The sequence below is a fragment of the Marmota flaviventris genome, chromosome 1 (assembly GCF_047511675.1).
Source record: "Marmota flaviventris isolate mMarFla1 chromosome 1, mMarFla1.hap1, whole genome shotgun sequence".
Taxonomy (NCBI): domain Eukaryota; kingdom Metazoa; phylum Chordata; class Mammalia; order Rodentia; family Sciuridae; genus Marmota; species Marmota flaviventris.
Window position 1 is genome coordinate 117,860,852 of NC_092498.1, and position 144,179 is coordinate 118,005,030.

The following is a 144,179-nucleotide window of genomic DNA, read 5'->3' on the forward strand; positions in this document are numbered from 1 at the left end:
TTAACCCAGCTATTCCACTCCTTGGTCTATACCCAAAGCATACTACAGTAGATGAATGAATAAAGAAGCTGTGGTTTATACACAATGGAATATATACATAATGGAATATTATTCAGCATTAAAAGAGAATAAAATCATGGTATTTGCAGGTAAATGGATGGAGCTGAAGAATACTAAGTGAAATTAGCCAATCTCAAAAAAACAAATGCCAAATAATTTATCTGATTTAAAGATGTTGATTCACAATATGTTACTGGGGGGCAGGGGATTAAATGAACTCTAGATAGGGCAAAGGGGAAATGGGGAAGGACAAGAAGGGAGGAGGAATAGGAATAGGAAAGATGGTGGAATGCAATATCATCATTACCCTAAGTACATTTATGAAGACATGAAGGATGTGACTCTACTTGTGTACAACCAGAGATATGAAAAATTGTGCTTTATATGTGTAATATGAATTGTAATGCATTCTGTTGTCATATATAAAAAATTAAAATTTTAGATAAAATTTTTAAAAATGCCAAAAGTTTAATTCACAACGTAGGAGTTTTTCTAGACTGACTCCCCAAAATGAAAATTCCCTTTTTCTTTCCCTTTACTTAAAATGATGAAGTAGCCATTGCTTTCCTAAGTGTTGGGCTTGCTTACTTGCTTGTGTCTAAACATGGTAGATTCTTTCTCTGATGTTTTAAAATGAGCTTGCTTCATGAAGGTAAAAAGACATAAATTGTTTTTCAAAATAGCCAAGCCCCTTTCAGTCTTTAATATTCTGCTGCTACTATTGTTTCTCCCTCTGAGCAAGTGTCTTGTGGAAGTTTCCTATTGAAGTACAACTTCTACTTAATTTTTTTTAATTTTTTTGTAGTTGTAGATGGACCAAATTCCTTTATTTTGTTCATTTTTATGTAGTGCTGCATATTGAACCCAGTGCTGCACGCATGCTAGGCAAGCAGTCTGCCACTAAGTTATAGCCCCAGCCCAGTTCTGCTTAATTTTGAAAGCTCACATGCTAATGGCCCCAGGAGGTATGACTATCAGAGATCACACACTCTCAGAGAATAGCTCTGATTTTTTTTAATCACCTTGTTCTGATTCAATGTCTAAAACCTAGAAGATATTTCATAACTATGGAAATTAAGAATAGAATTCTTTCAAATGTCTTTTGCTTGTGTATTTGCTCGCATATTGGATCCACAAACATCTGAAATTTCACAGCGTATCCATATCATTCAGTCTTATGTTTGATATGCTGATTCTGTGACAAAAATTAATGATCTTCTTGAAAAGTCAAGATTTCTGTGATCTTTTGGAAAAAAAATCACTTCAGGCTTATCTCTTGACCTACATCTCAAATATTCTATTTTATTTATTATTTATTTTATTATTTTAATTGGGGTTTTTTTATACATGACAGTAGAATTTATTTTGATATATTTACATAAGCATGGAATATATCTTATCCTAATTAGGATCACAGTCTCATGCATGTACACATGTTGAGATTCACTGTGGTGTATCAAATACTTTATTTTAAATGGTGGCACAATTACTTACTATTTTACTCCTTCTGTGTGTGAATCCAAGATTATCAGAAAAAGATTAACCAGCTGTCGTTGTGTTTATTGAGACCTAAACCATATTTTTTGCCATTTCAAGTGAAGCAAAACCCAAAGCTTATTAGATCCATTCAAAAAATAATCATATTTGATATTACAATAATTTTTATATACTAAAGATTTCTATACATCTTTCCCAAACTTCCAAAACTATATTTTTACAAGAAAATCCTCTATAAATTAATGATACACAACAGATAGATTTTGAACTGCAACTATGTACATTTATTTGTTTGTTTGTTGTAGTTGAACACAATATCTTCATTTTATTTATTTTTTTTAATGTGGTGCTGAGGATCTAACCCAGGGCCTCGAACGTGCCAGGTAAGTGCTCTACCACTGAGGCACAACCCCACCTTAGATGACCTTCTTTGCATATGTATGATATGAAGAATAGTTTTGCTTAAATGAAGTGCATATCAGCATAAATGGATTAAAAGGATTCATAAAGCTGTAAGGAAGCAGAGATTTCATTTATTACCAATTCAATCCCTTCATTTTAAAGAAAAGGAAAGTCAATTTAATGGAGGAAGGATAGTCTTTTCAACAAATAATGTAAGAACAAGAGGATGTCCCAGGCAGAAGGAGAGAAAAAGAAAGGAACAGAGGAAGGAAAGGAGAAAAAAAAGAACCTCATGCTAAAACTCACACCATGTACAAATATTAACATAAAATGGATCATGGGAATGTTACAGAGCCGAGATAGTGTGTGGCTCTCACTCTTACAGCCATTGCAGTATATTGAGTTCCATAGAGACAGCAAGTGAGAGCTCGACAGGCACTGGGCAACTTTGAAGAACAATTAAACCTGGGCAAAGGAGACACTAAGAAGCTGAGAGGCAAAATGTCATCATATGCATTCTTTGTGCAAACTTCCTGGGAGGAGCATAAGAAGCAGCACCCAGATGCTTCAGTCAACTTCTTAGAGCTTTCTAAGAAGTACTCAGAGAGGTGGAAAACCATGTCTGCTAAAGAGAAAGGGGGGAAATTTGAAGACATGGCAAAGGCAGACAAGGCCCATTTTGAAAGAGAAATGAAAACTTATATCCCTCCTAAAGGGGAAACAAAAACAAAGTTCAAGGATCCCAATGCACCCAAGAGGCCTCCATCGGCTTTCTTCTTGTTCTGTTCTGAGTATCACCCAAAAATCAAAGGAGAAAATCCTGACCTATCTATTGGTGATGTTGCAAAGAAACTGGGAGAGAGGTGGAATAACATTGCTGCAGATGATAAGCAGCCTTATGAAAAGAAAGCTGCTAAGCCGAAGGAAAAATACAAAAAGAATATTGCTGCCTGTCGAGCTAAAGGAAAACCTGATGCAGAAAAAAAAGGGGGGGTTGTCAAGGATGAAAAAAGCAGGAAAAAGAAGGAAGAGGAGAAAGATGAGGAAGAAGATGAGGATGAGGAGAAAAGGAAGATGATGATGATAATGAATAAGTTGGTTCTAGTGCAGTTTTTTCCCTTGTCTATGAAGTATTTTAACCTCCATGTACACAACTCACTTCTATTAAAGAAAAAAATTGAAATTTTAAAAAAACACAAATAATGAATTTAAATGTAAAACATAAAACTATAATAAAAAAGAAAGTGAAGTTCAGCAAAGAATCAAGACAGCTTCACAAAGGAAGTGGCATTTTAGGAGAAGAACATGCCTATATAATTTCCTTTATTTGTTCTTTGGCAATGGTTAGACTACTTCAAACCAATAGAAACAAACATTTTGCCCACCATTTTAGAATCAGGAAAGGAAAGGAAGTATAAGACCATTTCTTTCCTGTCAACAATGCTCCTGAGAGCTAAATGTTGCTTTTACAATCCCAGTACCCTACTCATGGCTAAGAGGAGAGGTAAGTCTTGATTCCCTATTCAGAACTTATGGCTTCCTTCTCTACACACTATCATATGCTTTCTACTTCCACTAGTATTTGCAAAATATTTGTATTAGTCAGAGTCTCTACGGGAACAGAATCAACAGGAGGTATGATTATAAAAAGAGGATTTATTAGGTAGGCTTACACGACCAGAAGCTGGATATTTCACAATGGCCTTCAGCAGGTTGGAGAGCTGGAGGAACCAATAGCCCAGTGGATGTGCAGTTCAACAGCCTCATAACAAGAGGGATACACAGTGCTATCCTAGTCCAAGACTTAAGGCTTCTGGAAACTCCCTGGAGGATCACTGGCAGAGTCCACTTTGGAAGAGTGAAGGAGCAAGATTCTGATATCCTCAGGCAATTGCGGTAGCAATCAAGAGTCCCTTCTAGAAGAATCAAGCTTGCATCTACTGCTGCTTCCTTGTTCTTCCAATTTTTTATTCCAGCCAAGCCAACACCCCATTGTCAGTACTGCCCACACTTAGGGAGGGTCCCTACTGTAGTTCTTTATCCCACGTGCCAATCATTCCTAGACACACTCTCATTGACACATCCAGAAGCCTCTTAATCTTCAGCATCTCTTAATCCAAGTTGACAATTCAAATTAACCACTATTTTCCATGTAAGGAATATGTTTATGAGTCTCCTTCTCTCACTACACCATAATCTCCCACAGCTCAGGGACCAAGTCATTATGTCTCTGATCCATATGGTACCAAATGGAATGCTTTATAAAATGGTAGTATAAAGTAAATGCTTGATGAATGGACAAATACAGTGGTGTCAGCTTTTGATAACTGGAAGTTATATTGATTTTAGGAGTTCTATTGAAAGTTGAAAGCAAATAGCAAAAAATAAACCACCCTTCCTACTTAGCTTCTTTCTAACCAATCTCTTCTCAGTGTGCATAATCACACTGAACAGGGACACCTCTAGAGATGTCCTGGGGACACATTCTATTCAATATGTGTGTTTTGAAAAGTCTCAAGTATCCCATCTTTTGGAGAAGATATCCAAGATTTATCTGAACTTGATGGGCAAAGTTCTGATTGGTTTAAGTAGGCAAAAGTGAGCTGTTTATTGTATCACAATGTGTTGTCTGGTTTCTCAGCAGAACCTCTGAGATTCTAAAAGCTGAGAGCCTGACTCCACAAGATTCTATTAACACGTGTTGCCAAATAAAATTATTAAGATCAAAGAGAGAACCATGAATTCCTATTAACTGAGAATGAAAAATCATCCTTAGCACTCAAAGATTAAGGGCCAATGATTAGAGACTGTGTCTTTAGAAACATCTGTGTCATATGACAGATACAGTCACATGACACAGATGTTTCTAAAGTGGAAAGAGAAAATCTTGCCAGTGAATCTGGGTGCAGTAGCACCTGCTTGTATCCTAGCACTTTTGAGGATGAGGATGGAAGACCACTGGAACTGAGGAATTCAAGATCAGCCTGGGCAGCACAGTAAGACCTCATCTCAAAATAACTAATTAAATCCAGCCAGTGAAAGTCACCTCAAATAAGATTTTCCTCCCTGTCCTCCTTTCACCTGTTTTGCCTGTTACTATGTGTATAATAAGTTTTGGAAAAACTTTTAACAACCGGAGAATTTTGACATCTTTCATGAATAATGATCAACTTCTAGTGCAATACACATTTCCCCATCCCTAAACAAGACATTTTGCTTTGAAAGCGAGGATTTTCAGTCTCTTATCACTAAAAGGGTGGATGTAGGGGCAGAAGCTGGGAAATTGTTTGAGTTAGTTTACTCAATTATCTATTGAAAACCTTCCATGAATATAACAAATAAAATGAAATTAAGCAGCTCCTGCCCTCAATGAGTTGATAAGCTAGTCGGAAAGGTGAACGCTTTACCCATAGCTCCTACTACAGGGCCAGGGTCAGGTGCTCATTCATCCATTCAGATTCTAAACAAAAGTCTCAAGGAGATCAGCAAGGAATGAGCAGGGGAAAGAGTAAGAGAAACTTCACAGAAGCAACTAGAAGAAAGAGAGGATAAATTATTTTTTCAGTCCACCAATATTTTTTTTTAATACCCATTGTCTGCTGGGTACTGTGCTGAGTACTGGGAATCCTGGGGTGGTAATTCAGGCCTCTGACGCAGCTTATTTATAGACTATGGTTAAGAAAGAAGAACAGGTTAACAGATAAATGAAATCTAGGTTGACATAAGTTCTGTGAAGGAAACAGAATAATAAAAAGTGAGAGAAAATATTGAGTGGGAAGGATTGCCATTAGTAAGGGGCAAGGGAGAAGGTTTTTGGACATGGTATAAGTTGACTGAGCTCAGACCCGAAGGCAGGTGACAATTAGGACAGCCAGCATAGAGGAGCCAGTGGTCCATTGGAATGGAACAAGACCATCTATGTGTGTGGTCGGAGCTTCAAAAGCAGTTACTTCTGGGAAGTATAGGATTAAAGCAGTAATCAACTGAAAGTGATTTTGCTCCCCAGGGAACTTCTGGCCAAGACTGGAGGCAGCTTTGATTGTCAGGACTGAGGAGAAGGATGATATTAGTGCTGAGATTGCAAAAACCTGCTAGGAGAGAGTATTTCATTGGAAATTACAGTTTTCTTCATTCTATTTTGTTTGTTTGTTTGTTTTAATTAGTTACACATGACAGTACAATGACCTTGACATATCATACATTTGAATCACATGGGATATAATATCTCATTTTTCTGAAACTCCTGTTCTCAGCAGCTTGGATCTTTTTTCTTTCCGGCAGGAACAAAATAAGAACAGCTAGCTGTCAAGTGGCCCACTCTTTACTCCATTGTCTCAGGAAATCCCATTGCAGAAGCTGAAAGGACTCCAAGAAGCTTTGGAAAGTTGTCCAGGTTAGAAAAGATGTACTTAGACACATGGGAAAAGCCGTGGGGAAACCAGGTCCTGCGGCTGCCAAGGGTTACCTCTGAGGAAGGGACTGAGCTCAGGACTGGATAAGGAAAATCCATGTAGACTTTTTAGTTTGCATAATTACACACTAAAGTTGAAAATACCTAGTAAGTCACTAGCAGGAAAGAGGTGGGAGATGCCCTGGAAAACTGAGGAACTTTGCCCTTTGGATCCCTAACCCGTCCTTCTGTTCAACGCCAGACCCCTCCAAGATCTATCCGGCCCGGGCTCCCTCAGCCCTGCGTTGGCCTGGGACCTCTCTGGGACCCCGCCTCACAGCGGCCAGTCTATGGGCCCCAAAGTCCCCCGGGACCTCACCCCCACCCAGCCCGGCCGCCTCACCTCGGCGGGCAGGCACCGCCTGTAGGAGCCCCCGAACAGGCCGTTCTCATTCTACCGGTTGCCCAGACAGACCAGGTCCGCCCGCAAGCTTCCCGAGGCCCCGAGAACTCGGTGCGGGTCCCTGGCCGCGCCCCCAGCTCCCAAGGCAGCACGAGCTCCGTGCCGGTCCCTCTAACCCCGGAGCGCGGCGCGAGCCCTAGGAAGTGAGGAGATAAGTGGCTCTAGCTGCGGGAGAGCAGCACTTAGAGCCGGCGCCGGAACTCAGCTGTGAGCCGAGGGGGGCCCCGCCTTCCAGCCGGCGAGCATTAGCTGCCACACGCCCCTGCTTTGCATATTCATTTGGCTTTGCTACGCCTCGCGGTCGGTGGAGGAAAAATGCATTATTCATGAGGAAATATCTGACCCCGCCCAGGAAGCCTTTGCTGATTATTCTTGAGCCTGAGAGGGCTTGTTTGAGCCGTTGAGTGCGGGTGAGAGGGAGGCGTTGACCCGCTAAGGTGAGAGCTGTTCAGAGCCCAGGTCTCTTGAGAAAGGACGCTTGGGCGTTGTTAGTCCTGTGTTCTTCGTGTTAAAAACGTTTTTCTTTTCTTCTTGTTTGAGCCTCTGTTTGATTTTAAAGTATTTCGCAGAGTCAAACATTTTCCGAGGAGAAGCAGAAACGCCGGGGCTGAGGAGGCGGCCCAGGGGAGGCTATAGGTAACTTCCCCCGACTTTTTTTTATGTTTATTTTTTACTTATAGGTGTGCACAATGTCTTTATTTTCAAGTGGTGCTGAGGATCGAACCCAGGGCCTCACGCATGGTAGGCGAGCGATCTACCTCTGAGCCACAACCCCAGCCCCTCCCCCGACTTTTGATGAGGAAAATTTTCATACATTTAAAAAAGGAGACGGAGAAGGAAATACAAATGGGGTGGGAACACCCGCATCCCCACCGTCCAGTAACTTTAAAATTCATACTTTTGAGGAGCCGGAGGGATGGGTCTGGGCGAGGAAACGCAGCCATTAATTTGCCGCGAGGCAGCCGCCGGCTGTGTACTAGAAGGAGGCGCGTGTGGAGCTTTGGGGGTTTTCCTTCACCTGGTCAGGCTTTCTCCAGCCATTGACGTGTTCGGCCTGGAACCGATGCCTGGTGCAGACCAAGATATGAGAGAGGTGGCCACCAGTCCCCGGGGAATGACCTGGGTTCCTCTTTCACTTTATGGAGAATTTGCCTTTAATCTCTGTGGACTACAGTCGTCCTAATAGGACAAGGCAGCCAGTGTCGCCAGGTGTGAACATACTTTATATACAACCAGAGATATGAAAAATTGTGCTCTATATGTGTAATAAGAATTGGAATGCATTCCGCTGTCATTTATCTTTAAAAAATCAATTAGAAGTTAAAAATTTGAAATTTTAAAAAAAAAAAACCCTCAAGATTAGCCAATGGCCTAGCTGTGCTCACCTGATGAAAACGAAGGAAAAGCTTGGTTGTTGCCCCCTAGTTGGGGTTTTAAACCTTGTTTGAGGGGGGGAAAAAAAACTCGTTAGGATGATACTCCCATTTTGCCCCCATTGACTCTAATTCCCTTGAGATGGGAAACGTCTTAGAGTTTGTAATCCTGCAGGATGATGCCTGGCACATCGCAGTTGCCTGGTGAATGTTGCATGAACCATTGAAGTAGCATGAAAAAGTTATGCAAGATCAAAAGAGTATCAACAAATACCCAGTTAGTGCAGTGGAAATCTTTTACTCTGAACGAGCATGGAGTAGCAGAATTATTAGGGGCAAATGGAATGTGTTGAACCAGTGAATAATAATTTATTGAAGCAAGCTCTAAATGACAGGTCTAAATCACTGGGTGAACTTTGGTAAACCAAGTCTCCTTGCTGAACTTCACTTTCTTTTTCATTATGGTTATATGTTTTACATTTAAATCCATAATTCATTTTTAATTAATATTTGTATATTGTTGAATTTTAGGTTGAGGTTCTTTTCTTTCTCTTTTTCCCTTTCTCTCCCTCCCCCACCCTCTGTATATCATTTTAATTCTAGCAATATTTGTTGAAAAAACTATCCTTCCTCCACTAAATTGACTTTCCTCTTCTTTAAAATGAAGAGGTTGGATTGGTAGTAAAGGATTCTATGTTGTCTTCCAACTTCATTAATCTTTTCAACTCACTTATGCTGCATTTGAGTGAAGCTATCCTTCATCTAGAGTTCATGTCCTTAAATAAGGTGCTGTGATACCTCTCCAGATAAACACATGCTCAGATAGAACACTGAACAAGCCTGGAAAGTAGGTGCAATTGCCTCCATTTTAAAAAAAAAAAAAAAAAAAGGATTTTAAAGCCCAGAGACATTAAGTAATTTGTCTAGAGTCACATGACTGCTAGGTAGTTGAGTCAGAATTTGAATTCAGGTTCCTTAACTCCAATGCCTCTTTCTACTGTGTTATTATGCTGGTTATTTTTCTCAGCATACATATATTTGTGTGTATAAATTTTAATTTTATTCATCTTATAAATATTGATTCCTTAGGAAATTACCAAATACTAAAAAAGCCTAATTTGAATCCTTTCTGAAAAGCAAATGCCCTGCATGTCTTTAATATGAGTTTAATATAGGCCATTTATACATTGTAAAATATAGGTGTAGTAATGCATTATATTTTAGTTGGCTGATGCTATTTTCAGGGCTTGTTTCTCTCGATAGGCCATTAGAATAGCTTATGATCATAGAGAAATAAAAAGAACCCCACCAATATAGAAAGCTATTTAAAAATCATTGTTCCTCTTATTGTCTCTAAATCTAATAACTACCACCCAGTGGGGGATAATGGTTTAATGGGCTAGAATTAGATAGAAATTCTTATTGCTACTTTTACCCTCTCCTCATTTTAATTCTTGAAATTTAAGGGAGGCAACCGATCTGTTAAGTAAGATTTGAGGTTATACTCTGAAGTCAATAAATGGTACTGTGGAAGCTTAAAGACTAAAAGACTATTGGGTGGTTTACTGCCTCATATAAAATATTGTAATACAGTATTCCCTACTGCTGCTCTGAAGAGAGAAATTTAATGTTACTTATTTATAATCTCTATCACCACCTTGTGGCAGTAATCTTCAACTTTTTGGCAAAAATCTTCCAGAATCTTGTGTCAATTGATAATACAATAGGTCACAGCCTATCCTGGGTGCTCCAAAATGAAATTTCTTCAGATGAGTTATTTCACAAATCTTTTAGAACTCCATAAAACCATGAAAATAAGCTCCAAATGAAATTAAATAAGGCTTCTGGAAAGAAAAGGGAAGATTTGCTTTTGTTTTATGTTCATGAAGCAAAAGAGGTGAAAACCAGATATTCTAAACCTTAGCTTTTTTATTATGGTAAACTATATTTAACATAAAACTCATCACCTCACCCATTCTCAGGTGTACAATTTAGTGGCACTAACTACATTCACTATGTTGTGCAGCCATCACCACTATCCATTTCCAAAACTATTCGTCACCCCCCAAAAAAAAACCCTATCCATTTACTCCCCTTTTTTAATCCCCCCAGCCCCTGATAACCTTTATTATATTTTCCATGAATTTACCAACTGTTGGTACATAATCTATAAAATTATAACATATTTGTCTTGTGTCTAGAATTTTTCACTCTGCATGTTTTTGTGGTTCTTTATATTGTAGCATGTATCAGAATTTCAATCCTTTCTAAACATATATTCCCTGATGTATACCACATTTTGTTTATTCATCTGCCTTTCTTTTCCTTCCTTCTTTTCTTCCTCCCTCCCTTCCTTCCTTCCTTTCTTCCTTCTTTCTTTGCAATAGGTTCTTGTTATGTGTTCCTGGGCTTAAATAGCCCTCCTACCTCACTACCTCAGCCTTTTCAATAGCTAGGACTATTGGTGCATGCCACTGCTCCCAATATTGATTTATTTATTCATAGGCATTTGTGTTGTTTTTACCTTTTGAGTATTTTGAAATGCTGCTATGAACATTAGTCTACAAGAATCTGAACCTTCATTTTCAACTTTTTTTTTTTTTTTTTTTTTTGCTATCTTCCTGGAAATTGGATTGCTGGTTATTAAGGTTATTCTGTTTAAATTTTTGAGGAACTGCCATACTGTTTCCCACAAGGATGGACGATTTTACATTCCCACCAGCAACGCATACAGTTTTTAATTTCTTCACATTTTCACTAACACTCTTTTCCATCTTTTTGAGTAGTCATTGTAATGGATATGAAGTATACACATTATCTTTTGAATTTGGAATTTGCAAATAAATTACATCTGAAGTTAATTCAAGAAATGTTTTTCAGCCCCTGCTATATACAGAGCTGTATTAAACTCTAAGGGAAATAACAAGGATGAGCAAAATATTTTATTGACTCTCTAGGTGGTTTATAACTTATTTTTCTCCTCAGTATGTGTTTGTGAATGAATAAATCATCATATGATTTTAATTGGGTAGCTTAAAAAATTAATCCAGTGACTTTATGCTAAATTTATAGAAAATGAGTAGTGGAAAATAAATGTTTATTAAACTTATTTGCTGGGGCTGGGGTTGTAGCTCAGCAGTAGAGCACTCACCTAGCACATGCAAGGTGCTGGGTTCAATCCTCAGAACCACACAAAAATAAATAAATAAAATAAAGGTATTGTGTCCAACTAAACCAAGAAAAAAATTAAAAACTTATTTTTCCAAAGATTATATTCAACTATAACTTATGTAATTCTTTGGAAAATTCTCAATAAGGATTCAAATTTATTTTATAGTTTGGATAAGGCCTGATAGCACTATTGTAGTATTCATTCTTCCTTTATGTTTTCAAAATTAAGCTTGGTCAGCTTCTCTCTAACTGAACAATCTAAGAAATAGTTTATACTTAACTGTCCTTGATTTTAGTTTTTCATTTATCTTTCAGTTCTACCTTTAGGAAGAATAAAATAGAAAATACTATGATAGACAAGATCTCTAATTAATTTTTTTCAACAGGTTTTAATTATTGAAAGAATCCTGAAACATTTTTACAAATGGCTACTGCTCAACTCTCTCATTCCATCAGAATTCACAAGGCATCTAAGGTATTTGTTGGAAGTTAAAAGAAAATCAATGACCATTTATTGTGTCACTTCAGAATCAAGATGTTAATCTTTGCTTTTTATTGAAACAATTTTACCACTTATCATTGGCACATAATATTCTTGGAGAATATGTCTACATTTTAATTGTCTAATGGATTTGGGATATTTGGGAAATTAAAATAGATCACAAAGTTATTGACTGGGTGTTTATTTCATGTTGAAATATTTCTGTCTTCTAGAGTAAAAGAAATCAGAACTAAAAGGCATTTTAAGAGACTGGTTCTTTGTTAGACATTCATCTCCTGAAGCAATTAGGAAATTTGTGCTGCACATGGTGATGTAATTAGAGGAACTAGAGGGTAAAGCACTGAGAGAAATGCAGATGTTAGGAGCCTAGGGGAGTGTGTTGGTCAGCATTCCATTGCTGTGACAAAATACTTGAGATAATCAATTTAAAAAGAGGGAAGAATTTATTATGACTCATGGTTTCAGAGGTTTCAGTGCATAGTTGGTTGGCTCCATTGATTCAAGACCTTTGGCAAGGCAGAACATCATGGCTTGAAGCATGTGGTAGAGTAAAGCTGCTCATTTCAGTGGCTGGGAAGCAAGGAAAAAGAGAAAAAAGGGCCAGGATCCCAATATTCCTTTCAAGGGCATACACCCAATGACCTAATTTCTTCCTACTAGGCCCCCCTCCTAAAGATTCCACCACCTCCAAATGGCACCATAGGCTGGCAACCAAGTCCTTTGCATATGGGACTTTGGGGGGACATTTTAGATCCAAACCATAATAGAATGCATGCCAAGACCAGGCAACCTTGCTGGATTAAAACCTTTATTAATACATCATTCATTGAGATTCAATATTATAAAATATATGTAATAGTGTTTTATTTTCTAAGAGAACACCAAAATCAAGCAAACAGACAAAACTAAAATTTTATCTTCCAAAAGTTTATTATCTGTTTAGGATAATAAGATTTATAGACAGTAAGTTGATATACCCATATTTACCTAAGTGTGGAAGAAATATATTTCATATATTGATATGAAATATATAATATATTAGACATTTATAAAACTACCAATAACAATCCTGAAGTATTATACCAGCTGAGCAGAGGGAAAAAAATCCCTATCGTAACAAACTGTAGGGGGCTTTACCAACCATTGATCTTCATTACTACAAATTATTATTATTATTACTTTTAAATTGCACATTTAGTGTAAAATATCTTCATAGTTTCAAATTATTCAGTTTTATAAATATGTTATTCAAGTATTGCCTCTACATTTTGGATTGTTTTCAATAAGTTAATACATGCATGCTATGCCAGCTACTACCCAATTACTTAAAAGAACCTTAATTCATCAAGATCTATAGATACAAAAAGCAATTTTTTCAAAAATTTTACACACAAACACATACCTCAATACATGTTTCATGCAAAATTAATGATGTTTTATATAACTTTTAACAACTGTATGTACTATGCTTTGACAAAAAGAATGAAATGGTAATTCATTACCACTCTCTGTGTAGTATACCAAACAAGAGGCATTCTTGAGGTGCAGAGCTGAGAAAAGGGAAGTAGAAGTGGAGGCAGAGCAGGAGCAGGAGTCCAAACCCAAACCCAAACCCAGGCCTAAGCCACAGCTGGAGCCAGATGCCGGACCCAAGTGCACACGGGTGCGAGCAAGCCATGAGGAGCTGGCTGGGCAAGAAGAAGAAGTGATCCCTCACCCTCATCCCCGATAGCCAGAATCCGGATTGGCCTGATGGTCAGGGGACCAAGAGCAGATCCCAAGTCAGGCTTTATTCAGCCTTCCACAAGGGCTAGTCCTTTGGAAGGTGCCTTCAACAGCAGGACCAGGTGGGTCACCATGACTGAGAACTCCATGTCCTACAGCCAAACCCACGTGGGTGAAAGCCTCCAAGAAATCCACAGTCCACCCCATGTATTCAGAAATGATCATGGCTGCCATCCAGGCTGAGAAGAACAGCACTGGCTCCTTGGGAAAATCCATCTGGAAATATAACAAGAGTCTCTATAAGATGGGTAAGAACACCAACTCCCAGATCTAGTTGTCCATCAAGCATCTGGTGACCACCAATGTCCTCAATCAAACCAAAAGGATGGTGCCTCAGGGTCCTTCTGTTTGGCCAAGAGTGGAAAGCCCAAGAGGTCAGTGGCCTCCAAAAAGATCAAAAAAGAAATCAAGAAGGTGGCTATGCCAAAGAAGTCAAAAAAGAAATCAAGAAGGTGGCTATGCCAAGAAGGCTGCCTCCGAAGCCCCAGCAAGAAGCCCAAAGCACCCCCAGTCAAGAAGGCCAAGAGGAAGCTGGCTGCCACACCCAAGAAAAAAAAAAAAACAAGATTATCAAAGCCAAGCCCATCAAAGCATCCAAACCCAAGAAGGCCAAACCAGTGAAGCCCAAAGCCAAGTCCAGTGCCAAGAGGGCTGCCAAGAAGTGACAATGAAGGTTTTTCTTATGGACACTCCTTCCTCTCTATTTTCTGTAAATACTTTTCTCCATTCTTCTCTCTTGATCCTCATCTATAACCCTTTGCCCCATTCTATTCTGATTTTATTAGAGACAGAATTTGGATTCCTCAGAAATTGTAGAATAATTTCCTTTTCCTTAACCAGTTGTACAAGGACAGCAACAACCAATCTCATCTGTGTAATGATGAGGATTACTTATATTTTGTTTTGTTGATTTGCTAGTAATATTACAGGGTTAGGGATTTAGGTGGGTATGTGTGTTTTGTTGAGTAGTTTATTCACTATGAAGATAGATGGCAGAGGACAGAATAGGCAAGGTAGTTTGTTCTGGCTAGACGAGAGGGAACCCAGAACTACAGGGGTTGTAGGAGTATCTTTAAGTCTTTCTTTAAGTTGGGCACCTCTTTTGAGACTTTCAGAACCTTTGGTGGGAAGGAAAGGGGTGGCAGCTGCAAGCAGCAAAGAAGGGAGGTAGAAAAAACTCTCCCTGGAGTGACTCCCCAATGATGAGCAGTGGCAGGTCCAAGCCCAGTTTCCTTCTCACTTTTGTTAATCTGCGCTTATGGTCTCTCTGTTTTCTTAGGAAGGGGATGGGGTCCAAGTAACAGTTGGGAGAAGCTAAAGCTTTTGCCAGTCAGCTAGAAACTATCCATTGGAAGGTCTTTGGGCTTCACAAAGTCCCCTGTTAAATGGAAGTGGAAACTTTTGGGGAAGGTGAGAGGAATCAGTCAGCCAAGTGCTTCAGTGTACACTGTTGAAACTTCGGGTTTTTCCACATAATTGATGGATTGTGTCCTAGGAGGACTTTTTGGTGGTTGTCTCTATTGCATAAGACATCGTTTTATCTGGTCTCACTAGCCACTTAAAAACCTCCTGACCTCTTTTTACTTCTGAGTCTTTTATAAATAGTTATAGACAGGGAAGGGGAAGGACAGGAAGTGGACAGTAAGACAATGCAGTTGATTTTGAATTTGCCAAGCAGTTTTAGAGACTAGGTCTGTATATATGTATATATGCCTGTCTAGGGCTAATATTTAACATTACACACTGGAAGCTGCAAGAAAAAGAAAAAAACTGTAGAGTTGTCTTCCTTTTATTTTTAATAAAATAGGAAAATCACCCACTTGCATTCCCCCACTACACACACACCTTTTCCAAACAAGTGTTATTTGTGCCAGGAAAAGATTTGCTGTCATCATAATTTTAAAACTTTGCATTCTTATGCATCATAATTACATCTAGAATGTCTTTTGTACATTCTAAAATCATTTTTATGGATATAGAAAAGCTTTGGGGAAGTTCTTTTTCATCTAAAGACCTGTTGAGGGGTAGTTTCTGCTTCTGTGTGACAGAATTATAAAACTTAAGCAGTAGAATTGTGTTATATAGTAAAAGGATCTCAGTCACTTGCTAGCTCTATGATCTGGCAAATAATTTATTTCCTAGGTTTCTTTTTGGCACCTGAGGCATGAGTACATTTTATTAGATTAACTCAAAGAGCCTTTCAGTTTTAAAATGCTGTGCAAGGCCTAAAAAAGGATTGAGGGTAGATCTACCCAACTAATTTTCTCGACCTTAATCTGAAGATAAATGCCTATTTATTATTAAGGCCACATAAGTATTAAAAATAATTTCATCTATGTTAGTGTAGTCTCACTACAATTGTAACAGGTAAAGTATATTCTGTCACAAGTTTTGGAATCCCCAGAACCTAACCAAATTTGTATTTTATCATATTGAGGCTTGCTGGTAATAGAAGCTTATAAGTATGACTTGGTCTTAAAAATAACTTTATCATCTGGGAATGGAACCACGATTTGACCCAGCTATCCCTCTCCTTGATCTATACCCAAAAGACTTAAAAACAGCATACTACAAGGACACAGCCACATCAATGTTTATAGCAGCATAATTCACAATAGCTAAAATGTGGACCCAACCTAGATGCCCCTCAATGGATGAATGAATTTAAAAAATGTGGCATAAATACACAGTGGAATTTTACTCAGCAATAAAAGAGAGTAAAATCATGGCATTTGCAGGTAAATGGATGGCATTGAAGAAGATAATGCTAAGCGAAATTAGCCAATCCCCCAAAAAAACAAATGCCGAATATTTTCTCTGATATAAGGAGGCTGACTCTTAATGGGGTAGGGAAGGGGAACATGGGAAGAACTGATGATTCTAGATAGGGCAGAGGGGTGGGAGGGAAAGGGGGTTAGCAAGGATGGTGGAATGTGATAGACATCATTATCCAAAGTACATATGAAGACACAAATTGGTGTCAACATACTTTATATACAACCAGAGATATGAAAAATTGTGGTATATGTGTGCAATAAGAATCGTAATGCATTCTGCTGTCATTTATTTTTAAAAAACCTTCATCAACCCTAGCCAGAGCAATTAGGCAAAAAAAAATTAAAAAGATATGAATAGGAAAAGAAGACCTCAAACTACTCCAATTTGCCAACGATATTCTATATTTAGAAGACCAAAAACACTGCACCAAAAAGCTTTTAGAATTCATAAATAAATTCAGCAAAGTAACAAGATAACACCCATAAATCAATTGTGTTCCTATACACCAGTGATGAATCAGCTGAAAGAGAAATTAGGAAAACTATCCCATTCACAATAGCCTCAAAAAAAAATAGTGGGAATCAATCTAACAATAGAGGTGAAAGATCTCTACAATGCAAGAAAGAAATTGAAAAAGGTCTTAGAAATGTGGACCCAACCTTAGAAGATGCAAAGACCTCCCATGTTCTTGGATAGGCAGAATTAATACCATACAGATTTGATACAATTCCTATTAAAACTCCAATGTGATGTTCTTCACAGAACTAGAAAAAGCAGTCATGAAATACATTTGGCAAGATAAGAGGCCCAGAATGGTCAAACTAATCTTTAGTGAGAAAAGTGAAGCAGGAGGCATCACAATACCATATTTTATAGTACAGAACTACAGTAACAAAAACAGCAAAATATCGGCATAAAAATAGACACAAAGACCAATAGAACAGAAGACACAGAGACAAACCCACACAAATACAGTTATCTTATACTAGATAAGGCACCAAAAACATACATTGGAGAAAAGATAGCCTCTTCAATAAATGGTGCTGAGAAAACTGGAAATCCATATACAGTAAATGAAATTTATCTCCTATCTTTCACCCTACACAAAACTCAATTCAAAGTAGATCAAGGACCTAAGTAAGCATTAGACCAGAGACCCTATGGCTACCAGAAGAAAATGTAGGCCTGCATCTCCATTATGTTGTCTTAGGAACAGACTTCCTCAGTAAGACTCCTAGAGCACAAGAAGTAAAATCAAGTATCAATAAATGGAATGGTATCCAACTAAAAAGCTTCTTTGCAGCAAGGGAAACAAGCAAGAATATAAAGAGAAAGCCTACATAATGGGAGAAAATCTTTTCCACCTGCACCTCAGAGCATTAATCTCCTGGATATATAAAGAATTCAAAAAACTTAACACCCAAAAAACAAATAACCCAACCAATGAATGGGCACTAAATAGGCACTGAATAGGCACTTCACAGAATAGGCATCGAATAGGCACTTCTCAGAAGAAAAAATATGAATGGTCAACAAATATATAAAAAAATATTCAACATCTCTAGCAATTAATGAAATGCGAATCAAAACTACACTGAGATTCCATCTCACCCCAGTCAGAATGGCAATTATCAAGAATACAAGTAACAGTAAATGTTGGCGAGGAAATTGCTAGTGGGACTGCAAACTGCTGTAACCACCATGGAAAACAGTATGAAGATTCCTCAGGAAACTTGGAATGGAACCACCAATTGACCCAGTTATCCTCAGCATATACCCAAAGGACTTAAAATCAGCATATTATAGTAACAACCACATCAATGTTTATAGTAACTCAGTTCACAGTATCTAAGCTATTGAACCAACCTAAATGCCCTTCAACAGATGGATAGATAAAGAGAATGTAGAATATTACTCAGCCATAAAGAAAAATGAAATTGTGGCATTTACTGGTAAATGGATGGAACTGGTTACTATCATGCGAAGTGAAATAAGCCAATCCTAGAAAACCAAAGGCCAAATGTTCCCTCTGATATGTGAATGCTAACACATAATAAGGAGCGGGAGGAGGGAAGAATAGAAGCATTAGATTACACAAAGGGAAATGAAGGAAAGGGTGGGGGATGGAAATAGGAAAGAGAGTAGAATGAATCAGACATAACTTTCCTGTTATATATGAGTACACGACCAGTGAAACTCGACATCATACACAACCACAAGAATGGGATCCTAATTAGAATAAGTTATACTCTGTGTAACTATCATATATATATCATATGTAAAATTTTTTAAATCTTTTTTTGGAAAGTGGGGTACCAGGGATTGAACTTAGGGGCATTTCACCACTGAGCTACATCCTCAGCCCTATTTTGTATTTTATTTAGAGACAAGGTCTCAATGAGTTGCTTAGCATCTCACTTTTGCTGAGGCTGGCTTTGAACTCGCGATCCTCCTGCCTGAGCCTCCCAAGCTGCTGGAATTACAGGCGTGCACCACTGAGCCTGGCTAAAATTTTTAAAAAATAAAAATTTTTAAAGAACTTCATCAGATTTGAGGACTACTACTTTGCTACACATATAAGATACTTCTGGTGGTCCTAGAGCTGTAGATGTTTTTTAACTCAAGCATTTAATAATAGAAGAAAACTTCCCTATCCAAGTTTCAGGAATTTCCTGTTTCTTTAAGGATTAAATACAATTTTTTTTTATGTAGCATTCTAGATTTGCTACATCTTGGTTTCTATGTCCTTCCCCCTTTTTATTCCCATTATACCCTGCTTGAACTCTCAGCATCACAATTTCAACCTGATACCTGTGTCCCAGATGTGTCACAGCATTCTTGCTTCCTTGCCTGGACTAATTGTATTCCTCTTTCTTGCCACTTGTTCAAATCCTACCTTTTTTTCAGGACCCAACTAGGTCTCGTTTTGCCTACAAAGCCTTCATACTCAGGGCCAGCCTCAGGTAACCAATAGCTCACCTTCTCTTCCTGGAGCCTCTAGTGTCTCTCCATTCATTTACTACTTAGTCTCTGCTGTCTGGTATGCTAACTTCTCTTTTATGTCCAAGTCTTTTCTTTTTGATTGGATTGTAAATTCCATGAGGCTACTGATGTTTTTCCCTCCCCCCACTCCTCCCCCCTCTCTCTCTAGTATTGAGGATTGAACCCAGGGTCGCTTGACCACTGAGCCACATCCTAGCCCTTTTCATATTTTATTTTGAGACAGGGTCTCCCTAAGTTGCTTAGGGCCTCAGTGAGTTGCTGAGGCTGCCTTTGAATTTAGGATCCTGCCTCAGCCTCCTGAGTTGCTGGGATTACAGGCATGCACCACTGCGCCTGGCTCAAGTGTTCTCTTTATTTTAATTTTGGTTTTATTTAATATTTTACAGATTATCAGAGTAATACATGCTTGTTGTAACAATTGAAACGATACATGAAAAATATTAAACTGTTGAACCAGGCACTATTTAAGCACTTTATAAATATTAACTCATTTACTCTCAGCAACAATTCAACAAAGTATGTATCACTAAAAAATATTTTTAAGTAGTTGTCACTGTTATCTATATTTTACAGATGATAGAAATAGTTTGCAGAGAAGTAAATATCAGGAACTTTCCACCATACATTGTAAATAAAATTTTGTTGGAACATAACCTACTCCCATTCAGTTAAGAGTGTCTATAGCTTCCTACATGCTAAATGGCAAAATCAACTACAAAGCCTAAAATATTTACTACGTGGCCCTTTGACAGAAAAACTTTCTGGCCTGTGACCAAGACCATACAGTTTGTTAGTAACAGAATAAGGACTTAAACCTGACTGTACTGTCATCCTCTTAATCATTTTACTATACTCCCTTACTGTTATCCTTCTACCCTTAAATCACCCTCTGAGGTTATGCTGTTAAGAACTTCACCTGCTTCTTTCTACACCTTTTTCCTTGCTTATACAAATGTGCACAATTATCTGTGAATATACACACACACACACACACACACATGCACACACTTATTCATGCCTAAATGAAAGTTATCTAACACATGCATTTTTTTTTCTAACGGATATCACAGGAACTTAGGGATCAATCAGCATTTCCTTATGCTTGGGGCCATTTTAAATAGCAAAATCATAAAAGGAAGCCCAAAAGAGTTAAATAATTGGGCACTAAATAGACTAAAAAAAGTACACATGTTTACAGTATGATAGCTGAACTGAGAAGAAAGAGAGTGGCTTTATTTCAGCTCTCATACTGTAAACATGGAAACATGGGCTTCAGATGACAAATTTGTTGCTGCCCTATGCATATCTGTAAATGATTGCAAAAATGAAAAATTGTTGGTTCTGGATTTACAAATAAATTGTAGTGAGTAAGAAAGTACACAAATGTGCAACCTACTAATAACAAGAATCGAACCCAGTGCCTCACACATGCCAGGCAAGTGCACCTCTGCTGACCACAGCCCCAGCTCCTTTTTCCCCCTTTTGAGATGTTGGGGATTGAACCTCCCACATTAGGCAAGCGCTCTAGCACTGACTACATAATATAATGCAATATAAAGCCCTATTTCCATTTTATTACCTCTAAATATATCAAATTTGAAGTAAAAAAAAACTTTCTATCCTACCTGTGATAATAGTATAGTTGGTGGGATGAATATATTTAAAAATACTAATGTTTTAAACCTTATTTTTTTCTAGGAAACAGTTTTTCCATCCCAAATCACTAATGAGCATGAGTCACTGATAATGGTGAAGAAACTTTTTGCTACTTCTATCTCATGCATAACATACCTAAGGGGCCTGTTCCCAGAGAGTTCTTATGGAGAACGCCATTTGGATGGTAAAATTTAATTAAAATGGTTGCTTTGGTTGTTATAGCCATTTTCTCTATTTAGCAGGAGTAAATTCATTTCTCACAATGTACCAATTGCAACTCATGGGTCTACAAGACTAAATTGCTCATCCGTTTTCCATTTTAATTTCACTATTTTAGTGGTTTTTCTTAAAAGAAACATTAACTTCTGACAAGTTACAAATGAAAAAAATAAATCTGTATGGACAAGCGTAGTAGTATTTCTAAGCTATCCCTGTAAAATAATAGCCAGAACAAGATCTGAATGCTAAAGATTCACTTTAGTTTTCACCTTATTTGAATTTGTTCTTTGAGGAAGTTCAAAGGAATCAGGTGAAAAACTCTTCTCCCTATTAACATATATAACTATGCTGGGGGGAAAAAGGCAAATCTATTTGTTGATTATTATGGATATTTAGACAAACTACTATTCTTACTAGTTCTGTCTTTTTCTCAATTGCCAATTTCACTCCTTTTGTTTCTTGTGCCCTTAAACATATCACCTTATTGCCTTGTATCATAAGCTATTTCTGGCTCCTTTCCTTCCTTCATATTAAAAAAAAAATGTACCTGGGATTCTTCAGTTTTTCAAAATATTAGTGTCTTTTTTTTAAAAAAAAAAGACACTAATATTTTGGACTTTGGATCTTTTTGATTTGTTATTAAAATGGGAACTGTCATTTGGAAAATTAATAGAGCCACAAGTTTCCTTGTTAAGATGTTATTTTTTCAAAATCTAAATTTAACTCTCTCACATTCATATTTAATGGCATAACTTAGCCTCATTCCAATTTAATTTTTAAGTAGTATTTAATTCTCTATATAAGCATCAATGAAATGCATGTGTACTATAAACAATATCAGCATGATATTGTGATCATGATAACTTAATTTGTATTATATGACTTTTTAAAAAATTATGGTATATAAATCTGTAGTAGTGAATATGTTTATATATAGCATCTCATTACAGTTTCTCTTTGTATTTATAATATAGAATTGTGAAGGACATGTTTTAGGTAATTAAGCACTTATTGTATGTCAGTCACTATCCTAGACATGGGGTTAAAACCATTCCTTTGACAGTTATAGTAGAAGTTTTGTCTCCTTCTCACCATTTGTACTTAAAGTAACCCACATTATTAAAATGCTCAATTCTCCTATGTCATTTTCTTTCTAATAATCTTTAAATGTTATGCCAACCTGGAATGATTTTCATATCCTTCAATTGAAGAAGAGATGATGTCTATTTTAGGGTAGGAAAACAATATGAAAAGGTAATTGACTCATACAAAATTATAACAAATCAGTGATTGACTTTTGACTGATCTTAATCAAAACACTTTTAATATGATGTTTCTTTTCTTCCCTAAACACTTGGCTTTATTACCAAACATTATTTCCATCTGAAACCCAAGTATTTAGGGAAGAAAAGAACCTTGAGAAAAATCCATGCAATTTTTTTTTCATTTTTTATTCAGTGAGATGGAGAGAAATTAGATTGAGGTGTATGTTTTAAATTAGTCAATGGAGTTAGTCTCAATACTATGATTACTTAAAATTGAAAAGAAGTAAAGAGTAACAAATCAATTTTGCAGTCCAGTTGTTCTGTGTTATAAACATGAAAGGCTGCTAAACTGTCATCAAATTGGGACTAATATAATTATCAACATAGGATTTATTTTTAAAATGATATTTAGAGATTCAAAATGTTTTATAGGCCATAAAACTAAATAAGTTATATAACTAAAATAATGGAAAAACCCTAGCAAGGACATTCTCAGTACTGTACTCAGCAGATGAAAATAGACTGTTTCTATTTTTATAGATCTCAGTTTAAAAATTCTTCGAGAAGACAAAAAATGTCCTGGGTCACTGCATATTATCAAATGGTAAGTAACTGAAATTTCAAAAAAGTTGAACAAATTTTTATAATAGCCGAAATTGCCCATAAGATTTGATTTAGTATGATGATTTCCTTAAAACCATTTCTTTCTTTAAAAAAAAATTCTAGAATTTTGTAGCAATTCTTCAATAATACTTTAAGATTATTTTAAGATACTGATTTGTTTTCAAAAGAAAATAAACTTGTATAAAGAAAAACATCAAGATTTGTTTATTATCATTTGTACCTCAGTGTAATAAACATTATGAGAGAAAAACCTTAGAATTGCTTAAAGTTCTAAAAGCATTTAAAAGATGTTGGGAGATTTAAAAATAATTAAATGGGAAAGGTAAAATGGTTAAATGGTTATCAATTCAATATATTTAAAAGCAGGAAAAGGGTAAACTACTTCTGTACTTGGCAATATTTTGGACTTTTTTTTCATGTGGTCCAAATTGACATCAAACGTTTATTTCTTGACAGGATTCAAGGTTGTTTTGATGCTTTGGAGAAGAGATATGTAAGAATGTTTTTAAATCTTTACCAGGGTCACACTCATCTTTTATCTCTTAAAAAAGTTTAGATTTTTATCTTATATTTTATTTTGTTGTGTTTAACAGTGTATCAGTACCTACATTTGCATTCACAAACCAGTTTCCTTTTACTTTATGTCTTTGTAGTCTCATTGAGGTCTCCTTTATGACAATTAGAAGTGAAACCCTCATTTTTTTATTTTTCATATGCGTATCTTTTTGACCACAGAATTTCCTCTGAAGTCACTGGAAGATATCCACAGGATGTGGGATAGGGGAGGCAAGAATCTGATATTAGCACATTGAACATATTCAAAATAGTGGTGATTCATTTGCAGATATGAAAGGAAAAACATGACTTGAATAATTGATTTTTATTCTTAGTTATTTTGGTAACTGTGTTCAATTCATGTATGTAACCTGTTCTCTGAATTAACTACTGTTTTGCCTAGAATTTTTTTTAAAAACACAACTGAATAAAAGACATTGTATTTTATATAAAAAATGCAAACATTCAAAGAAAAAAACATGGAAGTATTTATTATTTGATAAGTTCCTTTTATTTAGCCTAAATTCAAATTTGAAGATTTAAAAATATAATATTTATACTTATAAGATTTCTCAATAAAGTTAAAAATATCAGCCAGAGAAATTTGTTTAGAAAATCCAGAAACTAAAAATAATTATAAAGATGTATTTAAAAAGTATGTTTAGAAAACTATCATTTAATTTTAACCAGTTCTCCAAATATTAGTAAGTTAGCTATAAAGTTTTTGTTTCTAGGATTTTTCATATTTGTTTTAATAACCCTCCAAAATTACCACAATTTCATATGTTATGTGAAATATACCCCTATTGAATATGAAGTAGGAAACTTCTTAATTGCTGAGTTGCTGCAAGGCAAATAGGTAATACTGTTCCTCTTACCATTCAGTTACTTGCATGAATTAAGGTTACAGTTCAACATGGCTTAAGGGTCATGTGGTATTTAAATATAATTAAATATATATCTTTGTGAATAATATTTTGATGAAACTGTTTCCATCATTTTCAGTCATGATATAGCAATGTCACAATGATACCCAGAGCAAGGAACTGTGCCAAGGAACACTGGGTTATAAAAACTTTATAAACTTCATAGCAATCACTAGTTTTACTATTGTTCTGGACAATAAAGAATGTGCTGCCAAAGCCCATTTTATAAAAATAAGAAAGAATAAAAACACAACTCAAATTTAAGTGCCTCTGATCTTTCATGCTTCCCTAGAGAACTATGAAAAGTGTGAAAAAATGGAGGCACTGGTCTTAGTTGAAGAGACAAGGTGCATATAAATTAAATTTCTACCACAGCTTTCCCTCCTTCTTCCCATCTATGTCTTCTTTTTACTCCTCAATTCTGATTTTTTTTAATATTTATTTTTTAGTTATCGGCGGACACAACATATTTGTTTGTATGTGGTGCTGAGGATAGAACCCGGGCCTCACGCATTCCAGGCGAGCGCGCTACCACTTGAGCCACATCCCCAGCCAGAATTCTGATTTCTTTAAGAAATTTTATGTGATTAAGCCTTCATGGGTGGGAAGAGCCTTCCATTGGATTATTTAGTACATTCATATATTTCCTCTCTTCACTGAAATTATTATTTATGACTTATTCAACTCTGGCCTTGGGGACCTAGGGATACAAATATAAAACAGGTGAGGGCAAAAGCTCATAGACCACAGTAGAAGATGAGCACTACTTATATGCAGGGATAATGATCAATGGTTACATACTAGCCCAGCTCTACCTGCTGAGAAAATGTTGGTTGTACTTCTGAATTGATGATAAATCACTGCTTTTCTGAGGCCCCAGGTGAACCTTCACCAACTTCCTTCCTTTTGCTCCACCGTTTTTTTTTTTTTTTCTCTCTAGACTTTTCTCAAATCTAGCAACTAAGGATTAACACCTCTAGTCCAAAAGTTGTGTCTACAAGGCCAGCTCTAGACTAAGTCAGCATCCCTTCTGATTGGTCAATACCTGTGCCATATTGGACTTCAAATATTGATTTTTTCATATCAGTTTGATATTTTTATTTAAAAATATTATATATATATATATATATATATATATATATATATATATATATATATATATATATTTGACTATCACCCCTATAACAAGTATAAGTAACTATAAGACTCAGAAAATGATGCATGCTGGGACTGGGTTGTGGCTTGGTGGTAGAGTGCTTGCCTAACATGTGAGGCACTGGGTTCAATCCTCAGCACCACATAAAAATAAATAAATAAAAATATTGTGTCCATCTACAACTAAAAACTTTTAAAAAAGAAAAGAAAAAAGAAAATGATGCATGCCAAGTTGGGTGTGATGGTACATGCCTGTAATCCCAGCTACTTGGGAGACTGAGATAGGAAGATCACAAGTTGGGAGGCCAGCCTGAACAACTTATTAAGATCCTGTCCCAAAATTTAAAAAGGGCTGGGAATGTAGCTCAGTAGCAGAGCATTCCTGAGTTCAGTCCAATATTGGTAAGAAAAAAAGTGATAGATGTCAAAGGAGAGCTACTAATCAGCTGCAGTATGAGGCATGGAAAAGGAAATATTGTATTCCATAAGGACATAAGGGGAAATTTTGAAAGACTTTTGAGCTTTTGAGACCCTGAGGGTTTGGACAGGTTGAAAAAAGGAGGTCATCACTGGCATACTAAACAATATTCTTTTATTCTCCTTCATCTATTCATTTAGCAACATGTTCTGGGTGTTCATCATTAAGGGGCCATACAATATATTTAAGAGCTAGAATTTCAGAATCAAACAGTCTTAGGTGAATCCCAGTTTTATCACTTAATACCTGTGTGACTCTGGTCTAGTAACCTACCTCTTAGTACTACATATATAATGGGCATAATAATAGAACCTACCTTTTAGGGTTATCTAAGAACTAAGAATTCAATGAGTAAATAATTGAAAACAATGGTTCTCAAACTTTAGTTCATATCTAAATCACCTGGAGGGCTTGTTAAAACACAGATTGCCAAGCCCCACCCCCAAATTTCTGATGTGAGAATTTGTATTTTAGACAAATTTGAGGTGATGCTCTCACTGCTGCTCTAGGACCATACTTTGAGGAACACCGATCTGAAATGTTTAGAACAATGCCTGGCACATAATATGCTCAGTGTAGATGTTGACCATTTATGCCTTCATTCTTTATCCTTTACTGTTTAATCTGTACCAGACATTGTGCCTAGACACTGGATACAAATGAGATGAAGATGTGATTCCTCCTCTCCAGGGGGGTCACGGTGTACTAGAGACTTACTTCTTAAATAAAATAAATCTAACATTCTATGTACTAAAATAACATGTAATGTACAAGAATATCTTAACTAGTTTGATGCATTTATTATACTAAATGATTATGTGTATAACTGATGCAAATTGTTTTAGAAATTGACTTAAGCTCTTAGATAAATAGTATTTAATTATTTTTCAGTTGTTAATATTTTATAACTTCTCTCAGGTGATTTTGTGCTTGTAGGGAATAAGATTTTAAAAGTAGTTTAAGTAAAGTCAAGTTGGATTACCTAGAGATTCTTAGAATATGTGCTAGTAGATGATTATTTACAGTTATGAAATTTTGGGTGATTTTTACATTGTTTTCCTTGTGCTGTATGTATACTATGCTTGAATTATTCAAATAATTATGTAAATTTTATATAATTATTATTAAAAAGATGATATATTTATCTCTTTACTCCCATTCTCAGTTCCCCACCATTGCAAGTCCCTGTCCCCATTATATTCTTTCAGAAACCTGAATCTGATCATGTCATTCTTTTACCTAAACAATATCCAGGGCTTTTAAAATAAAAGTCAAGAGTCCTTCATATGACCTGCAAGACCTGTATGATCCCTATCTGCCTTCCCAAAGCATTGCTCTAATTTCCATGTTCAAGCAACACAAAGATTCTAGTACATGCCAAGCTCCTCTGAATTTTGCACATATTGTTTCTTTTGTCTAGAAAATTCTCCCCTTGACCCCATATACATTATCTACCTAACTCCAATTTATCCTTTAAGTCTATGCTTAAATATTTACTTCTCCAGGAGAAGTAAATATTCCCTCTTCCCCAGCCTAGATTATCCCTCTATTTAGTATTCTCAAGGCATCTCATGCTGCTTTTTTATAGCCATTAATACAATTGCAATGATGTAGCCACTATGCTGGGTTTTTTGGTTTAATATTGGTCTATGCTGCTAATCTGCAGGTTTCCTGAGATCCGGGGCCATATGTATTTTACATGTATGAATGAACTATTAATTGATTAATACCATTTCACTGAGTGATCTTAAAAATCAATTATATGCAGCAACCAAAATAACCACAGGGTGTCACTAAAGTTTTAGTTATTTGCAATGAAATTACAGTCCTAAAATTTTCCCATTTGAATTCTAGGCTAAAAAAAAAAAAGCTTGATTATTTCTATCTATGTCTATATATTCTATTCTATTAATCAGAGAGAATCTCTTAATAGTAGTGTATATATAGAGGCAAGAGTTTTATAGATATCAGCCTTAGAATTTTATTCTAGGAGATTAGTTTCAAAAGAGATACTTTTTTTAAAGATACTTGGGGTATTTTTAATTTTTAGAAACAAGGAATTATTTCATATATCTTGATGCACTTATGCATTTATTGCCTCCCAAATTCAAATATAACTTCTTGAGAGTAGGATAGTTACCTTTTTTTTTTTTGTATCCCTTTGCTTTCCAGCAGTTTTGGGTATGTAATAGGTACTACTTGAATGAATGAATAATTAGTATTCCTTTATCTGAATTTTTGAATAATTTTTTTCTACCTAAATATTTGTAACATGTCTGAAATACTATCTTTTCCATATTTTTATTTGTGCATTATAGTTGTACATAATGGTATGTTATACATACATATAACATAACAATATTAACTTGGCCAATATCATTCCTCAATATTTCCCCTTTCCATCTCCTTCTACCTCCCCTTGGTTCCTTTCCTCTACTTTCTCTGAAATAATATTTTAATTAGCTTTTGTTGAAAATAACAATGATATAGATGTAATTATATTCTAACAAAGTTTTCTTTTTTCTTGAAGCTACATATGGCAGTACTTACAGTAAGTACATACTTAAAGACTAAACCTCTGTCTCTACTTCCTTTACGTTTATATTCTCCCTCTTCCTTTTTTTATCCATATTATTACATTTTGGAATTTAAAAAATAGTTCATCAGAAGTTTTATTAAAACATTAATTATATATTTTGTAGATTATAGATATGGAGAAACATATGGGATATACTATCTGCTTCATCTGTTGGCTATCAGGATTTTTATATTTTTAAAGTTACTTTACAGGCTCAAAGTTTTTTGTTTTTGAAATTTTATAGACTCTTTTGAAGTTTTGTATACTCCTGATTATCACATGGCATATGTAGTTTTAAAAAAATGAGAATATGCCATTAAGAGTCTTAGATATATGATTTGTTTAAACATTTAAACCATGCCAATTATTTAGAATTTATTGTAGCTTATTCACAATAGTTATAAATACCTTGAAATTCCTTAATAGTCAGTGTTCATAAAGTATTCTAATGGATCCATGTTCACAAAACAAGAGCTTATCCTATCTCCAGCTTGAAATATGTATCAATACAATACTCAATAGAGTACAAATTGTCCTCTTTATGTAGAAAATGTATTCTGTGAGGAGTAATCTAGTAAATTTCAGAAATTAAATGCTGTTTATTTTTACTTTAACAGCTTTACACAAATCCAAAGGAACCTGAGGTAAGAAGACAAATGTATAGGTAGATAGTATATGTGTATTATATTTAAGTATGTTTACCTGAGTTGAGACTATAGACTATGTTGCTACACTACTATTTGAACAGTAAGAGTGAGCTCTTTCAACATATTTTCTTATAAATGTGACCAATTCTTTAGTATGAGATTTTCAAATATTACCTAGGGGTATTTTTTTTTTAAAAAAAAGGCATTGAGTAGAACTGGGCCTCTTCCATAACATATTAACATTAAAAGACTCTCTTGATATATAAATATATAAAAAACACATTTTATTTCTTTTAACTAATTCTGAAAATTGCTTATGGTCTTTTAGTAAAATAAACCAGACATGGCATAATTCTAAACTTTTTTTTTTTTTGCCAACTAAATTCTCCCCTTTTGACCTTTACAGAGTTTCAGAATTTTTACCTTTTTACTTCCCTATCTATTTCTTTCTTTACCTTAGTGATTGCTGCTTATCCTCAAGGCCAACTTAAATTCAAATCTTTCATAAAAGCCTCTTTACCTAGATTGTCTACACTAACTTCTCTAAATTTATTTTCCAGAAGAACCCCACAATTTAACACTCTCAGTTGAATCATGCAGATTATTTTCCCAAGCAGACTGTGAATTCTTGAGGACAAGGTTCTTGTCTTGTTTTCTGTCTTCCAGAGTGAATATTATAGTCCTAGACACATAATAGTTACTTTTGCCACATTGGCTTCTGTGGCTGTAGTACTGAGTTGGAAGGAGAAGCCCTCTGTTCTCTCCTCTTGTTCTGTTCTCTTCATCTTCTTCCTAGCTTTCTTTACTTTTTCCTTGATTTCAGTTTTTCTTCTCTTAGCCAATGTATTTGGTCTAACTGCTCATATTCAAGACAAAATTGTTTTTAACTCTTAAAATTCTCTCTTTGCAAAATTATGAATAACCATGTAAGCAAAGGGGAAGCAAACTTTGAATACAGATGGATCACAATTTCTCAATGTCCAAACTAGTTTTACCTTTCTTTATCTTTGTCTCTTTTTTGTTTTAAATTTTTTTTGAAGTTATAGATGGACAGAATGCCTTTATTTTATTTATTTTTTATGTGGTGCTAAATATCAAACCCAGTGTCTCACACATGCTAAGAAAGTTCTCTGCCACTGAGCTGCAGCCCTAGCTGTCTTTGTCTCTTGTCTTCCTTTTTTCTTAGGTTTAAACAGAAGTTTCCTAAACTACAACTTCTGATAAATTGTTAATTGGTTATTTTCTTGGTACAGCATTTATCATGTTTTCTTATGAATGTAAAACTCCTAGTTATAAATCAGTAATTTGGTGGGTAGTGAAATGCTGACTAACTTAGCCTTAAATACAGGAAAATCTTACAGAATGGGGAAAAAAAAACTGAAATGAGTTTCAATGCTAGCACATACAACAATGAGGATAAAAAACAAAAACTTATTATATGGTAAGTTCTAAGCTATCACTTATGACCCAAGAAAATATCTTGAATATTTGTAAATTATTCCCTATAGTGATGATCCCTAACTACTAGGTGTTCATGGCGCCCTTCTGATTACTAAAAGATTTGATGGTTGCTTGAGGATATTAAAAAAACTCAAAAGAATAACAGAGTCAGCAATAATTATAGTATAACTACTACTATAGCATAACAACATTCATAGTGCCTAAAAGCATCCATCCACAAGATTACACTGTTTTATTTGCTGTTTAGCATCATGTCACTGATACTACTGTTTAGTTCCGTGATCATATTCTTTAATGTACTCACAAAACAACATTCTCACATAAACAGTCTTTGGCATTTATCTGATATTGTGCCAAACATTTGAGTCATATCCCTAGAAATATATCCTTCCCTAGACAAAATTTCATAAACAGTAACAATGTTAATATTTACCTAAAGCAGCAAAAATATACTTTACACATCAATTTAAATTTGCAGGACTCTTGTGACAAGTATGTTATGATACAACAGTGAAAGACTTTGGCTTAAGATAAATTGTGCTTCCCTAGTTCAAAGGCCAACAAAGTTTGGGGTACTGGCATTTTTGCACATGAAGTTTTGTTCTGCTTGCTCCATCTTTTGAAAGAGAAATTGACAAAGGCAGCTGAAGTAGTAAAGAATGATAGCTTTTCATAGACGCATACTACAAAAAGTATGGTGGGTATTAATAAGATATGTAAGCTGTATATAAATATGTTAAATAAAGGTTTAATTTGTGACATAAAGAATTAGTATACTTGAATATTGTAAAAATACAGATCTTATGATATTACCATCTATTCCTTTGTGCTTATTAGAGGTAGTCAATGCCCAATTATAATAGTCTCCTTCAGGAACTGAACTATAGGTGGTCCCTGTTTCTAACCACATTATGCTTTCAGAAATTTTGGTTTTTAAAAATGTTTATAAGATGAAACCCTAACTGAGCATGAACTCTGGGCTAAATATTTATTCACTCAGCAAATATAAATTGGGGCTGGACATGGTGGCACATGGCTGTGATCCCAGCAGCTTGGGAGGTTAAGGCAGAAGGATCACAAGTTCAAAGCCAGCCTCAGCAACTTAGCAAGACCCTGTCTCAAAATAAAATGTAAAAAGGGCTGGGGATGTGACTCAGTGATTAAGTGCCAAATGTGTGTGTTTGTGTTTGTGTGTGTGTGTGTGTGTGTGTGTGTGAGAGAGAGAGAGATAGAGAGAGAGAATATATACATATTATATATGCATTGGGCTCATTTTATGTGCTTACCATTATTCAAGCTACAAAAACATGAAAGTAAATGGAATAAATAAGGTCCCTGCCCTCTTGAAGCTTTATATTCTTATGTGGAGGGATAAATAATAAATAAGTAAACAAAATTTAGCAAAAACTCTCAGATAATCATATTACTGTGTATGAAAAAAATTTTAAATGTAGTTTACTAAACAATGCTGATGTAGAGATGGAAAAGGAAGAAATGAATGGCTGTGTTAGATTGGCAGTTCATAGAAAGCCTTCCTACTGGACCACTATTTTAGCTGAGCCTGAATGACCAGAAGGAGTCAGCCTTTGCAGGTCTATGAGAGGCAATGACATGTAACAGGTAGAATAATATGCTAATTAACATTACAGGTACTAGAGTCAAATCTCAGCTCTACCACTTAACCAGCTTCTTCAATAATGAGAATAATAATATATACTTCAGAGTAGGGAGGGCTACTGAAATCTACTTCATGGCTACAGCATTTTGGGCAGTGGTCAAATATTATCATTAACTGGAGATAGCATGTTCCAGAGTATAACTATACAAAGGCCCTAAGATGGGAAGGAATCTTGGATGTCTATGAAAGAAAAGGTGCCATGATCCTATCACTTAGTGAATGGGAGGGAAAGTGCAGGAGAAGTAGGTAGGGGACAGATGAGTAAGGTCTTATAGACCAAAATAATTCATAAATTAAAAGTTGTCAGGGCGCCGGGATGCCATTGGGTAGAGGGGTTTAAGCAAAGGTATTGCATGGTCTGGTTTGTATTGCCAAAAATTTTTTGGCTATAGAATAGAGAATGAATATTAGATGGTCTTCCAATTCGCTTTGAAGATAGTCCTGAAAAGTCTTACCAATGCATTGGAAAGTGGAGGGAGAAGAGGCTGCGTGTGTTGCTGTTGCTTTGGTCTATATGAATGTGATCAGCATGGTTGATAGAAACAATTGATGTTCAATTTAAAATATCACCTTTGTCAGGCAACACATCCTGAAAAGTGGGAGAACATTTTGTGAGTTATAATATACCTTCTTTGATAAATTAGTTTCAAGTTAATAAGAAATAGCATCTTCTATAAAACAATTATAAATGTAAAGCCTATTGCTTCAGTGATCAAATAATAAAATGCAAGTAAAATTATCAGCTACTGAAAGATTTCTTTCATTTAAAAAATAAAAACTTACAACATTAAATAGCTATAGTTGACTCATAAACATAGGCAGGCAGGAAGTAGGCATTGTTTGACAGGGCAATTACATCCAGCATTGATTAAGAGAAGACACTGTGTGTGTATCTAGCCTGTCCAGAGTGAACCTGTTGCTGTTAGGCAGCTGTAGATGCTTCTAATCTCACCCATCTCTCCTACTGTAGCCATAAGCAACCTTCTGAACTTTCATTTCTCAAGTAGGTTGTCTAGTTAGAGAAATACTTGTATCTTAAAATTAACTCCATGATAAATCTCTCACTTTAGAGTTTAACCAACATGAGCCAGTTTTCCCAGTACATGGTCACCTGTGATTAAGGTGTATATTAAGGTGTAAGATCTGCAGAACTAGAAGACTAAACTTCAGAGTAGAGAAAAGTAATAGAAGCACTGGGACTTTTTCTGATCAATCTAACATCTTCATTCCCACATTATCAAGGATTATATATTCAACCAGATGAATGAGGTGCACTTTTGTGTGTTCTGAAATCTGTCCCTTGTTATTTCTAGCTTTCTTAACAGAAGAGCAGATAGCAGTAATATCCAGTTTTTAGTGTAGAATTGAAAAAATAATAATACTTGATAGATCCCTTCTTTTTGTTCGTCTAGTCTTCCCTGAATTTCTGCAGTAGCCTCTTAACATGTCAGTTTCCATACCTTTCTTAAGATTGGCAGGGTGAGCTTTAAAAATGCAAATCACTCCCCGACTTAAAACCCTTCTGGTTTATATGGAATAAAATCCAACCCCCCCTTACCATGGCCAATAAAACATAACAACCCTCTCTACAACTTCATCTCCTACATTCTCCCCCTTGCTCTCTCATCTTTAGCCTCCTCTCAGATCTTGGAAGAGGGGGATATCCCTTCTAGAGGCTTTGTATTGCTGTTTGCTCTGCCTGAATCATCACACCCAAGGACTGCACATGGCTCACCTCTCTTGAGGTTCAACTCAAATATCACCTCTTTGGGGATGCTTTCCTTGGCCCTTTCAAGCCAAATCAGTACTTTTCCCCCTTCATCCTCCATCACAACATCTGCTTCATATTGTTCACAGCAATCGTACTAGGTGAAATAATTTATTGATTATCTCCTGATCAGACTGTAAATTCAAGAAAAACAGGGAGCAAAAGTTTTGTTCATTACTGTGACTCCAATGCTTGATACAAAACAGACATTCACTAAAATAGGTATTATGTGAATGAATAGTTTCTCAGCTGATTCCTCCGTCATAACCTAGTGGGTCAGATACTTGACTGTGCCTTAGTTTTTCCAACTTCAATTATAATGGAAGCATTTATCATCTAACTCACTTTTGGAGAAAAAATATCTTTATATCTGGAAATATTACTCCTAAATAATATAATACTGTGAAATAAACAGGTATATAGGAAGCATGGTAGGTATACAATGAAAATGTGCCTTATTATCAGATAAAATCTGGATTTCTTTTTAAAATTAATTTCTTTATTACCTTTGGTTTTCTAGAAAGTGACTGAGATATACCAGTTCAAATTCAAATACACAAAAGAAGGAGCCACTATGGATTTTGACAGGTAGAATCTAATTATTTAATGAACCTGAGAAAATATATAGAAGTGAGATAAACATAAGTTTTTATAAGCCAGAAAAAAGTTTTATACTTCGTTTATCATTTTTCCATAAATCCTATAAAATTTCACTATTATAAAAATGAACTGTAATAATTAAATTTCTGAAATCCATGGATTTAATTGATGAGAGTAGAGGAGATGATAAGCATCGCCATTATATTAACAAGGCTGTCTGCACAATGTTGATTGAAGAACTCCATAAGGCCCTGTCTAGCTACTAACCCAATGTTTCTCAACTGCTATATTGAGATATTGATCTTTTACACATTCTATATAGTCAGTTGGGGCCAGGGTTAGATAAAAAACCCTGGACTATTTGCCTATATGCATAACTTTTGTCATCTGCCTACCTCACAGTGATGTACAAATAGCATTTTCTATGTGCTTCTCTGTATGGAGAAGATTGGAAAACACCTTATTGTCCTATCAAATCTAAAACTCCAAGTTTTAAACACATTTAGTGGATTAAATAGCACACTAGTGGATTAAATAGTAGTTCAGAAGGGCCCATTGCAGATGAAGATGTTTTGTTGAGGAGCAATATTTATTCTTCTTTCAGTAGTTTTTTGGCTTCAGATCAGCCAGGAGGTAGAGAGAGCTAAGGATTTACTGATACAATAGAAATGGAAGATGCAAATGATAGTGAAAAGCCCTAGGTAGTAGAGTGCTCCAAGTAAGGGAGATGGATATCTCCGAAAGGAATGAATTTAAGAGAAATGTGGCAGAATTCCCCCTTTTCTCTATTATTAGCTCTCTGGAGCTTGACGATTTCTCTCTAATACTCACTTCCTTAATTATTCTCTCATTTATAAAACTTATAGGCAATACTCAAATGTGAGAACAAAGTTCCAAAAATGAGAGTTAAAATTTTAATCATCACTAGCTAACGTTTGTATAGCACTTTACAGATTATATTCACATTTACACATATTTTCTCACATAAAGCTGTTGTTTTTACTCTCTAAAACTCAAATATAAATATCCCTGGCAACCAGATTAATCTCTTTGGTTTTAAAGACACATATGCCAAGAGGTAAGCAGTAAAATAAAAATGGCCAAATCTTCCAGATATTAGGGAGTCAAGAAAATAATACATATTAGAATTTCCTAGAAGCCAAAAAATAGTATTTGTTTACATCAGAGTTTTGAATGATTTTACTGATGAATCCTGGAGGATCCCCTGGGCCACCTGGCTATAGCCCTTCACTCAGGTTACCTTGTTTAAATTGGTTAAATTCTGGCAGACAAAGCTAAGTTGTTTGAAATTGATGGAAAAGCTTAATAAAGGTTTGCTTTATGAATTTACACTGCCTCTAAAGATCAGTTAGGGGAAAACTCAATAGTTCAATTACTTAGGATTATTTTTCAACACTGTGCAATTATACCAACAATCATAGCTCTTCCCCAAAACTACTCAAATATGAGACTAATTGGAGAAGAAAATTTCAGAGAGAAAAAAAGTTTAGAATTGGAAGGTAATTTAGTCCAACTTGTTCATTCATATTCATTGAATGAAAGATACTGATGAAATATACAGTCACTCGCTGCTTAGTGAGGGACAAACAGTTCTCCTAAGGGGAAAGCTGTGGGGATTATAAGGGAAGACTTCTTTGAAAAGATGACACATTGCATTAGGTTTTAGAAGAGAAATGGAAAAGCACAATACAGGTGGAATGAACAGCAAATGCACATGGTTGAGGGGAAATTGGACAGTAGCTGCTGGTAAGAATAGAGAAGAGTATGAATGGACATTAAATGCATTTTACACCATCCTTTATTTGATTGAAAGGTTATTAATTTAATGGAAGAATTTTAAGCATGAAGGTGATATGAGCATATTTTCCTATTAGGATTATTATGTTGTCAGTGGTATGGAAAATGGTTTGCAATGTGGAAATGAAAGAAAGGAGGAAGAATAGTTAAGATTCCCATTGGGGTAATCCCTGAAAGTGTGAGGATGGGATACCTTTGAGAGATAACCAGATGGTGGATACAGAGCTAGTAACTGATTTTATGGTTAGGGAGTTATAGAAATGTCTGTAAGCTTATCTTACAAATGACATAAACAATAAAGTGTATCTAAATGATTTGACTGAAGACATTCAGCTAGTTAACAGCAGAGATAATATTAGATGCCAGGATACCTAATTCCAAATCCAGTGTTCTCATTATTATGACATGTGGTTATTTGTAATAAGCAAATTTTTAAAAATAAGGTCATATTTTAAATGCTTTAGGTGAACATATTATTTAGAAGTCCTTTGTATATGCATTGAAAGAGTATAATTATTCCTTTAATTTATAATCTAAAAATTTTCTCTAAAATGTCTAGATGTTTATATTTATTTGATCATATACTCAAAAGTTGTGTTCTTTTGGGAATATATTGTCAGTATTGCATATGATTGAAAAGTATACCTTTTTTTCTATGTGATTATAGCAGTAGTACAAGCTTTGAAAGTGGAACAAATAGTAAAGATATTAAGAAAGCCAGTGTACTGCTGATTCGTAAATTATATATACTGATGCAGAACCTTGGACCCCTTCCTAACGATGTTATACTTACTATGAAACTCCATTACTACAATTCAGGTAGGTGGAGACCTTTATTCAAATTCTTCTTAAGTACTAAACTAATATTTTATGTAAATAGAAGGATTTTACAAACATCTGAAAGATACCTGTTGCTATACTTAAAATATTAATCTGGCTTCTATTGAAACTAAGTTTCATGGCTTTTTGCCCTTTTCATTTTGCAGTGACTCCACATGATTACCAACCACCTGGTTTTAAAGAAGGGGTGAACTCACACTTCTTGCTGTTTGATGGGGAACCTGTCAATTTGCAGGTGGGATTGGTCTCCACAGGCTTTCATAGCATGAAAGTAAAAGTCACTACGGAGGCAGCCAGAGTATCTGATTTGGAGAACAATCTGTTTCAGGAGAATAATACTACTGAAATTGCCCATCAGGGTCTAGACTGCGATGATGAAGAAGAGGAGTACAACAATCAAGTAAGGCCAAGTTTTAGTGAGCCTCCATTTATTCAGTTAAATACAACTGACATTTTTCACTTTGCATACAGGTCATATCACAGTAACAACAGTCCAGTGGAGCATGCCAGGTATAAAAACTGAAACAAAACTAGTTTTGACATCAAGGATTTTTTAGTCTAAAAAAGTACAGTCCTAGCCAGGACAGGTGAGGTGACTCACACCTGTAATCCCAGCAGCTATGGAGGCTGAGGCAGGAGAATCATAAGTTCAAAGCCAGCCACAGCATCTTAGCAAGGTCCTAAGCAATTCAATGAGACAGACCCTATCTCTAAATAAAATACAAAAAAGTGCTGGGGATGTGGCTAAGTGGTTAAGCACCCCTGGGTTTAATCTCTGGTACCAAAAAAAAATATTACGGGCCTCAAGAAAGAAATATGTTTTTAGATGAAATTGCCTATTGCCCATGATTAGGAGAAAAATATTTCCCAATATATTTCTAATTTTTATAAGTGACATATTTTTAGGACTTACAAATATTTTAGGTGTCTATTTCATATCAAATACAAGTACAAATCAGCTCTTGATTTTCTGGAATAATCAAGTGGGAAGAAGCCAAGAAAGAAAGTTTGTGGATTAACCCAAATCAGAGTGAAAACAAAATGTCAGCACTCGTTTATGTGGAGAGACAAGCTTTGGGTCTAGATCACTGGGGAAAGCCAGGGGAGCTGATGGGTTTGCAGCCAAAGGAGCTGAACAGGCAGGGCTCTGAGCCCCTTACCTTGCCTTTTGCATAGAGACTTTAGAGTTGGGTACTGCTAGGGCCCCACTGTGCCCTAGGTAAATCTATACTGTTGACTTACTGTTTACTGGCTGCTAACTGTAGGCTGACATTGTATTAAAAGGGTTCTGAGACAAACACATTTTTAAAATCTTCTCAGGAGACATTTTAAGATTAGGATAATAACTTATTTGCCTGAGATAATCTGAGTCCTACTTACAGAAGATGACTATTAGGTAATTTCTGAAGGTTCTTTCCAGATCTTTAATTCAGTGATATATATGTTTACTGCATGGAAAACAAGCCCAGTCTTACTTGAATTAATATAAATAATACAACCAAACGAACAACAAGGTTGTTTTGTTTTATTTTCATTTTTAGTATCTTCACAATGTCAGTCATGAAAAAGGCTTTAGATTTTTGGTACAGTTTTCTTCTCTGATTCTACTCAAGGAAGATATAGCTAACATAGAAAGGCTAAGAAAAATAAATAAAGGTTAAGAAAAGAATGAATAGATTTCAACTGGATTTTTATCCTTTAAAAAATTAAGAATTTCTTGTTTGCCAAATAAGATTTAAATAAGACAGCCTTGAAAAGTATATTTTAATTAATAGATTAAATGAGGCAGGTGATGACATTTTCCAAGTATATATTTAACAGAAACTATATGTGCAAAGATCTGGCTTTCATGGTAAACTTATATTTGATATTAGTTTCTCTCTCAACCAGCCAATCATATGAGAGAATGCAAATATACTGAAGTGCTACTGACATTTTTCTACTAAAGATTCCTATTGTTTTACTTCATGGAAAATACAAACGTTTATACACATGTGTACATATGTAGAACTTTAACCTTATTGCTTTTAAAAATTACTGTATTTTGAAACATATAATTCATCAAAGAGAGTACACAAAAGTTATATGTACCATTTAAAGAATAATGAAAACATCCGTATACCCACACAGGCCAAGAAGTAGAAATTTACCACTAGAAGCCACCAGGTATCCCTTTATTAATGCACTTCATGTATCTCTAAAGATAAATACATCCTGAGTTATTTTATAATCCTTCCGTTGGTCTTTTTAGTTTTATCATCTACCAATATTTTGGCCCTTTTAAAATTTCTATATAAAAATAATAATACTTCAAGTATTTTTCTATGATTTTAGTCCTTACCTTGACCATCAAAACTGAGATTCATCCATTATGTATGGTTGTTCTTTCATTTATACTGTTGTAATGTATTCTACTCATTTGTTTTGTTTCATTTTTGAGATGGGGTCTTATTCTGTTGCCCAGGCTGGTCTCGAACTCCTGGGCTTAGGTGATCCTCTTGCCTCAGCTTCCTAAGTGTTGGGACTACACATGTGTGCCACCATGCCCAGCTAATATCCTACTCTTGTTGAAGTTATTTCTTTTTAATTGTTAGAAACATTCATGTACATATCTCCTGGTACACATGTGAAAGAATATTTCTAGGGATTATATCAGAGAGTTCTAGTCTTGCACATTTTCAACTTCATTAGGTAACACAAAACTATTTTCCAAAATGATTGTACCAATTTATATTCTACCAACAGTGAAGGAAAATCCATACATTCTTGCCAACACTTGATATTGTCAGAGTTTATGTCTTCTGCCAATTTGCTCGATCTGAGGTAGGAGTACAACCTCATTATTGTAATTTTAATTTCCCAGGTTATCAGTGAGTTTGAGAATCTTCTCATTGGTCAGTCTTCTATAGAAAGTAGCTGTTCAAGTCTTTCATACATTTTTTTTCTTTTTTTTTTTTTTTTTTTTGTACCAGGAGTTGAACCCAAGGTACACCCCCAGTCCTTTTTTTTAATTTTTTTATTTTGAGGCAGAGTCTCACTAAGTTGTGTAGGTCCTTGCCAAATTTCTAAAGCTGACTTTGAACTTGTGATCCTACTGAGTTGCTGGGATTACAGGCATGCACCACTATGCCTGGTTCATACATTTTTCTATTGATTATTTATTTTTTCCTCATTGACTTTCAAAAGGTGTTCTGAATTTTTTTTTACTTATTTGTGTTTTAATATTTTTTCCAGGTTTGTGCTTGTCTTTTAACTTATCTTTAAGAGGTCTTTGATAAAGAAATATTTTTAATTTTAATGTAGTTTATTCTTTTTCTTTAATATGTGCTTATGGGTATCTCAAGAAATCCTTTTCTACCTGAAGGCATTAATAACAATCTCCTGTATTTTATCCTAAAAGTTTTAAAATTTTTCTTTTCACATTTAGGTTTTTAATTTTTGTTCCTTTCTTCCTTTTATTTTCCCCCCAGTACTGGCAATTGAATCCAAAGCCTTGCACATACTAGGCAACCACCCTAACACTAAGCCACATCCCATACCCACATTTAAGTGTTTGTTTACTTGTTTTGTAGTTCTGGAGATAGAACCCAGGCACACTCTACCAATGAGATGCATCCTCAGCCCTTTTTTTGTTTTGTTTTCCTAACTAGGTTCTCAGACTGGCCTCAAACTTACTATCCTCCTGCCTCAGACTTCTGAGTAGCTGAGATGATAGGTATTGTCCACTATGCCCATATCACATTTAGATCATTAAAAGTTTGTTTTCTGAGGTAGACTAGACCCCGTTAACATTTGTTAAATTTAAGCATAATCTATATAATAAAATATATATGTCATAATAATATATTTCAATAAATATTCACAAACTGAATACTAGGACTGGTAGAAGGGTAAGACAAATAAGATGCTTAGGGGAACCTTTTTTTCTAATTTCTAAAAATTTTTATTGGCACATTATAATTGTACATAACAGTGGGATTTGTTGTTACATATTCATACATGCAAATAACAAAATTTGGTCATTTCCATTCCCTAATAACTCCCATTCCCTCCCCTTCTCCCTCTCCCTGGTCTCTTTTCTCTGCTCTACTGGTCTAAGGAGGCACATTTTAAGGTTGCTTTCAGGTGCCAAGAGTGAGCTTAAATTGTGCTCTCTGAGTATATTGCTTTCCGCGCCTTGTCCCAGCTCTACTGAATAAACATGTGAAATCAACAGTCAGACCAAGAAACAGAATAGTACCATCCTTCCAGAAACTTCTTACTTTTCAGTCCCTATTCATTCAACAAGAGTATTGCTGTCCTGACTTCCATTCGTTTCTCTTGATTATTCTATAGATGTAGAATCACATAGTATGAGCTGTCACTTTAGTTGATATTACAATGTAAGATTTATGCATATTTTTACATATTGTTGTAGACCATTATCATAATTTATCATTCCACTGTTGATATGCATTTGAGTGATTTTCAATTTGGGGCCTTTATGAATAGTACTGCTCAGACATCTGGAACATGTGTTTTAGTGACATTTATAGTGGGAATAGAATTGCCAGGAGTAGAATTGCTGTGTCAAAGGGTATGCATACATTTAGTCTTAAGAGACACCACAAAAAGTTTCCAAAATGGTTGTGCCAATTTATATTTCCATCAATGTATGAAAGTGTGGTCACATCCTTACCAACCCTTGGCATTTTCCACCTTTTTACTTCTATCCATTCTGGTGAGTATGCAATGGTATGTCATCATGGTTTAATTGACATTTCTCTGATGCCTGATGAAGATGAGCACCTTTTCGTACATTTATTGGCCATGTTGTATATCTTCTTTTGTGAAGTTATCAGTTCATGTTGTTTGCTATTTTTTATTTATCTTTCATTTTTATTGATTTATAGAAATTCTGCATATAAATCCTTTGTCAGATAATGTATGCTGAATATCTTCTTTAACTTTATAAATTGCCTCTTAATCTTATTTTTTCTTTTCCAGTTTTTACTGGTACATGACAGTTGTACATAATGATGAGATTCATTATTACATATTGATATGTGCACACAATACAATACTATCTTTTACTCCCTTAATAAGGTGTTTTATGAGTAGAAGTTCTTCATTTTAATGTAAGTTCAATTTATGAATTACTACATTGAGCAATTTAGGGTACTGCTTAAGAAATTTTTGTTTGCTCCAAAGATTATAGAAACTTTCTATATCTTTTTTTTTCCTCTAAAAGTGGTGGAGAAATAATTGCAGAAACACAAGGGTTTTGTTTTGTTTTTAATTATAAGAAAAACTTCTGCTGTGTGTAGTAGAGTACCTGCTTAGCATTTGTGACTCTGGGTTCAATCCCCTGCAGGGACAGGGCAGGCAAATCAACAAAACTCCAATGAATAACTTCATACCAAAAAGTATGAATACCTGGAGTTTCTCCCCCACCTTAAAATATGTGAGTGTGTGTGTATGAATATGTAGGATGGAAAGGCAGTTAGAAGATTTGCATTGCTTTTTAAATTAATGTTATTATGATATTGCTTTTTATTTTTTTTATTGGTTGTTCAAAACATTACAAAGCTCTTGACATATCATATTTCATACATTAGATTCAAGTGGGTTATGAACTCCCATTTTTACCCCAATTACAGATTGCAGAATCACATCGGTTACACATCCACATTTTTACATGATGCCATATTTGTGACTGTTGTATTCTGCTACCTTTCCTATCCTCTATTATCCCCCCTCCCCTCCCCTCCCATCTTCTCTCTCTACCCCATCTACTACAATTCATTTCTCTCCTTGTTTTTTTCCCCATTCCCCTCACAACCTCTTATATGTAATTTTGTGTAACAATGAGGGTCTCCTTCCATTTCCATGCAATTTCCCTTTTCTCTCCCTTTCCCTCCCACCTCATGTCTCTGTTTAATGTTAGTCTTTTCCTCCTGCTCTTCCTCCCTGCTCTGTTCTTAGTTGCTCTCATTATATCAAAGAAGACATTTGGCATTTGTTTTTAGGGATTGGCTAGCTTCACTTAGCATAATCTGCTCTAATGCCATCCATTTCCCTGCAAATTCCATGATTTTGTCATTTTTAGTGCTGTGTAATACTCCATTGTGTATAAATGCCACATTTTTTTTATCCATTCATCTATTGAAGGACATCTGGGTTGGTTCCACAGTCTAGCTATTGTGAATTGTGCTGCTATGAACATCGATGTGGCAGTATCCCTGTAGTACGCTCTTTTAAGGTCTTCAGGGAATAGTCCGAGAAGGGCAATAGCTGGGTCAAGTGGTGGTTCCATTCCCAGCTTTCCCAGGAATCTCCATACTGCTTTCCAAAATGGCCACACCAATTTGCAGTCCCACCAGCAATGTACAAGAGTACCCTTTTCCCCACATCCTCGCCAGCACTTGTTGTTGTTTGACTTCAAAATGGCTGCCAATCTTACTGGAGTGAGATGGTATCTTAGGGTGGTTTTGATTTGCATTTCTCTGACAGCTAGAGATGGTGAGCATTTTTTCATGTACTTGTTGATTGATTGTATGTCCTCCTCTGAGAAGTGTCTGTTCAGGTCTTTGGCCCATTTGTTGATTGGGTTATTTGTTTTCTTATTGTTTAATTTTTTGAGTTCTTTGTATACTCTGGATATTAGGGCTCTATCTGAAGTGTGAGGAGTAAAAATTTGTTCCCAGGATGTAGGCTCCCTATTTACCTCTCTTATTGTTTCTCTTGCTGAGAAAAAACGTTTTAGTTTGAGTAAGTCCCATTTGTTGATTCTAGTTATTAACTCTTGTGCTATGGGTGTCCTATTAAGGAATTTGGAGCCCGCCCCAACAATATGTAGATCGGAGCCAACTTTTTCTTCTATCAGGCGAAGAGTCTCTGATTTGATATCAAGCTCTTTGATCCATTTTGAGTTAACTTTTGTGCATGGCGAGAGAAAGGGATTCAGTTTCATTTTGTTGCATACGGATTTCCAGTTTTCCCAGCACCATTTGTTGAAGATACTATCCTTCCTCCATTGCATGCTTTTAGCCCCTTTATCAAATATAAGAAAGTTGTAATTTTGTGGATTGGTCTCTGTGTCCTCTATTCTGTACCATTGGTCCACCCGCCTGTTTTGGTACCAGTACCATGCTGTTTTTGTTACTATTGCTCTGTAGTATAGTTTGAAATCTGGTATCGCTATACCTCCAGATTCACACTTCCTGCTTAGAATTGCTTTTGCTATTCTGGGTCTTTTGTTTTTCCATATGAATTACATAATTGCTTTATCTATTTCTACAAGAAATGCCCTTGGGATTTTGATTGGCATTGCATTAAACCTATAGAGAACTTTGGGTAATATCGCCATGATATTGCTTTTTAAAGTGCTTTCTAGGGGATGTGTGGTAGAATGCATGCTTATTAGGTTCAAGGCCCTGGGTTCAATCTCCAGCGTGTGTTATCATCTCACAAAGCCCAGTGTGATGTTAGTTTTTATTTCAATTCAGATTTTTGGTCAATTACACACTGGAGAAAATAATGATAATGTTACTTGTCTAGAACTATAATCAGTTTGCTAGGTTATCTAATACTGTTGTATGTCCTTCTAGATTTCCATTTGAAGCTAAATGTCTATTGTTATACTGATGATATTATGCTTATAACAATTCTAGGCATCATGGCAAGTAATTCTTCTAGCATTTATATTAGGAATCCAAATTGAGAGCTAAGACTTCAGAAGACCAATCCTTCAGACAGAAGTAAAGAAAAGTTAGAAACAACTATGTATTTTATGGAGCCCCATCTCAAGTGTGCTTCATCCTGCACAGTAGAGGCTCTTCCCGCTCTGATAACCAAATACAGAACAAACAGAATCATTAAGCTAAAAACATTATTTTGACATTTAAACAAGGCTACTTGAAACTTACCATGAAGAAAGCTTAAAATAATTGAATATATTGTAATAACCATAAATTATTAGCATTTATTCAGCCAACAATTTTATATTGATGCCTACCATGTCACAGTACAAAGGTCACATGCACAAAGATAAATAGACCAAATCCCTGTGGTAATTCTATGTTTAATCATTTGAAGAATTCCAAAACTGTATTCTAAAGTGGCTGCACCATTTTTTTTTTTACATTTCCAACATCAGTGTATGAGAATTTCGATTTCTTCACATTCTTACTTATATGTGTCTCACTTTTTGATTCTGGGTATGAAGTGGTCACTCATCATGGATTTGATTTACATTTCTCTAATGACTAACAAAGTGAGGCATCTTTTCATGTGCTTATTATCCACTTATATATCTTAATGGAGATATATTGATTCTGATCCTTTGCTCATTTTATGTTGGGTTTTTTTTCCTTTTATTGTTGAGGTATAAGAGTTCTTTATCAAGTCTGGGTAGAATACCTTTTCAGATACATAATTTATGAATATTTTCTCCCTTTCTATTTCCATTTACATGGATTTTCCTTAATTTCTTTCAGCAATGTTTTATAATTTCCTGAGTATAAATTTTGCATTCATTTTGTTAAATTTATTCCTAAGTATGTTATTCTTTTGATACTATTGTGAATGGAATTTTTAAATTTCATTTTCAGATTATTTATCATAAGTGTATAAAATTACAGATGAATTTGTGTGCTAATTTTATATCCTGAAACCTTGTTGAGAGGATTGATTTGTCATGTTGGAGGGTGTAATTAGATGAAATTAATATTTAAATCAGTGAACTTTGAGTAAAGTAAAATCAGCACTCCATAATGTGCATGGTCTTCAGATAGTTGAAGGCCTGAAAAGAACAAAAAGTTTGGCCTCCTTGAACAGGAGGCAATCTCCAGCAAACTGCCTTTAGTCTTATCTGCACCATTGACTTTCCTGGGTCACCAGCCTGCCGGCCTACAGGAAATTACACCATTGGCTTTCATCCCTCTGGAGTCTGCTGACACACACTGTATATTTTTTAGACTTCCCAGCCCCCATAATCACATGAGCAAATTCCTTATAATAAGTTTCTTTACAAATAGTGTATATAAATCCAGCAACATACATATACATGCATGCATGCACAAGCTCACACTATAACCAAGCTTGATTTAATATCTGAAAATTAATAAATATAATACAAATATAAATATAATACATTATGTAAAACAATAAAAAGCAAAAATCACATGATTCTATCAAAAGAAACAGAAAAAGCATTTGACAAAATCCAACACTGTTTTAATGACTTAAAGAAAGCACTCAGCAAATTAGAAAGGGCAATGACCTTTTCAACATGATACAGGGCATCAATCCTGAAAAATACTTAATATCATACCTAATGGTAAAAGAATAGATGCTTCTCCCCCCAAGATCAGAAATAAATACTATTGTCACTTCTATTCAACATTTTAATGGAGGTTCTAGCCAGGTCAATGAGATAAGAAAAGAAAGGGTATCCAAATTGAAAAGGTAATTGCCAATAGGATGTTCTTATCTATAGAAAATCCTAAAGAATCCACTAAAAATCTATTACAATAAAGGAGTTCAGCAGGTATTTTAGTCAGGTTTCTCCAGAAAAACAAAATTACTAAGATAAACTTATAAGATTTTTAAAAAAGAAAAAAATGTGTGTGTGTGTGCGCGCGCCCTCGCGTGTGCTGTCCTGCTGAGTTTTCTTTGCTAGTATTATATTGAAGATTTTTGTGCCCAATTCATAAGGGATACTGAGCCATAGTTTTCTTGTGATATCTTTGTGTGGTATTAATATCAGGTAACACTGGCTTCATTAAATGAGTTCAAAAGTGTTTGTTCCTCTTCTACTTTTTGAAAGAGTTGGTATTAATTCTTTAAAAGTTTGGTAGAACCCTGCACCTACTAGAAGAAAAAGTAGGCCCATATCTCCATCATATTGGTTTAGGAACCAAATTCATCAACAAGATTCCTAAAGTGCAAGAAATAAAATCAAGAATCAATAAATGGGATTTTAAAAACTAAAAAGTTTCTTCACAGCAAAGGAAACAATCAAGAACATGAAGAGAGAGCCTACAGAATGGGAGAAAATCTTTGCCACCTGAACCTCAGATTGAGTATTAATCTACAGGATATATAAGAACTCAAAAAACTTAACACCAAAAAAAAAAAAACACAAATAACCCAATAAATGAATGGGCAAAGGAACTGAATAGATACTTCACAGAAGAAGAAATATGAATGGTCAACAAATATATGAAAAAATGTTCAACATCACTAGCAATTAGAGAAATAAAAATTAAAGCTACTGGGCTGGGGATGTGGCTCAAGCGGTAGCGCGCTCGCCTGGCATGCGTGCAGCCCGGGTTCGATCCTCAGCACCACATACAAACAAAGATGTTGTGTCCACCGAAAACTAAAAAAATATATATATATATTAAAATTCTCTCTCTCTCTCTCTCTCTCTCTCTAAAAAAAAAATTAAAGCTACTGAGACTTCATCTCACTCCAGTAAGAATGGCAATTATCAAGAATACAAGTAACAATAAATTTTAGCAAGGATGTGGGGGAAAAAAATGTACACTCATACATTGCTGGTAGGACTGCAAATTGGTGCAACAACTATGGAAAGCAGTGTGGAGATTCCTCAGAAAATTTGGAATGGAATCACCAATTGACCCAGTTATCCTACTCCTTGGCATATATCCAGAGGACTTAAAATCAGCATACTATAGTGACAGAACCACATCAATGTTTATAACAACTCAATTCACAATAACTAAGCTATGGAACCAACCTAGATGCCCTTCAATAGATGAATGGATAAAGAAAATGTGATACATATTCACAATGGAATATTACTTAGGCATAAAGATGAATAAAACTGTGGCATTTGCCAGTAAATGGATGGAACTGGAGGCTATTATGCTAAGTAAAATAAACTACTTTCAAAAAACCAAAGGCCACATATTCTGATACAGAGATGCTGACTCACAATAGGTGGCAGGAAGGGAGGAGCAGAGGGGAGAAGGAAGGGGGTTGGGAATGGGAAAGACGGTAGAAAATCAAACATAACTTTCTTATGTTCATATATAAATACACAACCAGTGTACCTCCACATCATGTACAACCACAAGAACGAGAAGTTATACTCCATGTATGTGTAATATGTCAAAATACATTCTACTGTCATGAATAAAAAGAACAAATTTTTTTTAAATATACAAAACAAAAGATTGGTAGACTTCAGTGGTGAAGCTCTCAGGAGCTGGGCTTTCCTTTGTGGGTAATTTTAAAATTATTAATTCAGTCTCTTCACTTATTATAAATGTATTCATAGTTTCTATTTCTTTATTTGTCAGTTTGGGTATTTTTAATAATTTAGGAAATTTCCATTTCATCTAATTTAATTTGTTGATACAAAATTTTTCATAATATTCCCTTATAGTCTTTTGATTTTTGTACAGTCAATAATTATGTCTCCTTTTTCATTCTGAGTTCAGTAATTTTAGTCTTTGCTCTTATTTTCTTGGTCAGTCTGGCTAAAGATTTATCAATTTTTTTGATTTCTCAATCATATTTTGAATTCATTGATTTTTCATATTGCCTTTTATTACTTTATTTCCTGAATTTCCTCACAAATGATTATTAGACCTGTCATTCTAAGAGATGGTGGTATGTGGTGCATGACAATATTTCTTCTAAGATGGGTCTGCTAGCAACAAATTCTCTGTTTTGTTTTCTGGGAATTATTTAATTTTACCTTTGTTTTTTGTTGTTGTTTTGGGTTTTTTGTTTTTGTTTTGTTTTTGGTGCTGGGAATTGAACCCAGGGCCTTGTGCTTTCAGGGTATGCACTCTACCAACTGAGCAATATCCCCAGCCCCTTTACCTTTGTTTTTATTTTTTTTTATTGGTTGTTCAAAACATTACAAAGCTCTTGACATATCATATTTCATACATTTGATTCAGGTGGGTTTTGAACTCCCAATTTTACCCCAAATACAGATTGCAGAATCACGTTGGTTACACATCTACATTTTTACATAATGCCCTATTAGTAACTGTTGTATTCTGCTACCTTTCCTATACTCTACTATCTCCCCTCCCCTCCCCTCCCATCTTCTCTCTCTACCCCATCTACTACAATTCATTTCTCTCCTTGTTTATTTTCCCATTCCCCTCACAACCTCTTATATGTAATTTTGTATAACAATGAGGATCTCCCTCCATTACCATGCAATTTCCCTTTTCTCTCCCTTTCCCTCCCACCTCATGTATCTGTTTAATGTTAATCTTTTCTTCCTGCTCTTCCTCCCTGCTTTGTTCTTAGTTGCTCTCATTATATCAAAGAAGACATTTGGTATTTGTTTTTTAGGGATTGGCTAGCTTCACTAAGCATAATCTGCTCTAGTGCCATTCATTTCCCTGCAAATTCCATGATTTTGTCATTTTTTAGTGCTGTATAATACTCCATTGTGTATAAATGCCACATTTTTTTATCCATTCATCTATTGAAGGGCATCTGGGTTGGTTCCACAGTCTAGCGATTGTGAATTGTGCTGCTATGAACATCGATGTAGCAGTATCCCTGTAGTACGCTCTTTTAAGGTCTTCAGGGAATAGTCTGAGAAGGGCAATAGCTGGGTCAAATGGTGGTTCCATTCCCAGCTTTCCAAGAAAGCTCCATACTGCTTTCCAAATTGGCCGCACCAGTTTGCAGTCCCACCAGCAATGTACAAGTGTACCCTTTTCCCCACATCCTCGCCAGCACTTGTTGTTGTTTGACTTCATAATGGCTGCCAATCTTACTGGAGTGAGATGGTATCTTAGGGTGGTTTTGATTTGCATTTCTCTGACTGCTAGTGATGGTGAGCATTTTTTCATGTACTTGTTGATTGATTGTATGTCCTCCTCTGAGAAGTGTCTGTTCAGGTCTTTGGCCCATTTGTTGATTGGGTTATTTGTTTTCTTATTGTTTAATTTTTTGAGTTCTTTGTATACTCTGGATATTAGGGCTCTATCTGAAGTGTGAGGAGTAAAAATTTGTTCCCAGGATGTAGGCTCCCTATTTACCTCTCTTATTGTTTCTCTTGCTGAGAAAAAACTTTTCAGTTTAAGTAAGTTCCATTTGTTGATTCTTGTTATTAACTTTTGTGCTATGGGTGTCCTATTAAGGAATTTGGAGCCCGACCCCACAATATGTAGATCGGAGCCAACTTTTTCTTCTATCAGACGTAGAGTCTCTGATTTGATATCTAGCTCCTTGATCCACTTTGAGTTAACTTTTGTGCATGGCGAGAGGAGGGGATTCAGTTTCATTTTGTTGCATATGGATTTCCAGTTTTCCCAACACCATTTGTTGAAGATGCTATCCTTCCTCCATTGCATGCTTTTAGCCCCTTTATCAAATATAAGAAAGTTGTAATTTTGTGGATTGGTCTCTGTGTCCTCTATTCTGTACCATTGGTCCACCCTCCTGTTTTGGTACCAGTACCATGCTGTTTTTGTTACTATTGCTCTGTAGTATAGTTTGAAATCTGGTATCGCTATACCTCCAGATTCACACTTCCTGCTTAGAATTGCTTTTGCTATTCTGGGTCTTTTGTTTTTCCATATGAATTACATAATTGCTTTATCTATTTCTACAAGAAATGCCATTGGGATTTTGATTGGCATTGCATTAAACCTATAGAGAACTTTTGGTAATATCGCCATTTTGATGATGTTAGTTCTGCCTATCCATGAACAGGGTATATTTTTCCATCTTCTAAGATCTTCTTCTACTTCTCTTTTTAGGGTTTTGTAGTTTTCATTGTATAAGTCCTTCACCTCTTTTGTTAGGTTGATTCCCAAGTATTTTTTTTTTTTGAGGATATTGTGAATGGAGTGTTTTTCCTCATTTCCATTTCAGAAGTTTTGTCGCTGATATACAGAAATGCCTTTGATTTATGCGTGTTGATATTATATCCTGCCACTTTGCTGAATTCATTTATCAGTTCTAGTAGTTTTTTTGTAGACCCTTTTGGGTCTTCTAGGTATAGAATCATGTCATCTGCAAATAGTGATAATTTAAGTTCTTCCTTTCCTATTTTTATGCCTTTAATTTCTTTGTCTGTCTAATTGCTCTGGCCAGTGTTTTGAGAACTATATTGAATAGAAGTGGTGATAGAGGGCATCCCTGTCTTGTTCCAGATTTTAGGGGGAATGCCTTCAATTTTTCTCCATTGAGAATGATGCTAGCCTGAGGCTTAGCATAGATAGCTTTTACTGTGTCGAGGTAAGTTCCTGTTATTCCTAGTTTTTCTAATGTTTTGAACATAAAGGGTTGCTGTACTTTGTCGAATGCTTTTTCTGCGTCTATTGAGATGATCATATGGTTCTTATCTTTAAGTCTATTGATGTGGTGAATAACATTTATTGATTTCCGTATATTGAACCATCCTTGCATCCCAGGGATGAATCCTACTTGATCATGGTGCACAATTTTTTTGATGTGCCTTTGTATCCGATTCGCCAGAATTTTATTGAGGATTTTTGCATCTAGGTTCATCAGAGATATTGGTCTGTAGTTTTCTTTCTTTGAGGTGTCTTTGTCTGGTTTCGGAATCAGGGTGATGTTGGCCTCATAGAATGAATTTGGCAGAGCTCCCTCTTTTTCTATTTCCTGAAAGAGCTTGAAAAGTATTGGTATTAATTCTTCCTTAAAGGTTTTGTAAAACTCCGCTGTATACCCATCCAGTCCTGGGCTTTTCTTGGTTGGAAGTCTTTTGATTGCTTCTTCTATTTCATCTATTGATATTGGTCTGTTTAAGTTGTGAGTATCCTCCTGACTCAGTCTGGGCAAATCATATGACTTAAGGAATTTATCGATGTCTTCACTATCTTCTATTTTATTGGAATATAGGTTTTCAAAATAATTTCTAATTGTCTTCTGTATTTCTGTAGCGTCTGTTGTGATATTGCCTTTTTCATCCCGTATGTTAGTAATTTGAGTTCTCTCTCTTCTTCTCTTCATTAGCATGGCTAAGGGTCTGTTGATCTTATTTATTTTTTCAAAGAACCAACTTTTAGTTTTGTTAATTTTTTCAATAGTTTCTTTTGTTTCAATTTCGTTGATTTCCGCTCAGATTTTAATTATTTCTTGCCTTCTGCTACATTTGCTGTTGTTTTGCTCTTCCTTTTCTAGGGCTTTGAGATGAAGTATGAGCTCATTTATTTGTTGGTTTTTCCTTTTTTTGAGGAATGACCTCCAGGCGATGAATTTCCCTCTTAAAACTGCTTTCATTGTGTCCTATAGATTCCGATATGTATCTCTAAGAATTTTTTGATTTCCTCCCTTATGTCTTCTGTAACCCATTGATCATTCAGTAGCATATTGTTCATTTTCCATGTGATGTAGGATTTTTCCTTCCTTCTTTTATCATTTATTTCCAGTTTCATTCCATTATGATCAGATAAAATGCATGGGATTATCTCCACCCCTGTATATTTACTGAGGGTTGCCCTATGGCATAATATATGGTCTATTTTTGAGAAGGATCCATGTGCTGCTGAGAGAAAAGTATATCCACTTGATGATGGTTGATATATTCTATATATGTCAGTTAGGTCTAGGTTGTTGATTGTGATATTGAGTTCTATAGTTTCTTTATTCAACTTTTGTTTGGAGGATCTGTCAAATGGTGAGAGAGGTGTGTTGAAGTCACCCATAATTATTGTGTTGTGGTCTATTTGATTCTTGAACTTGAGGAGAATTTGTTTTATGAACGTCGCAGCACCATTATTTGGTGCATAAATATTGATAATTGTTATGTCTTGTTGGTGAATGGTTCCTTTTAACAGTATATAATGTCCTTCCTTATCCCTTTTGATTAACTTAGTCTTGAAGTCGATTTTATTCGATATGAGGATGGCCACCCCTGCTTGCTTACGAGGACCGTGTGCGTGGTATATTTTTTCCCAACCTTTCACCTTCAGCCTGTGTATGTCTTTTGCAATCAGATGTGTCTCCTGGAGGCAGCATATTGTTGGATTTGTTTGTTTAATCCATGTTACCAGCCTATGTCGCTTTATTGGAGAGTTTAAGCCATTAACGTTTAGAGTTACTATTGATATATGGTTTGTACTTCCAGCCATGTTTGATTATTTATCTTCTTTTTTTTTTATTTAATTTAGTTTGTTTCTCCATGGTTAGCTTTCCCCCCGCCCTCTGTTTTTATAGAGGCACTTCCCACTGATGGTTTTGGTTATTGTTTTTCATTTCTTCGTCTTGTAGTGTTTTGCTCAAGATGCTTTGCAATGCTGGTTTTCTGGCTGCAAATTCTTTTAGCTTTTGTTTATCATGAAAGATTTTTATTTCGTTGTCGTACCTGAAGCTTAATTTTGCTGGATACAGAATTCTTGGTTGGTATCCATTGTCTTTCAGTGTTTGAAATACGTTGTTCCAGGATCTTCTCGCTTTCAGCATCTGTGATGAAAAATCCGTTGTTAACCTTATTGGTTTACCCCTGAATGTAATCTGTCTCCTTTCTCTTGTAGCTTTTAATATTTTCCTCTTTGTTCTGTATATTGGATATCTTCATAACAATGTGTCTTGGCGTTGGTCTACTGTGATTTTGTGTGCTCGGTGTCCTGTATGCATCTAAAATTTGTATATCCGTTCCCTTTTTTATTTCTGGAAAGTTTTCTGTAATTATTTCATTCAGCAGGCTACTCATTCCCTTGGTTTGAATCTCTGTACCTTCTTCTATCCCGATGACTCGTAGGTTTGGTTTTTTTATGTTATCCCATATCTCTTGGATGTTTCTCTCATGATGTTTAACCAGCCTTTCTGAGTTGGCTAGGCTCTTTTCAAGATGATATATTTTGTCTTCATTATCTGACGTTCTGGCTTCTACTTGCTCCACTCTGTTAGGGATACTCTCAATTGAGTTTTTAATTTGGTTTATCGTTTCCTTCACTTCTAGAATTATTGTTTGATTTTTTTTTATAATCTCTATCTCCTGATAAAGATGCTTAACTTCTTCTTTTATCTGTTTATGTAATTTATTTTCAAAGTGTTCTTTCACTGTTTGGATTTGCTGTCTCGTATCCTCTTTAAGGTTCCATTCCATCTGTCTAAGGTGTTCCTTGAGTTCTTTATATGACCATTTTTCTGCTGACTCTAGGTCCTCCTGAATATTTAGGCTGTCCTTCATTGTTTGTACCCCTTTTCTTCCTTGCTTTTTTATGCTGATCATGTTACTTCTTGTTCTGTTTGACTGCTGAGTTACTGTTTACTCTTATAAATTTATTTGATGCTTGGGAGGAAAGATATTAGAAGGGAAGGGAAGAAGTCACTAAAGAGAATGAGAGTAGGCAGGTAGAATTCAAGGAAGGGGGAATAAGAAAATTGAAAAGAAATGAAAAGACAAAAGAAACAAAAACAAAACACACACAAAAAAAGTTAGAAAATAAAGAAAGAAAAGAAAAAAAAATTTTTTTACAAAAATAATAATGATAATGAAAATTAAAATTAAAAAAATTATAATAATAAAAAAATTTTAAAAAAAATTAGAAACATTAAAAAAAGTTAAAGAACAACAACAATAAAAAATTGAAAATGAAAGAAAAAGAAAAAAATGATAATAATAATAATAATAAATGCAGTCATAGAGTTCGATTAATTTCTCTTCCAGTAGGTGGAGCTGTGCCCTCTGGGTCAAGCTTCTCCTCTCACTAAGTGGGAACCAATCACTGTGTAGCAGCTCTTCCTAACAGACTGGGCGGGTCTCCAATCCTGAGTGCCTAGGGCCTTCTCTTGTGTTTCCTCAAGCCAGGCCGCGCTCACCTGTGACGCTCACCACAATACTGGCTACACGCCATGTCTGCTGCTCCTGGGAGCCCTGTTGCACTGGTTTCAATGCAGTTATCTCCTCCTCCCGTGACGTCAGTTCTCTGCCAAGGTGGTATCACATGTAAATGGTGACCGTTCGTTCCCTTTGCCGGGTGACCAGTGCAACGGGTGGGTCCTGACTATCTCTCCCAATCCCCGTTTCAATCCTGTGGCCACTGCCTATGAAGGCTCGGTTGGTTTTTACCTCTGAAAGTTCCTAAGGGCCAACCAGTTATTTCAGCGGGATTGTTAGTGCTGAGTCACGAGAAGCAGGCGAACCGGAGCTTTGATGCAGCCGATCCGGGCTCGGTGTGTGTGTTCTGAGGGGCCCAGACTGTACACCCCAGATCCACGTCAGCTCAGCATTGCCTAGTGATCCTGAGCAAACAGCATTTATACAGTTTACAGCTCCCTATGCCCACGCAGTTGAAGAGGTCAGAGACTTGATCTCTCCCCGCCCGCTGCCATGTTAGATCTCCTCAATGATATTCATGTTGCCCTTACAGCTTCCTGGCATAAGCAAGTTCTTGGGATTATACAAACTGCTGCTTCTGTTTCCAGTCCAGATTTCTAGAAATTAAACCCTGCTGCCGTCGCCTCTTCCCCGGGGCCACACTCAGGGGCGCCGCGCTTGTCCGCGACCGTAACTGCGCCGCCGACCGGTGCCCAGCCCCCGGGGCCCAAGCGGCTGCCACCGCGGCTCTCCAGCTCCCTTCTCTGAAGCACGGGTCCCCTCACAGGGGCATGCAGAACGACCCCAGAGCAGGCTCTGCCCGAGGGTGCAGCGGCGAACAGGCGACCCAGGCGCTCAAGGCTGCGGTCCAGCCTTTGGAGGACAGGGCTCAGCACGCAGCCCAGCTCCAACCTCTAGGTGCGGCTGCCGGACAATGTAGCCATAGCCATCAAGACAGCTAGCAGAGAGCAAATGGCGGCTCCCGCGGAGTGGATTTTCGGCACAGAAACCGTAGCCCAGCCAACGATCCCAATCCACAAACTCTCCCTGTATAAAAAATATTCAAAAAAGAAAAGAAAAGGCGGGGCGCACTGAGCTTTCTTTGCCTAGGGTACTTACAATCAACTGCTGATTACACATTCACCTTTTCTGCCCGGAGCGAAGCAAAAGAGGAAGCAGATGGGAGCAAAGCGCCCGCGGCTCTGGGCGGCAAAGTGTCCAGGAGCCAAGCGTCTCTTTTTCGATCTCTTTGTTCTTCCTGCTGCTTGGCAAAGTGGTCCGCTACAGATTAACGGTGAAAGGAGTTCTTACACGCTGTGCGAAATCTCGATTAAAGCCGCTGCTCTGAGCACCACGCTCAGCACTTCAGCAACCCCCGTGCGCAGCGGCCATCTTCACCACCACTCTTACCTTTGTTTTTAAAAGATAGTTTTATTGGATGGATAAAGAATTCTTGGTTCTTGGTTGACAGTTTTTGCTTTTTTTTTTTTTTTTTTTTGCCCTTGAGCAGTTTGAATATGTTGCACTACCTCACTGGCCTCCATTGTTTTTTTGTTTGTTTGTTTTATTTTGTTAATATTTTTTTTAGTTGTAGTTGGACACAGTACCTTTATTTTATTTATTTTTATGTGGTGCTGAGGATCAAAACCAGGGCCTCGCAGGTGCTAGGTGAGCATGCTACAGCTTAGCCACAACCCCAGTCCCATGACCTCCATTGTTTCTGCTGAGAAGACAGCTGTTGCCTTACTGGGGTCCCCCTGCTAGCAGTGAGTTATTTTTCTTTCATTGATATTCAAATTTTTCTCTTGTCTTTGGTTTTCAGCATTTTTTTAGTATGATATGTCTGATTGTGGATCTCTTTTCTTTTGTCTTCCTTGGAGTTTGTTGAGTTTCCTGAATATATGTGGATGTGAGTTATTGTTTTAAAATACATTTGGGGTGTTTTAAGTCCTTATTTCTTCAAATTTTTTATGCTTCTTTCTCTTTATTCATCCTTGGTACTCTCAGTATATTTATGTTGATGCACTTAATGGTGTCCTACATTTCTCTGAGGCACATATCAGTTTTTTTTTTTCAAAATGTCACTATCTCTATTGATCTAACTGCCAGTTATTCTTATTCTTTCCTCTGCCAGTTTAAATTTGCTGCTGACCTTTTCTAGTGAGTTTTCATTTCAGTTATTGTAGTTTTCAAATCCAGAATTACCACTTGGTACTTATTATAATTTCTATCTCTTTATTGAAATTATCTATGTGACATTGTCATCATTATACCTTCCTTCAGTGCTTTAATCATGGTTTCCTTTAGTTCTTTGAACACATTTATAAGGGTTATTTTGAAATATTTGCCTGTCTTATTTGACATCTGACTAGTCTCATAGGCATTATCTGTTACCCATTTCTTTTGCACATTTCAAGTTATACTTTCTGTTTCTTTGCATGTCCCATAATTTTTTGTTTGAAAATTGACATTTTAGATAGCAACTGTTGTTCTGGTCCAGCCTCCACTTCCTAGACTCATCATTATATTTTCTTCATTTATTTGTTTAGTGACTAGTTAGATTATTTTAATGAAATTTAATTCTCTGCTGCAGTATTAAACATCTGATGTTGATACTCAGGGGTGCAGCCTGAGGTATGTCCACAGTCACCCTGGGATGATGGTGGGTTTTATCATGACTTTCTTTGATCATCTCTTTCCCTGACCATACTCAGGTTTTAAATTCAACTAATTACTAGTGATTGCTATGTTTTCAAAAATGCCTCAGCCACAAACTGTCCTTTAGTCTAATTCAGTCAAATTTGGGCTCTTTTGACGGGATGTTTCTGAGTTTCCAGTGTTTAAAATTTGTTCTTAACCTAGAAGGGCTTTTCTCAACTACCTGTTTACTTGATTCTTTGCTGTGAAGTTGTCAAACTATAAATGCAGCCTTTATCTCCAATGAATCTACCAATCTCTTCTCAATTGCTTTTCAATACAAGGTTCACTATATTTGAGCATGTCCTTAGCTTTGAACTTTTCCATGCTCTGTTGCAAATAAAGTCACTATCCTTGGAAGGAGTTATCTGTTTTGTTCTCCACTTCTCTCCCTTGGAAAAAAAATCTCTTGAGTCACAGATCAGAAGCTAGAGATTGGAATAGTAGCTTTTCTCTGAGTGACACTGCTGCTTTAGGAACTAAGTGCTAGGCGTCCAGTACACTCAGGTCCTCAGCTTGTCTCTCCCAGATGAAGCCACTGCGTTTTAAGCCACAGCAAGTGTGATTGGGACTCCAGAATTCTCAACAGTGCTATGCCAAAGGTAAAGTCTATTTCACCAACAGTGGCTGGAACCCTCATCTTATGGCCATACTAATATGGAATTTAACCTCAGTGATACATAACTGGAAGTAGCATAAAAAAATGATGATGTTCTTTGGCTCCTATGAAAATAATTCTTGGAGTGAGAGCTTGGGGAAGAAGGAGGGAGCCTTGTATTCTTGGCTGCACCAGTCTAGTGGAATGGAGTCTCACTGAGATGGTTGTTCAGATGCCATCAACTTTCAATGTTCTTAGCAAGTTTAAGTAGATATTCTTGAATAAAGGTGTCTTCATTTGATTGATGCCTTTAGGACCATTCCAGATACTTTAATTTTTTAAAATTGTTTTGACCAGTTTTGCTATAAACCAGATCTGTGGAGCTTCTCATATGAACATGTGAAATGTTGATATCTTATACAATTTTTTTCAAGGTAAAATATAGGGACAGAAAATAGATAAGTAGTTGTCCAGTTAGGTATGAGGATTAACTACAAAGGGGCAAAGGGTATTTGGGAACTGGTATACATTTTTCTTGTGTATATGTTTATCAAAATTCACAGAATTGACACTAAAACAGTGTAATTTTATTGTGTGCAAATTATAGCTCAATAAAATAAATGGAAAAGGTTTTTACAAATATCCTCAAAGATTTAAAGAAAAATATGAATATGATGAGATAAAAATTAAGTGTTAAAAGGGGTGCACATAAACCCAAAATCTTAAAAATGCTGTATCTGAAATTTTCAAAAAATATTTTTCAGTTGTAGATGGACACAATATTTTTATTTTTATGTGGTATTGAGGATCAAACCCAGTATCTCACATGTGCAAGGTAAGCACTCTACCTCTAAGATACAACCCCAGCCCCCATATCTGAAATTTTAAAATATCACTGCATGAATTTATCAGCATATTAGAGGCCACAATAACTCAGTGACTTTGAAGATGGAGCAATGGAAACTATCCAAATTGAAACATATTGAGAAGACAAAAGAAAAAAAAAATCACCCCTCAGTGAAAGGTGGGACAACAAATGTATAACTGAAATCCCAGAAACTGGATGGGAGTTTAAAATATAGTGCCTGTAAGTTTTACAAAATGATGAATTCTATCAAATAATGTAAAGAGATGTAATGTAACCTTAAAAGTCCTTAAGAATATAGAGAAGAAGATTGCAGAACTCATTTTAGGAGGCCAACGTTATGCTGATGCTAAAACCGACCAAGGCATTCCAAACAAAGGAAACTTTGGACCAACCAATATCTCTCATAACTATATATGCAAATAACAAAATATTAGTGAGTTCAGCAATATAAGGAATAGATAATACATCATGAATAATGTAGTTAATCTCAGGAATGCATGATTGGTTTTAGATTTGAAAATCAAGCAATATAATTCCCTGTATTAAAAGAATGATGGGGAAAAATTACAGGATCATGTCTATACCTACAGAAAAAAAAATTAGAGCCCAATCTCTTACCTTGCACAAAAGTCAACTCAAAGTGGATCAAAAACCTAGGAATTATACCAGAAACTTTGCAACTGCTAGAAGAAAACAGGTTCAACACTCCAACATAGTGGCACAGGCAATAGCTTCCTCAATAGGACTCCTAAAGTTCAGGAAGTAATACCAAGAATTTAAAAAATGGGATGGCATCAAATTAAAAGCTTCTTCATGCAAAGAAAAAAGAGTGTGAAGAGGACCTACAGAATGGAAGAAAATCTTTGCCAGCTACTCTTCTGACAGAGGATTAAAATTCAGAATATATAAAGAACTCAAAAAACTTAAAACCAAAAAAACAAATAGCCCAATAAATAAAGAGGCAAATAAACTAAACATACATTTCTCAAAAGAAGAAATACAAATGCCCAAAAAGTATAAAAGTGTTTACATCTTCAATAATCAAGGAAATGCAAATCAAAACTATACTGAGATTTTAATCTCACTCCAGTTAGAATGGCAATCATCAAGGATAAAAATAAAAATAAATACTGGCAAGGATTTAGGGAAACAGGAATACTTACACCGTTGGTGGTATTGTCAGTAGAAGTACTATGGAAATCAGTATGGAGTCTCCTCAAAAGACTAAGAATGGAACCACCATATGACACAGAAATACCACTCCTTGGTATTTATCCAAAAGAATTAAAGTCAGCATACTATAGCGATAATATGCATTGTATCACTAGGCCTTGTTCATAGCAGCACAATTCACAACAGCCACATTATGGAACCAGCTTAAGTGTTGTCAACAGATGAAAGGATAAACAAAATGTGATATATATACACAATGGAGTTTTACAAAGCCATAAAGAAGAACAAAATTATATCATTTGCAGGGAAATGGATGAAATTGAAGAACATCACATTGAGTGAAATAAGCCCAACTCAAAATGTCAACAGTCTCAGTTTCTCTCATGTGAAAGCTAGATAGAAAAAAAAAGTAGGGGAAAGGATCTCTTGAAATATAAGTGAGACCAGTAGAGGATAAGGATCAGGGAGAGGGAAAAAGGAAGGGAAAGGGAAGATACTGAGAAAAGAAATTGGCCAAATTATATTATGTGCATGTGAAAATATACCACAGTGTATCCCACTATAATGTATAATTATAATGCACTACAATTTTTTAAAACAATGAAAAGGCAAGCCAAAGACTTGGAGAAAATATTCTGAATATGTAGATCCAATAAAGAACTTGTAGTCAGGGGTGGGAATATAGCTCAGTGGTAGAGCACTTTCCTAGTATGTATGAGGCCATGGGTTCAATGCCCAATACCACAAAATAAAATTAAAAAATAAAAATAACTTGGAGTCAGACTATGTAAAGGATATTTATAACTCAATAAGAGTTATAAATATGTCCAAGAATTTGAGAGATACCTCACAGAAATATTTATCAAAGATCAAATAAGCAGATGAAAAAGATGCTTAACTTCATTAGTCATCAGAGAAATGTAAATTCAAATCAAAATAGAATATTAGCACCTGTCTGCTAGAATAATGAAACTTAAAAATGTTGGCATTATCAAGTATTATCAAGGTTGTAAAGCTTTTAGAATTATCATATATTGCCGGTGGGTGTGTAAAGTGGCACAACTACTTTGGAAAATAATTTTATCAATATCCTATAACATTAAGCAGTACTGACTATATGATGCAGCAATGTTCACTTTTAGGTATTTATGAAAATATACAATCTCAGAAAGACCTATATATGTGAATATTCATAACAGCTTTATTCATTACAGATCCCAACTAGAAGCTCCTAGAATGTCCATTGGTATGTCAGAGGATCAGCAAATTATAATATCTTTGGGAAATGAATTATCATTAGCAATGGAAAAGAACAACTGATTACATGAAAGTATGTGAATGAATTTTTTAAAGTTAGAAAAGTCAAACACAAAAGAGTGAATTTTGTATAATTTCATTTACATGAAATTCTAGAAGAAGCAAGCCGTAATGAGAGGAAATAACTCAGTGTTTGGCTGGTGGGTAGAGATGTAGTGCAAAGAGGTATAAAGGAACTCTTTAGATTGGTAAAGTGTTTTACATCTTCATTGTAATAGTGGTTACAAGGATATATGCAATAGACAGAAATAAACACCTAAAATAGATGTATTTTATTATAAGTAAATTTTGCCTCATTACAGTTGAATTTTAAAAAGCAGTGATCCAGTGTTAATCTTTAATGTCCTATTAATAATTGGTCAATATTGGAAGTAGCCTAAATGTTCTCCTGTGAAGAATTGTTTCAGTAAATTTTGATATAACAATAAAATGAAGAAAAAAATTATTGTTCTAGAGAAAATATTTTAAAATATTTGTACTTTTTAAAGGAAAAAAACAAAAATAACACCTAATAATCTCCCCATATATAATAAAATTTTGGTTATATCTATAACTGGTACTTATATTTTTATAACTATATAATTCTCTTTTGAGGGGAGCTGGTGATTGAATGCAAGACCTCTAGCTTGCTGAGCTACACCCCCAGCCCTAACTATATAATTTATACTGAACTGAGTCATATAGTAAGCCATGATTGCTTTTTTCTTTCTTGAACAAGTTTTTGTCTTCCCTCCAATTAATACTGATTTTCATTTGTTTAGTTTTCTCTTTACTTCTTCCTAATTCAATTCCAAACCTACTGATTATCTAAATCTGCACTGTTCAAAATGATAGCAACTAACCACATGTGGTTAATAAAACTTAAATTAATTTTAATTAAAAGAATAAGTTCCCTCGGTCATCAATTCCATGTTAAAGTGCTCCACTAGGTTCTACTGTACTGGACAGTACAGATATAAAACATTTCTATCATCACAGAAAATTTTAAAGACAAACTTAGTCTAAATCTTCCTTAGATATTCAGAGACAGCAATTTCATCCTTACTGAGAAATCTCTCTGGAATCTTTTCACCTTTGATCAAGTCTGGATGGTGCTGGACTGTCATCCTAGAATCTCCCTTCATCAACTTCCAGGGAATTCTTTGCCCCCTCCTGAGTTAGATATCTTGTTTCCTGTTCTTGGTTTATTCTCTCATTTCAATGGAGCACCTTCTCTGATAATTTCCTTAGTGAGGATTGAATGGGAGGTAAGTTTTTGAGATCTTACATGCCCTAAAAATACCATTATTTTACTCTTATACTTCACTGCTAATTTGGCTAGAAATTTTAAAAATCAACTATATTTTATTACAGTTTTTGAGGTATTATCCTCTTTTTTCTAGCTTCCAGTATTGTTTTTGAGAATTTCCAAGCCATTATAATTCTGTGTGTTTTCTGATTTTTCTTGTCTGGAATCTTTTTCCTCAGGGTTCTGAAATTTCATAACATGTGCCTTGATGTAGATATGTTTTCATCCATTATTTCTGCTAAGTATTCAGTGGTCCCTTTCAATCTGGTAACTCAGGTACTTCTTCAGTTATGGGAAATTTTCTTCAATTATTTTCTTGATGAAAATTGTATCCCATCAAATTTCTCTGTCATGTATTTCAAGGTCTCCTAATTTTTAGGTATTGGACCTATTATACAGGTACTCTATTTTTAAAAAATCTTTTCAAATTTTCTGTGTTTTTGCTTTAGTCCTGTCTTAGGAAGAACTGCTCAATTTGGTCTTTCTCTTTTAATTTTCATTTGGGCTATTGCATTTTCACTCCCAAGAGCATTTTGTTATTATTGTTCTTCTCTGATTATCACTTTTTATGGTAGTCTGTTCTTGTGTATGGTTACAAAATTGTCTCTTAAGGATATTAATTATCTCTATATAGATTTTTTAAATCTCTGTATGTCTGTGTTTATTTCCAGTGTTTACTCTGTTGCCTCCTTTCCCTCTCCCCTCTTCCTTGCTTTCCTTAAAGGTTCTCAGAGGGTTGCTAGTGCTTGAAAGTCTGCTCACATTTAATGGGGGGAGACTGTAAACGTCTGCGCTTAAGGATGAGGCATGCTTATTATGGATTTCACTACAAAATGACTTATCCAGATCTTTGGGGGAATTCCCAATATCTGTCTTTTTAAGTGTTTCTTCTTGGTCAGTTTCCTCAGAAACTGGGCTGGCCATCAGTGTTTAGGGAGTCAAACAGAGATAGATGCCAAGGGTCTCTGCATTAAGAATGTTCAGAATGCATGCTTTCACTTAACTCCCTAATTCCAGTACCATAACACTCTGCCTTAACTATTCTTTGTATTCTACTATTCAAAGACGATTTTATATCATGTTCTCTAGAGAATAAGCCTCCAAGTTATAAAAGAGGGGCAACTATTTACTTCTACAAAATTGGGTAGGGGGTCTGAGGACTGCAGAAGCTTCATAAATGTTTTTCATCTGAATTTTCTTATTTTAGCCTCTCTGCCCACCTTGCTCATCCCATCTTCTAAGGATCATGCTGCTGGGAATTCCTTAGACTGATAGACATTTATTTGGTTGGTCCTCGGTTTTTTTGCACTGCTGGTTTAGGTTTCTTAGGTCTGTTACCTTAGTTATGTCTCTTCCATCTGCTTTCTAGCTTTCAAAATTTCATTTGCTGTTATCCTCTCATCCTTTCTGTCTATTTGGATGTCTGCCTCTTAAAGAAATCTCTTCACTATCATTCTAGTGAGGTTTGGGGAAGAAACTAAATAAATGTGTCATCTTTTTGCTATCAATTTACCATCTTTATCCAAAGTTAGCAAATTTATTTCTAAAAACAAATATTTTAAGAGATAGTTTATAAGACAAATAATGCATTTTTTCCTTAAGCATTTTGGTCTGACGAATAAAATTAATACTATTTGTATCAGGCGGGATTGCTTGAGAGTTTTAGCATGAAAAATATTCTGTAATATGTAAAAATACTGCAAATATATTTAAAGAATCTAAGTCCAAATGGTCTCTAGAAGAGACAGTTGGAAATAAACATCTCAGCTGTGCCACTGAATGTAATAAATTACATTATCAAAAATATTTGCATTTTTTAAAAAATTCTCACTTATACAGAATTTTTTGAGTTTACCAGAACATTCTAGGCCTAAGCTTAATTTAGGGGGAAAAAGGACTGGTAAAAGATAATATGAAAATCACCTAGATACTTTTGTATTCGTTTATAAGGACACACAGAAAGATTAAATTCCTCCACTCTTTTTCATAATGCACAAATATTTATTTTAATTATTCCTATCTGAAGATACTTATTTTTTGAGAACAGCAAGACATTTAATTATTCACTCTTTCCATTCCTTAAAGGTTTCCACAAGTTTCGGTAAATACACATTATTTTCACAACTATGTTTCAGAGTTGCTCTTGGTGTACCAGCAGATACATAATCAATCCACCTTACCAGTGCTTTGTATCTTTCTGCAATATTGAAGTCAATGGCACACTGCAACTTGTGTAGACAGAAAGGGCAAAGGTTTAGAAGATGACAGCTTCTTCCAAGTGATTGGAGCCTTGCATGTGAGCCACTGGCATTGTCACAGTCCAAATATGTGTTCAATCTCATGGATCACAGCAGCAAAACACTAGTGATTTCAGGAATAAAGTAGTTATTAAAAATGGAATAGTCATTGGAAGATTTTTTTCTGGAGCTTCTTCACTGTGCCTTCATAGTGTGAGCTATAGAATTCACTGCCATATCTAGCAAAGCTGAATATGCCCACACTATCTGTCAAAGAAGCCTGTCCAAAGCAAAATTCCAGGAATCTCTTTTGTAAAGATCAATCATTGTTATTCCCACAACACAGAAGGCATCTTCAGATTTTTTCTTTTTTAAGAACTTCAGGATATGTCCTGCATTAATTTGTAAATTGCCATGTAAGCATTTAAAAGAACACCGTGTTGCAGAAACAGAAACCTGTTCTAGGAGTATTACAGACAAGCCATAGAAAAATGCTTCATAGTAACCCTTGAGCCATTTAATATATTCTTCACTGATAACTCTGGTGTTTCCTAGAGATCCAATGGACAGTATATAAACATTGTGCTTCTCTGGAGAGGGTATATTTCTGCAGGGATTAGCTGTTCAAAGTCTTGGGGAGCCTCAGGATAGGAAGTGATCCAATCTGATTGTGAATGCAAAGTATGAATGCAAAGTAATAGATCGTGCCACAGAGATCTGGTTGGCTGGAGGGCTTCATTTATTAATTGCTGTTCTCTAGCATCTAATTTCTCATACTGTGACACAAGGACTGGGTTCTTAGGGACGAAAACTGTTTTTAGTATCTGTTCAGAATGATGTAATACTTGCATAATGGCAGGTCTCATCCATTCACATCATGTTCCTATGTAGAGCTTTCATCCTTCCCTTGAGTGGGGCAAACAGATGTTACACCATGAGGCTTTCTTTATAAAGGAAGGCTCCCATGAGGCTTTCTTTATAAAGGACAGGCACGCTGAAAGGTGCTCTGGAGGGTGCCTTCACCCACGGGTCTTGCCGCTGCCCACCCGCCTCCCACAGATACCCCAGTGCCCCTCCACTTGTTTTTGGATGCTTTGTGTCACAATGCTGACTTTGTTCAAAAGTTAGATTTTGAAATTCTTGGAGAGATGAAATTGGTCTAAGCATTAGATAGAAACCTACAAGTGTTCCTAATTATTACTTCTAGTTATTGTCCTTTTTCATTCTTTCCCAGTTTCTCACAAGATGCTTTCTCTTTACTGTACTGCTCCCACCTGTTCTTTAACTTGCAGAGCTAGCTTCTTTCTTCACCTTCAACTTCGTAACTACTGTCTTCAAAATAAATAATGATTTCTATCAAAAAGATCTGCTAGCTGCATATCGCAGCACACATCGGTAATCCCAACAACTTGAGAGACTGAGGAAGGACTAAAGACTGCAAATTCAAAGCCAGCCTCAGCAATTTAGTGAGACCCTGCCTCAAAATATAAAAATAAAAAGGACTGAGTATGTAGCTTAGTGGTAGAATGCCTCTGGGTTCAATCCCCAGAATGGAGAGGTCACGAGATCTCATAGTCTTTGCTCCTGGTTGATTCTTGATCTATTCCAGTTTTTTATTTAGAAATTTTGTGTGTGTGTGGTACTGGGGTTGAACCCAGAGGCTCACATCTGTTAGGCAAATGCTCACTGAGCTACATCCTCAGTGCTTATTTTATTTTGATATAGGTTCTCACTAAATTGCCCAGGCTGTTTTCAAACTTAGGATCTTCCCACCTCTGCCTCCATAGTAGCTGAGATTATAGGTATGTGCCACTGCACCTGGCTTCTTGATCTAATTTATGATGTTGACTATACTCTTTTAAAAATATTCCCTCGTTTCTGTGATATTTATACTCTTCTCATTTTCTTTCCATCTGTCTGACCCATCATCTATTTCTCTCTTTCACTTTTATTCTTCCTCCAACCTCAAATTGTGGTCTTCTTACAGCATCTCCAAGATGTTTAACCACATAGTCTTTCAGTTCTAAACACTTTCTTTTGGAACACCCATTCATTTTTAGGGCTTCAAATATCACATACATATACTGCCAATGTCCAAATGTCTTATCTTTAACCTACCCATGCACAAAAGTTTCATATCTATCTCTTTAGCCTTCTGTTGGGCATATCCTCTTTGATGTCTCACTATCATGCCAAGTGTGCACATCATTTTGTTCACCACTGTTCTTCCCCTTCCACACCCAGAATAAGTTTCCCTATCCAGTTTTCCTGTTTCTCAGTGTCACCTTTATCTCAATGTCTTAAATTCAGAATCTTGAAATCATTCTCCTTATTTAGTCAGGTATCAGAATTCCCCCAAGCCTTTCCTTTCCAGTGTTTTCTTACTGACAGACTTTCATCCTCTTTCATTTGATCTGATGCTATCACTTCAGGCTCTCCCACAGCCTCCTCAACCCTGCATACCACTGCCATCTAATCTGTTTTAAATATAACTTATCTAATCAAAAATATTTCATTACTCCTATTTCCTACTATATCAAGTCTAAACACCTCTGTTTGGCTTTCAGGCTGCTCATAATCTAGCTTCACCTTGCTTGCCTTATTTCTCATTATTACTCAACACATTCCCTTTCCTTCAGTTAAGTTGGCTTTTGCAGTGTCACAAGAACAAGTCAAGTTCTTTTCTGCCCCCATAGCTTAAAAATGCAATTTCTTTTGTCCATAATGCCTGTCTTATCATAGACCTAAATTATACACATCTTGCAAGAGAATTGACTATGCTTCTTGTTTCCACTTCCCTGTTTTCTACTCTTTTTAGCCCACTTTACCCAGGCTTTCATCCGCTGCACTATACAATCCACAGTTCTTTTTATTTTTCTTTTTTTTTTTTTTTTTTTTTTTTTTTTAATTTTTTTTTATTGGTTGTTAAAAACATTATAAAGCTCTTGACATATCATATTTCATACATTAGATTCAAGTTGGTTATGAACTCCCAATTTTACCCCAAATACAGATTGCAGAATCACATCAGTTACACACCCACGTTTTTACATATTGCCATACTAGTGACTGTTGCATTCTATCATTACTCACTTCCTTGGTCTTACCCATCTCACTTAGTGATGCCATCATTTATCCAGTTGCTCTAACCAAAACACCTAGGAACCATCATTGGTTCTTCCTCATAACCCACATCCAGTTCAAAGCAAGTCCATCGAACATTCCCTTCAAAATATATTTCAAATGTGACTATATTATCTCACTGTTAATTCAAGCAAACAGTACCTTTCAGTGGTCTTACTGACCTTGCATAGTGTTATTTGACACAAAGCATCCAGAGTCATCTTTTAAAGATGTGAATATGTTCATGCTCCTTCTTTTTCTATGGTCTTTAAGGCCATACCTGATCTCCAACCAGTTGTCCCCAAAATGTCTGTTATAGCAAAAGTATTCAGGTCAGAACCAAGTATTTTAGATGTTAAATTTCTTCAGCCTCCTATAGCTTGAAACAGATCGCCATTCCTTCCCTGATTTTCATGACCTTGACATGTTTTAATAGAATGGGCTCATTTTGTACAGTTTTCTTTGGATTGTGTTTGTTTGAATTTTCCTTGGGATTAGATTTCAGAGTATTCACCACAGAAATGGTGCTGAGTAATCATTACTTCCTTCAAGTGGCATATGATTTTTATTTGTCCCATTAACGATAGTGTTTATTTGATTATTGGTTAAGATGTCTATCAGGCTTTACTGTAAAGTTATTCTTTTCTTCCCCTTTGCAATTAATAGTTTATAGGGAAATACTTTGAAACTATATAAATGATCCTGATCCTCATCAAATGTTTCCATTTATTAATTTATATCAGTATGAACTCTTCATGAGTCCTTATTATATCTATTACCATCATTATTTATTTTGATGATCACATTCTCTAATATTTTGCCAGTGGGAGCCCTGTCAAGAAGGCTTCCATTCTTTAATATGATCCCCCTAATTCTTTAAGCATTTCCTTACATTCTGGCATGCAGAGTCTTCTTATACTTTCCCTATTCCAGCTCTGGAATCAGCCATTTCTCTTAAGAGCCTACAGAATGGGAGAAAATCTTTGCCCCCTGTCCTTCATTTAGACCATTAATTTCCAGGATATACAAAGAAAACATTACACCAAAAAAAAAAAAAAAAAACCCTATCAGTAAATGCACAAAGGATTTGAACAGGCACTTCACAGAAAAAAATATGAATGATAAACAAATATATGAAAAAATTTTCAACATTGCTAGCAATTAGAGAAATGCAAATTAAAAACTGACATTCCATCTCCCTCCAGTCAGGATAGTAATTATTAAAAATACAAGTAACAATAAATGTTGGTGAAGATGTGGGGAAAAAGGTACACTCATACATTGCAGGTAGGACTACAAATTGGTGCAATCACTATGGAAAACAGTATGAATATTCCTTAGAAAACTTGCAATGGAACCATCAATTGACCCAGTTATCCCACTCCTTGGTTTATACCCAAAGAACTAAAAATCAGCATAGTATAGTGATGTGGCCATATCAATGTTCATAGCAGCTCAATTCATAATAGTTAAGCTGTAGAACCAACCTAGGTGTCCTTCATTGATGAATGTATAAAGAAAATGTGGTACATATACACAATGGAATATTATTCAGCCATAAAGAAGAATGAAATTATGGCATTTTCCAGTAAATGGATACAATTGGAGACGATCATGCTAAGTGGAAATAAGCCAATCCCAAAAACCCAAAGGCAGAATGTTCTCTCTGATATGTGGATGCTAATGCACAATAGGGGGTGGGGGGAAATAGAAGTTCATTGGAGTAGATAAAGGAATGAAGGGAAGGATGGGAGATGGGAATGGGAAAGATAGTAGAGTGAATGTGCATATATGATTGCATGACCAGTGAAATTCTACATTATGTACAACCCCAAGAATGGGATCCTAATTAGAATAAGTTATACTCCATGTAGGTACAGTATGTCAAAATACACTCTACTGTCAGGATATCTAAAAAGACCAAATTCTGAAAATATTTTTTTAAAAAAGACCCCTGGTTTGTAACCTTTCCTTTTAGTAGCCAAGGTGTGGGCTTTCTTGGTGAACAAAACAAGGGAATATCTATAGCTGTGTGTACATGCACACATACACACACATACGCCTATATTTGTGTGTCTGTGTGGAAGTCCATGAGGTTACCCCTATACTGACAATTCCAATCCAGTACTATAAAGGTCATTCTAGTTTTCTCAACTTCCATATTTGTAATTTCTTCATTAGTGAGAAACCTGTCTCCTGTCATCCTTAACTTATTTATTTGATCAGCTCCCTAAAATATAAACAAATTCCCATTCTCACCACATATGTCCCACATATAGATAGCCATCTCATCCTTCTGGGACTCTGACTCCCCAAACAGATTGCCTCCTCACCCTGCTTGAGCTTTGACATTCTGCCCTGGGCCTTTCTTCTCCTCATGTAGATGCCCTCTTCATCCTTCCCAGGCTCTGACACCCAATTGTGGATCACTCACACATGTGATGCCTTCTTTATTTCATTCAGGCTCTGCCTCCTAACCTCAACCCTATTTTCCATGTGTATGTTTCTCATCCTTCTCACACTCTGCTATCTATCTATGCAGATGCCTACCTGGCTGTCACACCTAACATTGGCTTTAGGAATGAGTTGGTCATCAAGGGGTGGGAAAAATAAGAACTGTGTTCAACATTTTATTTAGAATGTGCTTTCTAGTTAGTGTTGATATAACAATATGTTAAGAAGGCTATTGTATTTCTGTTCTCTTTCTCTTAAAAAAAGTAGAGTATCAATCAGTGTGGAATACCATGGCAATTGATGGACAAGGGTTTCTGTTAAAACAAACAAATCAATGTAGAAACCAAAGAAAGAGAAAATTTTCTTCACATTTTTCATCTTTTGTTCAAATGTCTTGGTATTATGAACATAATCTCAGAATCAGTATTGAATAGTAATGATTAATATATTCATGAGTCTTGCATTTTTTAAAATTTTTTGTTCTTTTTAGTTATACATGACAGTATCTTGCACATTTTGAAGAAGATGGTTTCTGATGCATGATGCTTTTGAATAAAAATTTATCTTTTAAAACAGAAATGCAAATATTTAGTCATGATAACATTACTGTCATTCATTTATACCACAGGATTTTTCAAGGCAGTGTTTACATTGAATTGATTGAATTGAAACCTCTGCAAGATGGTCCTTGATGACCTTTTCACAGAGAAGTGCTAATAAGGAATAAAGATATTTCCATCAAAGAGTCTAAACTCCCTGGAAACTACAGCTTTCCCAGGATAAAAATATTGTACCTGAGTTTGCCTCCAAGCCTTTCAAGATACAAACTAACCCTTTCGATAAGTAGCTTTCTCATTCTTACTTTTACTCCATATTTTCCTTTCTAAATTACAAATTTAGCCTTTCTTCTAAATCAAGATATGATATGGAATAATTTTTTAATTCTAAGCCAAAAACATACCCAAACTCCCAGTGAATTCCCAGGAGTCCTAAATGCTATAAAAGTACTCTCTTGGTTGTGTCTTGCTCCTTTAGGGAGTCATCCCTCCCCATCTGTATCCTCTTGGAGACCATGAAGAGGAAAAACAGTCTCTGTGGCTTCTCCAACCAGGTGGGTCAGATTAGCTGTACAGTTCACTTAGGAGGAAGCTAACAAAGCTCCTCTGTGGGTGTTTGAGCACATTTTACAAAACTGTTAATGACCTCATGAGCCAAAGAAACCAGGTCTCACATTGTGGACTAAGCCTAAATATTATAACTTTATATTTATGTAGTGTCTTTTTTCCAAGGAACTCCAGCTTCTTTACAGACATTATGTCATTAATCCTCAAAGCATCCCTGTTTGGTACAGGGCTAATATGATCCCCTTCCCTTTTTTTTTTTTTTTTTTTTTTTTTTTTACTGTGATGGAAACTTGCAAGTCAGTGATGGAACCCAGCCCCCTAGTTCTTAGTCTAATGCATTATACCATGAAAAAATCCAGACAAATACTTCTGCAAGTTTATTCATAGCTTCTTGGGTGGGATTTGAGAAGATGTCTCAGTTTGTATGCATTTCAATCTTCAGTGTCTCTAGCTTCTATTCTTACAATTTTCTTCATTACAAGATCAGCATGTTCAAGCATATGTAGTTTACCTTTCACTGTTGCATTTATGGCAAAATAGAAGTTTGTAGCTGAAATTTGAAGTGAAAGACTTTGTTATTGGATATGCTATTTTATTTACCACTCAGAGATTCCTTACATTTCTTATATCCCAAAATAAGTTAGTTTTTTTTAAGTTTCCTTGACAACTCAGGGTGCATTTCATTTTATAGCAATCCCATGTTCACTAAAATCAGGTAAGGTTCAGCTAGATACAAGCAATTTGTATTGAATGACTAACAAGTACCAAATTTTGTGCCAAACATTTTCAAACACATAATCCTATTTTACATATGTAATATTTTATGAGAACCTGTTAGATTTAAGTCTTATGTGTATGGAAACACTCCCTAGACTAACACAAGAAAAAGAGAGGCACTAATAAAATATGGCCTCATCTACTATATCCCACCCAAAAAAGAACCCTCTCAATTAACTCTTAATTCCCTAAGTGGAAACCCCTGGGGTAACTATTTCCACAAAAGTGGAAAATATGAGTAAATTATAAAAATCATCAGGAATTAGCTCAAGTCAAAAACACCTCAAAAGACTGTTAACACAAAAGACTGCAGTTAACACAAGGCACAGAGAAGAGAACAAAACGTATTCATAGCTAAAGATGACAAATATTTCTTTATTTTAGTTGGTTAGACACTTCCTAATCAGGATTATTAGAATCAAGAATGATGAACTATAGTGACAAAACTTTAAAACTCATAAAGATCAGTTTTACATTCCATTTTTAAATAAGTTGATATGAACTATTTGTGTTGTTTTTCTAAGTTGGTAGATGCCTATACTTTGCTGAATTAGATACTGATAGTGAAATGAGAGATACTGAGCAGAATCAGAAAAACTCTTTTCTTCTGAAACAAAGCAGAAACTTTCAATTATTAATCACTAAATTCTAAAAACCTCAGAGTAAAATGTGTCATATACCCTGCAACAATACTGTTCCGCTCTGCTCTCTAGCCCAGCTAGATTTGAAATGGACCTACATTTCTAAATAGTGTTTAATTTGAAACTGAGCAGCCCTACCACATCATGGAAAATCTTTATAGGCTGGAAAATATGTATAGTATGTCATACTTTAGGTATATAATCTAGCTATATTCTGTAGCATAGTTATACTGCAGTGTATACTCAACAATTTAAGTTTTTAAGAAAACATATACATAACATTTCAAGCATTTGTTTTTTCTTGTCATAGGAAATATTAACCAAAAGGAATGCCTGGTGTCCCAAATAAAAAATTTAGTGATGGGGAAATTTAGAAAATGTTAGTCAAAAACTAATATTTAGGGCTGGGGTTATGGCCCAGTGGGAGAGCACTTGCCTAGCATGTGTGAGGCACTGGGTTCGATTCTCAGCACCGCATATAAACAAATAAATAAATAAATGTTTAAAAAAAAAAAAACTAATGTTTAGCCAACCGCAGTGGCACACCCCTGTAATCCTAGCAGCTTGGGAGGCTGAGACAGGAGGATCGCAAGTTCAAAGCCAGCCTCAGCAAAAGTGAGGCACTAAACAACTCAGTGAGACCCTGTCTCTAAATAAAATACAAAATGTGGCTCAGTGGTCAAGTGCCTCTGAGTTCAATCCCCAGTACCCCTGCCCCCCAAAAAAAACGATGTTTGTCCAAGCAGTGTCTCCCTGTATAGCTATGCTGATGGTACAATGCAAAATTCTAGATACCTAAAACAGACAAAAATGTAACTGGTGCCCCTGGAGTTTAACAGTGTCTTGCAGCCCTGACTTTAACTGAATAATAAAGCTTTTGAAATGTCCATGTTTTTTTCTCTGATTCACAGCTTAAGACCAATTATGAGCAGCAGTGGGGCTTTAATTATTATTCTTGCTATTTATATGCATGCAAGGTTTTTAGTTTTTTCATCTCCATATTGGTTCCAAACGACTTCCTTACTGACTGAGGTTCAGCACACTAGTCTGGCTTTCTCACAGGTTTTCATGAGTCAGGGGAAAAACATGTACGTTCTAACAGGAGTCTCATCGGACATGCTCAATCAGCCCTGGGCTAATTTATGAAGTCCCTCCCTCCATTCTTTTCTTTCTATATTCCTATAGCACACTAATTGCCCTTACTTCCTCTTTTCTGTATTGGATCCTGGTTAGAGTTTGTGGCTTATATGCCTGTGTCTCTTGCCATCTTGAAACATACTACTGTCAACTCTTGTTATCTTGCTTCCACCCTGCCCTGCTCCCATCAGCACTATGGCACTTGATGGAAACTTGAATCTTCTGCTTTCCTGACCCTCCTTCTTTACTCTTCCATTCTTCAGATATACAAGAAACTAGCAGTTGTAGTTGTCTTCTAGGAGGGGAATTGGGTTACTCTGGGATGGCAGGGAGATTCTTGCTATATACTCTTACATTACCTTTTGAACTGTATACTAGGTGAATGCATTAGCTATTGAAATAGGTAAATAAAACAAAAATGGAAGCAGGCAATTAAATAACTAGACTTGAACTGAACTGATGACAGAAAATTCTGTTATTTATAGGAAAGGGTTCAAATGTACTAAAAAAATAAAAGTGTATCAGGAAGAAAGATAAGATTATTTTGTGCTAGGAACTTTAAAATTTCATTGTTTCCTGGATAAATGACATGAAAATTCAGTTTAGGTATCTATCTCTTATATAAAATATATCCACACTCTGAATATCCAACTACTTCTTAGAAGTTTTCTTTTTCTTCTCTTCAAGTGAGCTTATGCAAACATAAAATGAAAACCCAAATTCTTAGTGAGCATGTCTTGCATTCTGCCTCCTCGTGTGGAAAAACATTTCAGATGATGCCAGAGTTCCCAAAGGTCATCTTCTCTCTCTTCTTCCTGCCAGCAAGAATAGGCAGCTCTATGACCCAAGGTTTGGATATCACACTAATAGAGATCATTGCAGACAAAGTGGTCTTAGGTATTGTATAAGATCTAGCTCTGTAGTCATTTCTGTACTTACAGTTTTATGTGTTCCTTTCCACACCTGCTAAAGCACTTTGTAGAGCCTCAGATACAAGCAAATGACCTACATAGCAAGTCTGTGAGAAGCAGCATATCACATTTCCAATTCTGTATCTATAATCTGTACCTCTCTTTTTTGAAGAATCAGCAAAACTTCTGATTTTAGTACATATAATAGCACCGTCATGTCATTGCTTGTGGATTTCTTCCATTCATGCCACAAAACAAAAAACAAATTTTTCATTTTTATAACTAAAGTATGTTCTTGAGGATGTTGCTGTGCTTTATGTGTCCATCTTTAGCTACCATGGAATTCAAAATTAATTACTCAGGCACTTAAAAGTATGGAACTTACATTTTTCAATTTAAAATCATATAATATTTAATTAGAATAAATAATTTAATTTTTAAAAAGCATATAATATTTTAGAATATTTTATGATTGAAAAAATTAAGTCAAATTAATTTTAAGAATTTTAAGGGGTTTTCTGTTGGTTCATTTGTTTGTTTTGTGGTGTTGGGGATCCAGGGCCCTCATGCGTACTAGGCAAGTGCTCTACCACTGAGCTACATCACCCGCCTAGCTTAAGGTTTTTAAAAAATATTATTTTATTATCTTTTCAACTTGCAATTAGAAAGAGTTTTATAATAACGTTTTTACCATATTGAAATAAGGAAAATAAGGGATGAAAGTAATAAGCATATTGATTATAAACATCAAGTAATAAAAGTAATAACTTTAACAGAACTTACAAATTAATATAAGATGTCATATTTTATTTTTTGTTTTGATATTGGGGTTGAACACAGGGCCTTGTTCATGCTAAGCACATACTTTACCATTGAGCCCTAGAATGTCATATTTAAACTTTAATAGTGCAAGCTACACACAAATACATTATCTTAGTGATTCAAAAATTACTAATGAGGATATTCTGTACCTTTTATTTCACATTTAAAATGTGCATGTGTGTGTGTACGCACACACAGAAAATGTGAGGTGTGTGATATGGCAACCACTAGCCACATATGGCTATTGTGTGCTTCAAATGTGACTAATTTGAATTAAGATGTGTTATAAGTATAAAAAAATATACTGGAATGTGTACATGTACTACCAAAAAAAGAATGTAGGCCAGGTATGATGGTCCATGCCTATAATCACAACCACTCAGGAGGCTGAGGCAGAAAGATGGAAAGTTTAAAGGCAGCCTGGGCAATTTAGATTAGCCTCTGTCTTAAAATGAAGAGAAGAAAAAGAGGGACTGGGGATGTAGCTCAGGGATAAAGTGCCTGAATTCTATCCCCAATACTGAAAAAAAAGAAATAATTCAAAATATCTCAATAAATTTTATATTGATCACATTGGAATGATAATCTTTTTGATTAAATAAAAATATTATTGGGATGGAGGTATAGCTCAGTGGTAGAATAAGTGTTTAATCTGTGCAAGGCTCTGGGTTTTATCACCAGTACCTCATAGATATACACACACATACATGCACACACACACACTTTCTCTCTCTCTCTCTCTCTCTCTCTCTATATATATATATATATATATATATATACTATATGTATATAATTATATACTTAAATATATATAATTATATAATTATAAACTTAAATATATAATTATATATGTATATATATTTAAGTTTATAATTATATATTTATATATATGTACTTATATATATATATATATATATATAATTAAAATTTAATTTTATCTGGTTTTTACTTTTTAAAATATGGCCAAACTCTAAAATTATATATTTGGTTTATAATTGTGTCTATGTATTACATTCTTTTTCTATTGGATAACACTATTATATGTGTGTGTGTGTATATGTGTGTATAAATTGATTTCTAATAATCAGAAGATACATTCTTTTGAAATTATCTCTAAACTGTCCTATTCAAATATAGGAAATATATTTTCCTTTGTGGTCTCATCTTTTTAAAATAATCATGTGCTGCTTTTATTTTTTACTATCATAAATATACATAATATAGAATTTACTATTTTGACCATTTTTAATTGTATCATTTCATGGCATTAAGTACATTCATATTGTCATGCAACCATCACCATCATCCATCTCTAGAACTTTGTATGCTTCCAAACTAAAACTCCATACCTATTAAACAATAACTCCTCATCTCTCTCTCCCCTCTTCTCCTGGCAACTATCTTTTTATGTTCTGTCTATAGGAATTTGACTACTCTAAGCCAGGCGTGGGGGCTCATACCTGTAATCCCAGTGGCTCAGGAGGCTGAGGCAGGAAAATAGTGAGTTCAAAGCCAGCTTCAGTAAAAGCAAGGTGCTAAGCACACAGTGAGACCTTGTCTCTAAATAAAAAATACAAAATAAGGCTGGGAGTGTTTCTCAGTGGTCAAGTACCCCGAGTTTAATCCCTGGTACAAAAAAAAAAAAAAAAAGAATTTGACTACTCTAGATGCCGCGTACAAGGAAAAATCAAAGAATATTTGTCCTTTTGTAACTGGCTTACTTCATTTAGTCTTCCTTACAATTCACCCATGTTGAAGCATGTATCAAAATTTTATTCCTTTTTTAAAAAACTTTGTTTTATACCTTTATTTTATTTATTTATTTTTATGTGGTGCTGAGGATCAAACCCAGCACTTCCACCTGCTAGGCGAGCCCTCTACCACTGAGCCCCAACCCCAGCCCCATCCTTCTTAAGCCTAAATAATATTCTGTTGTATGTATAAACCATATTTTGTTTATCCATTTTTCAGCTCATCTAATGATGGACATATGGGCTGCTTCCACCTTTTGGCTACTGTAAATAATACTGTGAACCTGGGTGTACAAATGTCTTTACATGTTTTTGCTTTTAGTCCTTTTGGAAATATATCCCAAAGTGGAATTACTAGATCATAAGGTAGTTTTATTATTATTTTTTTTGTGTGTGTAACTACCCTGCTGTTTTCCATGGCTGCTATATATTTTACATACCCACAGCAATGCACAAGTGTCCCAATTTCTCCACATCATCTCTAACACTTGTTCTTTTCTTTTTTTAAATAATATCCATCCTGATAGGTGTAAAGTGGTATGTCATTGTGGTTTTGGTTTGCATTTCTCTAATGATTAGTGATGTTGAACATGTTTTTATGTGTTTATTGGCCAACTGTATATCTTCTTTAGAGAAATGTCTCTTCAAATTATTTGCCCATTTTAAAAGCAGGTTGTTTTGTCATTGTTAGGTTGTAGGGGTTTTTTAATATATTCTGGGTATTAATCCTCTGTCAGATATGTGATTTTACAAGTATTTTCTCCCATTCCATTTTGCATCCTTTGAACCACGGAATTTTAATTTTGATCGAGTCCAATTTACCTGTTTTTTTCTCTTATTGCCTGTGTTTTTCCAAGAAATCCTTACCAAAACCAATGTTATAAAACTTTCCCCTGTGTTTTATTCTAAAATTTTTATAGGTTGGTTATTGTTTTGTTTGCAGTTATGAGGATTGAACTCATGGTGCTCTATCAATAAGCAATATCCCTAACTTTTTATTTTTTATTTTATTTTGAAACAGAGTCTTGTTAAGTTACCATTGCTGGCCTCAAAATTGTGATCCTCCTGCCTCAGCCTCCTGCGTAGCTGGGATTACAGGCATGGGCCACCACACCCACCTGTTCTTATTGTAGTCACTCTAACTTTACAGTATGTTTTGATATCTGGAAGGGCACCTGACTCCCCTTCATTATTCTTGTTTTTCAGTGTCTTTAATGTTTACCCACACATTTTCTTTTGCACATGACTATTAGAATCAGCTTAACAAGTTCCAACAGACATATTATTGGAATTTTGGCCCAGATTGTGTTATTTTGATAAATTGGTCTTGAGAAAGTTGACATTTTTATAATAGTAACTTTGTATTTTGAGGAAACATTATTCCTAATCCCTATATTCCTATTACCACCATGGTTCCTAGTGCTTTTTCTATTTGTTTATGTTATACCCAGATTGCCTATGTGGAGCAGCTCTGTCCAATAGAACTTTCTGTGAAATGAAAGGTTCTATGTCTGTGATGTCTGATAGATAACACTCATCACATGTGGGTATTGAATACCTGAAATGTGGCTAAGGCAACTGAGGAACTTTGCCTCTTCCAGCTTTTAATAGTTGTCGGCATTCCTTAGCTTGTGGCCATATTACTCCAGTCTATTCCTGTGTGGTCACATTTTCTTCTACAATCTGTGTTCAGATATCTCCCTGCCTCCTTTTTGTAGGATTACATGTGATTACATTTAGGACCCATCTAGATAAATAAGAATAATCTCTCCATATCAACATCCTAAATCACATCTGCAAAGACTCCCTCTCCACTTCCCACACAAGGTAATATTCACACATTCCAAAGATTAGGACATGGACATCTTTTGGGGACCCAGTTTTCAACCTACCACAAGGATCCAGTTTGGCTGGGATAGGGGATTCTTGGGGTAATAGGAATGATAACAACTGTCAGTTACTGAATGACTTGCACACATGAAGTGTTGTACTAGGCACTCTCTCTGTGCTATTCCATTTACTCATTACAAGAACACTGTGTAGGCCATCTTTGATGACTGAGAAATGATGATTAATAGAAATTGAAAGTCACAGGAAAAATTGGTTACAAAGGAAAAGCAATGAATTCAGCTTTGGCTGCATTTAGTTTGAGGTCCCAGTAGGCAAAGCCCAAGAAAGTGTCAATCCCCCATAGAAGCCTTGCAAGAAGTTCTGATGACCTGGCCTACAATTTTCTTTTAAATGGTTATACTCTTCCTACTTTCTGTTTTATTTGGGTTTTTAAAAATTTTTTTTTAGTTGTAGATGATCGTAATACCTTTATTTTATTTGTTTATTTTTAATGTGTTGCCTAGATCAAACCCAGTGCCTCACACATGCTAGGCAAGTGCTCTGCCACTGAGCCACAACCCCAGCCCTCACCTACAATTTTCCACCTTAGCTCTTCTCTTCAGAAGAAGCAATTTATAAGGAGCACTGAGTGAAATCAGAACTGGGTTCATGACTTCCACTTACTAAATTTGTGAAATAGATAAATCATTTTATTTCTCTGAGCTTCAATTTCCACATCCATGAGGAATATGACATGATATATATGACATTTAAGTATGCAGACTATTATAAACTTTCAAATGTTTATGAAAAGAACAACAAAAATGTAAATATGTCAACCACAAGTATTTTAATTTGAAGGTGATATATCTTAAAGCTATCTGGATCCTAAGTAATGTTAACATTATTTTTGCAAGTCTATTTTCAGCTCCCTTTCCCATTATCCATATGACTATTCTGTATCTCATATTCATCACTGAAGTTCATAAGAGCTACCCAACACCAATTCTTTCCCTTTCTAAGAGAATAATCTAAACTCATAAAGATAATTAAGGCCATCAAGCATGAACACCTCTGTCCTCATATTTAAAGGTTTGTCTTGTGGAACTCAACTTATGTCCTCAACTCATAATTTTTTACTTTAAAATTATATACACATCAGTAGAAACTGTACTTCAAATTTTTAATTTTGATCTTTTCATGAGATAGCAATATAAGATACTCTCTCATGATGGTGAGCAGTGGCAGACTGCTACAGCTCCCAGTTGACAACACAATCACAGGGATAAACAACAGACACCCTCCAGTACTGTGTTTACTAAACTATGATGTTCAGTAGGGTAGGTGTATTAAATGCATTTTTTACTTAGAATATTTTCAACTTATAGTGGGTTTGTCAATTTGGATGTAACCCATCATAAGTTCAGAAGAATCTGTATGTTTACTTTAGCTCTTTTAGATCTCAGAAGAAGAAATATTCTTTTTTTAATCCAAAGTGAATAATTCTTTTCATATGTGTTCTTGTTGCAACTTCTTCCATCCTTGGCTCCAGGTCATGTAATCAACACCTTTATGGACATCTTTATTTTGAATCTTTTCTCTCCAATTCAGAATCTTGAAAACATAGTCAATTATTTCTCCATTCACCCTTCCTACCATATTCCCACACCCCATGTCCTCAGCTTCTTCTATTTCAATATTGGTCAATGGCATTATCAGAAACTCCAGTAATATTTGTCATTTTTTATTCCCTTCTTTCCTTCTCATCCCTGTGCCCATTCCAGTTAACGTTCAAGTCATGATAGTGATACTGCTAGTTACCAGTGATAGGTTCTGTTTCCCCAGGTGTTGAAGTGGGAACCTCCAAGAAGTGCTGAGACAAGCATAGAAAGCAGGTTTTATTTAAAAAATAGTAACACAGACTCTTCCTGGGAGGAAGAAAGGGGCCATAGCTGGTATCCAAAGAAGAGGAATATCCTGCCCCTCTAATAAATTTTAAATTTTCTCTGTTCTCCTGCCCTCTTTTTCCCATCCTGTGTATGGGACCAGTTGGCAGGGGCGGGGGGGGGGGGGGGGGGATGCACCAAAAAGCAAATGGACTAGGGGGAAAGGGCCAAATCTGGAGTGATCCAGGAAGTAAGGTACCAGCCAGTAGGTATCAATTAGCAACTCTTATAACTCCCTGCAGGGAGGAATAATTCCTGAGGCAGGTTACCTTAGCAACAGGCTGGAGCAGGAGCAAGCTGGGGGGGGGGGGGGGTCTTTGGAAGGAGGAGGAGAGAAAGAACAGCATTTGATTTCCTTTTCAACCAGCCCCCACCTTCCTGATTGGACCCGATTATTTATTATCTATATTGACCATCTTTCTGCTCCCTGGCTTCAGCAGGGTTTAGGTTCATCTTCTCTTGCCTTGTCCCACTATCCTATTAGCACTATCCCTCTATCCTTTGCACTGTTTTTGTTCTTGCTCAGATTGTAGTAGCCTCATTGCGTCTCATTTCTGTTCTCTCCTGTCACCCTTCACACTGCTGCCATGGGAATCCTTCTAAAATAAATCTGTTCTTGGAATACTTCAGTGGTATTCTATTACAGGACAAAATCCAAATTTTAGAAAATGATATCCTCATCCCATTGCTGTTGGTTCCAGAGGTATTCTGCTTTATATCCTTATAGCTGTAGTCCTTCTGTCTAGAATGTTTTATCTGCATCCCACTCTCCAACACCATTTGCCTGGTCAATTTCTGCTCCTCTTGTACTACTTAATTCAAACTTCACATCCCCTTTGCAGCCTTTCCAAATCTCCCCAGGAAGAACTGATATGATCTTTTTGGAACCCCTGGTGTGCCTTATATCTGACTTTATCATTTCATCTGTAATGTGTTTGATTCACCCTATCAAGCTCTCTTTGAGACCAGCTTTGTATATTTAGTGTTTAGCACAATGTCAGGAACAGAGAAGGTGCTCAGAAAACATTTGTTAAATTAATTAATTAATTATAAAACATTTTAAGTTATACTATGCCCTAGATAATAAGGAGGGGAGTATTGATACAATTACTTTTGGAGATAAATGCAGATATTCACACAACCCTACGAAGAACATATATTTATCTCCTATTTAGGGATAGTGATGGTTCAGTACCCTAGTGTAAACTACAGAAGAAAAGGAAATTAAGCGAATTGGCAAACCCTTCACAAGTCCCAGTAAAACATGGGACACTTCCCAACATATCAGAGAGCTTAAAGTTCCACTGGAGTTGGAGATAAGTATTCTTTTAAAGCATTTGCATTCTTTCTGCTCTTTCATCATGAATATTAACATAAGCTGCATTTATATTAATGTTATTTATTTTATAATTGCTATTGATATTTCATTGTGCCAAAAGATAAATGGGAGAGAAATCAAAACTAACATCAGTGCTATAACTTCCTTATAGGGGCAAGGGGCACAGACTCTGTGAACCAAAGAATTTCTTGATTTTAGAACTGCCAAATCCAGAGATTTTGGATTTGGGCCTTATTTATAAATTTATACTGGTGAGGACTTATTTTCTAAAGAGAATACATTTTGCCAGATTTGACCTGAAAAATAATTTTGAAGTAAACAAAATTCATTACACTCTTATCCCAGGTACATAAAGTACTCACAGTATTTCCTGGTTGCCTGAGGCTACCTCTCTCTTCCTCTCCCAAACAGGTCTACCTCCTAATACAAAACAATTTCTGTGGCCTGAACTGCTCTTTCTGTATGAAAACATACCTGTGTCTGTTTTCCAAATGTGAGGAACCTGCTTCCAACAGTCTGCCATTTAGAGATCGTTTGATAAATTACACTAACATCATATTGAGTAAAAATTCCAGGAGATTTTGCATTATTATCTGTAGTGTATTGGATGACATAATACCTAACCCTGGGAGCCAATCTAATAAAGGGATGTTCTCACTGTTCCATATACTTTCCATGTCTTTTCATGGTTCAGGGGCTTTAAACAAGCTGAACCTTCTTCCTGGAATCACCCTCCTCCACCACAACCTCCAGTGCAGTGAACTGCTACTCATTCTTCAAGACCCGGATCAATGTCCCTTTTTTAAGAAGCCCTCTCTAATTCCCCAGATTAAGTTGGTTACTTATTCCCTTTTGACTTTTATAAAACTTTGTGTACTTGTCTCAATTTCTTTGATCTTTTATGCACTCTTAAATTGACATCTGAGCAACTTATACTCCCACCAATCCAAAGTACCCAATAGCCTCCATGTGGCTAAATCAAGTGTCATACTTCAGTCCTCATCTTCCTTGACCTCTCAGCAATACTCAACACTACTGACCACCACCTTTTATTTTCTCTATTCCCTCTTCTCAAAACACTTTTCTCCTGGCTTTCTTGACACAACAGTCTTTGACCTCTCTTTTCCTTCATCTCCTTTGTTGACTCATCTTTCATTTAATCTTTAAATATTGGAGTTCCTTAAGGCTGTGTCCTGGCACCTTCCCCTTCTCCCACTCAGCAAGCAAGCTCTTCAAGACACATGGCCTTAATTATCCTACATATGCAGATGACTTTTAGATTTACATCTCCAACGCAGACCTCTCTCCTGAGCTTCACACTTCCACATACAGCCACCTATTTGTATTTCCCTGGGGGAGTTTTTGAATATAGCAGGTTCAAAATTCCCATTTTTACCTTCCTAAGAACAGCACTCCCATCCGTGCACTAGCCTAATTAGAAACTGGGGAGTTGACACACCTACCTCTTCCTTATTATCATATCCAGTTGGTCATCCTTCTGACTCTTCCTTTTAAATGTTTCTCTCAATGTCAACTTTTCTGCATCTCTACTGCCACACAGTTATCACCTGACTACCACCACAGCAGACCCATCACCCTACATGCACTTAATGCCTCCAGAATAATTAATTCTACACTGCAGGTGGAGTGTTTTTTGATAATTCATTCATTCACTTATTCATCAAAAAATTTTATTCAGCCCTTACTATGTGCTCACTTCTTAGAGGTTGATGATACAAAATGTGACCAAGACCAACATGTTCCTGCTCTCCTAGAACTCTACAAAGAGTATGGTTGGGGGATCTAACCTAATTGGATAGGAGTGGTATAGAAAAAGAAAATCCTCTTTCCTCTGCTCTCATGCCAAAATCAACACAAGAGACTTCTATGACCTACAAAGTTAGGAACTTCTCCCCACCAACAAGCAAGCAAGAACTTCTGGGTGTCCTCTACTCCAACTCAGTTCTGTTACAGTCTACCCAGAGATACTGTCAGATCCCACAGGATGAGGGCTCAGTCCCTGAGGATGCAGCCACACACCTTTTAAGTGCCAATTACAAGCTGCAGGTTGTTTCACCTGTGCTTTGGACCAACTGGCTATAAATCAGCATTCCCACAACCCTCTTCTCAAGTTTGACTAATTTGCTTAAGTAGCTTACAGAACCCAGAGAAACACTCTTATGTTTGCCAGTTTACTATAAATGTTACAAAGGATACAGATAAAGACATACATTGGGTAAGAGATAGGAGAAGGAGCACATGCTCTCTATGGACCAGCAATTTCCACATGTTCAGTTATCTGGAAGCTCTTCAAACCCTATCCTTTTGGATTTTAATGAACATTTCATTGCATATCTAATGCTAATAGACTTGGTGGGGAAACCCAGAAAGGCCTGTCTGTTCAGAGTCTCCCTGGTCTCTCTGTATAGCATTCCTATCTCCTGGGTATAGGACAATATCCCTTCTGAAATGAGGGGGGGGGGGAGGCTTATCATTTACTATCTTATCAGATAAGATATTTCAAAGAAATGTGATAAAATTAGAGTTTCTATGACTTGTCTTGGGGGAGAGAAGACACAGCATGCCAGTGAACATTAAAGGCAAAGTCCAGAGGGAAGCAAGCCAGGCCCATTTGAAGATCTGCAAGTAAAGAAGCAATGTGGGATCAAGATGAAGCCACAGAGATAGGGCAGGGCCATAAAACATCTAGAATTTATCCTAAAGTCAATAAGAAGACATTAAAGAGTGAATGATGAAGCAGAAAAATGTGTTCAGATTTACGTATAAGACAACTTGTGTTCCAGACTGGAGAGTGAATTGGAAAAGCAGTAATAGTAATTGGGAGAGATGATGTTGGCCTCCAATAAAGTAGAAGTAGTAGGGACAGAGAAAAATGGACAGATTTGAGAGATGTTAAGGAGGTAGGATAAATAAGATTTAGTGATTGATTGTTATAGTAAGAATGATGGAGTGATCAAAAAATGATTCAAGATTTTTAACTTGGACACCTTAAGTAAGTGAGATCAAAGATTGGAAGTAGGCTTAGAAAAGTAGGTGATGAATTCCAATTTGGATACACTGCATTTGAGTTTTCCTTGGAAAATCCACGTGGAGACTTTTAATAGGCAATCAGGTAGACACATGGCTGTGGAATTCTGAAGGCAGATCTAGATTTGGATCATATAAATGTGGGAGTCTTTTCTGGGTGTGGTGGCTCATCCCTGTAATCCCAGCAGCTCTGGAGGCTAAGGCATGAAGATCGTGAGTTCAAAGCCAGCTTCAACAAAAGCAAGGCACTAAGCAACTCAGTGAGACTCTGTCTCTAAATAAATTACAAAATTGGGCTGGGGGGCTGGGATTGAGTGTCCCTCAGTTTAATTCCCAGTACCCACCACCACCACTCCAAAAAAAGTGGGAATCTTGTGAGTGATAATTGATTCCTGGGAGTGGACAAGATCACTCACAGACTAGAGAAAAGAAAAAAAGACAGCCAAAGACAGAACTCAAGGAAAATATTCAAGTAATATGCATTTTTAAGAGAATGAATAAAAGAATAAATAATAAAAAGAATCATTTAGAAGAAGGGACTCTTTCCAGTGCTATCTAAATACTGCTACAGATAAATAGATGATAGATAAATAGATAGATAGATAATCTAATTGCTACCAAATCAGCTGCTACCCTATTTATGTATAAGGCAAAGCTGTTCTGAGGTTTCTTAAATGGTGAATATGTTATTAAACCAAAAATAATGGAAAATAGAAGCAGGGAAAGGCATATCTTCAGCCAGGCACAGTGACACACACCTGTAATCCCAATGACTCAAGAGGCTAAAGCAGGAAGATTGCAAGTTTGAGACCAGCCTCAGCAATTTAGGTCCTAAGCAACCTAGTGAGAACCTGTCTCAAAATAAAAAATTAAAAAAGCATATCATCAGGTCTTTTTTAGAAACATATACTCTTATTAGTCTGCATACAAGAAACACCTTAAAATATGAACTGCGTTAGAAACAATTTGATGCTTGTTTAATGTTGTTCACTTCACCCAGATAATCTGTCTAGCCTATCTGATTACTGGCTGTTTGTTTGGCCAGTCAGCTTTAGCATCAAATATGCTAAAATCAGCCAGTTGGGATATACCTGAAAGATGTTTCTCAAATGTTCCTTTGCATAGATGAGTTTATTGGTTTATATCATTCATATATATTATTTATTTGTGTTAGGAATTGTCCCTGGACTAATAACATACTTGCTTTAGAATCCATTAATTTTCTGTAAATCATTGAGAACTCCCAAGCCTCACTGGTTGCCTTGGTATACACATTATAGAAAATGTTTTGACTAATTCACTGCAGTAAAATTGTTGTTCTGCAACTTGTAATAAAATTCTGGCTTATTTGAACTAAGAAGAAAAAAAGAACAAAACTATTAAACCATGAAGCCAACTTGTCACTTGAGAATTTGTAAACCCATCTTCTCTTCTCTCACTTCTCAGAATTGACAGAAGTAAGAATAATTTTGTTTGAATGAAAAGCATGCTCAAGCAACATTTCTAGACAAGTTGAATTTCACCAAGTACTTTTTCTTACAATCAAACTATAGCAAATTTATCTCCTAGATAAAGAAGTTGGTTTATGTATTTGGGGGTTTTATGTTCTACTACTTTCCCTTAAGTAGACCATTTCAAACTTTTGCATGTATAAGCAAACCAGTTATTTGATTAGCAGCTCTATTTATTTCATCAGAGTTCCACTATTTTATATATAGTCAATGTGTCTGTTTAAGCCAGAAGGAATTTATGGTTTCTGAGATCAGGAATTTAACTGCTTTCTACAACTAAAGGATAAATTAGTACTTAAATTACCCTTTTAAGACCAAATGTTTGTTTCTAAATGGTACTCAAATGCTTTAGTGACAGTACCACTATTTTGTAGTAACATCATATGAATAATAATAATAATAATAACATGAAACTAGTACAAAATTAAAAAGGGATAATGTGGGACCCTGTGCTAGACATTCTGACAAGTCTTGATTTAAAATATATCCTATTCCAGCTGGTTGCAGTGGTGCACACCTCTAATCACAGCAGCTCAAGAGGCTGAGACTGAAGGACTGCGAGTTCAAAGCCAGCCTCAGCAATTTAGTGAGGCACTAAACAATTCAGTGAGACTCTGCCTCTAATAAAATATTTTTAAAATGGCTGGGAACATGGCTCAGTGGTTAAGTGCCCCTGGATTCAATCCCCAGTACCAAAAAAAAAAAAAATCATATTCCATTTTCCTTTCAAAGAAGGAACAAAGGATATGGAAAACCCTTTTCTCCCATCTAGCAGCTAGAAAATATATAAATATTCTCTATGTATTTCTTGGAATTCCAGGCACTAGAGATTGTCTGACAGATTATACTATATCCAGATTTTTACTTAGTTAAGCAAAAACAAGTCCTAAAATCCTTACCAAAGCTAAGCCCAATGGAAATGATGATGGTTAATGATGGCTCACTAATCAACTTGCTTTTTTAAATATTTATTTATTTATTTTAGTTGTAGTTGAACACAATATCTTTGTTTATTTATTTATTTTATGTGGTGCTCAGGGTCGAACCCCGGGCCCCACACATGCTAGGCGAGTGCTCTACCGCTGAGCCACAATCCCAGCCCTCAACTTGCTTTTAATCAATAACATATTAGAGGGATCTTTCTTAATTCATTAATCTGAACATATGATAGAAAAAAAAAAATAAGACTGTATCTCTGCTAACTGAAATAGGGACTTAAATTATGGCTCTCTCTAAAGCAACCAATGCTCTAAATCTCTCCTAACCCTGAATTGCTCCTAGTTGGCCCCACACCTTGACAACTCTCTCTTGAAGAGTTGAATGTGCTGAATTCACAAGAGAGATCCAAGAAACTGTCCCCAAAACTGGCTGCCTCCAGGAGACCTCAACTCCTGAAACTTGTAATACCAGACTCTGATACTGGCAGTAAGGCCTTCATGCAGGGCCAAACCAACCCACAGGAAAGCAGGTTTGGATCCGTTATGCAGCTTGAGGGATTAATTCTTGGTCTACCTGTCTTATATATGTCTTGTTCAGATGTCAAAATCTCTGCTGAACTGTGCCTTTCTCTGGTGATTCTCACAGATTCAAAGAATGAATTTTGTGTACAGTCAGCAAAGTTCTGAAAGCTCCAGGAAGAAGAGGAAGGTCAGCGAACCAGTGAAAGTCTTCACCCCTAACAGAAAATGAAAGTTAGATGCCTTCACTACATTTATTTTAAAATAATTTTATTTTGCAAAGATATGTGTTAAGTATCTTAGCTGGAAAGTAAGATCTTATCACCAAAACCTTTTTCTAAATTTGTTACTCAACTTCTTTAGTCAATTTACTGTTAAGCTACTGAGTAGGATATGGGTTCACTTTGCCTTGAATCTCCAGGACTGCCTTGGAATAACATTACTTCAAACCTGAGTTAGAGATAAGACAACCCTTTTATTTGTAAAAGAACCACAACAGCTATAAGCTGTTGTTCCCAAAGGAAAGAAGGGTTTTCTTTGTGTAATTAAACTATCCAGGTATTTAGACTACTCTGAAATGTTTTAACTTGTTGTAACCTGTATGTTGGAATGCCTCTATAGCTTTATTAAAATTCTCACAGAGTTGCATAGGATATGTGTGGTGATGCTTAGCCATGTGTGATTTGTGTGTTAACTTCAGTCATGAGGTTGATCAGCTAAGTGTGGACCAGCATGTGCTCTCCTTGTAAAGTTCCTCAATTCTTACCCCTATTCTGTTGGCCAGTCCAAACCAAGGGACATGCTATAATTCAAGTGTCTGTCTCCCTTTTAAGGCCTATGTTAAATATTTCCCAGTAAATACTTCAGTTTATCCATCTGTAACCCACAAATGATGCTATTTGTCCCCTCCTTAATCTGGAAGAATTTTGATAGACTTAATGATTAGTAAGAAATGAATAATAAACGACTTAAAGTATTATTTCTATTAATGGACAATTTAAATGTTAAATGTATGTGTTTTATAGTTAAATAAAACCAAAATGCAGGGTATTTTTTACTCGTCTTTTTTCACATTGTGTAGTGTCTTCACTTAGATCAGTGTGTTTTCTTCAAATGTAAAGTGCAGTGAGGCAATCAGCACCTGAAGTGCTTATTAAGATATGGATTACTGAGCCTGCCTCATTTCTACTAAATTAAACTCATGGGAGTTGGACCCTGTGGAAAATTCTCAGGATTTTAATGCACATAAAATAATTGAGAATCTATGACCTCTGACCCAGACTAAAGAGAGCCTCTGGGCTAGATATACACAAGTACCAGCAGAAAGCCATGTGTTACAAGTAACAGGGAAGAAAATCCAAGGGAGTCTGCCTGTCTAGCACCACCCCTTGCTGGACTCTGACCATCCAGCGCAGCCTACCAAGTGGGGCCTTGATCTGGGCTGAAGCACCAGGACCTGGGGGGAGGGGGGTAAAGGGAGTACATTTTCCCTGCCCAGTATATTAAGTGGATTCATGTAAGCCTGCTCTGCCACTAAAGGAGAAGGAGGGAAAAGGTATTGGGTTTATTATATCCTTGATAGAATTGTAGCCTGAGTCACCATAATTTCTTTTAAGAGCATCACATAAAGAGATTAGCTGTCTAGTAGAGGGATTAGGTTTGTTTTGTGTCTCTCCAGAGAGCAGATCTAAGACCAAATTGGTGAAAGCTACAGGAGGTCAATTTGGCTCAGTAGAAGGAGGAGCTTTTAACTTCACAGGTTGTCAAAATTTTAAAATAGGCTACCTTGTGAGGTAATCATCATACCTTCACTGCAAGCCTTTGAATACAATGGAGTTTTATGGAGACTCTAGAGTCTTTGACCTGGCAAAGCAAATTATGTAATCAGTCAATTTGGATTTCAGAAGGAACCATTTTATTTAAAGGGGGAATTGAGTTCTCAATCTTTACTTACAGTTGTCAGTAAGATTGACAAATCCTTTAAGTCAAAGTCTACAATCTGTTTCTAGAAAATTTCTGTAGTGATTTTATTATCTGTTAATACTCCTCTCCCGATGGAATAGTTATATTGCTGCCAGTGGGTGGAATGTGTGTTTCTGATGCAGCATGAGGCAGTAAAAAGAAGTTGCTGAGCCTGTGCCTTTGGCTGGGCTCACAGGGAAGGAGATTTGTTATCAGGAAGATCTGAGAAACATGAAAATATGAACTAGCTTATTTTATACAGCATAGCTCATATATGCAACCAGCTATCAAGATCGGAGGGTATTCAATTCCATTTACCAAATGATTTATTAGAAGGAAAGAAATCTTTTCTCTAGTCGATTCATTTCTGCCCCTAACAGAATGATATGAATAAACACAGGGAGGTGGAACTTCCAAGAAAAAAAAAAAAAAAAGATGACCTAGGCCCAGAGCTGGGAAGCCTGAGCTGAACCAGACTAGCCCCTCCCTCACCCTGACTGTGCTTGCTTCTTCAGCACAATTATAAAGATTAGATGACGATAGCTTGGAAACTGGGACATTGTTAAATTAAAAAATTATGCAGAGGAAGTTTGAATTTGGCTGTTTGGGGTTTTTCTGTCTTTACAGAAAGTTAGTCTAGCTGGAAAGAAATGGGTTAGGCTCGTGATTGCCACCAGCCTTTGAAGCCAGGCACTGAAACCGCACCTTCATTTCCCCTCTTGCAGGTCCCTCTGGTGTCTGGGTTCTTTCATTCTCCAGCTCACTTCTGCCAGGAAGAAGCTGGAAATAGTGATCAATGTTGAAGTTGCATTCACATTAAGTTCAAAGTTACATATGTACTTTTAAATTTTCACTAACCATTAAAGCCAATTTTCAGTGTAACTTAAAATTGTCAATTTATGTATGGTTTCAAACCAAACAATATTGGATCTTTAGGAACTTTCATAGATTCTTATAGTAAAAATAATTCTCAGTTATAGTTGTCATTTAGAAATATGTCATCCCAAGTAATAAAATGAAATTTATACTGTGCTTGAAAGAGTTAAGGCAAAATCTTCCACACTGTGAGTCTAGATTCTATACAAGTGAGAAAATGCCTAAATGTATCCTCTTTAGAAACTATAAGGGTTTTTAAGATAATATTTTAAGTGTGTTTATGTGATTTGTGTACTGAGGTCCTGGCTGAGACTTGATACATACTTTTCCATTTCTATGGAAGACAGAGAGAGCATCAGTGAGGGCATCATTGTTTTGGTTTAAAAAAAAAAAAAAGCCGCGCACATCTATAATCCCAGTGGCTAGGGAGACTGAGACAGGAGGATCACTAGTTCAAAGCCAGTCTCAGCAACAGTGAGACACTAAGTAACTCAGTGAGACCCTGTCTCTAAATAAAATACAAAATAGGGCTGGGGATATGGCTCAGTGCCCCTGAGTTCAATCCCTGGTATCCAAAAATAAATAAGGTAAATAAAAGGGCCCTTTTTTAAATTAGTGGGCCTTTTGGTTATGCAATGGTAAAGTCAAGTTCTAATCTTAATGGCAATGCTTAAGGGTCTAAATAGCTAATCTGCTCATATAATGTCCTCTTGGGTTTACTACATCTCTGCAAATAAAATAGGGCTTCATCTTCTGGGAGGGTCAAAGTTGTTGAGATTCACTCTTATAGCTCATAGTTACCCTGGCTCACTCTCTGCAGGGGAAACTGGTCCCTGCAGCCTAGCCAGAAGTTGGATTTTAGATTTGCTCAGTAGGGAACCCTGGGAAAGGGTTTGGCCAGCCGTGCTGATTTATTCAGCATCTGAGTTTTTCCTGTGTTATAATTTGATTGTGTTATCCCTGAACCTTCAGTAAATTCTCACTAAATGTTTTAGAGTGATTTTTGTTGTTTTGGTGGTGGTGGTACTGCTATTTGGGGCTGGGAGAAAGTCAGGGCTTCACATGTGCTCTACCACTGAGTTACATCTCCACCTTACTCTGGTCTTAACTGTGCCACAGGGTTCAGCAGTACAAAGGTTTCTCTGTAGCAGGAGATGTGGCAGCCTAGTTGAAGCAGCCATAAACACTTGGGAGACATTGGTGGAGTGAATAAGCATTGAGGTCTCAAATACTTAAGGACAGAAACCTGATGTAAGAGAGACTTTAAAAATACACACACACACACACACACACACACACACACACACACACATATATATATATATATATATATATATATATATATATATATATATATATATAGCTGTAGATGGTCACAATACCTTTATTTATTTTTCTTTTAAGTGGTGCTGAGGATCAAACCCAGGGCCTCATACATGCTAGTCAAGCACTCATACATGCTAGTCAAGCACTCTACCACTGAGCCACAACACTAGCCTATAAGAGAGATTTTTGAGGAGTTGTTATTTGAATGTTTCAGCACTCCTGAAGGCTGGAGAGATCTGGGACATATAGCTTCTGTTAGGATAATTACTAATGGGCTCTAGGATAAACAACCAAAGTTAATTTTCCATCTTCCTTTTAACAAGGAAGTTAAGAACAAACTTGAGCTACGATTCAAAACCTGACTGCCATTTTGTAGGAAAGTTATTTCACCTCTCTGGCCCTCAGTAATCATTCTATAAAATGTGGATAATAATGGTATCTGCTTATAACTCTTTGGAGGACTAAATTGAGCAATTCAAGCAAACTGCCCACCATTCATTTAGCCAGTGCTCCACAGATGTCCATCATTATTGCTATTTTTTTAAACTCTCAACAAGTCCTCTTCTACTGTAGTCTCCAGGAGCTTAGGATCCCTGTGCTGCTTTTTGTCTATCTAGAGTTACCTACATCAACATCTTCTCCAAGCACTTGACTCTGCCCGTGTTCTCAGCACCTGCCCACTCCTTTTTCCCAAATCAAAAATTCCCTTTCTCTTAGCATAGAGAAAAGGGAAACATCAAATTATGCTTAATGAGCTGCCCTCCCACATTTGCATTTTAAAACAGAAGCTTGTTAATAACAAAAATGAGTCTCACTTGGGACTGCCATATAAGAACAGACTGAATAAACAGAGGGAAGAAGAAAGTTTAAAGAGAACTTTGTAGCTATCTTCAAATAAATGAAGGGCATGAAATGCAGGGAACCACAGATACATTCTGTTTTGTTGCAAACAGCAGAACACAGAGCCAGTGGAGGAAGTCAGAGAGGCAAATTTGGCCTTGATGTTAAAATATTTCTCCTCCATTCTCTAACAAAGTACCTGGCACATGGAAGGCAACCAACATTGTCCTGTTTTTATTAGTAATTAGAGCTGCCAGCTGGTGACTGCTTGGGGCTGTAATGAGTTCCCACCATTAGAAGTGTTCAAGCCTAACTGTATAGAATGTTTCCATTTGAACCAACTGAATACTAACCTTCTTCTGGCCATAAATTTCTATGACACTTTTATTAATGGTAGAATTTCAACAGATATTTTGGAGCAAATAATATTTCATAATTCTTTCTTTCATAATTTCCAAAAGGCAGTGAAGTGGTTAAAACTGAAGTCTTGGAATTCAAACCCTGGTCATCCTATGTATTTACTGTGTGACTCCGGGCAAGTTGTCTGTTCTCTCTGTACTTCAGTTTCCTTAGCTATAAAATGGGGTCAATAGTAGTGTCTTTCTCACAAAGTTATTGTGAGAGCTAAATAAGTTACTGTAATCCAGGTGGAGTGCTTAGAAGAATGTCTGACACACATACAGAAGATTAATGTTCAGTCAATGTTAGTTATGAGGTATTATCTGATACCCTTACCTTTTCTAAGCTTTTTACATCTTTTTAGTATGTGGAGGCACATCATCAATAGCATAATTGACCCTGACCTGGTTTTTTTCCTGAATCAGTTGCCAGCCTTGGCCACTGTGATGAACCAGTGAGTGCACTTTCGTATAAACTAGTTTTAAAACTGCACAAGCAGGAAGAAGCTGTGATATGAAATGCAATTTACAAAGGATCCTCTGATGAAACACAATCATGGCTGTGGACACCCTTATGGTGCTATGTGCCTGGCAAGTGGTAGATACCCAGTAAATATTTGTTCAATGAACAGATGAACTTGGCATGGTTCTTATTATTTCCTACATTTTATTTACTTAGTTTTGATTAGGTAATACATTCACATGATTTTAAATTCAAAAGGAACAAAAGGATATATAAAGAAAAACATTCCTTCCCCTGCCCCCTAACCATCCAGTTCCCTTCCCCACAGGTAACTATTACAACCACTTTCTCATATATCTTTCCAGAGCTATTTTTGGCATAAACAAGGAAACATGCTTGCTTACGCACATTCATTTCTTTCCCACCTTTTTAAACAAATAACATCTTACACTGCTCTAGGCATAATTATTGAAGTGGCCCCCAAACTTGAGGGTGAGCGTGGGTATGCAAAGGAGGGATTAGAAAAGAAAAAGTTCAGAAGCAGAAATATCAACCATAGACTATGACTAGGCCCTGGAGGGAGGGAGAGAGGGAGAAGGAGAGAGAGGGAGAGAGGAGAGACCTAGGATATATACACACTGTGACTGTGTGGGTGTGTGGGTGTGTGGGTGTGGTGTTAGGAATTGACCCAGGGCCCATACTTGCTAGGCAAGCACTCTACCATTGTGCTACAACCCCAATTCTGGACTAGTGTACTGAGGAGATAGATAGAGAAAGAATTGTTGGAGGCTTTTTCAAATTACACTACAGTAACCATCACTACAATCAAGATATAGATCATTTCTGTCACAGCCAGCCCACCCTCCTCAGGCCTAGGCACCCAGTCCTCTGCTTTGTCAGAGTTATAAGTCTATTTGAATGTGGTGGGATCTCTACTTAGCATGGCTAATCACAGTCAACATCCATGACATTCGCTTGGCCAAGCAGTCTATTAAGCACCTACATGTGCTCATTCATTTAATGAGCACAACCAATTGTAACAAGTTCTATTGTTAACCCAGTTTCAGATGAGATAGCTAAGACATAAAGTGAAATCACTTGCCCAAAGAACAGCTAGTAAATAGCAGAGCCAGAATTTTGAAACCAAAACAATCTGCTTCCAAAGACCGTTTATGAAAATAAAGACACTCAAGTCCCAACAGAAAGACTTCACTACTATTCAGCAAGATGGAGGGGGGAATCCTTAGCAGGGTAATATAGAAACAACTTGTTCAGCAAACTTCAAGCATGTTTTAAACAGCCAGTAGGTTTTCTTGATTAGTGGGCAGAATTTGACTTCATTCCCCTGCTTTCACTTGCACACCAGCCACGCTGTTTTCTTCTAAGAAATTAAAACATTTAGAACTATCTCTGTATGTTAAAGAACTGGTGTGGTCAGGGTATTACTAAGAACTATAACTATCTCTGCCTATCTATGGGTCCCAGAATATGCATGTCATTCTGAAACCACAAGGAATGTGGTTAAGTCCCCTGGTCACATCTCTCAACAAAAATTTATCCATTTTACTGTTGCCTCCAAAGAGCTTTTCTCTTGGACTAAGATGTTAATTCACAGTGATGCCTACTAATGGGCCTTCCCTAAAGAGCAGCCTATTAGAGAAATTAATGACATGAATGTTCAGAAACTTCCCAATCTGATGAAATGGCTCCCCAGCTGTAACAATATGAGAAGGAAACCATTGACTTAAATCATAATGGAGATAAGTTCTTAACAAATGAAATGTAGTTTGCTAAGATAACTATAGACACCATGAGAAACAGGATAGTGAAAATGTTACTAATGGAACCAATATTCACTCTCCAATGGGGGTTTATTAGATACATATCATATTTTTTTCAAGTTTTTTTTTGCCTATTAACTTTTTTAAATTTGTTTAAAATTTTTATTATATACATTACAGTAGAATGTATTTTGACATCATACATACATGGAGTATAATTTCTCATTCTTGTGGTTGTACATGATGTGAAGTTATACTGGTCATGTATTCATATATGAACATAGGAAAGTTTTGTCTGATTCATTCTACTATCTATTCCCATTCCTCTTCCTTTCTGTCATCCTCCCCTGTTCCAATCCAGTGAACCTCCATTCCTTCTCCTCCCCATTGTGAGTCAGAATCTTCATATCAGAGAGAACATTCTGCCTTTGGTTTTTCAGGTTTGGCCTATTTCACTTAGCATGATAGCCTCTAGTTCCACCCATTTTCTGGCATTTACTAGAGATTTGTCAAAGTGTGGATTTTAGTCTTAATATTATTTTATTTCATTCTTCTTTTTAGCTGAGTAATATTCCATTGGGTATTGCGCCACATTTTCTTTAACCATTCATCTATTGAACAGTATGTAGGTTGGTTCCCTAGCTTAGCTATTGTGAATTGATCTGCTATGAATATTGACATGGCTGCGTCACTATACTATACTGATTTTTAGTCCTTTGGGTATATGCTGAGGCATGGAATGACTGGGTCTAATGGTGGTTCCATTCCAAGTTTTTTGAGGAATCTCCATACTATTTTCCAGAGTGGTTGCACCAATATGCAGAACTACCAGCAATATATGAATGTACCTTTTCCCCGACATCCTTGCCAACATTTATCGTTACTTGTATTCTTTTTATTTATCTATTTATTTTAGTTTTAGATGGACATATACCTTATTTTATTTATTTATTTTTATGTGGGGCTGAGGATTGAACCCAGTGCCTCACACGTGCTAGGCAATCACTCTACCACTGAGCCCCAATCCTAGACTTACTTATATTCTTGATAATTGCCATTCTGACTGGAGTGAAATGAAATCTCATTGTAGTTTTAATTTGCATTTCTCTAATTTCTAGTGACTTTGAACATTTTTTCAATTACTTGTTGACCATTCGTATTTCTTCTTCTCTGAAATGTCTTATTCAGTTCCTTTGCCCATTTTTTGTTTGGGTTATTTGTTTTTTGGTATTAAGTTTTTTGAGTTCTTTATATATCCTGGAGATTAATGCTCTAAATGAGATGCAGGTGGAAAAGATTTTCTCCTATTCTGTAGGCTCTCTGTTTACGTTCTTAATTGTTTCCTTTGCTGTGAAGAAGCTTTTTAGTTTGATACCATCTCATTTATCAAATTCTTTATTACCACCTTTATTTAAGTCCTAAGTTTCTAGATTACTTTCAACTAAAACCTGGGGATTAGATTAGATAACTTTTGGCTCACTTCTTCCTCTTTATGGTCCATTTTCACACTGTGAAAATCTCCAGAAATGGCAATAGCTGAAGAAGAAGATAATAGCAGAAGATTTTGTTAGGGCTTGTGCTGGTAACTGACAATCCACAAATTTAATGGTTTCTAGGCAGATTGTGGGGGATAGTACATAGCAGGGTAACATGGAGAATTTACTAGAGATTTGTCAGAGTGTGGATTTTAGTCTTAATATTCTTTTATTCCTGGACAAGTCTTTAAGCTTTCTAGTCCTTTGTTTCTTTAGCTGCAAAATGAGGGTAATGATGAGCTGGGGATATAGTTCAATGGTGGAGCACTTCCCTAGCATTCATGAGGCACTCAGTTTAATCCCAAGTACCACAAAAAAAAAAAAAATGTGTATGATGGTGAACCCACCTCCCACTCAGAGGTTTTATCAAGCAGGAAGTATAAATAGTAGGTTGTAATATCAGCCTATCCAAGCCTGGCACAGTTTCTGGGCTCTAAGATACCTGAGAGGATGGATAGAAAGGTTTAAAATGGGGGGAATCAGCCCATCTATCAGTGAATCTAGAAAAGGCCTGATCCCCAGGAACCAGGGGAGAACAGACCAGTTCTCTATCCCCTCCCCCAGGCATTGGGGTTACTGTGGAGCAAAAGCAAGATTCATCTGAACTTAGTTCATAGTTAACTAAAACATATGCTTCAGTTAGAATCAACAGCCTTTGGGATGAAGCTCAAGGGGGAGTTGTTTTTATTAATGAAATTCATTCAGGATTATAGAATATAAAACAGTCATTGACATGTTATACACTCTTTAGGAGATTATGGTGATACACAGAGTATAAAGTGACTTAGAACTAAGTTACTGAGGTTGCATGATGATAAAACACCTCTCAAGATCTTGCTATTGCTTCTTAGAATGGATAGGCTAAATAAAATCTAACAAAGTTCTAGCTAAAAGTCATTAGTCTAACAGTTCTGATGGAAACTGTTCAACCAATTCTGCAACCAAAAAGATAAACAACTTAAAACTGCCAGGTATCGGTATTATTGTAATATTCCCTTTATCAAAAACCTATAACTGAACTTTATAGGTAAGAATTTACAGTAAGCAGAAAATACTTGGAAACTTGTCAGTTAAGGTTTCCCATTATAGAAGAACTTCTGTTTGTAAGCTTTTAACCCTCTAAAGTCAGAAAAAAAAAATTTTAACTTTCATGGTTAGTTTCTAAGGAAATTATATGAAGGTCATGATAACAAGAATAGCCTCAAATTGTCGTTTCTAATAGGACATAAGTCTCCTAAGGAAAAACAACCTGCTCTTTTTTTTTTTTTTTTTTTGGGGGGGGGTAATATAAATAACAATAAAAATCTAAAAATTCTCAACTTATTTCTAAAGACGAGAGTTAACTAAATCACTTCAAAGTGATTTCATTTCCTGCTGCTCCCCTAACCTCCTTAAAATTGAGACTATGACAAATATTTGCATAGGTTTATTATTCACATTTAATCATGAATAATTCACTTTGTACAGACAGCTGGGTAAACAAACGATTTGGAATTTCCTTTTTCTGGAAGATTCTTTATTGACTGAAAGAAACCGGAATCAGTTATGATTTTTATATGACTTTTCAGTGCCATCCTGATCTCTCTCCCCTGGGCAGGATATTCCCTCCCCAAACTTTGTGATTTTTTTTTTCAATTCTTTCTGTCAGTTCTTGGATCATACTTCTCCAACATAATATTTTTATTTAAAAATAAAAAATTGTCTCATTCAGTTCTGTTGTCTGCAAGATAATATAAAAGTATGTTTCTCATTTTGCACACATTAGGATTTTTTTAAAACTATGGTTTGCTTTTGTGTGGAAACTCTATTAACAATGGGAAAAGATCCTTTCAAATTCATGCTGCCTTGTGATTACATCCTTCATCTTTTGCTGTCATTCATTAACAATTTCACAATTATTTGAATATCTACCACAAAGCCAGTTTTCATTTCCCTCTACTCTTCTTAGGCCTACGTGAGGAAGTGAAACACGTATCACTGAACACAGGTTTACCCAAGGCATTTCAATTCCTGGGCAAGCGGGTAGAATTTACTAAAGGTAAAGGATCCTTCCAGGTCTGTGAATGTCATTAATCTAATTGTGACAGTACAGCCTGTGGTGGAGAATTAGGCTTTCCATAATTCAACTATGACCAAATGGAGATGGGGTACGGTATATCCTTGGGAAATCCCTGCTCTTTTTCATATCCTAGCAAAAACCTTTAAGAATTTTAGTCACCCACCAAGTGTCATACATCCACTGTATTAGTTAAGGAAAAACATAGGAATAGGTATATATGTGTCCTGACTTTAGTAATACACATCACAGAATATGAATGTTCTAGAAAATATGACAAGTAGCATGCCGGAGAAAATTAACCATAATTTGACCAAATTTAAAAAGTAATGCTTTCTCTACATAGCAAATATGTAATACTTACTATATGTTGCATGGTGTTTTATTTTTTTTTGGGGGGGGGGGGTGTACCAGATATTGAACTCAGGGGCATTTGACCACTAAGCCACATCCCCAGCCCTATTTTGTATTTTATTTAGAGACAGGGTCTCACTGAGTTGCTTAGTGCCTCACTTTTACTGAAGCTGGCTTTGAACTCAAAATCCTAAGCTCTTCATCTATATTAACTCTTTATTCTCATAACAACCCTTTGAGATAGTTACAATCTTTATCCCTACCCTACATATGAGGAAATTAAGGCATTGAGAAATGGAATAATTTGCTTAATATCACCACAGAAAGTGATAAAACCAGGATTTGAACTAGGCACCTTGCTTCAAAGACTGTGCTTTTAGCTACCAGCAGAGAATAATATCTGCTTATGGTAAAAAGTTTGGAAAATTAATAAAAGCATAAAAATTTAAAAATTACCTGCAGACCTACCACCTATTTTAGAATATTTTGTATGCAAGCATTTAGTGGACTATATCTCTATATACTAACTTCCTGATTTGTTGTTGTTAATTATACCTTGTAAACATTCTTCCATAGATAAAGATTAATTTCATTGAACACTCAAACCATTTTCTTGGTCTGCTTCATAAATACCAGCACAGTCAAGTTTGGAAGCACTTATGATTAGTAGGGTAAGGCAGGGAGTTGCCAATTTGGCAGATGTCTTATTTCCCCCAAGTTCAAAGAACTGCCCTAAAAATAGAGTAAATATAACTTCTTTTAAGCAACCTGAAAAAAAGTGGTGTAGCCTAGAAACAGTGTGCCGTTTCCCTTCAAAGCATTTATGTCCTGTCCACTTCTTACTTCTTACTGTTCAGCTTTCTGAGGGGTGAGATGGGGCGGTAAGTCTTGGTGTGAAGAAAAATGTAGGCTAATCAACAGGAAACCCAAAGTCCTTGATACAGCACAGTGGCCTCTAATTTTGGCTTGGTATGGTTGCTTTCTCTTTCTTTGATAGATGTTGCAATACTAATAATGATAATAATATTTTGAAAAAAACATTATCCTAGTAAACAAAACTGTTACTGTCTGCCAATACATTAAAGAGCAGTCTCTGAAGCAAAGACAGTAGTGATCATTGCTATGGCCATTTACAGCTTTTGGCCAAGTCACATGCCATCCTGTCAAGAGCCAGAGAGGTAAACAACACAGTAGGTGCTGACCTAACCTCAGAAGCACTCTTGGAGCACAAGGAAATTGGCTTGAAAAGACTTTCTCTTTTTTCTTCCTTGTTAATTGAATATCTAGCTCTAATTAAAAAGGCAGACAGAAAACAATATTCAAAAGGGAAAGTTAAGGAATGACACTCATCTCTGGGGAGGAAAAAAAAAACACAATTGAGTCTTGAGTCTCGTGGAGTCATTAGAGACAGGGCTGCATTGACCCGCCCTCTGTCCCAAGCTGTTTTGCCCTTTCTTCAGTGAGAAAGTGGAGAGGAAAAGCAAGGGCCAACCTTCTCATAGGGTCCTCTCTGTGAGTTCTTCTGTATGCACATAAATTTCCACAATAAGTACCTTCTGGAGTTTGATACAACCTAGTCGCTCTTTCAAACCTCTGTCCAGTGTTCTAACTTGAATTGTGCTACTTGAAAATCAGGTACATCTGGGTTGCTAAGTCAAACTGAACTTTTCTTGAAACCAAAACTCACTAACTTGAGTTAAATCCCTAAATCTCTCCCCTATTCTCTTATTTTTCCCTTTAAAATTCCCTTTTCTCCATTTCTCTCAGTCCCTGGTCCTAGGTGCCCTTGGAGAAGTTTGAAATTTAAGATGTGGTACCAGGCAGCCAAATGGATAAAAGGAAATTTTTCTTTATCCTTAAAGCTAAAGTCATCTCTCTTTGTTTCAAGTGTTTTGAAAACCAGTTCTAATTCTTTCTGAGTCTTTCCCTCTAATCTTTGGAGAATGACAAGGCATTGGGACAGGAAACTAATTAGCTGTTTCATCCACTGACAGCTATTGAAGGTCACCATTCAATTTACCAATCTTGCAATTCCAAAGAGACTCCTCCTAGGGAAGGGTTGAAGATTTGGGGAGTAGTGAGTGCCAAGGACCAGACTGACAGTCTTTCTTCAGAGAAGGCTTAAATAGATAATAGCAATATTTCTGGATGATATATAGTCAGATGCTGCATAACAACATCTCAGCCAAAACCAGACTGCGTATACAATGGTGGTCCCACGAGATTATGTCACCCAGTGATGTCGTGGTCATCTCTGTTTGCAAAAGCACACTCTATGATGTTCACACAACAAAATTGCTAGTGACACATTTCTTAGGACATGTTATTGTCATTAAGTGGAGCTCCACAGCCAGGAGAGGCTGAATCAGCTGTCCCAGATCACACAGTTTATGCAGGAGCCAGGTCTGAATGCTGTGCATGTGTCCTGTGCCTTGGCTATCCCCTCACCCTGAGTCTTGCTCCACTTCTTGTCCAGATCTACTATGCAGCTCTACTATAGCCTTAGTAAACTGCTCTCAAAGACTGTCTTTCTTTAAGACATACAGATCAGTTAAACAAATCTATTAAGTAGTTAGTATTTGATTTTGTGACCCTTTACCCTATCCTGAGGTACCCCCTCTCGAAGCCCCTAGTACTTGTTGTTCCTGCCCTCTCATGCTATTCCTCTCATTTCCCCAGGTCCTCCATAGACCACACTCCACCAGGCCTGCTCTCCTGGAAAACCATTTGGGACTTGAATCTACAACTTTTCTCTCAAAATTAAAGTCACTTGCCCTATATCTCATCTCTCTTAAGTCCTCCTAGGGGACCAATTTGTACTAAGAGACTACAAGAAAGCAATGACCATATTCTAGTACCCCAGGGCCCTCAGTTCCACTTATTAGCTATGTGAGCTTGGAAGAATCCAGCCCCCACCACCCTATGTCACCTATAAAATGAGGATCATAATTATTTACAGGTGAGGAACAAGTAAAATCATTTGGAATATTATCATCCCAACTACTTCCTTCTCTCTCCCCACACCCTTCTATTACTCTTAACACACATTTCAGGGCAGTGTCCTCTTTCCTACCCAGAGGACTGCAACAGCCTCCTGTCCAGTCTCCCTGACTCTAGACGTGGTCACCACTACACCTTTCTCCACGAGGCAAAGAAGATAGGATCTTTCCAGAGTATAAGCTTTTTCAGGTTTTTTGCGTGCCTAAAACCTTCAGCAGCTCCCAGGACCCCAGGTTAAGTTCAGAAACCTTGACATATTCAGAAGTTCTGCACACCCAGGGCCTTGCTCACCTCACCAGCATCCCCTATGCAGAGCTTCTGGCACATGCTGCTCCACCCCTAGGCCTTTGAGCAGACTCTTTTCCTACAGCACTCTTCTCTCAGTAACCTTTTCCAACTTGCATTCATTCTTCAGATCTCAGTGTAAGCATCACTCCCTCCAGGAATGCTTTCTGAGTTGAGTCAGATGCCTTCCTCTATGTCCCTTCCTGTCTTTCTTTTCCAAGAGGAAAAGAAACACACAGAACACACAGTAACTGTCCTCTCCTCCCACAGTAGAGGGTAAGCTGTGGAGGGGAAGGAAACAGGGAGCTCTGGGCAAACAAGTAAGGAGTGAATGACTATTCCTGGCACCTTTCCTGGAACATAGAAAGTGCTCAATTATTTTTCAGATATGTTACTCTTACTTGAAAATATTTGCTTTTTGAAATCACCACCCTCTTCTTTGCATTTCAAAACCCCTTCCAGTTTTTAATGCTTTATTCCAAATAAGAGAATAACTAGAATATTGGGTCTAGAAATCCAATATTTTTCAAAGGGGAAAAGGGACATTCAGACAGTAATAACAAAAATACTATAAGATAAATTAGCATTAATGCTAACAATCTAGCCCCCACTGCCCTATGTCACCTATGTAATACTAATATGACATATGATGGTATCTCAGTTGGGTCATATAATACTCCTATGAACTAGATTAGACATATTTTGCAGAGTATATTAGTTATAACTCTAAAATTGAAAGCAGCAGAAACAAGCTTGAGTTAGCTTAAGCAAAATCTAGAGAGGAAAAAAAAAAAGGAGGTGGAGCATTTGTTATAACATGCAGGGGTGTATCATGGAACCCAAGCGCGTAATTGGTTTTTAGTCAGGGACTGGAGCTAGAAACCACAAAGCCTTTAGAAACCCAGGGTTTCTGGGGTTTCATTTCTGCTTCTCTCCACACATATAATCCATTCTTCTTTTTCCTCTTAATGGCTCTTTCTAATACCTTGTCCTTTGGTCAAAGATGGCAGCACATGGCTCCAATGTCAATAGTTATAGACCTGGCCACATGAAGAGGCTGGCAGGCAATCCCTCAGACCCAGGTGCAGGTCCTCAGAGAAGATGATCTTATGGGCCCGGTAGAGGTGTCCACAATGACCAGGGCAATAGTGGGAATCTGTACCACACAGGGGCCAATTCTCAAGATGGATCCATTAAGTGGGATGAGAGAAAGGGATGGAAGGGAAAGAATTCTCCCAAGGTCTCCTACAAAGAGGTAAAGGGCCTTTTTTGAAAGCAAACAAGCCATAGGTGGAGAGTCGGAGAGTCAGAGTCAGCTTTGCTCAAATGTCTGAAAATCGTGTTTTTCAACAGAAAATTAGAAATATTGAGATTAGGTATACTTTGGACATATGGATCAAAATATGCATTCTGCAGTGCACATTTACTTGGCATACTCAGTACCCATTTATAGAAATGAACTGTTTGGCAGCTTCACAAGAGGGACATCCAAAGCTCTATGGAAACCTTTTGCCAGAGCTTAAAATTAAATTAAAACAAGCTTATGTTTTAATCCATAATGAGAATTAACCCATTAAGTTTATAAAACAGTCATGTTTAAAACTCATTGATAATTTCAAACACTTATTTGTAATTTTAAAATTTATTTAAAATGAAATTTGAAATTTAACAGTTATACTTTTTTGGCCCTGTTGGTTTTAAATTTACTTTTAAGAATTCTGTAGAATCTTTTAAGAGGCAAATGAGAGAGTAGAATTCATCTGGTTAGTTGGGTACCACTGAATTTCCCCTTAGCTTTTGGGCCTTCTTCCCATCTACCTGGGAGTCCCCATTGTCCCCATATGAAACCCTGGTGTTCTGAGCAAGGGTACTACCTGGTTAGGAAAATCTCTGATCTAGTCCAGATGGAAAAATGAGATTTGGAGCAATGGTTCACAAACCTAAATATACAGAAAGTCCTGGGGAGCTTTTTAGAAATGAAGGTCCTCTCTTGGGCTGGGAATATAGTTCAGGGGTAGAGCACTTGTAGCATGCAGGAATCCCTGGGCTTGATTCCCAGCACTGAAAAAGAATAAAAATAAAAAATGCTAATAAACGAAGATCCTCAGGCCCTACTTCCAGAGATGAATTCAAGGAATCTACATTCCTTCCAGACAGCCCAATGGGTTCTGATACAAGAGCTCCTCCAGCCCAATCTGGTGGGAACTCTCCATTCCAGATCACTGGAGACAGAACAGTAAGAACTAAGCCCCAGGTTCCTGTTATGCTGTTCAGTGCTCTTTCTACTACATTCCACTGACTGTCCAACCTCTCATTGTCAAAATATAAACTTCACTATTTAAAAAAATAAGTAAGAATTGACCTACATTGAAGGGACAAATAAAATGTGATCTAACCAAATGATGAAATATCATCAGTCTTAATTTCAGTTGTGTTATTAGTAGTAGTAGTAGTAGTAGTAGTAGTAGTAGTAGTAGTAGTAGTATTCTGATAAAAAATAATCAGGGGGTGCTAAACCAATGAGCCACATCCCCGGCCCTTTTTATATTTTATTTTAAAACACTGTCTCGCTAAATTGGTGAGGCTGATTTTGAACTCATGATCTTTCTGCCTCAGCCTCTGGATATCACTGGGATTACCGACCAGCATGACTGCACTGGCCAATCTTAATTTCAAGAAATAAATTCTGACACATGCTATAATATTGATGAACCTTGAGGACATTACGCTAAATAAAATAAATCCTACATAAAAGGACAAATAGTATAGACAAATTCAGAGACAGGAAATAGAATGAATGGTGGTTGCCAGAAGCTGGGGAGAAAGGAAACAGGGAGTCAGTGTTTTATGGGTACAGAGTTTTAGTTTTACAAGATGAAAACAATCCCAGAGATGGGTGGTACCGGGTCGAGGTTGCACATGCTAGGAATATATTTACTATCATACACTTAAAATGGTAAATTATATATGCTACCTGTATTTTGCTACAATTTAAAAAAAATTGTACTTGAAGCAGATTTCATTTATCATTTTGTAGATTGAGAAAATGCATTTACAAACCAGTCAGTTGCTAAACATTCTATTCACCCAAATACTTTAATTCCTTTAATTGTATTGACTTCAGCTGCCCCAGAATGGTTATCTCTGCAATTAACTGCCACGGTACCACCTCACAATGCTATGATGAAGTACCCATGTGCTCCTGCTCACACCTCAGCTTAACACCTGCTAAGAAGGTGACAGCAACCTTAATATAATAAGGCTGAGGCCCTTGGCTCATGCAGATTCACCCTGTGTGCAAGAAGTGCAAAAGGAAAGAGGGAAGGCAAAGTGGAGGCAGAAAGGACATTTTGGAAATTTTGAAAGTGGCTATGAGCACAATGAAGTACCAGCCAGCCAAAAATGTTAAGACTGAAAATGTCAGTGTGATCCTTTAGAGAGTTCTCATACTACAATTTCCTAGAAATCTAGAGGGACACATTTGAAAACAGTGAAGAACCGAATGGAAGTAACTGGAAAAAAGGTTGGCCCCTACCTCTGAAAGTCCTATCACAGTGGAATCTTAAGAAAGAGCAAAGCTAAAAGTCACCCCAAAACCCACATGTTGTAAATTCAAGGTGCTAGGTGGGCACTCAAATTTCATTCTTGGTCATAAAATGTAACATAAGGGTTAGGGGGTATAGCTCAGTTGGCAAGTACCTGCCTAGCATGCCTGAGTCCCCAGGGGAAATAAGGTACATACTGGATTGCTTTGAGCAAGAAAGGAAAGAGGGAGACAGGCCAGTGCCAGCTTTGGGGGTCAACAAGGATAAGTTTGCTTGCTCCTCTCTGAGAAGTTTATCTGGTGGTCCTAAGTTCCTGTCATTGGGCAATTTTCCAAACTCTGGGGAAGTTACTCACAAAGAAGAAGTCAGCTCCAGACAACTCGTCGGAAAATGTGGAGAGTCAGTGCATGAGTGGTTTTCATACTAATCCAGGATTTATTAAAGCTCAGAAAGCAAGCAGAATTTTGCAAGTAGAGTCATCAGCATTTCAATAGAAAGGAAAGTTTCTCTCTGAAAAGTTCTGAAGGAAGCAGGCAGCCAAGGCTGGGAAGAGGTGGGGACTCCTCTGTGAGCATAGTGCTAGGGCTGGGGGACTCTGGCAGTGGAACATTCCATCCTTTCTAAACCCCCTCACCTGCTTCTAGGGTACAAAGTTTGCACTTGCATTAGGAGGAATTGGACGCCATGATCTAATAGAGCTAACTTTTCCCTTTTTAATATGGACTACAGGCTATCAGCGGCTCTGCCAGTTACTAATGCTATGAGGAAGATTTAAATGCCAAGTGGCCTTCACTTTATTACACTGATGGCTTATATGGACATTAAATTGTTTTAAATCTACAAAGGTAACTAAAGAAGTTCTACATGAAGTCATTTGTAAATCTACATACAGTCAACCTTCTGTAGCCATGGGTTCCATAATCTGGATTCAACCAATTACATATAGAAAATTGTAATTAGGTCCATGATGGTTGTACGTATTCTGAATACATACAAACTTTTTTCTTCATTATTCCCTTAACAATGCAGTATAATAACTATTTACATAGCATTTACATTGTATTAAGTATTATAAGTAATCCAGAGATGATTTAAAGTATATGGGAGGATATGTTTAAATTATAGGCAAATACTAAACCATTTTGTAAAAGGAACTTGAGACATCACAGATTTTGATATCCAGGCTAGATCCTGGAACCAATTCTCCATGGATACCAAGAGACAACTGTATACTTGTGAAAGGTGAGTAAATACTTCTGAAAACATTTTTGCTTATAGCTCTGAATTTTGATTTGTCTCTTTGTCCTGGTGTGGTGGCACATACCTATAAACCCAGTACCTCAGGAAGCTGGGGCAGGAGGATTTTAAGTTCAAGGTCAGCCTCAGCAATTTAGCGAGAACATGTTTCAAAATGAAAAGGTTTGAAGATGTAGCTCAGTTGTAGAACACCCTTGGATTCAATTCTCCAGCACAAAAAACAAACAAAACCAAATAAATAAATAAATAGAATATTTATGAAGTAAACATTGTAGTTTAGATAAATCATCTGTCACTGCCCATCTTGATTTCCCAGGATGTTACATCAAATGGATTGTTTTCCCTTAGTTAAACAAAAAAAAAATCCAATAGTTCTGCAGCTGCCTTGGGACTTTATAAGTATTCCTTTGTTTTTAACCAACAACAACAATAACAAAATGTTTTAATGTCTAAAAACAATGGAAGACCAGATTGCCTCTCTTTTTTGGGAAGAGGGAGGAGGATACTGGGGATTGAACCCAGGGGCGCTTAACCACAGATATATATCCCTGGCCCCTTGTAATTTTTTAAATTTTTTATTTTGAGACAGGGTCTCACTAAATTGCTTAGGATCTCCCTAAATTGCTGAGGCTGGCCTGGGTCTTGCAGTACTTGTGCCTCAATCTCCCAAATTGCTGAGATTACTGGTGTGTGCTACTATGCCCTGAGCACAGCTTTGGCTTGAGTTTAATGAGGGACTAGTTCCTAAGCATATGTTGGGATGCTGATTTTAAGTGGCCAACTCAATGCACAAATCTTGTTGGAGGAAGGTTCCATGCAAGGCACCGAATGGACACCACACAAGGAGGGTCTGAGCCCTGCAGAGGGTTGTCAGCATTCTGGATACCACAGGGTTTCTGAGCAGAGAAAGGTCTGGCATGGTGCAGGAAAGCTTCATACAGGAGGTAAGTATTGAGCAGTATTTTAAGGGAAGGTCAGAGTTTGGATACTTAAAAAAAAAAAAAAAAAGAGTAAGGCAGGAAGAATATTTCCTACTAGGAGAAGCAGAGATACAACTGGCTTAAAGGTATAAGAATAGAGGAGGGTTCTGTGACAGAAAATGTACCAGTATAGCAGGATTTTCAGATAGATTGGAAAAGTTTCAGGACAAATTATGAATTAAAGGTTTGTAAACACTTAGAGAATCCTAACCCTTAAGAGTCAAGCACAAGTTCACCAAGAGCTAGTCATTTCCTGTTATTTCATAAAATTACTAGTCTGGTAAATTAGAAGATGTAGAGAGGATTCTGGCTGGAATTCTTGGCTGGAATTTGGTCTTTTCTAATATAAAGTTTCTCTCAGCCTGTAGGGGGAATAGAATGGAAGACTTGGTGTTCTATTATGCATCATATTTCTGCAGGGCATCTGACACAGGCTGCAATATTCTTGACAAAAGTATGGTAAACATCCATCCCCAAAGAGTTGGTGATGTATCAATGGTAGAATAAAGGACAGCCCAATGTTGACATGCTCTACATTTGGCCCATTTCTTTTTTCCCTCTTCATTCCTGTTTACCAATAACATAAGGATACACACAGCATATACATCTATCAGAGTTTCAGAAGATACAAAACTGGAAAGAATCAATAAAACATATTCATTGACATATCAAAAATTGATCTTGAGCTATGCATGGTGGCACATACCTGTAATCTCATAAGCTCAGGAGGATACGGCAAGAGGATTGTGAGTTGAAAGCCAGCCTCAGTAGTTTAGCAAGGCCCTAAGTAATTTGGCAAGACCCTCTCTCTACATAAAATATAAAGTAAAGGGGCTAGGGATGTTGCTCAGTGGTTAAGCATCCCTATATTCAATCCCTAATACAAAAAAATAAAAATAAAAAGTCTTGCTTGCTTCCTTTTAGCAGGAACTGCCAACTTCCAGTAACTCACCAAAATAATGAACTCAAAGGGAAAGAGGAGAGGTACTCCTCTTTCAAGTATGTTCTCTAGGCCCTCTAGAAAATATAGAGTATAGCCAGGCACGGTAGCACAGATCAGTGATCCCAGCTATTGGAGAGACTGAGGCAGGAGGATTTTGAGTTCAAGGCAAGCAAAGGCAGGGGTGGGATTAAGGGAGGAAGGGAAACAAAGAAAGACAGGCAGTCTACAGGTAATTGTTTATTAGGCCACATGCATGTGAATCTACAAAAAAAAAGTGATATCATAGACATGGAAGGAATGGACACTATTCAAAAAAGAACATCCCACAACCATGGCAAAACTGGAAGTCTACAGTATGACCCAGCATGCTGTTGGCATAGCTGTAAACAAGTTAAGGGCAAGTTTCCTGCCAAGAGGATTAATGTGTGTATTAAGCACTCTAAGAAACACATGAACAAAAATGATCAAAGAGAGAAGGAAGCAAAAAGGCACTTGGGTTCAACTGAAGCACCCACCTGCTACATCCAGAGAACACACTGTGACAACAAATGGAAAAAAGCCTGAGCTGCTAGACTCTAGTCCCTATGAATTTATGACATAATCAGTAAAAAACAATAATTAAAAAAAGACCTCTGGACTGTCAAAAGCATTTTTAAAAGATCTTTCTGGGCTAGAATGATAGATAGAAACAAGCAGATGTCGTATAGTAGGTATAAATATAAAATACCGTACCAAGGGATAAGCTCTTAAAATCATTTGAAGAGATCTATATGCATAACAGTTGATGTGAAAAGAGACCAAAGGCTTTTAATTGCCCACTATATGACCCAGCAGTGTGATGTGCTTGGCAAAAAAAGTTGGTGTTTGTTAAATAAATCTTGTTCTCATAGCCTTTAATTCAACCAATCTTTATTTAGCTCCTAACATGTTTCAGGCACTGGTTGGGGCAATGAATACACTGAATAATGAGACATGAGTTCTTGCCTTCACATAGCCCTGTAGCTTAGTAAAGGAGAGAGACAGGCACAAGAAGAAGGAAACAAACACATAAAATCATAAAATACCGTGACAGGAGCCAGGAGGGACAAATGAAGGTGTGAAAGAGAGGGATAAGGGCTCCACTTTTCACAAGGTGGTCAGGACAGGCCTCTCAGAGGAAGTAGCATTCAAACTGAGGTCATACAAAGAGGAAGGAGAATCACGGAGGCAGAACTTGCCAAGGGTCAACAAGTACATTGGCCCTGAATCAAGAAGGAGCCCAATGTGTTCTTCAAACTGAAAGACGAGAAAGACTGACTTCCTACTGTGGCCACCAGTGTCCATTCTTTCAATGTTCCTCAATGATAGAGTTCTGTCACAGGGCTGCTAGGCTGCACTGCATGTCACAGCCTCCCTTGCAGTGGACTATGACCAGAGTTCTCACAAGTGGAATGTTAACAAGCTCTCTGTGTCAGGAGCCGGCCCTTCAGAGGTGAGAAAACCCTCTCTTCACACTCTTTCCTTTTGAAGCTGGCTGCATCTGGGTCTTGGCAGCAACCCAGCTTGGACAAGAATACTTCATGGAAAAGCAGAACTCACTTGGAAGGGGCTTGGATTGCAGAATGACTGTAGCAAACAGGATCCCTGCTAACCTGGATCACTCACCTGGGACAGTTCTTGCAAGAGAAAAAAAAACATTCTATATTTTTTAAGCCATTGAATTATTGCTATTACCTGATTTTACCTGATCTAACCTGATCTCCTACCTAATCTAACTGCTATAGGAACAGAGGAGATACTAGTGCCTCCAACCAGTCCGCAGTTAGAATACTGCATTTAGTTAAGAAGGTCCCTTATTTTTAAGAGATACTGATAATTTGAAGCATGTCAAGGGGGTAGGAGTAACAAGGAGATGCAGGAGTGTGAAAATCAAGGAGAATCTGTTAAAAGTGGTTATTTATCCTGGAAAAGAGATTTCTCTAGAGTGGCATAATGGCTGTCTTCAAACATTAAGGAAGAGGAATGAAGTTGAATTGAGATAGTTTAGCAGGACTTATTGGTGGTTGGGATTTATGATGAAATAAATACTGCTTCAGTGAAGGGAAGAGGGGTGGGGTTCCTGGGAAAAGACCAGATTTCTCTGAGTTACAGAAGTTTCTCCTTGGCATTATCTCCAAATGAAGACTGGTTTCCCACTGGTGAGGAGACATTGTAAGGGTGATTCTAGCATCCTTGTGGAGAGCCCAGTGAATTATAGTATTTTAGGTAGAAGGTAGTAAATAATGCAGTTTGAGGCCCGGTCATAATGGGAACTGAATGTCTGTTTGGATTGAATCCTGGAGGCAAGGGGAATCTTGAAGGTTTCTGAGCAGAGTAGGAACATGCACAAAGCAATCTGCTAGGAACATTGCTTTGGCCAATGGAGGGAGAAAATTGTTCTGATTTTTATGTCCCATGTTTGTCATTTGGTCCTTGTATTCCCTGAACCAGTAGTGATTGAAGGAAAGCCAAGAGTAAAGAATATTGATATTCTCTCATTTTTGAGATAATCAAAAAAACGTTTATGGGCTTGTATTTTGTTTTTAAACTTATCTTCCAAGATAAATGATTCTTTCATTCCAAGGAACTCAAAGTACTTTACACTCTAGCCTCATTTATGCTTGTCACATATCTGAACTGCTATATCAGGGGCAAGATGGTCAAACCTCATCTCTCATGATAAGGAGAAGGGCTCATAAAGAAGGGAAGTGAGTTGTTCAAGGTCACAGTGAGTCAATGGCAGGGCAGGATCCTTGACGGAGTTCTCCCAACCCACACTGCCCGGAGCCCCTGCCAAGGGTGCCCTCAACTACGCATGTCTCCCACATACCCGAAAAAAACAACCTGAATAAATATTCTTTCCAGAGTTGGAAATTAATCCACACATTTAAGGTTTGATCAGTTTCACTTTGCAGAGGAGGAAAGTGAGTTTCAGCAAAGGCCTATCTGACTTGAACCCAGTCCCTGGTGTTCCTGCCACTAGATCTTATCATCCTATTTACCCATAAATTGGAAGACCCATCTCACATGATGGCCTGAAATTATCTAGGCCCTCACCATGAGCCCCACTGTCTGGAAATATAAAAGCTCACACTGTATTGGCTTTGGCCACCAAAGAGAGAGAACATTCTGCAGTCCTTGAAAACGCACAGCTGAGAGGGGCAGGGAGAAGTGTGTAGAGCCTTGTACTTACAAAGTCAAAAGGGAAAACATGTGTTTCCCATTTGTCTTGGGATGGGAAAGAAAAACTTTTCCTTTCACTTAATCTTGGTTCAAACAAACAGAGAGACTGCCCCTTTTGTAAACTCACCGAATGTCAAATATTGTTCACTAGTGTGGCATCGACTTACTAAGCCACTGGAGAGCCACTTTCCTCACGTAATCCCCTGGGCTAGAAAGCACTTTAGCCTGAAGAAGGGCGACTAAATGAATACACATTTCCTCTGATGAATTGGACAAGAGTCAATCCGTGGAGTCAGGTTTCCAAATCTATAACCTCTGATTTCAGCCAGAGCCCCGAGGCAACACGGTCTCAGTCATGACTCAGGATTTTGTGAGTGAAAGCAAGCACGTCAAGTGATGTAAGAAAATTTCCCCGATCCACTGGCCTCCTCCTCCCTGGGGAATTCTGTAGAAGAGCACTGGGTGTGTTGGGGGTGGGAGGGCATCATGTCCCTAGGTGCCCAGTTGCCCGGCACACCTATCAACCATTGCAGCACCCAGGGTCAGCACTTGACAAAGGAAGTACTCAGTGACAATTACTTTCCTGTTGGCCCGAGAACTCAGATAATTGCACTGCAATGTGTGTGAGAACCTCATAAAGTAAACCAAGAATCAGAGGGGCCAGGTCTGGGCTAAAGGGAAGTGTCAAGTGGGGGTGGTGGGGCGGGACAGTGATGCAAGGCTGCCTTTGAAGTCACTTTGTTTGTGAAAAGTCTGCTGCGCTCCCTTCAGGAAACTCCACTGGAATGAGGTCTCTGTGCAAGCAGGGTTTAGGGCTATTGTCTTTGGCTCTGATTTTCACCTCAAGCTTTAGCTAGGACATGTATAAATCCCATAACAACAGCCTGACATGAAATTGCTCACCCTCTCATTGCATCAGGGGACTTTTACTCAGGCAGACTGTGAATGCCTTATTGTTTAATAAGACAGGAAGTTTACTCTCAATGTAAATTAGGAATCTTTTCTTCCCACTTACCTCCTTGGAAGATCCCTACAGAGGCCTGCCTTGTTATCCCTAGTCTGACTCCTCATCTAGCAACTTCTAAGAGAGCAGCTGCAGCTCACAGCAGCTGCCTCATTTCTTCCTCAGCTTGGAGTTTTCGGACCCAAGCTTTAGGCAGACTTTCTCCTGAAGGCAACTCTAGGTGATGTAAGGGCCACCCAGGGACAGGGCAAAGTTGGATCTTATGACAAAGGTTGGATTTGTTTGTTTGTTTGTTTGTTTTGGTGAGGGATACCAGAGATTAAACTGTGGGATACTTAACCACTGAGCCACATCCCCAGCCCTATTTTGTATTTTATTTAGAGACAAGGTCTCACTGAGTTGCTTAGTGCCTCACTTTTTGCTGAGGCTGGTTTTGAACCTGCGATCCTCCTGCTTCAGCCTCACGATTACAGGCATGCACCACCACACCGGGCAAAGATTGAATTTTCTGTTTTCAAGTTCTTATTCTGATCTGGACGGAAGGTTCCTTGTTACATACATACAGGGAAATCCCATGATGCCTTTACCGCCCCCACACACACACACACACACTTGGGCTATATCTCATGGTGACTGACTCTCGTTTGGAGCATCAGGCTAGGACTCTGAAGTCAAAATGTCAGACTAACAGGCATTGCCAAGAAGATGTCTAATGCAGAACAAAAACTTGTGGGCTTCCTCATCTCACTTCGTACCCTGTAGACAAACTCTTACAAAGGTATAAGTATAACCCTCTCACTCTCTTGCTGATGCCCCAGCCAAGAAACTGGCTCAGGGAGATCCTCAAAGAGAAAGAAGTTCATAGATAAAATCACTTTTAGTCAAAGGAAACCAGATAAGACGATTAAGAGGGAAATGACAGAGACTCTGACTTTGTGGGATGAGGTTTTATTTGTATGTATCTCCAGAATCTTTTTTCCCTATGTATCTGAAGAGAAATCAATAATGTGTGTGTGTGTGTGTGTTTAAGAAAGAAAAAAAGTTGGACATTTTTCATAAGAACTTGGGATTAATCTAGGGTTGAATTACCATCATAATTGTCTGCACGTTTCTAAGATTCATCATGGTACCTGATAGCATATGTGTTAAAGACCTATTTTTTAAAAAATTACAATATTGACCAGAGTTTTATACGTGTGCATGTGAATATACACATGTACATATATGTGTGCATTTTCATTTGCACCAACTCAGGTACAATGTAGCAAGAATTAGGTGGCCAGAGCTCTGCTCTCAGACTTTGAATCATTTCTAGTTTTTTCTATAACCCAGGAACATCAGAGTGCTCAGGTGTCTTCTTCCAAGATTCTGATTTAATTGAGTTGGACAGGGATCTGGGGACAGAGTATTTTTAAAGCTCCTCAGGTTGTTCTAATGTGACCCCAGAGTCCCTGTCCACAGAACTAGGCCAGTCCTCTAATGCAGCCTCTCTCTATTGACCCACAAAACAGGGCTACATGTGCCGGATCCTTTCCCTTACTCAGGCACTAGTGTTCCTCTCATCTCGCTGGTTCCATCCCTAGCTTCACTCCACACTTCAGGCACCTAGGATCTGTCCTCTGTGGCAAGAAAATTCTCCCTGAAATGCCCTCAAAGTATAACAGCGTTTCAGTTGATCCTTAATACCCAATAAATATTACTGTATTTGTAATGAATTCCATCATTCTCATCTGATCTTATCTAATGTAATAAGAAAAATCAACCCTTGTTCAGTGGCATATGACCACTTGACTGGACCTTTCTTCATTGAGTCTGTGTTTCAGCCTCCTAAGGAGCCAGTGCAATCCATCTGTACAAGTCACAAATAACCAAGTGTCATGAATCTTTAGGAAACTTTGGGGCCTGGCACAGAGCTTAGCACATCTTAGGTGCTCAGCAAACTTCTGGTGAAATTGAGAATATTAAGTCTATGAACTCAGAGTGCTTCCCCAATCTAGTGTGGGTCTGGAAATTCAATTGACTGAACCGAGGAAAAGTTGAACTGGTGATTATCAAAACCCTCTCAGAGAAGGCCGCAACGGGCATAACTATTCAAAGAAAGGCAGGAGTGATCGGCATCTTTCTTCCCCACTTCTCCATCCTCCCATCCCTCAGAACAGCATTTCCTGTCATTGAAGTCCTGAGAATCAGGGACTTCCTTTCCACCAGGAAAGAAATTTCGTTGATAGGGTTGTTAAACCAGGGCCCCTCTGGATGGGGATGATGCTGTATGTTGTAGCTTATAAATAGTGAGCAAAGGAATTTTCTTCAGTCTGTATAAACACCCAAGTGGCCCAGATTCTCAGCATGACCCATCCCACCTCATTCCAGGGTGTTTCTGGATGAAAGTAATAGATATGAAACTAGCATTTGTTAGTTTGTGATGCTATTTTGTATTATAGCATTTTTTTATTCTTTTTAGTTATACATGCCAGTAGAATCTATTTGGATATATTACTCATAGTATTTTTTTACTATTTTTTAATATCTGGTAGGACCAGCCCCTCCCAAACCTACCCCTCTTCTTTTTTAGAACTGTCTTTGTCGTTTTCTCACACTCATTGTATATGATTTTTTTATAATTATTTTATGATAATGTTCTTACAACTGTGCTTTTTCTCTTTTTTTTTTTTTGTCTGTTTGCTAAATTTTTATTGTAAAGAATTTAGTATTGGAAGCAAGGTAGTTTCTACTTGGAATTTTTATATTGAATTTTTCAAATGGAATGTTAAAATGACCAAAAAAAAATCTTTAAACAGCCTAAAAGCTAAGAATAAGAATTGCTACATTAAAAAAAAAAAACAGGACATAAATATGTCATAAATGACATGTATAAGAATCATGGAAGTGCAGTTGTATATGATTTTTTTTAAAACAATGAATTCTACTGTGGTTTTGATCAAAATCACAAGGAATCAGCAAATTAATTTGAGGCTAAAGAAAATACTAATCATAATTTTTCTATTTAACAATACCCATTTTATTTGAAATTCTTAAAATTTGCAGGTAACATTGTGTGATGCTATCAAGAACCCACATAGGCTTGTTGCTAAGCCTTGGATGCTATTGTAAATATTGTGATTATGGTCATTAGTAGCATATGTGTGCAGATGAATGCCCTGACCTTGTTTATCCTGTGTTTATCTTGTATTCAGCCATTTTTCTAAATCCTTGTATTAACTCCAGTAGTTTTTAGCTGGTTCCTTTACATTTTTCAAGGGTATCACCACAGGATTGTGGAAAAATGTTGTTTTTTGATGTCCAAGCAAGAGGTGCTAGTTATCTAATACATTGGTGTCCTAGGGCTGCTATTACAAAAGACCACAAACTAGGTGGCTTAAAGAGTAAAAATGTATTCTCTCGCAGTTCTGAAGGCCAGAAATCCAAATTGAGCAGGATTGATTCCCTCTGGAGCCCCAGAAGGAGAATCTGTCCCATGCCTCTCCTGGCTTCCAGTAATTTCTGTTAATGGTTGGTGATTCTCAACTTGTAGCTACATCACTGCAGTCTCTACCTCTGCCTTCGCATGCATTTTCCCCCATGTGCCTGAGTCCCCCCAAATCTCTCTTTCCTCATAAGAATATCAGTCCTTGGATCTAGGTCTCATCCTAATCCACAGTGACCCCATTTTGAATTGATTACATCTACCTTTTTCCAAAGAAGGTCATATTCATCAGTACTGTGGAAGGTTAGGATCTCAACATATCTTTTGGGGGGACACAACAATCCCACAGCATCCAGTATTCCTGTCTGACCAGTCTACATCTAGAATTTTGGAACCACATTTCAAGATGTGTAATGAGAAAATTTATTGTGTCCTGATGAAGGGGACCACAAAATGAAGAATCTTGCAGCCACGAGATGTGAGAAATACTTATGGAAACTATATTCAACTTGGCTCTAGGCCTTTATAAGAATGTAATGCCTTCCTTCTCAGAGTTACAGGGATTTCCTGGTATACCTAATAAGTATTGTTCCAGGGGTGGCATTCACAGGAGAAAATTTGGCTCAATATAATTTTGGCTCAAAGAGCCAAAGGATCTTTGGATTACAACCATCTACCAAGGCCTTGTACTTGCAACAATAGGGAGTTACCTCATACTTTGCTCATCGGACAAAAATGTTTGAGGCCTATAATATGCCAGGCAGCAGGCCCCAAATCAGATGTTGGGGCAATACCAGACTTAAATGAAACACTCAGGCCTTGCCCTCAGGAAGCCTGAAGTTTAGTGGGCCCTGAAAGAGTCCAAGAAGGCTGACTGGACATGTGGGTTGAGGTGTTTCAGAATTAAGGCACCATGGTCTTTAAAATTCTTGAGAGAAAAAAAAATTGTAAAACAATGCAGAATCCCATCTTATACAGTCACAACACTATTAGTATATTAAATATCTGAGAAATCTTATTTAAAAAGAAATCCTTGAGAGGCAATTTATAAATGAAGCAAGGGATTGGGGGGCATAAGTATGCGGGTGAAATGGATTTTTTAAAACACAAACTTCAACGAATATGGGGCTTTCTTTGGCAGGACACATGCAAAATAACAGATTTCCTCACACCATCACACATGTTAGACCCTCAGAGGAGAATTTTTATCTGCCCAAGTCTTAGATTCCACTCTCCTGCTTCCAATTACAGTGTTCTCAGCTTTACTCCACCCACCCTGAGTAAAAAATGCTCAACAAACAAACAGCCCAGACCCACAATGGCTGCTGGGGCCAGAGCCATCTCAGTGGAGAAACCGAATCCCTCTCCCAAATCTCAGAAGACAAAATAGCCCAAGCCATAGGTGTTTCCCCTTCTGCCTGGGACACCCAGCCAGGGAAAGCAAATCGAGAAAGCGCTAAATCAAGTATTTTCAGCAGAACCAGGCCCTGGGGTGGAAGGGAGAGGCCTCCACTTTCAGCGGCTGTTCCTCCTTGATGAGCCAAACCAGAGTTGGTGCCAGGAAAGTTAATCTGCCCTGAGTACAGCAGAGCCACTCCCAAGGTGCACAGGGAGCCAAGGACCCAGGGCATGACTGGCCAGGAAGCTTGACCTGACATGCGCATGAGACAAACCTTCATCCTCAACTCCAGGTAAATACCAGCTAGGCCTCCAGGGAAATGAAGCCCATGTCCTTGAATGCTACCCTGCAGTCTATGAAAAGATAAATTTATGTTTTAAAAGATCTGCTTATGGTGAAGGAAGATGACTGGTACTCCCCACCAAGGAGGTCTCAAATATCCAAAGAATCCATCTATCCAGATCCCTGTTTTCCACCTCTCCCTGCTTCTGCATATATGGATGCACTCCTTACCCAGTATGGCATACACCAGATGAATACATCCACCCTTATATCTGCAAACATTATACACCTAGTGTGCACACACCAGCACACATCCTTATGCATAGATGCACTTTCACATACACACATGTTTAAATACAGATGTATATGCACACATTCTCTCATAATACAATGCCCTCACTCATGCACACATACATATACTCTCACACACATGTGCATCAGCACACACAAATCCATATACAAACATACACCCTTACAAATGGATGCACATGCACTTTCTCTCTGTCTTACACACACACACACACACACACACACACACACATACACACACGCACACACACTTTTTCTTTTTTGCAGTGCTGAAGTCTTGCACATTCTAGGCAAGTATTCTAATCACTAAGCTATATTGCCAGCCCTTGCACATCCCTTCTCTCTGATGCTTTTTCCAGAACTAATTCGACTCTCTCCTCCATGACAAGGTAAGACCAATAATAACATCTTATTGGGCCAGGTTTCAGTTCAGAACTCCTGGGCTGGCACCCAGGTTAGCAAAGGCCCAGAGCCCCATGCCATGCACAGGCCACAGAGTAGTGCTCCAACCGACCATCTGTCATGGAGAAAGCCAGGCTTGGTTTGGACCGATATGGTCCTCACAGTACCTCAGTGACCCTGGACCTATTATATGACATCTCTGAGTCTCAATTTTTTATCTAGAAAAGGAGGTTAAGAGCATCCACTTCATGGGGTTGGGAAGACCAAGATGGTATAGATGAAGTGGCCAACCACAAAAGGTGTTCAGCAAAGAACTTGTTCCATTTTGCTGCCTTGGATCATCAGAATTCCCCATATTGCTCTTTTCCAGGGCCCCAGGCACACTGGGGATGGGAACTGATGAAATCTGAGTGCAAAATACTAAGGGCGATTCACATTGTTGCTGCTCCAAAGAATATTTTCTAAGGCGTTCAGGCTGTCCCAACTCTCCCTTTGTGAAATCTAACCAGCCAAGACATTCCCAGGGATCTTTTGAGAAAGGAGTTATGTTTGGGTGACTTCAAAAGTGATAGGAAAGATGTAGGTTTTCATGTACAAATCTACAATGGCCAGTTGGGGAAAAGCAGAGGAAAGGGAAGAAGATGGGGAAGGAGATCCAGAGACAGAACCTGAAAGAGTTCCCCGGGGCTGCTGCCTGAAACATCTGGAACTCTACTAATAGGCATGAAAGAGAAGCTGCCAAGCCAGCTCTTGGCAGGAGCCCTGAGAGACGCCTGAGGGGGCTGGGGAGCAGACAATGGGACTTTTCCCGAGTTATTGCAACTTCCTTCTGGAGCTGGTGTGGCGACTGAAACACAGAAGCGTGCCCTGAATTCTCTTCCCATCAAGGCTGCTGGGCCTCTGTTTCTCTGTCTGTAGGTAGGTCATTCAGCAAAAATGAACAAGCCCATACCGTTGAGAATAAGATAAAAATACAATTTTGTGAGTGCCTGACACCATGCTGAATTCTGCATAAGCATCACTTAATCCTTAAACAACTCTGGAGGTGGCAATTATTACACCTATTTCAACAGCTTAGAGAGCCTTGCCTAAAGTCAGGGATCCAGCAAGAAGATGGGGTGAGGACCTGGGGATAGGGTGAGCATTTGAATCCAGGACCATTCGCCTCAACTCTAGGGCCCTCCTGCTGAGGAAGGACAAATGTAAATCTGCTCTGCTCTCCGACCCCACTTCACCCCCACACAGGGGAAGCCAGGATGCTATTAGGACCCGGTGGGCTGCCAGAAACTGCCATCTGCATGACCTCAGCCAGCCTCCTCCTTTCACAGCCGGGGACAGTCAGAACCAGCAACTGGCCCAGGGTCATGTTGCGTCCTTTCCTCATTCCCGGACTTCAGGCTCCCCGAAGGTCCCAAGATAGAGCTGGGGAAAAACCTCTGGGACATTCCCTTGGGAAAACAGCTGGAAGTTTGGGGGCTCTTGTGACCCAGTGATGAAGCAGTGACGAAAGGACTATTTCCCCCTTTTGAGAAACACTTTGGCATCAGACGAGTTTTGGGGGAGGTGAGAAGAACTTGGCAAGGATCTGGTTATAAGCCATCTGGAGGCCGATGTGAACACCAGAAAAACTGCTGCCCTTTCTTTTTGGTCCTGTTCCCTGAATGTGGTCACAGCCCTCTGTGCACAGGAGGCTCAGCCACTGCCCAACTCTGGCCGATGGAGAAACTCAGAGAGAAATTCTACCCCAAATCCCCAAACAGGGACATTCCTGCCATGAGAGTTGGCAGCCTTTTGGTCCTGTGGGACCAAGTGAGGAATGATATCACACACTTCCTCACCCGGAAGTGAGTCTCATGTCATTGCATCAAAAGGGTGACATCCCAACAGAGGTCACCATTGCTAAGCAACTCCCTGGCCAGGGAATGTGCTTAGTATTTGCATTTTCTTGCTTCATCCTGGCCATGATGCTACTGTGTAGGAGCCACTTACACAGGAGGACCTCTGGGACCCAGAGAATTTTAGCAAGGTAATAAATGATAATGATGGAGCCTGATCTAAGGACCTGAGGTATGAGCTCAGGCTTTTACCTGCTACACTATGATGTACCTGTTACCAATTCCTGGCATCTCAAATGACATCTGAGCATCATTCAAGCAGAAATGGTTCACTTCCTGGCTATCACCCTCTGCCCCACTTTCCCCTTTGAATTGGGGACCTCAACAGAGACAGAGCCCCAGGAGGTTCTGCCCACACCCTTGTTCGCCATGGATGAATCAGCTGGAACTTTCAGACATCCCAGGCTCAGTGGTTATGGTACCAGGAGCTGTCAGGAGGTAGGAATGCTGGGAATGTGGCTCCATGGACTCCTGCCAGCTCTCCCCCAGCACACCCGCCCCCACCAGGCGAATCCACATAAAGGTTTGGAAGGTGAATCCCACAATGTTTGTCACGAGTTTGGAGTGACAGGTGCATGTGAAGACGAGGACAAAGACTGATTATTTTCTCAGAGCAGCAGGCACAGTTTCTCATCCCGCCCACACATGTCCGCATTCCAGGCTCAGATCCTTCCAACCCTGGGCTCTGTGGAGGGCGAGAAACCACTGATTAGGAAGCAAGAGGGAAACATGTCCCAGGTTCTTATAGCCAGCTCTGACTTAGCCTGGCAACTCTGCAATCTTGAAACACAACTTTGACTGTGTCATTCCTCAAATGCATTTAGGCACCCCACATGGTTTTTTCCAGCATCTTCTATGTGCAGGGCACTGGTCAGAGTGGTCAATAGCATGGTGGTAGTTCCTCCTCATGAAGCTTCCTTTCTAGAGAAGAGCTCAGACAAGTGAGCATGTAATTACACATGATCAGTTTGATGAGGGAACACATCAGGTCTTTGATGGCAATTAGGGGAGGGGGCTCCTTTAGAATGAAATCGAACCCTCAGATTTATGTACTTCCCAAATGTGTCACCTTTCCACCCACTGAACATACAGTGTTTCCCTGCCTCCTGCCTTAGCAGGTGTCATTTTCCTACCCAGTTCCCTCTTCCTCCTACCTTCCCAGGATCTGTGCCTCCCAGCCATCCAACCCTTCCCCACCCGCTGGCCAATTTCTCATCTCCTCCTCTGGATCGTGAGCCCCTTGGGGAGAGGGAGCATGGTCCTCTCATGTACTGATCCTTGCCTCATGGGATTTCTCTTTACAACAGTACCCCAGAGCCAAGCATTGGGGAGACACAAAATAAATATTTATTTAGAGAATGAGCACCCTAGACTCTGGCTGACGATAGAAGGTCATGAGGTCGTGGCTGGGGGCAGGGTGCTGTCTCAGCAAAAACCACACTTAGGAAACACTCGGTGCTAGGAGCCAGCTTGGACCCAATGGATTCTGGAGGTTCACATCTCACCATGCCATTTAGAAAGGAGGAAGGGCTGAGGGTAGAGACTGTTTGAACCATCTGTCTTCCGGAAGCTCAGGCCCCAGATGTTGCCTTGATTACCTATCAAAATGAGCAAATGCCAGAAATCACCCAAGGCCTTGCTGACGCAGGGCACTGGAGAGAGAAACCACTGGGTTGATTATCTTGGCTTTATCCACCACATCTGTTTTAGCTCAGCATCTCTGCTTTTCATGTTTAAAGAGATGGCAACCAAGTTACAGAATCTCAGAGCTGGGAAGGGCCTCTGAAGTCCTTACATCTCACCTCATTCCTTTGTAGATAAGGGACAAATGGGTGGCTCAGAGGTGGTGACTCAGCTATGGCCACACAGCTAGTGAGACTGGATTATGGCTCTTGCCTCCCAGGCTGGAACTTTTCCTGCTTTTCCAAGCTGCCTCTCAGAACACACCAAGTTATCTCCAGGTTCACCTCAATTAGGCCTCATTAATGAAAGGAGCTGGCCAAGGCCCTCTCTCTTACCCTTCTCTCACTGACCCACAAAAAAGGGAAGAGAGATAGTTTCTCTTGCCACCTGATGTTTTGTTCTATCCATGCCCCGGGCTCCCCTCCAGGGACACAGCCATCTGCATTCACAAGGTGTCTTCAAAGAATGCCATTCACCTTCCTGTCAACCCTGAGAACAACAGGCCAGTTCTCAGCTGCAGAATCACAGCCCCCATGAGAACCAGGAGTCAGAGAGACTGACTTTTCCCTGACCAGTCATGCTGTCCTTGGCAAGGCCTCCCCCAGGCATGCCAACCCTCTTTCCTGAGCCCCTCTGTTGGACAGTCACCTTCCACCCAGGTTAGGCGGGCACTCTGTATGGAAGGTGCTTCACATCCATTCTGGAAGGGATTATGGTCCCTCCACCACCCCTTCATCTTTTTTTCTAATAGATGTAGAAATTGAAGCTCAGAGGGTTAAGTTATCTGGCCTTGGTTACCCAGCTAGTGAGTGGCATAGTCAAATTCTAACACAGATATGACTCTGGAACTCACGTCTTTCCACAGGGCCTCTCCACATGCCTTGAAGGAGCTGGAAGTATTTCAAGATGTCTTCATATGCTCAGAAATAGTTTCCTCACTAGCCTGTTCAAGTCCCCGAAATCCCCTCTCTGGATTCATCTCTTGGGTAACTCTAGCTTGGGTGGGTAGTTATTCCTTCCTAAGGGAAAGGCTGGGAAGAAGGAATGGGGGAGCCCCTTGGCAGAGGTTTCATTATCATGGAAATGACTGGAGGCCTGACATCAAGGCCCAGAAGGGTGAGGCCAAGGGACTAGAGTGAATAAGAGGAAAGGACCAGAAGGAGAGAAGGCTCCTTAGTGCTGCCAGAGGGCAGAGTTGGTGGGGGCAGAGCCCGAGGGCAGCACCGGAAGTGTGGGTAAAGAGGCCTCCCTCAAAACCCCCAGGGGCTGGCTTGGGGCAAGAACTGGTTTTGGGGTGGAAGGTGGAAGGACCAGTGTGACCAGGAGGCATTAGTCAGCGGTGGAGGTTTATGAAAGGAGGGATTGTCAGCCTTCCTTACTCACTGAGCCAATTGGGTCGCCCCAGAGCCTGGAGAGCAGGGCTGGTATCAGAGAGGAGCGGGAACTGCCCAGGTTGAATGGCTGGGGCCACAGGGCCAAGTGTGGGGGCCCTGCTCAGACTCAGCAGCCTGTGAGTCACAGCCCTCTGCTGAGTTTCTTCATTGTCCACTGTCCCTGGGACAGTGGGACCAGAGCCCTGGTGGGAGGTCTGACTCCTCCCTCTTGTGATAGAGGAGACCCAGGGCTGGTTCACTGACACCTACCCCACGTTCTCACCCTGCTGACCTGCTGCTCCCTTCAGAAATCCACAAAGCTGTAGCCACAGGGGCAGATTCTGGCATCCCTCCACTCTGCCTTCTCCCATCATTCAAGCAGTCATTCCGCTGATTGTCTTTGCCCAATCTTTATTTGCAAAAGTTATCTATTGAATATTATTTGGCCTTGAAAAGGAATAAAATTATGGCACACCCTGCACATGAGTAAACTTGGGGGAACCATGATGAGTGAAATTAGCCAGGTACAAAGGGACACATACTATGACATGCCAGAGTCATCAAAATCACCAAGACAGAAAGTTGAATAGAGGTTACCAGGCATTTGGGCAGGGGGAGTTGGGAGTGGGAAGTTAGTTCTTAATGGGTGTAGAGTTTCAGTTGTGGAAGAGGAAAAGGTTCTGGAGATAGATGGACAGCCTTGATGTAGAATTGAAAAGTGATTACAGTGGAAAATTTCATGTTAAATATACTAAAATATAGAAACGATAAAGAAAAGCAAACAAAAATTCATCACTGTTCAAACAATATATAAAAGTAAAAGGTAAAACATAAAAATAGATGTCCTCAAAAATCCCACCTTAAGGAGCTATAGCTCAATGGTAGAGTTTAGCAGGAGTGAGGCTAGGGTTTGATTCCAGCACATTAAAAAAAAGAAAAAATTTATTTATTTATTTGTTTGTTTGTTTGTTTATTGCTGTACTGGGGATGGAACCAGGGGCGCTCTACCACTGAGCTATATCCCCCATCTTTTTTTTTTTTTTTCAATTTTGAAACAGGGTCTCACTAAGCTGCTGAAGGCTTCCCTGAGTTGTTGAGGCTGGCCTCAAGCTTGAGATCCTTGTGCCTCAGACTCCAAAGTCACTGGAATTGCAGGCATGTGCTACCACACCTGACTTCTTTTCAAGCATTTAAATGTTCCTATACGATCATATAAGTGTGGGCAAAAATAAACCCCAAGGTAGGAAAGGAACATGGTCCCGGGTGCCAGCCACATTCGTCATCTCTATCTCTTTGAAGGACAATGTCACGTCTACATCTGTGGGTGCCAGGCAGCAAGGTCATGTGAAGTTCACAGCAAAGTATTAACAATAACCACCATGGAGTGATGTCTTAGACATGTCTGGCCTGGTGCTAAGCCCTTTACACGCATGAACTCACTTAATCCTTACACCAGCGCCATGAGGAAGGTATATTTTTATGCCTACTTCTTTTTATGCCCAAGTCCATCTCATAAATAAAGACCCAGAGGCATTGAGAGCAAAGGAGATGCCCAGGTCACATGACTAGAAGGAGACAGAGCAAGGATGGACTGTTAGTCGTGTGGCTAGAATGTGCAGACGTGCCTCAGCCACCACATATTCCCCTCCTGGAGCGCAGTGAGGCTTCGGGGCATTTGCATGCTTGGTAGTAATCCCCTAATTTCTGGCTTAATTTCTATCAGCATTCCCAGGAAGAGGGCTTGTGCCATCTTGTTCTCTGTTTGGTCCTCTCCAAGCCCCAGAACACAGTAGGTGTTCAACAAATATTTGTGGAAAGAACAATTCTCATTCATTTCTCTGTTTGATCTTCTCCCACACCCCTGTGAGGTAACAAGTTAGGAAGTATGATTGCTGCTAGTGTTAGTCATCTGGTTAACAGGCGAGATGGAGTGACTCCCTCCAGGTCACACGGCCAGGGCCTGCTGAGTTGGAGTCTCAGGCTGCTGGCTCCCCTCCCAGGCCTTTCCAATTCTGTCATCCAGACCTTGGCTCCTGCTGTTGAAGGACAAAGATATTAATTGGGAGGAGGAACCCTTTGAGTCATTACCAGCAATAATAATAATTACAGTCATTCTCATTGTAATATTTAATTTATGTAATCCTACTTCCTCCAATGAAGTAGGTGCTATTATAATCACTAATAGATCAATCTACACAGACAGAAAGGTTGAGTAACTTCATCAACATCACACAGCTAAAAAGTGGAAGAGCTGGGATTTGGGCTCCATCTTGTTCCAGAGCCCACAGGCCACATGCTGCAAAATTTTCTGGTGCAAGCAGCATCCTCTGCTGGACCCAAAAAAGACCCATAGCATAGGTGGGCTGCATGTTGGTGAGGAAGGGGGGCTGAATGAAATGTCCATTTCCTCCCTTCTTCATTCAGTGTGCCACTAATATGCTCTCAGTGGCCTTAGGACACAGCAGGAGCAGAATGAACCTTTCCTACCCCCAGGGAGCCTCTGAACTGTCAGGAGAGGCAGATCTCAACGACACAATTATGTGGTTAATTGTTTCACTAGAGTGAAGATGTGTGTCACCAAGGAGGGTTGGTGCTTAGTCACCTCTAAAGGCACTGAGCAGGTAGGAGATGGGAAGTTTGCCCCTTAGAGCTTGCCAGGAATCAGGGAGCAAAGAGCTGAAGATCTTTTCAAGGCAGAGCAGGAGCTTGGCTCTGACTGGGATGGAAAGACACTGGCATAACTGGAGGTGACAGAAGAGGAGGCAAGGAGTCGAGTGGAGGAGGCAGCAGGTGTGGGTCAGTGCAGACCTGCCCGTGGCTTGAGTCCTTCCATCTTCCAGAGGAAACTAGAGCTACTGTTGTCCTCTTTCCTTCACTATTATCCTCAGCAAGTAGGAAATGCAATATTAAAAGGCCCCTTCCTCTCCATGTTTCTGGGCTTGTCTGGGGTCTTCAATAAGCATGTATTCCACCTCACCGCGTGCCTGATACAGTTATTTGCAATGAACAACATGTTCATAGTCTTGTTTGATCTTTGCAACCACCTGGAGGGAGCAGAGAAGAAGTGCAGGTGTCAGGCTCCTGGTCAGAGGAGGAAACTGAGGCAGGAAGAGGTGGCAGCATCTGAGATCCAGGCCATCTTTTCACAGAGGGCTTTTCTCCATAAGATGCACTTAATGGCACCTCCATCTCTGGGTTTCCAGGGGCAAGGGGGGTGCAGGTCACGTGACATAATCCAGGTGAAGAGGTGGTCAGATGGATGCTCAGCATCAGTGTTCAGTAAGCAGTGCCTGTTATCATATCATTATTACCATAATCATGAATCTTCAGGTTTCTACTCTTGGTTTCCCCCTGAGCACTTGCCCTGCTGTGTGCTGGCACCATGCCAGGGGCTGGGAGGTAGAGAGGTAGAAAGATGCCTTTCCTGCTCTTAAAGAACTTACAGTCTAGCAAGTCAGGCAGCTTAGCAGTGACCCACAGCAGCCAGCCAAGAGCCAAAGGACCAGGGTTCCAAGACTTGTGGGCAGGCAAGGATGGGATAGAATTGGTAAGCAGACCCTGGGGACACACCTCAGATGAATCATAGTAAGTATTCTCCAGAGCAGGAGCAAATGGGGCTGAGGCCAAAGGTCGCACCCCAGTGGCCTGGAATTGTGGCTCCATGTCAATGGGTAAGCACGTATGAGATCACCACTTGGACAATCACAATCAACACATTAGTGATAAGCTAAATGCTAGCATCTATTTGGAATTCTTTGTGTGTGTGTGTGTGTGTGTGTGTGTGTGTGTGTGTGTGTGTTGTGTTTGCAGGGGATTGAACTGAAGGCCTTGCACATACTAAGCAAGCGCTCTATCACTGAGCTACACCCTCAGCAATTTTTATATTATTTTGAGACTGGGTGTCTAAGTTGCCTAAGCTGACCTTGAACTTGCAACCCTCCTGCCTCAGCCTCCTGAATAACTGAGGCCCAGTTTCTTTTCTAATTATAGAAGTAGAAGTTTTGTTGTTGTTGTTTGAGATGAGGTCTCACTATGTGGTCTCAATGGAACTGATCCTCCTGCTTCAGCCTCCTGAGTAGCTGGAAATATAAGTGCATGACACTGTGGCTGGGTTATAAAAGTAAATTATGTGGGAAAGGTGGGATGTGTATGTATGTGCAGAGGCACAGTACACACAAGTACGGGAGCCAAAATCATTGGTAGCTCACCATTCCAGATAGCCTGGTTAAACTATAGAATACAAACTTCCAGTCTTCTATTTATTTCCCAAAAGGGCTAATTTGAAGTGCTGTAAAAGGGGAAGCCAAGGAAGGGTACCAGGACCAGGGAGGTCCAGAATGACTTTGAGGAGGTAGTAGATGCCAGGGGATGCCTGGGATGGGGACTAGTGAGTGGGGATTGGGCCCTGTTAGCTCCAGTGGCCTGGGCCCACAATGTACCCGTCCTTATGAGGAAAGAAAGGAGCTTAAAGAGCCAGGGTTGTGGAGTGAAGTGAAGGAGTGGGTGTGAGGAGACCTTCCGCCTAATTGGTCCCGTGCTGCAGGGGCTTTATCAGGGAACTGCAATCATCACTACCTATCTGAAGCTAGGCTTCTAGGAGCTCAGGCCTGTCACCCTTGAGACCAGAGATAAGGCAATTCTGGTCATGGGGCTCTGACTGTTGGTGACCAGGAAGAAACCAAGGAAGGATGATGGCCAGCTGGAAGAGAGACCTCCCAGTGCCTTCTGACCAACTTCCCTGGCCACTCTGAGTCAGAAAGAAAGAGCAGGCCACGGGGAGGAAAGTGTCAATAAGACTGATTCTTAACACCCCTCACATTGGTCCTGTGACTTTTGGTTCACAAAGCACTTCTGCTCCCATTCTTGGCTTGCAAGGAGACAGTGGGGCCTCAGAGCCAGCCTGAAGTCCAATCCTCAGGCCACACTATCTGACTTTGTGACTCTACGCAGGTGACATCACCTCTAAGAGCTTCAGTTTCCTCAGCTTGTAAAATAACAACTGTAATGTGGTCTCTCCTGTTCTGAGCTCAGTGCCCAGCCAGCCTCCCTGCTGGCCCCCGGCCTTCCCCAGTGCCTGCCCCTTTCTCCAACTGGCACCGTCTCGGTACCACACCAGACACCCAGGCCTTTGCCAGGCCAGGAGCTGAGTCAGACCTCAGTCCACCAACATGCTGCTGGGGTGAACGAGCCCAGACAGCCAGAGATTCTTGTCCCAACTCCCACCCGGCAGCCAGCATTTCCCAGGCCCATGGGAAGCTGGGTGAAAGAGAGGGAGGGAGGGGAGCCCGGATGGAAGACTCTGATTTTGCCAGCAAAGGCTTTTGTGCTCAGGAATGCCAGGCCAGGGCAGTCCTCTCTGCCAGTGAGGAAACTGGCCTCCAAAAATAATGTTTTTCTCTGGATTTTCTACGAGGCATCAGTTGCTTTCTAATTCAAACCATCAGGAGAAGGCTAACATGTGCTGAGTCTCAAAACGCTGTACAAGAAAACTGCTGCCCAAGCCAGACAAAAGCTGGCCTGGAAAAGGCTTTGGCCAAGGGGACCCTAACAGAAGGCTGGGAGCCACTTCCAGGCCTCCCTGTGTCCAGCCCAGCCCCCAACCTGAGCATACTGGCCAGCCATTCACTCCAGCCATACCCACCAGAGCCCACGGGGCACCAGAAGTCCTGTAAAGCTGGTTATTAGAGGGACCCTTGGAGCTGTCTCTGGGGTTTCTGTGCCCAGCCTCACTGCTCAGCAAACAGAGGTCCAGTGTTTATCACTTTACACCTACTAGCATGGCTAGAATCCAAAATTCAGATGATAACGAGAGATAGGCAGGATGTGGAGATGCCAGAATCTGAGAACATGGTGGTGAGAACGTGGTATGGCACAGCTGCTACGGGAAACCATCTGGCATTCCTCAAACTTTTGACCGTAGAGCTACCAGGTAACCCAACAATCCTACTTCTATGTATATACTCAAGAGAAATGAAAACATACTTCCAGACTTGTACACAAATGTTCATAACAGCACTATTCAAAATAGCCGAAATGAGGAAACAGCCCAAATGAATAAACAAAATGTGACATATCCATACAACAGAATATTATTTAGCCATAAAAAGGAATGAAGCAATGATATATGCTATGACATGGGAGAATATTAAAAACATTAGGGGCTAAGATATGGAATCCAGTCCCAAAAAACCATCACATATCTTTCCATTTGTATGAAATGTCCAGGATAGGGAAATCCAGAGAGATGGAAGCCGATTATCCATCGGCTCCCTAAGGTGGAACATGGGTATGGGATGATAGAGAAAGGGCACAGGTTTTTTGTTTTTTGGTTTTTGTTTTTTTTTTTTTTTTGGTTTTTTTTTTTTTTTTTTGAAGTGATTAAAATGTTCTAAAATTGGCCATGGTGTTGGTTGCACATATGTGTGAATAAACTAAAAACCAATGAATTGTGTACTTGTATGGTGTGAACATTCCATATCCATAAAGCTGCTTAAAAAAGAAAAGGTTTTAGGGACAGCCTTTGAGGAACTCACAGGTGAGAGAGGACAGGCATGGAAGAGGCAACCAGAAAAGCCTCTGTCCCCAGACCCAGTCATACTCTTACCTCCCTATCAGTCAGGATGGCCTGCTGCCCTCATCCCCCCACCGCTACGGCTCCCCAGGAAACACCGTGCCTGAGGAGAAATCGAAACAGAAATGCAGGTGTCTGTCCCTGGGCAGATTCCAAGAAAGAACAGAGAGTGGCTTCCACAGGAGACAGCTCACCAGCTTTGAAGGGAGGAAGGAAACCCAAGCCGCGAGAGGAAACGAAAGAGGAGGGTAGGTGTGAGAGACAAGCAGGTGCCCCGGGTGTGGGCCATGCAGGCCACGAAGGCCACGTGCCACATGCACATGGTCTTACAGGACACTTCCCGCCAGTCCTTCCATTGGTCTCCTGTCACCTCAGACCCTGACTCCTCCTTTCCCACCATGATCCCCTTGAGTCCCTGTCACCCTGGCATTTATGGGTCTTGGATCTGGAGCCAGATGATCTGGGTTCAGCTGAGTCTGATTTACAGTGTTAATGACCCTCAGCCTGTTCATCTGTAAAATAGGATCCTTATGGCTGTTCAGCAAATTAAGAGAAAGACAAAGCGACTTGCAAACACTTGGTTGACCATGGAGATGCAAGGGAGGGGTTCATGGGCATGATGAGGTTTGTCTGTTCTGTGTGGCAATTTCACTAATTTGTTGGCTTCTCTGGGTCTTGCAGCACTGAGCAAGGAAAGTCAAGAGAGTGTCCTTATACCCATTTGGCAGGAGATAAAACTGAGTTTTGGGGGAGCAACAGAGTTGCTGGGTTCCTGGGGCTGTTCTGCTCTCCTCTGGCTCTGCTGGATCTAAGCTGGGGTGTTGGTATCTCTGCACTTTTGCACAGGTGGGAGACCAGGCTCACACCCCAAACCAGACTTCCTGATCACATGGAGGTTATTCAATCTGGCAGGAAAGATTCACAAACATATCCTCAAATATTTAAAATATTTGAAGGCAGAAACCAAATGAGGCTAGTTTTAGATAGTCTCAAGGGCAGATTGAGGACGAATGCCTTTGGAGGCCATAGGATCATGGAGAAGGAAAGTCACTACATTGTGAGGATCATTCTGAATGCACGGAACTGATTTCAGATGGGACAGGCTGCCCGAGGGATAGTCTGAGGATGGAGAGGGAAAACTAGCTCCAACTCAGACTGTTTCTCCCACCGTCCACTAGCAGCACAGAGCACTTCTGTGACTTCCAAAGGTGTGGGGACTTCTGCCCACCAGCAAGCAAGCAATCAACTCAGCAGCAGCAGATACCACATAGGCATCCTCTAACCCAATTCAGTTCTGTCACAATCTATCTGGAGGCAGTGTCACATCCCACAGTTTGGGGTTCCATTCCAAAGACTGTCCCCCCTTTCAATGCCAATCCCCAGATTGTTCGGCTTCTGACCAAACAATATAGTGAGTGCTTCTGACCCGCTTACTCTAGATGAGGGCTCCCACCAACCACCCCTACAGGCTTAAGCCACTCACAGAACTTGGGGAAACATTTGCTTATATTTACTTATATTGTAAAGGATGTTACAAAGGATACAGAGGAAGATGTGCCCAGGGCGAGGGATGTGGGAAGGGGTGCAGACCTTCCGCACTGTCTTTGGGAGCACCACCTTCTAGTAACCTCCATGTTGTGAGTGTATAGTAGGAGAAACAGTCTGACTGAGTTGGAGCCCGTTTTTCCTCTCCATCCTCAGACTGTCCCTCAGGCAGCCTGTTCCAACCGTAGTCAGTTCCATGCATTCAGGATGATTCTCACAAGGTGGTGACATCCCTTCTCCGTGATCCTATGGCCTCCAAAGGCATTTGTCCTCAACCTGCCCTTGAGACTAACTAAAATTAGCCTCATTCAGTTTCTGCCTCATTCGGGCTCAGCTATCTGCAAGCTCCCTGAATCCATTCTTTCTGGGTTTATGGAGAGATTCTGCACAGGCATGATTGCTAAAAGACTGAGTGAAGAAACTCAGCAAGCCTTCTCTCTGCAGATTCTTCTTGCCTTCTTTATGCATCATCCTTCCCTGCAGGGAATGGGGCAGGACCCCCTCTGGAATAAGGAGTGTCTTATGGCCTACTATCACACAAGGTAGGTCAGAGTTACAAGCCAGGAACCATAGACAAAAATATAGAGAGATAGAGATAGAGATAGATAAAATCACAAATAATGAGCTCCCCATCCCTGGAGTTACTCAAATGTCTGATGTTCAGTTGGTAGAGGAAATACAGAGGGAAGCAAATTCTATGAGAGAGGTTAGCCTACAGCTGAGCTTCTCAGCCTCAGCATGATTGATGATTGGCATTTCTGTGTGTGTGTGTGTGTGTGTATGCGCACGTGTATGTGTATGCACGCATGAGAGTACGTACACAAGTACATTTGTTTGTTTTGGAGATACAGGTGATTGAACCCAGGGGCACTCTACCACTGAGCTACATCCCCAGCCCTTTTTATTTTTTGTTTTGAGACAAAGTCTTTCTAAGATGCTGAGGCTGGCCTCCAATTTGCCATCCTCCTGCTTCAGCCTCCCGAGTCACTGGGATTACAGGTGTGTGCCACCTTATCCAGCTATCACCAGTACTCTTTGAGGTGGGGACTTTTTTTTGCACGGTGGAATGATCAACAGCATCCTTGCCCTATACCTACTATATGCCACCAGCACCCATAGCTCTGACCATCAAAAATGTTCTCAGATATGGCCAAGTGTACCCTGAGGTCTAATCATCCCTGATTGAGAGCTACTGGCTTAGATGACTGTTGGGATCCCCTGAGCCCCTGTGATGCCCTCACTGCACACAAGTGGAAACATCAGAATCACTGTCATATTTTGAGCCCCACCCGGCCTGCACAATGCTGAGTCTTGTATGCATCGTCTCATTTAATGTTGTAACTACAGTGGCTGGTCCCTCTATTTGCTTCTCTCCACGACTCCTCAACAGGGCTTCCTCCAGCCCCCACTTACATCCCAGATGAAGCATCCCTCTCCCGGCAGTTCGTCCTGTTCGTCCTGCATTATATTCTGGCACCAATGCTCCCCTGTTAGCCTCTGTGTGTTTCTTCCCACTAGATGGCAGGCTCCTGGAGAGCCACCTGGGTCTTGTTCCACTCTGGGTCTTCACATGTTAGGGACTCAATCCATGTGTACAGGGGACCAAGGCAGAAACGTCAGCTCAACTACATCAGTGAACCCGTCCCTGTCAGCTGCAGCCACCTGCCTCTGTGGTCAGAATGTAACCACAGTCCCCTGGCAGCCCACGTATCCCCCAAGCACCCCCTCAGGAAGCAGACTGCTGCCTGGCATGCTCCCCCATTTCTCTGTGCCAGCCAGTGTCCAAACAGACTACTGCACAGGAAGGACAAGGGGTGGGAGGTGTGGGTAGAACCTTCCCCTGGAGGAGGAAATGACCTGGATAGCTAGGTGACCACAGCCTTGTTCACCCAAACCCAGGCACCCAAGCAGTCCTTTTCTTCAAAGCTGGAAGGAGGGCACTTCGGGATAAATGGGGGAAGCCCAGTCGAGTCCCAGCCAGCAATGGTCAGGGGAGGGTGTTCCAGTTAACGGAGCACTCTGATTAAGTGGAAATCACAGTACAGGACGTCAGGAGGGCCTCCTCCCTTCACAGGGTTGTCTTCAGGGTAAAGTGAAGAAGAGTTGAACTAATGGGTGGTTTCCAGACTTTTGTGGGTATTTTTATTTTGTCTGTAGCAAAAGAATCCCCCACTTCTTAGAAGAAACCCAAAGTGGCCCTGGGTCATCTGCCAGTCTCCTGAGTCTCCCCATAGCCCAGCTTAGAACTCACAGAGTTTCTCTTAAACCCTTTAAGTTGCAATTCAATTACTGTCCCCACCTAACGATAACATGTACCCCTACCTATCAGGATGGGCATTGGGTGACTCAAAGGCCCCCTCTTGAAAGACCTGGGATGATCGTTGTCTTGGGTTATTGTTAAACATGCTGAGATGGAAAATTCTGGTCATCTGAGTAGTCTGTTTATTTCTCTGGATCCCAGGATAAACAGGAATTCACAGTACCCAGCAAAGATAAACTTATGGAACTCATTACCCCAGAAAGGGTTACAGGCCAGGGATCCAGCACACCCGGGCAGGCCCTGCTGTTTTGGAATGACGAAGCCCAGAGTAGTGATGCCCCAGATTTGGTCCTGGCCTGACAGCAGCAGCCACAGTCCCCAGAGAACAGCTGTCAAGAGACTGGAGCTCTGAAAAGCATTTTCTCATCCTTTTAAATCTTGTCATACATTCATTTCCTTTTTTTTTTTTTTTTCCTAAGAAACTGAGGACTGGGGAGGTGGAGTACCAATGGCCAAATTTAGAGTTCTCAGCTCCACTATCAGGGGCCTCCCACGCCATCCACTGGGTGACGGGAGCAAATTTGGGCTTGGTTTTTCCTGTCCTGGAAGTTGGGAGTATCTGATCAGGATCCTGTGAATTTGCATGGGTTGTATGATTGCTCTGAATTCAGATTGAGTTAGATTCTCTTAGTGATCAATAAAGACATGTTGCCTGGGACAAAAGGTCAAGAGTTACTGGTGGGGGAGCAGATGGAGAAGGTTTTGCTGAGAAGGGATGTTTGAACCAATCTGAGTAGTCAAGTGACAGATGGGAGATGGAGCAAGGAACAGCATTTTCACAGAGGGAACAGTCTGTGATAAGGAGAAGAGACATCTTGAGGGATTCCTCCATTTGTAACTGCTTTGGATAGTGGTTGGGCATTAAGAGATGCTGAGAAAGGAAAGGTAGGTGTACCAGAATCAGTATCTCAGAAAGGGACTAAAGCTTCTTCCAGAGTCAGATTCCCAGGCTTTGAGGGACCGTGGGCCTGCCCCTGGAGAACATTGCTAGTATCTGTGAGTTAGTTCTTGTTGGAGCTGGGAGAGCCCTTTATGAATTGAATTAGTTCCCTGTGGCTTCCATAATAAATTACCACAAATTAAATAGCTTAAAACCACAAGTGGTGGCACATGCCTGTGATCCTAACAGCTCAGGAGGCTGAGGCAAGAAGATTGCAAGTTTGAGGCCAGCCTCAACAACTAAGCAAGGCCCTGAGTGACTTAGAGAGACCCTTTCTCAAAATAAAAAATAAAAAGGGCTGGGGATGTGGCTCAGTAGTTAAGCACCCCTGGGTTCAATCTCCAGTATGAAAACACACACACACACACACACAGATGCACAGATGTTTATTCACTCACGATTCTGGAGGCCAGAAGTCTGAATCAAGGTGTCAGCAGGGCCACACCTGTCTGAAGGCTGTAGTAGGAAACCTTCCATGCCCCTTGCAGGTGGCTTCTAGAAGGTAGCTCCAGTCATGCCTTAGCTCACAGCTGCATCACCGCTTCTCCACCTCTGTCTCCACGTGGCCTCCTCCTCTGTGTGTCACAAATCACCCTCTGCCTTTCTGTTGTTGGGTTTAGGGCCCACTTGGATAATCCAGGAAAATCTCACCTAGAGATCCTTAACTGAACTGAATCTGTGAAGAACATTTTGCCAAATACAGTCACATTCTCAGGTTCTGGGATTAGGACACAGGTGGAGAAAGGCTCTTGCCTGAGGCAACCACTCAGTGACTCTGGAGTCCCCAGGTGTCATAGGATCCCGGTACTGAAGCCACCACTATCATCACAGCAAAACAACACACACTTTGCATAGTACAAGTTGGATCTTGTTCTGTGGTGTATATCTGTCCACTCAGAGGATCCCCACTCTGTAGAGCAGGAAGAGAGAAACAGAGAGGTCCAGAAACTTGCCCAAGAGCACAGAGCCCATTTGCGGCTCATGTTCTCCCCTGGGAATCCATATGCCTCCTGGTGTCCAGCATAGTCCTGACACAGTGGACAGGACATATTTGGGAATATTAGCAGTGACTGCACTAGGCGGTATTCCTCAGTGTGTCTCTGAGGCCCTGGTGGGATAGAGCAGGAGCTGATCTGGCTGGGGAGAAAGACGCGTTCACCATCATAGATAGGGGAGTAGAGACCAACCTGGGAGTACAGGGGGAATTTGAGCAGGGAAGAGGCCTGAGGTGAACCACTCCTAAGGAGGAATAAAACCATCCACAGAAAATAAACCTGGGAAGGACGCTCAGGAAATGAACTGGATACCCAGAGGCAGGAGGGAAAGAAGGAGGAATGAGCATGGTGTGTCCTGGGGACCGCCTGCCGTGGGGAATGAAGCTGAGGGGTGGGCAGAGCACAAGCTGAGGCTTTGTCTTAGAGGATTCTGAGAAGCCACCAAAAGTTGAAGCAGAAGCTACCTCCATCAGTTTGGGGTTTAGAAAGATTACTCTGGCCCTGGCTTTGACTTGGATCCTGGGCCTGGCCTGGTGAGGCCAAAGGGTGTGGGGTCGGGGTGTCTCTGCAGCGAGTTGGGTTCCAGTCTCCTGCTTGGCAGGTGGGGGGTGAAGCTGCAACTTGGGGCAGGAGGAACAGAGCCTGATGGGCTCCCTACCTTCTCCCCTGCTGTTCAAAAATCCTAGGTCACAGCTGAAAGTCTGGGGACATAGAGAGAAAAATTCTGCCGCCAGATTTAAGTGTGATGCCATCCTTCCTGTGGGCTGGTCAGGTCAGGGTCATTGGGAAAGATGCTAACAGGACCTTAAAGGAAGTGGTCAGGTCTATGTTTCCCAGGATGTATCCAAAGAATATAGTCTTGGAAGAGCCACTGGAGAAGAGCCCACAGACATATGCCACAGTCCGTCACCCTTGACTGTCCTAAAGGCTCTGAGAAGTTCTCAAAAAAAAGACATTTTCTAACTTTTGTTGAATCTGGTGTTTCCCAAACATTTTCTGATACAAAGTCCTTGTTTTTTTTTTTTGAACACTGATGAATTTCCTTGTGAATGAAGAGCTGTGGAACCCACTTTGGACAATGCAGGTGAAAGAAGAAGGAGTACCAGACCAGGGGTGAGATGGCATGCCCACCACTTCTCTGGGCCTCTATTTCCTCCTTTCTCCCACTCAACAGCTGTATTGCAGTGACCACATGGCCTCACTGTAAGAGGGACCTTGTGCTTCTACCCTAGGGCTCTAGTGCCTGGCATAGGGCCAGGCACCCAATGAATACATGAATGAAAGCCCAAAATGAGAACCACCTCTCCAATAGAGTGATTATGGAATTAAATAAATTAACTAAATGAGAATGCCTGTGAGGTGAGTTTTATGTAATAAATTTTAAAGCCCTGTTCTCCTGTAAGGGACAATATTTTTATATACCTGGGCCTTACCCCCCACCAACTTGCCATGTGCCAAAATTCCACCATTAGTCACTCACCTGCCTTTGGGCACTGAAGGCCCCAACAAAAATGTTAATGTGTGTGTGACCCAGTGTGTCTCTACTGAGCCACCAGCACCCTGACCCGGCCTTATGTCATCATCCTTGGCAATTTGTTCACCAGATAAATCCAGACAGAAACCAGTTTCAAGGCAAGTGTTCAGAGCCAGGATGTCCTGTGTGGAAGAGCAACAAGAGGCTTAAAATCATGCCAGTGGGCTGATTCAAGGGGGGCTCAGGGAGCATAACTTGACCATTGCCACACCATTACCCACAAGCGGACAGGTTTAGGTCTTGTCACCTACCTCCAATGACACCTGGATCTGGGGGCATGGAGGGAGTCACCATGAAGTTGTCCCATAAGGTTGAGGGTGAGCTTCTGGTCCAGAGGGTCTGTACTGTGCTCAACAGGAAGCCCACGAGGCACAGCTCTCCCGCTGGGGTCACACCCGTCCTGCCAGCTGTGGACTCAGGGCAGGACACTCTCTCCACAAAAACAGGAAGAGAGGTAGTCGGCAGGATTAGGCCCTTCCTCCTCGCTTCCCCACCCTCACCTCCTACCAGGGGGCAGCCCTGATGGCCAGCTGCCACTCCTCTCCAGAAAGAGAGTAAGACGAAAGGCACTAGTCTTAGTGGGTCTTTGCCAAACGGATGGAGGAGACACACAGCCTCATGGCCACCCCCAGTCAGTTCCTCCCCTACGCTGCCCTGACAGAGCCAAGGAGACAGCAGATAGGGAAACTGAGGCTCCTTCTCCTCTTCCATCGGGTCTCTGCTCAGATCGATGTTCCTTCCCCAACCACTCAGCAAACTCAGTTTCTCCCCAGACTCTGCTACATCATCCTTGTTTTCCTTCCAGGGCATTCTGTCACTAGTGACACCATCTTGTATGTTAATAAACCTGTTCCTCATCTTTCAACCAACTTGAATTGAAGCTCCATAACAGCAGAGCCCTCTGTTCTTCCAGCATGCCACCTGTGGTAAACATTTTGTAAATATTCTTGAACCAATGAAGGATGTAAGAACTGGGGCTCAGAGAGGGGAAAAGACTTTGCCAAGGTCATTTGAATGTCAGCAAAGGGTCTGCTTTAGAACCCAAGTCCCTCCCCATCATTGATCTGGACTTTTTCTAATTTCTTCCAGGCTGTGTCACCAGGGTGACCAAGAGCACCCACTCTCCTGTACATGTTTGTCCTCTCTCCACTGTCCAAGGCAGGGATAGTTATTGCATGGGCTCTAGTCACACACCCCACCACCCTCAAACAATTATTTCTAGACACACAGACCCAGGCCCAACAAAACTTCTTTTCTGAGAATCAGACACTAACTATCTTAGGCTTCATGAACTGCACTGAGTTACAATGACTCAATTCTGTTATAGTACAAAAACAGCCAGAGACAATATGGAAATAAAGGGTCATGGGTGTGTTCCAATAAAGTTTTATTCACAAAAAAAAACAAGCAGTGGGCCAGATTGAAAAAAACTGAAGTCAGTACAGACAGTTGTTAAGTTATAATTTTGGTGGTCTTGTGTGTTTTATCTACAACCCCAGGCTGGTGGAGCAGTTTGCTGACCCCTTGGCATAAATTCTGGATTGAATTGGATCTCAAAAAGATAGGAAAGACCATCACAGGATGCCTACTACACAGGTAACACTAGTTCCAGTGCTTCCCATGTCTTATTTCATTTGTCTTTCCAACAATCCTATGAGATGAACATGGTGTCCCATTTTACAAATAAGAAAATGACTCACAGAAGAAATGCCCTGGTTCCCAGGACAGGGACCTGGACAGGGACAGAGCTGAGATCCCACCTCAGGACAGTCAAGCTCTGAAGCCTGTACTCTCTTAAACTGAACTTATTTTATGATGTAAAAAACAAGCCTTAGGGAGGTCAAATGAGAGGGGTCTGGAATGCACAGCAATAAGTGAGACCTGCCTGGGACCAGGTGAAAGTCCTCCTAGCTCCCTGTGCCTTCAACTTTCCCGGGGTCACCTCAGGCTTCTGTGTGTGAACTTGCATTGTTGTTGACTTCTCAGGTTACTGTGTGAGTGTATGTGAATGTGCGAGAGTGTGTGCTCATGCACACGTACTCACAAACTGGATCTGAAGTAGAGAAGCCAGATCATAGCAGTTCATTTCAAGAGGCTGAATCTTGTCTCAGATGTCACCATCATCTGGAAGCAGATTCGATGTTGAGAGATGGAGTGTTGGTGAATGGATTCATTTCCACCAAAGTTGCTCAGCTGGGGCAACATGGGCAGGTTGCACTGGATGATTCTTGGTTGGTGGAGACACTGTAGCATGTTCCATGAATCGTGGCACATTTAGCAAATCCATGGCCTCTATCCACTAGATGCCAGAAACACCCATCCACTGTGTGTGGCAACTCCAGCCATCACCAAATGTTGCCAAAATTGTCTCAAGCCGAGAATTACCAATTTGATTGCCTGAGGTTTGAACCCACTTGAGGGACACATGGGGGAACCTGCGTTCAGCCTCGCCTCCAGAGGCCAAGTCACCCCCAGGTTTGCTCTGGGGCCTGTCTCTGTGAACCTACGCAGACTCTGGAGGCTGGTCCTAGAATCTGTCCTTGTGTGTTTCTCTCTCAGCCCGCCCAGCTCTGTAGCCCCAGCAGGTGTTCGAGGTAGATTCCTGAAGGGCCCTTGGAGGGAACAAAGTGGAGAGAGCTGGAGGCCAGGGCTGCTGTCAGGGGAGATGGCTTGGAGAGGGGGCATGGGGGTGCCTGCATGCTGCCACGTGGGTGGCTGCCTTCTCTGCGTCAGGCTGGTCTGGTGGAGACAATGACCTCACCTGCTTGGACGAACTGCTCTGATCTGGGTTCGGGGAGGGGTCCTGAGGGCCAGACAGAGAGGAGCTTGGGGGTTGAGAACACCTCCCCCCCAGCCTGGCTGCAGCCCAGCACGGCTGCCTGTGGTCTGGCCCCAGAGCAGGGGACAGACCTCCACTGTGGCTGGCACCCACTCAGCAGCCTCTTCCCAGCCATGGCGGGGGGGGGGAAAAGGAGAGGGGCTGACGTGGGGCTGACCTCATGCCATCTCCCCCTCTTCCAGAGCCTCCCTCAGGGCTTCCCTGCTGCTGGGAAGTGGGACCTCCCCCAGGGCAGTGGGGGAAGGGAGGCCAACAGAGCATTCGGTAGGCTGGACTAGAGGACAGAAAGCCCTACACACACCCCAATACCTCCTCTGCTGCCTAGAGGAGAGCTGTGGTTTCTCCTCGGAGGGGTTACCCTAGAGTTACACGGGGGCTCATGAGAGCTCTAGAAATGAATCAAGGATGGATGGCCTGTGTGGATAGGAGGAGGCAGATGGGACAGAGACATTCAGACACCACCTGGCCCACTTACCCTAGGTGGCAGGCCTCATCACATCTACTTCTCTTAGTGGCCATAGGAGGGAAACTGAGGCACAGAAAATTTATGAAACGTGCCCAAGCTCTCACAGCTGGAAATGGCAAAGCCCAGATTCAAATCCAGTGGTGTCAGAGCCCTACACTAAGTGTTGTGCATCCGCTCTTGACAGATTGGAGTGAACACAGTCCCCTGAGAACCATATTGAAATGCAGACTCCAATTGGGCTGGTTTGAGGTAGGACCAAGATTCTGTATCTCTAAGCTTCCAGGGTGTGGATGTGACAGTCTGGGAGCTACTCATTTTACATAGCATAACACACTTAAGTACCTGGCACAGACTTTTAATAAATGGAAGCTACTATTACTACTACCTGTGCAAATTACCTACAACATGCTCTGTGTATGCAGGTGCTCAATAAACAGTAGGTCCTTGTGAGATGTGGTCATATGATAGAAGAACTTAGTGAATATTAGAACCCTGAAAAAAAAACCATGACTAGAGCTACAATGGACTTGGGAGAATTCAACCTGAAAGAGTCAAAGAGCAACATTTCAGGGACATGATAACATCTGAGCAGGGCCTTGAAGGACCCAAAAAAATTTCTTACATAGCAGAGGAGAACTGAAATTGTAGATGATGGGAAGAACAAGAGCAAATTTGTCAAAAAGATAAAAGGATGTCAATTAACAGGTCTCCTAGCCAGGTGTGATGGTGCATACCTGTAATCCCAGTGGCTTGGGAGGCTGAGACAGGAGGGTCACAGGTTCGAAGTCAGCCTCGGCAATTTAGCAAGACTGTAAGAAACTTAGTGAGAACCTATCTCAAAAAAAAAAAAAACAGCTGGGGATGTGGCTCAGTGGTTAAGCACCCCTGGGTTCAATCCATGGTACCAAAAACACGAAAA

At 38.7% G+C, this 144,179-nt stretch overlaps 1 protein-coding gene and 3 pseudogenes across 1 annotated transcript; 3 read left to right on the forward strand and 1 right to left on the reverse strand.

Moving 5' to 3' along the window:
* Nucleotides 1-706: 706 nt before the first annotated feature.
* LOC114106531 (high mobility group protein B1 pseudogene) lies at nt 707-3,053 on the forward strand (annotated as a pseudogene).
* A 4,175-nt stretch (nt 3,054-7,228) lies between these two features.
* On the forward strand, nt 7,229-89,749 carry Hormad2 (HORMA domain containing 2). Its single transcript, XM_071608779.1, has 13 exons — nt 7,229-7,249; nt 7,372-7,448; nt 11,743-11,831; nt 21,123-21,264; nt 23,105-23,168; nt 23,645-23,681; nt 28,833-28,853; nt 29,498-29,524; nt 34,955-35,022; nt 36,617-36,622; nt 37,520-37,671; nt 37,839-38,092; nt 89,645-89,749. Exons 3-13 carry the CDS (start codon nt 11,781-11,783, stop codon nt 89,747-89,749), a joined length of 927 nt encoding a protein of 308 aa, XP_071464880.1. The 5' UTR covers nt 7,229-7,249; nt 7,372-7,448; nt 11,743-11,780.
* Nucleotides 13,611-14,308, forward strand: LOC114106448 (histone H1.0-like; annotated as a pseudogene).
* On the reverse strand, nt 65,440-66,497 carry LOC114106519 (archaemetzincin-2-like; annotated as a pseudogene).
* Nucleotides 89,750-144,179: the final 54,430 nt, after the last annotated feature.

Coding starts and splice junctions, on each gene's coding strand:
- Hormad2 (XM_071608779.1), top strand. CDS start 11,781: ATGGCTACTGCTCAACTCTCTCATTCCATCAGAATTCACAAGGCATCT. Junction 21,265..23,104: donor TGGAGAACGCCATTTGGATG/GTAAAATTTAAT, acceptor CTATTTTTATAG/ATCTCAGTTTAAAAATTCTT. Junction 38,093..89,644: donor AAGAGGAGTACAACAATCAA/GTAAGGCCAAGT, acceptor TGATTCTCACAG/ATTCAAAGAATGAATTTTGT.